This window comes from Pelodiscus sinensis, chromosome 1 (genome assembly GCF_049634645.1).
Source record: "Pelodiscus sinensis isolate JC-2024 chromosome 1, ASM4963464v1, whole genome shotgun sequence".
Lineage (NCBI taxonomy): Eukaryota > Metazoa > Chordata > Testudines > Trionychidae > Pelodiscus > Pelodiscus sinensis.
Window position 1 is genome coordinate 133,287,971 of NC_134711.1, and position 142,253 is coordinate 133,430,223.

General features: G+C 48.5%; 2 protein-coding genes and 1 long non-coding RNA gene across 4 annotated transcripts; 2 read left to right on the forward strand and 1 right to left on the reverse strand.

Moving 5' to 3' along the window:
• Positions 1-5,213: 5,213 nt before the first annotated feature.
• On the reverse strand, positions 5,214-19,023 carry LOC142818951 (uncharacterized). The gene is made up of 3 exons (XR_012896644.1): positions 18,698-19,023; positions 17,960-18,107; positions 5,214-13,890 (listed from the first exon to the last, which is right to left on the reverse strand). It is a non-coding gene; the product is annotated as an uncharacterized LOC142818951 (long non-coding RNA).
• A 4,478-nt stretch (positions 19,024-23,501) lies between these two features.
• A2ML1 (alpha-2-macroglobulin like 1) lies at positions 23,502-73,948 on the forward strand. Its single transcript, XM_006119937.3, has 36 exons — positions 23,502-23,643; positions 25,004-25,187; positions 30,114-30,276; positions 31,672-31,724; positions 33,936-33,956; positions 36,211-36,370; positions 36,888-36,972; positions 37,460-37,577; positions 37,928-38,042; positions 38,582-38,691; positions 38,974-39,141; positions 41,789-42,019; positions 43,167-43,230; positions 43,442-43,587; positions 43,852-44,001; positions 44,184-44,369; positions 52,015-52,096; positions 52,296-52,416; positions 52,823-53,051; positions 53,387-53,513; positions 53,922-54,043; positions 55,137-55,188; positions 55,733-55,816; positions 56,406-56,582; positions 56,885-56,966; positions 57,089-57,245; positions 59,651-59,725; positions 59,928-60,090; positions 61,451-61,665; positions 61,958-62,173; positions 66,165-66,292; positions 66,418-66,508; positions 66,909-66,977; positions 70,180-70,282; positions 72,698-72,739; positions 73,400-73,948. Exons 1-35 carry the CDS (start codon positions 23,576-23,578, stop codon positions 72,736-72,738), a joined length of 4,356 nt encoding a protein of 1,451 aa, XP_006119999.2. The 5' UTR covers positions 23,502-23,575; the 3' UTR covers position 72,739; positions 73,400-73,948.
• A 16,046-nt stretch (positions 73,949-89,994) lies between these two features.
• Positions 89,995-136,546, forward strand: LOC102452987 (alpha-2-macroglobulin-like protein 1). Of its 2 annotated transcripts, XM_025183031.2 has the most exons (36): positions 89,996-90,159; positions 91,099-91,282; positions 92,970-93,132; positions 95,971-96,023; positions 96,796-96,816; positions 98,949-99,108; positions 99,996-100,080; positions 101,314-101,428; positions 104,942-105,053; positions 105,846-105,955; positions 106,457-106,624; positions 107,816-108,046; positions 108,638-108,701; positions 109,108-109,253; positions 110,858-111,007; positions 112,252-112,368; positions 113,364-113,502; positions 116,335-116,458; positions 118,041-118,266; positions 118,361-118,487; positions 119,225-119,346; positions 119,951-120,005; positions 121,324-121,407; positions 122,397-122,573; positions 122,767-122,848; positions 123,291-123,447; positions 123,669-123,743; positions 124,210-124,372; positions 126,266-126,480; positions 126,742-126,957; positions 128,050-128,174; positions 129,275-129,365; positions 130,026-130,094; positions 130,527-130,629; positions 130,721-130,762; positions 131,663-136,546. In XM_025183031.2, exons 1-35 carry the CDS (start codon positions 90,101-90,103, stop codon positions 130,759-130,761), a joined length of 4,329 nt encoding a protein of 1,442 aa, XP_025038816.2. In that variant the 5' UTR covers positions 89,996-90,100; the 3' UTR covers position 130,762; positions 131,663-136,546. The 2 variants fall into 2 exon arrangements, with proteins under 2 accessions (XP_025038817.2, XP_025038816.2); XM_025183032.2 differs by lacking the exon at positions 106,457-106,624 and having other exon boundaries at positions 89,995-90,159.
• Positions 136,547-142,253: the final 5,707 nt, after the last annotated feature.

The window sequence follows — 142,253 nt, forward strand, 5'->3', positions numbered from 1 at the left end:
ATTACACCTCCCCCAGCTGCACAAGGCAAATGATGGTCTTTAATCTCTGGTGGCTCTTCCAAATTATGTGAATTGGTTTCCTGTCAATCTCCACAAAGAAGCCAAGTTAATTTGACTTTCAGTAGCACCTTCTAGCTGAAGATCTCTAAAACAAGGAAGGAAGCAATCATACTCTCTCCTGAAGGTAGGTCAGTATTACCCCTGTGATGCTTCCATGGGTCAGCTCCCAATTGTAGCAGCCATGGGCATGGCAAGCAATCTGCTCTAGGCATCGCCGGCCCCACTGGCACTCAGGTTAGAGATGGGCACACACCAACCCAAGTGCCTTTTGAGTATCCTCCGGAGTATCCAGCCTCACAGCTAGGCACTCAGTTTTCACAGATTCATGGCTTCCAACAGAAAGCTTAGGCCTCAGACCACCACTTTGCTTAACACACAGCACCTGGATCCATTTAGTGAAATCAAGTACACGTTTACTTAATGAAGAAAGATTCAAGCAGCAGCAACTGGAAGAACTGAAAACAAATGGTTACAGGTAAAACAATCTCATAATGTGCATTGTAAAGCCCAGAGTTATTAACACAATCCTCTCATGCTGTATAGCATACTGCTTACTCCAAATCCTCAAAGTGTTATACAGACTGGTTGGGTGTGCGACTTGTTTCATGAAGCAAGTATGTTGTCAGATGGGCTACCAGGTGAAAAATTCTGTTTCCTTATTCATGCCAAGATAGACAATCGTTTGTCTTTATTAATAAAAAGGACACTCCCTGCTGTTTGTTGAGTTTTGTAGATTTCTTTTCTTGTAGATTTTGCAATTGCTCAATTTAGTGTGAGACCGCCATTACACAATATCCAAATAGTTGGACAGGGAGATGGTTGTCTGTTGCTCCTTCCCTGAAAGGGACACTTTGGAGGTATGTAACCTCCTGATGAGCTGCCTTAACTCCAAGACCTTGAGACATACTCTTCGGTATAGATACATAAATCTTTAAATGTTACCTGTGCACATATTTCACAGTGATGATGGTGATGACTACCGGCTCTTGGTGGAGACCTCACTTTATCGGCTGTCATGTGTATATCTGACCTGGGATCCCGTATAGTCCTGTGCTCCCCCTGTGCACTCCACCCATGCTCTTAGTGCCAACTGGTGGTAGGTGAGCCCCAGCCAGCCCTCCTATCAGTGCCAGACCAAGCGGCCAACCTGGGCTACATGCAGTTCACAGACACACAGCCAGCCTCCCACTTTTCTGTGCCCTCAGCCCTGCACTCCACAAGCCACAGCCCCATACTTTGCCTCCTGGTCCCCAGACAGGCTGCTCAGGCTGGCTATGTCCATCAGCAGTGCAGAACAGTTCTTGGCTGCCAGACACACTCAGTGACCCTGTGGGGAAACCCTGGGCCTCGTCTGCCTCAGCCTCTTCCTCCACAATTTCATCGTCTGTGTACTGCCCCGTGTCCTCCAAGGTGCCCGTGTGGCTCTTGGCAGTGGAGGTGGGGGTCTCCACTGTGGATAGCGACTCTCCTTATAGAATCACCAGGTCTTTGGTGAAGTACCAGAGTGTCGGTTCGCTTCATGGGCCTTATGATGGGCTCCCCTGAGTTCTTAACCTTTGCTCTGCATGGCAGTGTCCCCCACCCGCACCCTTTTCACACAAGGCTCAATAAATGTGTCCCTGCATGTCACAGTTCCTATGGTCACTCTCAACGGGAACTGGACGGACGCCTCTCCCCATATACTGATCAGATCCTACAGCTCTGTGGTGGCCCAAGCAGGGGAGAATTTGGTTCAATGGCCTAGTACGAGCACCTGGGAAGATGCCATGAGACCTCTGTATGTTGAGCCAGCACATGGATGGGGGGGGGGGGGGAGGAAATGGTTTTTCCAGGTGCTCAGGCAGCAGGAAAAGGGTTTATAATTTCATGGGGCTTGCAAGGGGCAGGGAGGATAGCTGGTCACCCTGCTTCAGGGCAGCAGAGTTTAAACTGTTGACTGGAGTGGTTGCTTGGGAATTGTGGCCACTTCCTGGAGGCCACGATCAGTAACAAGGCACCTCAAGGTGCCAACTATGCATGTTTGTTGATAACACAGGGAGAGGAAAAAACAAAAGTTCCTCTTGGAGCAGGAATTTTTTTACCCATGACAATTGCTCTTTTGTGTGACAAGTGTCACATTGCAGTGTGAACACTCACGTGCTCTTGTTGACAAAACCAAAAGGCACTTTTCCTTGACAACTGGCCGGTAGACAAAAGCCTCAGTGAAGCAGGTTGGTTAGGAAGGATTTGGAAGCAAGGGGTGCGAATATGGCATGGGAGCAGTGTTTGCCTAGCAGGGAGAGGTGAGATTCCTGCCCATAGGAAGTTTTACTCTTCCATGAGTCCTGTCCTCATTTTTAGTATTCTCTACCCATCCACATCTCCCTAAGCTAATCACCAGGGCTTCCCTTATAATGAAACTTCCCTATTGTTCAAAAACCAGCCCCTTCCTTGCAGATATGTGACTTCCTCCCTAATACCTGTTGCCTTATTGGCACATAGGCATGGTTATCGCTGGTTAAGTTAGAGGTGCATTGCAGAATGGTGTGATGGAGAAAAGAAGCTTTTGCACAATCTGTCTGCAATACCCTTATCTTCCTGCCCTGGAAGCACCATATGTATTCCCCCAGATAGAGTCAATTAAATGCACTTGCTGCCACTTTAACTAGTATTTTCACCATGTCTGCAGATCTGAAAGATGTGAATCCATTTTCTACAGTTGTCTCTATTTTGTTGTGCTGAGTGTCCATTAATATCAATTGGAACAGAGGATGCTCAGCACGTTTGAAAACCAGGCCTAAAGATGCCCAGGTCACCCATTCAAAAGCAGCGGTACCCCAAATCAGAGGTTATTCTGAAAACCTGTTCCTTTTTCCTTACTATTGTCATTGTGTTTAATATAACATCTGGGATAGAAACAAGCCTGCCACGTCTTAATGGGCTATATTTATCCCTGGAGTAAGTCAGCTGATTCCAGTACAGTTACACAATGAAGGGTTTTGTCCAAATATCTTCACCACAATGAAAGGATGATTGTTTGTCTGAGGCTCTGTCTCCTCCTGCTGGTAGCCAATATTTTTCATCTTTCAGGCTTTTTCTGAAGTATACCTCCATATACTTGGGAAGGAGACATTTTAAAAAACTGTAATTTGAGGCCTAAATATACAATTAAAATGCTTTGATATCTCTTATAAACATACATTTTGTTTTGCTTTATTAAAAAAGGCATTTAAAAAAGAAAGTTTCAGTCAAAACTTGAAGTACAAAACTAAGAACCAACCCCCCAAACCCATTAGAAATCCTTAGCAGCATGGGCTACCTAAACATTGCAGCATAAAGAAATGCTAAGTAAAACTGGCCATAAGCCAAAATGAAACCGATTTCATTGAATTTCATTTTCGAAACTGAGAGATACCATTCAAGACATTTGCTTATTTAACTTTCGCCATAATAATCTAAGTGATTATTAATGACATAAGCAAAGACAATGGTTTCTGTAGAAGCTGGTATTTTTCTGAGTAGTAGAGGAGAGAGGGCTAGTGAAACTAGTTCCTTTATTTTTAATTATTTAAAATATTACTTCCAAAGTGACTTCGATATCAGTGTCCCTACAAGCATATGGGGGAAGACAATAGTGTCATTTAACCATCTGTATTTTAGTGGTGACATAGTCATAACCAGGCAGGATGGAGTGATTTAAACCACTTGTTTATTTTGTTTGAATCATTGTTATAAACTAGTTTGAGGTTAATTTGAAAACGTGTGCCATTGCAAGTGTAGGTTAAAATGCAGAATGAACTAAAATGTAAGTGTTGGATATTTTTAAAGATACCAGTACTGGTGGGTTATATGTTTTGAATGTTTTAAAACTGCTTTATGCAAAAAAATCAAAATATTGGAAATGGAGGTCCTGATCCAGGAAATACTTATGTAAGCATGTAACTTCACTTGCATGAATGGTTCCATTGGGACCACGCATGTGAGTAAAGTTAGGTATGATCTCCAGGAGCTAAAATTATATTTTTATTAAAGCCATTTCTCCTAGCCCTGCTTTGCACTAGGGCGTTTTTTTGAAATAACTACACTTAGGTTGAATTTATAAGCAGAGCATCCACACTACCACTTATTTTGAAATCTGTACTCCTGCTTTCCTCAGGGAATAAAGCTAATTTGAAAATAGTGTTAGTGTGGATGCTCTGCTGCTACTAATCATATATATAGTAGCCCAATGTCTGTCTCTGTAACGCTGAAATGCTTGCTGTTCCCTCTGGGCAGCGCTGTTGCCTCCCACCATGGCGCTCGGCTGACTTCTGCGCCGCTCAGCCGGGCCGCTGCGGTGGCCCGGCTGAGCGGTGCAGAAGTCAGCCGAGCACCATGGCCAGGGCCAGACGGAGGCATGGGTGAGCCGGGCAGCTGCCCAGGATGCCAACCCACAGGGGGCACCTGATGGCAGCTGTCAGGGGCAGGCAGCATCCCTTGCAGCTGCCATCAGGAGCTGCGCGCCCGGCTCCTGCAGCGCCGGCCCCGTGATGCTGGACAGCAGCGCCCTTGCCTCTACAACTGCGGGGCCATGCACGGCCCAGTGCGTGTGCTAGCAGCTCTGGCCAGGCTGGGCTGGGCAGCGCATGTACCGTGCGCCCCGGGGGCGGGCCCGTGCACCCTGGGGTTGGGGGGGGCGGGCCTGCGCCTCACGGACAGGCCTGAGCATGCACCCAGGGGCTGTGCTGCCCGCCTGGGCCCAGGGCACCAAAAGGGCTCAGGCCGGCCCTGGCCACGGTGGGAGGGGAAAGGGGGCGAGGCGGTGATGTCCATGGCGGGGGGCGGGGCCTGGCTGTGTACGTCACCACCCCGCCCCACTTTGCCTCCCGATGTGGTGCTCAGCTGACATCTGTGCCGCTCAGCCGGGCCACCATGGGGGAGCCCAAACAGCTGCTTACTCCGCTTGCTCCCCACAGCGGTCCAGGTGAGTGGTGCAGAAGTCAGCCAAGTACCACGGCGGGAGATGAAGGGCAGCGGGGTGGTGACGTGCGGCGTGACAGCGGCTCCAGGCCCTGCCCTCTGGCCGTGAACGTCACCGTCCCGCCCTGCCCTCCTTCGCCTCCTGCAGTGGTGCTCGGCTGACTTCTGCACTGCTCAGCTGGGCCGCCAGGTGGGAGCAAGTGGCGCAAGCGACTGTTTGGGCTCCATGGCCCCCCGAGTGAGAGGCAGGAGGGGGAGGAGAGTTGAGAGAGAGAGATGGAGCGAGAGACCGGAGGCTCAGAAGAGAAGACCGACGTGGAGGAGAGTCCTGAAAATCCCATCTTATGTCGGGCTAATTGGCTAGTTCAAAATAATTGGCCTCCAGAAGCCTCTTGCGGCTACAATTCTGACTGCTCTGGCCACTCTTGCCATCTCCACTGGTCCCCTTCTCCTGCGGAGCTTAAAAGTCCCGGCAGCAGGAGAAGAGCTTGTGGCACGTGGCCAGCAGTGAAAGCCCATTGTGAGACACAGCAGCAAGCAAGGCAGTGATCAGCAACCCCAATGCTCCAGCAGAACCTTCTATGGCTGCTAGCACTCCTGCTGTTCCCATGGCTGCCACTGGCCAGGGATGCAGGAGAGCTCTGACCTGGATGGGTGCGTAGATCCTGGACCTGCTCAAGGTCTGGCAGGAGGAGACCAACCTCCACGATCTCCACACCAGAAAGAGAAATACCGAAGTCTATGGCCAGGTCATCTCCAGCCTGTCCGAGAAAGGCCACACCTGGACACTCGACCAGTGCTGGATGAAAACAAAAGAACTCTGGCAGGCCTACCACAAGGCCAGGGAGCAGAGAAGATGCTCTGGGATGATACCCCACAGCTGCTGCTGTTATGCATACCCAGTGACCCAGTAGAAAACTTTTAAACCACAACCTCACAAAGGCCATATCCTGGCAAGACCAAGTCAGACTTTCCTAGCAGATACTCAAGATGTACCAGACACAAGTTGTCCTGCTTTCAGCCTGGTGAAAACCTGGGACAAGTTAAACCCTCTTCAGGGTGGAAACAACCCTATTGAAAGAGCGTCCAAGGAGGGAGTAACAATCACTTCCCCAAATCTCCCCTTCTTTGTGAACTATCCCGCTTCTACCATGACTGGTCTAAATCACCTTGGATTGCTGGGTCCTCCACATAGTGGAGGTGGGAAATTCTGTCTCATTTTGCTCCTTTCTCCCCTCATCCCGTCACTCTTGAGGAACCCTTCTCTCAAGCAATTTTTCCTAAAAGAAGTGCTGGAGAAGATTCCTCCGGAGTTCAGAGGCAGGGAATTCTACTTCCTTCATTTCTTTATTCCCAGAGCAAGGAGAGGGAGGCCTCGGGTCCACCCAGGATCTCAGGGAACTCAACAAGTTCCTAGCGAAATGGAAGTGCCATATGGTCTCCCCGAGCCCCATCAGTCCCTTCCTAGACCTAGGAAATTTGTAGGCCGCCCTTGATATGAAGGACGCATATTTTCACATCGCCATCAAACCAATTCACAGGCAGTACCTCAGATTCACAGTGAACAATGTCTACTACCAATTCATAGCCCTCCCATTCTGGCTGTTCACGACAGCCCACATCTTCACCAAACGCACTGTATTGGTAACAGCCGTCCTCCTTCACCACTGCATTCAGTTCTACTCCTACCTGGACAATTGGCTTCTCAGAGGCCAGTCTTCTAAGTAAGTAGAAGCTCATTTTCACATGAGCCAGACAACACTTTCATGATTGGGCCTACTGATCAACACTAGCAACATTCCCACTCAGAGGCTAGAATTCATGGGGGGATCCTGGATGCCATGCATGCACATGTGTTCCTACCTGGGCTGCAATTCTTGACTGTGTTACAGATGAACTGGACATGCCCTTTCCAGTTTCCCCATGATGACCACTGCAAATCTGGTGAACATCAGCGTAGTACCCAAGCCATGACAGCATAGACATGATAGTTATGCTTCCTTTCCACATCCTAGAGATGCTCCATTGGTGGCTGGACCCTCAAACAGTGTGTGAAGCAGTCCCATTCCAGCCACTGCAGCTCTCACTTGCTCTTCTCAGAAATGCTTCAACTTCAGGCTGGGGAGCACATCTCGTACAGGACACGACACAGGAGCCGTGGAAGAAAGAAGACATGTATCTCCAGATCAATTCCTGTAATCTCAGGGCAGTCCACTTAACATGCCAGGCATTCCTGCCCCACCTCCCAGGCTGGTGCTTGGTGGTCATGTCAGACAACAAGGCTGCCATGATTTATATCAACAAACAGGGTAGAACTCGATTGTTGTCTCTGTGCCCGGTAGCCCTACAGCTGTGGGAGCTATTCATAGCCCACTTAATCCATCTGGAGGCGTTGGACCTCCCTGGAGTCCAAAATAAGCTGGCAGATCAGCGTAGCAGGTAGTTTTTCACCCAGATGTCATCCACACACTCCAGAGGTGAAGGTTTTGCTTAACTGGAAATGCCCCTAGGTCTGCTCTTTCAGGAACCACAGCCCAGGGTCATTAGTGATGTCTTCTTGATCCCATGGAGTGGGTACCTGATGTATGTGTTCCCACCATTTCTGTTGGTACACAAAGTGCTCCCCAAAATTCCCTGGGACATTCTGGTGACCCCACTATGGCCGTGCCAGCACTGGTATCCCACACTGCTGGATCTGAAAATCCAGCCACCTTTTCGGCTTCCCTTCCTCCCAGACCTCATCACACAGGATCATGGTTGCCACCACCCCTTAGACCTACCCACAATCCTTCCATCTGGAGCCTGGAAGCTTTGTGATTGAAGTCAGCAGAGCATGCCTGTTCAGAACATGTCAAACTTGTCCTTTTCAGCAGCAGTGAGCCTTCCACCAGAGCCACATACCTGGTGAAGTGGAAAGGAGTCACATGTTCGTGCTCCTAGCAGCACACAGACACTGCCCATGCTTTCATTCCAGGTGTGTTGGAGCACACCATGTATAAGCAGGGTCTGAATCTCTGCTTCCAATGCACCAGCTGCAAGTGGAAAGGAATCCTGGGTGTGCTTATGCTAACTCAATTGTTTAGCCCTGCAAGGTATTCAACTGTTATGTAAATGTAGCTCATGCTGGAATGGGAAAGAAATCCTGGGTATGCTTATGTAAATCCAGTTCAGTCAGTGCTGTAGGCCTGATAGTCAATTGTTAGAATGGTATTTTTCCTATTATAACTAATTTGGCTGTTGTGGGGTCACAAACCATGTGAACCCTAAATGTAGGAATTGTAAAATATCATACCAGTTCTTGCAGGAGAGACACTGTAATTGCAAAGAATCTTAGATGGACAACCCTCTCCCTTCTATACTCAAGTAAATTGAATCGGGGTTGGTGGTGTGGGGAAGAGCAGAGCTCTGAACCAGCAGGCTACATGCCCTCCAGGCATGAGCTGTAAGACTGATACAATCTGTTTCTCCACACACTCCCCCACCCAATTTTAATGATAGAACTAAAACAGACTCCACAAAGAGTCTCTCATTTTCTGCTGGCCTGTACAGTGGATCAAGAGCTGAAATCACTAGGTTTGGTCCAGATCTAAACCTATCAGCAGCAGGCGGCTGGCAGGAGCAGGCAGCCAGCGGGAGCTCCAGCAGGAAGCTGGCAGGCAGCTGGCAGGAGTGGCTGGCAGGTGGTCAGCATGGGTAGCTGGCAGGCAGCTGGTGGGAGCGGCTAGCAGGAGCAGCAGCGAGTGGCCAGCAGAGTGGGTGAGACGCCTCCTACCCCCACCTCCTCCTGGGTGGGAGGTGAGCTCTGCAAATCACCTCTGAGCTTTGGTCTGCCCTGACCAAGGGCAGCAACTGTGAGTGGGGTGCAGGGAAGGGCTGGGTATGTGAATGGGACACTTACATTGCTGGACTTGTGAGCTGGAGAGCCAAAGGACATTGCTCAACCTGCTTGAGCTGGGATGTTCACTCATAGCTTGGTTATGAACTCTGTTCGTGGTATTTTCCCAAGTTAATGCCATGTTACTTCTCTCCCTCTTTCATTAAAAGTTTTGTTTCTACACTCAGACTGTATGCTTGTGAGTGGGGAAGTGTTGCCTCCCAGAAGCATCCAGGGGTGTGTGTGAATTTCCCAGGCTACTGGGTGGGGTCTCAAGCCAGTTCTGTGTGGGATGGATAAAAAGGAACCCCTAGATATTGAACCCAGCCCTGGCTGCTATTGGCACTACCTGGCAAAAGAATTACACATGTACCATAAACATCAAGGGGTGGTGACTTCATCCCTCAAGGTCTACCTGGAAGCTATTTCTGCTTTCCATCTGGGGGAAGTAGGTTGCTCTGTCTTCACGAGCCCCTTTGTTGGATGTTTCCTAAAGGACCAACAGACTCCACCTGACAGTCAAGCACCCTGTACCCATATGGGACCTCAACTTGTCCTCTGCTCACTCATGGGTACCTTCTTTGAGCCCTTAGTGACATACTCACTCCTGTATCTATCTTGGAAGGTGGCCTTTCTGGTGGCTATCACTTTGGCCTGATGTGGGTTAGAGCTCTGAGCTTTAACTTCTGAACCTCCCTGTGCTGCTTTTCCTATAAAGTTCAAAGAAGGGACACTCGCATGAGGCCCGCCATCCCCCTCCAGAACCGGGTGACCATCGCCCTCTGGAAGCTCTCTACGCCGGACACCTACCGATCCGTCGGGAACCAGTTCTGCGTGGGGAGATCCACCGTCGGGGCGGTGCTCATGCAGGTACGGCACTCGTCGGCCACTGCGCCGGGGGGGAGGGGGGCTGCAAGGAGGGGATGGGCCGTCCCAGGGACAAAGGGGGGGCGGGAGGAGGCAAAAGTGCCCCGCACCGGAGGGGTTGGTCTTTCCCGGCCGTACTACAGGGTGGTGCGCCCTGCAGGCCCAGGTGCTGCGGCTGTGGTGAAACAAGACCAGCGGTCAATTACCCCAGGGGCCCAGGTGTGTGAAACCCAGCTCGCCTCTGCAAGGCCAGGGCCCCTGCAGGATCCCCAGCTGCTGCTCCGTGGTGGGCAAGGCCCAGGCGCACGGTCCCAGGGCTCCCTCTCGCCCCAGCCCCCCGTACACATAAGGGGAACATGAGGGTACTCACATGTGGACGCCTCCCCAGCCTCGGATGACACAGGCGAGCGGCTCTGTGGGGTGCCTCGGGAGTCCCGGGTCCTTGGCAGGCTGCCGGCAGGCTCCTGGCTCTCGGAGCCCTCCTCCTCCTCCTCGGTCTCTTGCAGCGGTCCCTCTGCCCCGGGGTCTATCACGTCCCGGGGGGCAGGGACGGCATGAGCCCCCAGGAGGCAGTCCAGGGCGTGAAAGTGGGGGCAGGCCTCCGGGTCGGCCCCTGGCAGGCAGGCCCGGGAGTAGGACTGCCGCAGTTCCTTGATTTTGCAGCGCACCTGCTCCCGGCTGCGCTGGTGGCCCCTGGCGGCCAGGCTGGCAGCCATGCGGCTGTAGACTGCCGCGTTCCTGTGGCTAGTGCGGAGATCGTGGACATTGGAGGCTTCCCCCCAAACCTCGATGAGGTCCACGATCTCTGCACTAGACCACGCGGGCGCCCGCCTCTTGCGGCCCCGGGCAGGCTCCTGGGAGCCGCCAGGCTGGTCCTGGGAAGAGGGGGAGGGCTGGGTGTCCTCGGGTGGCTGGCTTATGGGTGTCAGGTGCAGGGTGTGCTGGCACGGGTGCTGGCAGCCTTGCAACTGGCACAAACTGTGTAGCCAGCCCATGGCCCTTTAAGGGCTCCGGGGCCGGGAGGGGGGCAGACAAGTTTGCCTGGTGTTGGCCAGAGTGGCCACCAGGGCAAGCTGGGAAGGGCTAGCCTCCCACTAGTTCGAATTAAGGGTCTACTAGCTAGTTCGAACTAGGCTTAATCCTCGTAAAATGAGGTTTTCCTAGTTCGAACTAAGCGCTCCGTTAGTTCGAATTAAGTTCGAACTAACGGAGTGCTAGTGTAGCGCCTATGAAAGTTAATTTGAACTAACGTCCGTTAGTTCGAACTAACTTTGTAGTGTAGATATACCCTGAGGCTTCCCAGGCCCACCAGAAGAAAAGGAGGTACAGCTCCAGTAGGGCGTCTGTATCCTTCACCACTAAGAAAAGAATAAGCACAGGGTACCATCAATCTCAGCCCTGCCATTGGCACCAAAGCACTCTGCTTAGCCATTGAGGCCATCCTGCTTCTTAACATAGCCATTGGTGCTAATGCAAGTGTCTCAGCTGGAGCTACCAGCACTACCTCAGTACCGAGTGAGCATCAGCATCTGACATTTACCAAGCCTCCAGTACGCCCATCAGCGCTGGTATCGTCAGTGCCAGTTCCAGCAGCCTCCCCTATGGAGATGGTACTGTGGTTCTTTCCAATGCTACAGGCGTTCTGATAGTCGAGGGAGCTCTGTGTCAGATGAATCAGAATCTCTGTTGCTATCAGGTACCAGGCATCTCTCAGTACCAAGATTTCCAACTCTGAGGCTATGCCTAGACTGCAAGCCTCTTTCAAAAGAGGCTTTTTTGAAAGATACTTTTGAACCTGCAGACATTGTTACCTGGAATAAATTGCTCTCTCCCTCATCCTAGCTTACTGCTGCATCTGAAGACATCCAGATTATCCATAAATTCAGTCAAGGTACACCTATTGCCATATCAGCCTTTCCTCCCTTGGTCAAAATTTTTTTTTGCTTACCTGGTGTAACCCAGATTTATTAGGAGTAACCTTTTCCCTTACATCAGACATTCTGACTCATCTTGGGACTTCATGTTAGTTCTCAGCTATCTGATGAGACCTCCATTCAACCCAGTGGTGACCTACTCCCTAACTTCATTCTTAGAAAGATAGCCTTTTGAGTTGCCATCACATCAGCCTGGAGAGTCAGGGAGTTTGGCGCCTTAGTGGCAGATCCCCATTTTTACCATGTTCTTTAATAATAAGATCTCATTATATCTGCTTACTGAATTCCTCCCAAAGGCTACACTGGTTTTAGTATAAGTCTGGCTACAAGCCTTGTCTTGGTGTAAGATTTAAAGTGAAGTTGATGTGGGGGTAAGTGACTGGTCCTGGAACTGGTAGTAACCTGAATATTATTGTGATTGTTGGTGCAGGGCACTATCCATTACAAAGGCAGACTTCCTTGGCTGACAAGATGGACCTGAAAAACAAAGGGGATGCTGTGACTCCCTGGTTAGATTATGAAAGTGTCTGAGGAATTTACATTTGATACTCAGTTAGTGAAATCGGAGTTCACAGCCAGCTTGGGATGTGTGCCCAGCTTCCTAACAGTTGGCCCTGAGGCACTCGAATCACTGCAGACATCTTGACACTGGGGTAGTTTTAAAAAAGATCTTTTTTAAAGATGCTGCCTCAGCCAATAAATTGCCTAGTCCTGGTACACAAACTAATTGTGTGCAGCTGAGGTCTACAGGAGTTCAAGTCCTATCTAGGGGTATATTTTGCATAATTCCTGAATGAACCATGCTCATCAGTCACTGGGCCCCATCTGTGCAATACGGGTAATGGCACTGTCCTGTCTCTGAGGGGTGTTACAAGAGCATATACATGAAACATTGTTACAGAAAAATATGGTAACAGAGCCCAGATATGAGATCAAGTTCGGAAAGCGAGCTCTTCAGATTCATCTGTAGCTGATGATGCCTAGTTTGAGGGAAGCTGACTTCCATAGTTAACAAGTTAACAATCTAACCCAATACCACCAGTCTGGCTTTTCACTGGCCCCTCTCCATGCAGTACCCCACAGTGCTCACAGAAAGCACTTACCAACCTCCTTTCTGCCCCATCTGGGTCAAACCATCTTTGTGTCAACCTTCAGATTTCTGTGGGGAAATGGAGGGAAAATATTTTCCCTCTTTCATTTCCTGGGAAGACCAAGGAGGGTCAGGACATCTTAGGCTGTGTGAGCTCTTGCATCTGCCGCAGGCAGTAAAACCAGTTAAACTAGGATGATGCTCCAACTGCCAGCTTTGAAAACTAAACCAACCTGTTAGTCAGTTGGCTCCTCTAGTTTGAGTAGTTCCCTTCTCACAGAGGTTAATTCTCTCTCCAGATACTGATAACTTTATTGTGCAAGCCAGCTCAGAGAGAGGTAAGAGATGTAGCAATTGCATCTCTCGCTCAAGGAAACAGCAAGCTACCTGTAACTGTGCCACCTCAGCCTGACAGAATACGGCACAGCTTTAATGTGTGTATCTTTAATCTGGTTGTGTCTCTGCCTATTTAGGAACCCACTTATTGACAAAAAAGTATAGCCAATTGTCGTCACAGCCATTGTCAGGAATGTTCAAGAGAGCAAATAACAAAACTCAGCCACATGTATTGCCTAAGGATAAAACCATGTGGTTCAGGAAAGGAGGAGTTAATACATCAGAAATTCTTCCCAGGCAGTGAATTTTTCCAGCATGTTCAGTTGTCCTTGCACAGTAGGTGTGCAGCTCAAATGGGCTATTCAGTTAGCCATTTTTTATCTATTTACAAATTACAAAGCACTTTTCATGTCACTTAAACTTTCACTAAGCAGCCTGTGCCAGTTTTGTCTTTGGTGCCTCCCTGTACTTTTGTTTTGAATATTAAATTCAAAATGCTAAAAGGCATGAGGATACTCCCTACCACAAAGCATTTACACATGTTATAGTATTTCCTTACCACTTTGTACCTTTGTTTCCCCTTCGAGTGGTCCCCGTGGGTGCTCAACTATGGGTGCTGGTGCATCCTCACGCTGGCAACCGGAGACTTTTCTAGCAGTTTCTGCCGCGCCGTGCAGGAGCCATGGTGCCCTCTAGTGCCATTGGAATTGTTGAGCGTGTGCGCGGCGTGGCTCCTCAGTTCCTTCTCTAACGTCCTCGGCAGCAGACGGATCCGACCGTTCGCCTTACTTCTGTTAAAAAATAGTGAAATACCTCGATTTAATCCCTAGTTACCTCATTATCCAAGTTTTTTTAGCCCTATTCTCCTTCCCAGTCTAGTTTAAAATATTTTTTCTTCTTGTTGCAGCTTGCCGCTTTTCCCCAACTCCTTATGCTCTGCTCTCTGTGCTTTAAACGTTGTAAGTCATGTCGGGATGCCATGCCTGCTTCGGACTGCTCCAAGTGTATTAAGTGTCTTGGGGAGGTGCACCAGACTCAAAAGTGCCTGCACTGCTCCAAATTAACAGCGAGGGTGCACTGAGACTGAGCCAATAGACTAAAGATTCTCTTATATGAGAAGTCCCTCCGTCCTTCCTCAGAAGACTCTCCTACATTGTCTAGACCACCTCAACTGAGTAAGGGTATGGAGAAAAGTCAACTGCCAGCCCACTCTGGTTCCACAACCTCCAAAACCAGTCTCTCTCCGACTCCATCCCTATCCTCAGCACCTTTAGCAGTACAGGTCAGCACCGAGGATAGGCCAGGAACCTCCGGTGTGGCGCAGCTTAAGACGTCGGCACAGCACAAAAGAGCTCATTCAGAGCCAAGGCAAAAATCAGTGGCACCGACCGCTACAGCACCTAAGCCGTCCTCAGCACCGACTGCTCTATTGAAAGAGCGCATGGCACCGAGCCATGCCAAAACGGTACCGAGCCCGGCGCCGAAGAAGGCCCGTGCCGACAAACCACCTCCGACTGCTCCGGTGCCGGAACAAGCCTCAGCACCGTCAACACCCTCGCTGTCTGCACCACCACCAGCCAAGCCGCATCGCCCCACACCGTCTCAGAGGCGTGAGTGGTACCGATCCCCGGTGCGAAACCACACCTCCTTGGCACCGCCGTCCCCAGGTTCCTCTATATGCTCTGCGAGGTCTCGTCACTCCTCTGTCACTTCTCGGTCTGTCAGTGACATTGGCACTAAGTCAAGGAGCAGGTTTTCATCGCAACACTCTAGCCCAACACATAGACCTCCATCCTGGCAGCTGGCTCCAGTTCAATATGCATACCCTCCCCCTCCGCATCCATGGTATGCGCAACAGTATGGCTACCCACCTCTGCCATATACCACTCAATGGCAACCCTGGGAGCCATGTCCGAAAAAGAGACACCACCAGCCCTCTTCCACTATTTCCAGGCCACCTCCTCTCTTGCCTCCTGCTACTGCATCTGCCACTGAAGCGAATTCTCCATCCCCCTCGGACGCACATGACTCTTTCTCTCTGAAGGGGAGACCAGATCTCCTCTACACAATTCCTTCTCCTCCCCAGACGAAGTGGTCACTACCGAAGCCCCATCATCGGGAGATGACACAAAAAAATTTCAAGACTTGTTTAAAAGAGTCGCCATAACTCAGGAAAGAGACCTCCAGGAGGTGCAGGTCAAACAATATCGTCTTCTTCGTACACTACAGCCACCAACTGCCTCCAAAATTGCTATACCTATGGAGGAGGCTACTATGGACACGGCCGACAACATCTGGCAAACTCCAGCCTCCATCACTCCAACAAATGAGGGCAGGCTGTAAATATTTTATCGCTCCAAAGAATATGGACTTCCTTTTTACCCACCCACCTCCTAACTCCGTAGTGGTAGACTTGGTGCGACACAAAAGTAAACAGCCTAACCTTGGATTGACCCCACAGGACAAGAACCACAAGAAAGTGGATATTATGGGCCGAAAAGTTTACTCTTCAGCCACGTTACTTCTCAGGGCTGCGAACTATACTGCCATGCTCACGGACTATGACCACGCTAATTACTCCAAGCTCCAAGACCACCTCCAGCACCTTCCGGAGCACAAAAGGTCAACTTTGCTCAATATTATGCAAGAGGGCCAAACCATCTCCCGCACAGCCTTACAGTTTGCCATGGATATGGCAGACACCACAGCTCGTATTACGGCCACGGCGATTGTGCTTTGCAGGATTTCCTGGTTACAGGCATCTGGGATACCTAGGGATCTACAGCAGAAGGTTGAGGACTTGCCTTTTGACCAGACCAACCTTTTCGCAGCTAAAATTGATGAGGTGTTGCATTCTATGAAGGACTCCTGTACGACTCTCAGGACCCTCAGAATGTACAATCCTCCATTCAAGAGAACTAGGTACCAGCCTTACTAATGTTCAAGAGAGCCGTTTAGAAAACAACCCAAATACGATTTCCACCAGAAACAAAGAATTCAGTGCCGTAGACCACAGCAACAACAATAACAGCACGTCACACCCCATCCACCATCAAGCAAAGAGCAGGTTTGAAGGTCAGGTTGAGAGCCAGGAAGCCAATCCACTGCCACTGACAACCTATACCTTTCAGTTCCACCACCCCCTCTGGGCCTTTTTCCACCAATGGTCCCTCATCACTTCGGACAAATGGGTCTTGGATCTGATTCAATTTGGTTACACTATCCCTTTTACCTCCCTCCTACCCACCCTCCTACCCCATCCCTCTTCAGGGACCCCTCTCATGAAACCATCCTCCTACAAGAGGTTTCGCATCTTCTTCAACTGGGCTCAGTAGAACGCGTACCACCACAATTCCAGGGCCGGGGCTTCTACTCAACCTACTTCCTAACCCAGAAGAAGATGGGAGGGTGGCAATCCATCTTAGACCTCAGGCGCCTCAACAAATACATCGCATACCACCGTTTCAAGATGGTGATCCTATCAATGATCATTCCCGCACTTGATCAAGGTGATTGGCTTTTAGCTCTTGACCTCCAGGATGCCTACTTTCACATTACTGTTCATCCTGCTCACAGACATTTCTTATGGTTTATGCTAGGCAACCAGCACTATCAATACAGAGTGTTCCTGTTTGGCCTCTCCACTGCCCCCAGGGTGTTTTCCCAAACCCTGGCAGTTGTAATGGCCTCACTTCAATGCCAAGGCATCATAATATTCCCATATCTGGACGATGGTCTCATAAAAGGCACATCCTTCAATGAGACCAAGGCCATGACAGATACCACAATAGCCCTTCTACTCAGCCTCAGGTTTCACATAAATTATGTAAAATCCACCCTACTCCCAGTACAGAGACTAGAATTCATAGGCTCCCTCATTGACACAGTCACAGCGAGGGCTGTGCTTCCCGAGCACAGGTTCGCAACCATATGTGACCTTATCCGGGCAGTACAATCGGTGCTGACTGTCATGGTCTGCGACTGTCTCAAGATCCTCGGGCACATGGCTTCCACGACCTGTGTTGTCGACTTCACATGAGACTTCTTCAGTCCTGGCTCACAATAGTTTACAAGCCTTCCAGAGACCAACTTTCCAAGCCTGTCGCCATTCTACCACGCATCATCAACTCCCTGCTCTGGTGGACAATTCCTCAAAATATGTTACAGAGCGTTCCTTTCCAACATTCACCTTCCACTCTCACAGTTATAATAGATGTCTCACTCATGGGATTGGGGGGCCCACTTAGGCCACATTACGGCCCAGGGTAAACGGTCATTTATGGAGCAGGCTTTCCATATCAACCTCCTCGAGTTACAGGCGGTCAGATATGTGTGCCAACATTTTACTCAGTACATAGTTCACAAGTCCATTACCATCATGACAGACAATACCACCTGCATGTACTACATCAACCGCCAAGGCGGTGCTCGATCCCCTTCCCTGTGTTCGAAAGCTATCAAGCTCTGGAACTGGTGCCTGTTACACAGGGTCACCCCTTCGTCCTTTACCTTCCCAGAATATTGAACGTCACAGCGGACACACTAAGCCGTACGTTTCTGGACCAGCACGAATGGGAACTCGACAGACGTGTCCTCGCTCTGCTCTTCCTTCACTGGGGCCAACCAGACGTGGACCTCTTCACCACGAAAAACAACAGAAAATGCCACCTTTACTGCTCCAGAGGAGCCCTGGGGAAACGTTCCCTCGAAGACACTTTTTCCATCACATGGGATGCCCCTCTCCTGTATGCGTTTCTCCCCTTGCCGCTCCTACACAGAGTCCTCAACAAAATTAGGACGGACCAGGTACGGGTCATTCTAGTGGCACCTGTGTGGCCCAGACAAATGTGGTTTCCCTACCTTCTCAAGATGGCGGTGATGGACCTGTACACCTTTCCTCTTCACCATGACCTTCTGTCTCAGAATCACGGTCGGACTCTCCATCCAGACATTACCAAGCCCCATCTCCATGCCTGGCTCCTTCATGGCTCGAGGATGCTGAGACTGCCTGCTTGAAACAGGTGAAGGACATTCTGATTAACAGTAGAAGACGGTCCACTAGAAGAACTTACCTGTATAAATGGACTCGATTCTCTCGCTGGTTTGCTCAAATACATGCGAGCCCACCAGAGCTCGCTCCTTTACCTACCCTACTGGACTACTTACTATCCCTAAAACAGTCAGGCCTAGCACTTAGCAGTATCAAAGTCCACACCGCCGCCATAGCTGCCTTTCACTATCCCACAGATGGCGCTTCTTTTCTCACTAACCCATTGACCAAATGCTTCCTTAAGGGATTACAAAATACCTTTCCTCCTGTCCCTCCACCAGTCCCCATCTGGGACTTAAACCACGTTCTAAAGAGCCTGACAAAACCGCCATTCGAACCTATAGCCACTTGCTCTTTGTCTCATTTGTCTATGAAAGTATTCTTCCTCGTTGCTATTACCTCCAGCAGGAGGGTGAGTGAGCTTGAGGCCTTGATGGCCGACCTTCCATACACCGTATTTACAAAGGACTGGGTGATACTCGGACCCCACCCTAAGTTCCTCTCTAAAGTACCCTCCCCCTTCCATGTGAATGAACCCAAAAACTTACCTGCCTTCTTTCCAAAGACTCATGTTGACCCAGTCCAGGCTGCATAGCACACTCTCGACATCCGATGAGCCCTGGCCTTCTACATTGACCGCGCGAAGCCATGGCGAGCCTCACCTAGACTCTTCATCTCTTATGCTGAGAGATCTAAGGGACAAGCTGTCTCATCTCAGAGAGGGTGCTGGGGTCAACTGATCCCCGTCTAGACTACTGCGCTGTGCCAACTATCAGCCGATTGGCACAGTGTGGTGGCCATTTTGATGTAAATGAAGTCCTGCCCTGCACTTTCCAGACCAGAAAGCCTGATATACAACTGCCACAGCTTAACTATCACATTGTGGAATAGTCTTTGCAAGCAACATGTTGGCAGCACTATTGCTTAAATTATAAAAAACAAGGAGTGAAAATAGCCCTAGCACACAGAAAACAATCCTTCATAGGACTCCTGAGACAGAAGGCATGTGTGATTTCATAAGCAACTCTGATTTTCCAAATTTTGAATGCCAAATCCATGTAAGCAAATTGAAACAAGGAAACACTTAATTCAAACCTTCCAGGCATTTTTGCAGATTATGCTAAGAATTTCAGAAGATACTAATCTGAGAGAGGAAATCAAACAGTGCACAGTGTGAGGGATGATTTTCACCACTAGTGCAGCAGTTTGAGTAGGGGCACAGCCTGGGGGGATGGATGACTCAGGAGGTTCAGAGGTGTGGGAAATGAAACTCTTCCTTTTGGGGTATTGGTTCAGAAGGGGGCTGTTGCACTGAGGGAAGCCAAATTTCCTTAAGGGTGAAGAGGGTTAACTTTTGATTTCTGGCTGGAGAGAGGACAAAGGGAGACTGAAGGAAGAAGAATGACCAGCCGAGATTCTGAAGGAGGAGAGAACATAAGAACGGCCATACTGGGTCAGACCAAAGGTCCTTCTAGCCCAGTATCCTGTCTACCGACAGTGGGCAGCACCAGGTACCCCAGAGAGGGTAAACCAAAGACAATGATCAAGCGATTTGTCTCCTGCCATCTCTCTCCAGCCTCTGACAAACAGAGGCCAAGGACACCATTTTATCCCCTGACTAATAGCCTTTTATGGACCTAACCTCCATGAAATTATCTAGCCTCTCTTTAAACTCTATTATAGTCCTAGCCTTCACAGCCTCCTCTGGCAAGGAGTTCCACAGGTTGACTACACGCTGCGTGAAGAACTTTCTTTTATTGTTTTAAACCTGCTACCCATTAATTTCATTTGGTGACCTCTAGTTCTTCTATTTAGGGAACTAATAAATAACTTTTCTTTATCGGCCCTCTCCACACCACTCATGATTTTATAGACCTCTATCATATCCCCCCTCAGTCTCCTTTTTTCTAAACTGAAAAGTCCCAGTCGCTTTAACCTCTCCTCATATGGGACCCGTTCCAAACCCCTAATCATTTTAGTTGCCCTTTTCTGAACCCTTTCCAAGGCCAAAATATCTTTTTTGAGGTGAGGAGACCACATCTGTACACAGTATTCCAGATGTGGACATACCATAGTTTTATACAGGGGCAGTAAGATATTCTGTCTTATTTTCTATCCCTTTCCTAATAATTCCTAGCATCCTATTTGCCTTTTCGACCGCTGTGATGGCGTGTTGGGGTCCCCCGTCTCCTGCACCCCCGAAATGGCACAAACAGACTCCACCAGCCGGTAGAATAGAGGTGGTTTATTGCTTCTCCAGCATACAGCACTGCACAGATGTCATCAGGTTACAGGGCAGGCCTAGGATGCCTCAGCCCCCCTTGATATGGGGGGGGGGGTCTCGGCTTCTAAACCCCCCAGCCTGTGGCTGAGGCTGCTTCCTCCATGCTCCCAGACAGAAACTAACTAACTCTCCTCCAGCCCTGCCCCCCAGCCAGGGCAGCATCCACCTTCCTTTGTTCCTCTCCATGGGGGGTGGTTGGTCAGACAGGTTGACACCCCCTTTGCATAATGACTCATCCTGTTTTGCTGGGCCGTGGTACCAACTGCAGCCAGTGGGGTTACCCCAGAGCCAGCAGCATAGAAAGCAGCCCGATACCCCCACTACGTCACAACCACCGCTGCACACTGCGTGGAAGTTTTCAGAGAACTGTCCACGATAACTCCAAGATCCCTTTCCTGATTTGTCGTAGCCAAATTAGCCCCCATCATACTGTACGTATAGTTGGGGTTATTTTTCCCGATGTGCATTACTTTACACTTATCCACATTAAATTTCATTTGCCATTTTGCTGCCCAATCACTGAGTTTGGTGAGACCATCTTAGAGTCCCTCACAGTCTGCTTCTGTCTTGACTATCCTAAACAGTTTTGTATCATCTGCAAACTTTACTATCTCCCTGCTTACCCCTTTCTCCAGATCATTTATGAATAAGTTGAAAAGGATTGGTCCCAGGACTGGCCCTTGGGGTACACCACTAGTTACCCCTCTCCAATCTGAAAATTTACCATTTATTCCTACCCTTTGTTTCCTGTCTTTTAACCAGTTCTCAATCCAAGAAAGGACCTTTCCTCTTATCCCATTTGCAAGCACTGGATTAGTGTGTCATGAACTCATGAGAATTGCAGGTGTGTTTCAGAACTGTTGTAACTTACAACAGTAACAAGTGAACCCTTTCTTACATGAACTGGATCTACTTGTCTTCCTCGCGTAGTTTACCTCTCCAGATAGGAGCTCCGCTACAATTAAGTGTTATTCAGCAGCAGGTGTGGGCCCTGATTGTTTTATGTTGAGAACTGAGACTTCCTCTTGTTTAGAACATGCAGTGAGATTACTGGCAACCTGCCATATCATGATTTAGCATGAAGAACTCTCCCTTTCTTTTCAGACCTTGACTTGGTGCCAGCATGATGAGAGGAGGAAAAGACGATTTTGCTGACATAGGACACCCAAGGCCTAGGGGTAGGATTTTAATTTGGGAAGCCATTTGCATTCCTCATTGAGTTCACTAGATGTGAGCAAACTGTATTGCAAGAGAAGCTTCCTGGTGATGGGGCAAAAGAACATAATAAGTGGTGTGACTGAGTATAAAAGCATATTGGAATTATGCAAAGCCAGGGATGAAAACAACATGTTCACCTGAAATCTTCAGTTTGCAGACAATTGCAGACAACTTTCATGACAATGCAATGGAAGCAGGAGATTTAACCTAAATACAACAATAAAAATATCATTTGATTTTTATCTCAACATAAATAAGGCATGAGGTCGGTACATTCTAGTCTATAGATCAGCTGCAGGACAGATCATTCAGAACAATGGAAGTATTTCTCATGGCTCATATGTCCCCTATGCAAGTCCTTTTGCAATTTCTCTTATTTGGACTGAGCCATTCCATTAGATACTTTTCCTTGGCTAGGTTTGTCACTGGCCAGCTACACAAGAACTAGATATTGTGTATATAATCCTGTCCTCCATTATATTATCCTTCCTTGTTCATAAAGGCACGCAGGTTAATTTTAGAGAAGGCACACTGCACTTTCTCACACTTACCGTACAGTACACATGTAATATGAAGAGACATTACTTGCTACCATAGAAGGAAAGACAGAGGCAAGCTGTCCATTAGACTTTCTTGCTACAACCTGTTAGTGCACCCAAACTTGACTTGTGATCAGCCTGCCGCAATTATGAATTTAAGCTGGGATTGACATTTTTACCTTGAAAATCTGGGGGAAATCAATTGTTTGGGGACTTTAGATTCCTAATATCAGGATGATCTCACTTTATAGCTATTTTCCAACAGATTTTATGTCCCACCTTAACTCAAAAATGGCTTGGCTTGGAAATACCAAATGCACTTTAATAGTTTGCTGTCTCTTAGAGTTTTAGTCTCTTTGCCTAGTTTGTGCCAGCTGTGTACTTCCTAAGCGGTGGGTCCTAGCTGTCATCTTGGCATATAGGAGCCACAGGCAGTCTGCTACGTTTTGTCTGTACCAGGAAAGTAACCCTATTGCTCCTAGTTCAGCCCCCCACTCGCTGTAACAGTAACAATTGAATGGAAGCTACAGCCAGAACTTGGATATATGACATCTGGACAGAACTTGGCTGGAGGCTGGCTCAGAACAGAGGTGGATGACAAGGGGCAAAAAAATTCCTGAATCCTGCCTAGGCTTCAGGTTTTGGCAGCTGTTGTTGAGCAGCTTTGGTTGAGCTGCTCTAGGAGTGACTTTTGGCTATGAAGTTTGCTAGTGTAAACGCAGCCCAGATCCAGTAGCTCTCTGAAGAGCTCGGGAGCAGCCTGGCTTCATTTGTTCTTTCAGGTGATTCATATGTTAGTGCTTTAGGTGTTGGTCAGTTACCTTCAGCATTGTTTGGTTTAGGGTATGCTTGTTTGCATCCTTGGTTAGGAAGCTGCAACCTGGGTGTGATGTTATATAGGTTGGCTCATTGTTTCATTTGTATTTTAATCCCCTGCTTGCAGGGAGTGTTTGCTGAATTGGTGGTGATGGGTATTCTTTTCCCTAGGTTGATTAGGAGCAGGAACCCAGCCAGCTCTTTGCAGACAGTTGTGCTCACTGTACATATGAGCGCTCTCTCACCCACACACATACTGTACCCACACACACAATGCCTCGACTCTTTGTTCCTGGTAAACGTATAGAGAAACGGTCTGAGTTGAAGTGACTTTTCCAGCTTTTCAGAACTCGTTCTTCTCCATTCCAGGATCAGCTCCCGTCACAGGTTAAATCTGAACTTCCTCATCCTCCCTTGCACAGCCCCAGATTAGTTGATTGTCTCCCATCGGTGACTGGGCAAGAAGCCACACCCCTGACAGAATGAGGATATAAGACAGGTACCACACAGCTAGAGAGCCAGCAAGAAAGCAGCTTTGGGGAGGCCTCTTGCGGCAGGTCCCTGCAGAGATGTGGCTCCTTCTTCTCTGTACCCTGTCCCCACTCCTCCAGACTGCTGTCAGGGCTGACCCTGTACCGTAAGTCACCGTGGAGTTAGGGACTGGCTCCTGCTCCTTGGCTGTGGAGTGGAGAAGGAAGAGGGCAGGGGTTTGCAAACTGCTGCCAGGGGAAGCAGTGGGCACTTTGGTGTCTAGAGACATTGCAAATGCCCAGGGCAGACTGAGAGCAGATTGTTGGAAAAGAACTGGGAAGTGAGAGCAAGGAGGAGGAGACAGCTACTCAAGGGTGATGGTAGGGAATGGGTGTGATAAGGAATAGGGGATGGGAGAGAGGGAAGATCAGTGGACGGAGTCAGAGAAGCAGGCAAGTGGTTAGATGTGAGGGACCAGGAATGGTACTCATTTGAAGAGTGGCAAGGGATGGCTGGAGGGGGGGACAGGTGGACATGGATGCAGATGGGCATTTGTGAATGCTGTGAAGGAGACCACAGGAAGTGGGAAAATCCAGGCTGGTTTTCCAAGACCTCTGGGTAGAGTGGGAAGGGGGAGCACAGAAGAGAAAAGAAGCTCAAACTTTTTTTTTTATTTAATATGTGGGGGATAGTGAAAGCTGTTTAGAAACCTGGTATCAGTGCTGTGTGGAGACTGATTAAATGGAGTTATACAGCCAGGTCGGGGTCTCTTTATTCTTGATCTCCGGCACGTCTCTCCTTTCCCTAGTTCTTTACACTTTCAAAATGGAGACAAAATTTCATATTGAAGCCATCCCCTCTAAGCCCCCCCCCCATCTTCAAGAGAGGGGGTCACCCTTGGGGCACCACTGCCTGTGATTAGGGAGATGGTTCTGGTGGCACAGAGGGCAGGTAATTACTTAGACAAAGAACTGCAGGGAGGGGGTATGAGTATCAGCTGGAGATGGTTTCCTTGCATTTGGTTTCCTTTCCTTCCCTCTTTCTAACTTTTCACTGAGGACAATGATAATGGGGGGATGGTTGCACAGAGAAAGTTGGCCTAGGCACAGCAGCTCTATGAAACATGTCCGCCAGTGCAACACTATTGTCAGTAGCCCGGGAGAGCTACGTTACAGAGGGTAGCACAGCACCTGCTAAAGGACTGCTTTAAGTGGAAAGCAGAAACTGAGACTGACAAAGGCAGCCTCAGTCCTGCTGGAGAGCTAGTAGAGACTTCTCACATCCCTCCCCGCAGCGTGGGATGAGTGTGTCTGGGGAGGAACTCAGCCAGTCCCCCCAGACAGGAACGAAACTTCTGCATAAAGCAGCTCTGAGTTCACGAGCAGCCAGCTAGGTTGACGAAGTCCCACCGGTACAGTTCCTCAGCTGCTCAGAGAACCTGATTCCTTGAGGGCTTTGTGTGTGTTTTAAAAGCAACACACAAGGTTCAATCCTGCCTTCTGATCCTTTTTCTCTCACTGCTCAAGGAACTATGTGGTTGTGCTACCAGCCCGGCTGCAGTATCCCTCCGTGCAGAAAGCCTGCATGGACTTGAGTAAGGTGAAGAGTTCCATGCTGCTCACCATCACTCTGGAGACCAAGGCCAAGACTTACAAGCTGCTGGATGGGTTTGTCTGGAAGAAGAGACAGCTCAAATGCTTCAGCTTCCCTGTAAGTGCTCTATGACTTTCAAGTGGTGTTGGCTAGATGTAGGTGTGCCTATGGTGCTTCCTCACTGCTTGGCTAATGCACCTATGTGAAGATGTTTGCTGGTCTGACTGGTACAGATGGCTATGCCTTGGTATTCAAATAGCTACTGTGACATTCCAGACTACAATCCCGATTGCTGGGGAGCTGCTAGTTCTGCCCTGCAACCTTGGATGCTTTATAATTTGCTGCAGCAGCTCCCACCTGTGTCAGCTTTCCAGCATACAAGCTACACCCTGAATGGCTGTGTGTAATTGCCCTCTGGCTCTTACCAGCCTCAGTTATACGGCAAGGTGATTCCAACACACCCATTGTTCTAGATTTCCTCCCTCTCCTGGGCTATACAGTTCTTTAAAAGGAATAATATGCACCCAACTTGATACCCCAAATAGTGTTTTCCAAAACACTTCATTTTAAATGCATTGGATTAGGTAAAACAAGCTTATTAGCTAAACACAGATTTTAAGCAAGCACAAGCAGTGAGGCATGAAAGTCAGAAATGGTCACAAAGACACCAGTTGGATTTTATCTAATTTAACAGGCTATTATAAAATCAAAACAAGTTTGGTTTGTTTGTTTTTCACCACATGCTTTCAACAGTCTTACTAACCAAACTTCTGAGGCCAGGACCACTCCCCCATGTCCAATAGCTGTTCTTTATCCATTCAGGTGCAGGGAATTGATGGGTAAAGAGGGGGTGGAGCTTGAAGTGTCTGTCCCTCCTTTTTACAATTTCAGTCTCCTTCTTGAAGAACATTTTCAGCTTGATACCAGGAGAGACAGTCTCTGGGAAGGATGTTCCCTCCTGCTTTTGTTTTCTCACTTGTTAGCGCTTCATTTGCTTCCTTTCCTTTTTGACTGGTTAAAGGCAAATTAAGCTGAGCACTCGTTCCTTTGTCTGAGACATAGCTCTTTGCCAACCTCAGTCTGGAACATGTGTTAACACTGCAACAGTGGAATCTTATAACGTCACATACAATGTTGCTACACGCTCTCAGGAAGATACTGATGATTACACCTCGCTACTGTAGGCGTTTCAAATGATACCTTACACAGCATATCTGGTACACAGATTATTACAATAGGGTGTGAATACAGGGGTACATTCTGCCACATCTGTGTTTGTGTCATCTGTGCTGAGTCCTCTGAGCCCTTCCTGGATTCCCTCTAGTTTGCTGGGTAGGAGTGGGAGACAGACAGAAAGGTGCAGGCAGGTAAATTCTAATCATTCTTCACTTTCTCCATTGGAGTGGTGGGGAGCCAAGGAGGAAAAGCAGTGGGATGCTGGATAGATGGGAAGGTAGTTTGCAACCACAATTTGGTGCCCAGTACCTGCAGCTGGGGCAGCAGAGGTGGTGATTGCCAAAGCATGACAACTGCAGGAAGCTATTTCCCTCCTTGGCACCGGAGACTGTATTTGTTCCACAGCAGGATGGGTTTGCCTTAAGAAAGCTATTGTTTCAGCTGATACTTTTTAAGGGAAGCCTCAGATTCTAGAACACAACTATGTGGTAACGTGAAAAGCTCACCATAATGATGCAGCTGTTTGTAAGGTAATTGTGTGCTCACAGGTACTGAAAATGCCACATCTTGTTGTTGAATTTACATAATAAGCATAGAATCATAGGACAGGAAAGGATCTGTAGAGGTCATCAAGTCCTGTCCCTTATCCTCACTGCAGGACTAAATATTGTCTAGATCATCCATCCCTAACAGGTGTTTCTTATCTGCTCTTAAACCCTCCAATGATGGAGATTCCACAACCTCCCTGGGCAATTTATTCCAGCGTTTAATCACCCTGACAGTTAGGACATTTTTTCCTAATGTCCAACCTAAACCTCCCTTGCTGCAGTTTAAACCTATTGCTGCTTTTCCTGTCCTCAGAGTTAAGAACCAATTTTCTCCTTCTTTCTTGTAATAACCTTTTGCGTACTTGAAAACAGTTCTCATGCCCCCTCTGCCTTCTCTTCTCTAGAGCTAAACAAACCAGTTTTTTCAGTCTTCCCTGGTAGATCATGTTTTCTAGATCTTTAATTATTTTTGTCACTATTCTCTGGACTTTCTCCAGTTCTGGGCACCACATTTCAAGAAAGATGTGGACAAACTGGACACAATACTCCAAATGAAGCCTAATCAGTGCAGAGTAAAGTGGAAGAATTACTACTCGTGTCCTGTTTACAACATGACTGCTAATGCATCAGAATGATGTTCAGGTTTTTTTTGGCAACATGTCTCACTGACTTGTATTTAGCTTGTGGACCACTATGACCCCCAGATCCTTTTCCATAGTACTCAGGCAGCCTTTCTAGTGTATGTATGCAAATGTCTGTTCCTTCCAAGTAGAGCACTTTGCATTTCTCCAGTTTGTCCAGATCCTTTTGAATTACGACCCTATCCTCCAAAGCACTTGCAACCCTTCCCAGCTTGGGCATCTGCAGACTTTTAAGTGTGCTCTCTCTGCCATCTAAATCACCATCTAAATCACTGCTGAAGATATTGAACAGAACCGGCCCTAGGACTTATCTCTACAATACTCTCACTAGATAAGCTCCAATAGGCTGCCTGGCAACTGATGGCCCCAGTGGTTAGATCATTGGTTAGGGACTTCAGGTGGACTTATCCCTCCTTTTGTCCTCAGGTCCTGGCTCACAGCCTTAAACAATGGAATTGAGTTTTCCTCGTAGCCATAGTGTGGGTGGTGGTGGTAGTGGTGGTGGGGGGGGTGTCTCAGGATCTCTTCTCCTGAGCTACTTCCAATGTAAGTCTTTTAATTTGCAGTTTGACCCTGCTAGTCCAGTTACCGCACAGTTGGGGCATGTCTGCAGACTCCCCTCAGCAGGGGAAAACTTGCTTCCTGTGGCTCCATTGCCAGGTGTGTTACACCTGTGCTTTCAGACAGGCACCCAGAGAGCTCCTGCCTAGGCCAGGCTCTTTTCTCCTTCCTCCAGGCCTGGCACTGGGTGCAGTTACAAGAGGGTGCAGCTAACTGAACTCAAAGGTTTCCTTTAACCTTTGCTGGTGCCAGGCAGTCATCTCTCTGTTTTATTCAGCTTCCTCATTGCCCCATATGAGTGTGGAGAAGCAGTGTTCTTTCCTTATGTGCGTACAATGACAGTAACCCTCCTTCGGGCACCCCTGCCCCTCCTGCACCCCAACTCCCTCCCCAGGTCACCATCCAAACCCTCTGTTCTGCCCCCAACCCCAGGTCACAACTCCCTCCCAGATCCTGTACCCCCTTCAACACCCCTTCCCAAGGCCAAAATCCTCTCCTGTATTCAGACTCCCTCCCTAACCTTGCACCCTATTCCCCTGCCCCAGGTCACAGTTCCCTCCTTCACCCAAACTCCCTCTTAGACCTCACACCATCTCCTGCACCCCAGTTCCTTATCCCGTGCACCCTTCTGTACCATCCTAGACTCCCACGCCTTCTCCACAGAAAAGTGTGGCCCTTGACCACTTTCCAAAAACTTGGAGAGGCCCCCTACCAAAAATTATTGTCCACCCCTGCTTTAATTCTAATTGCATCTAAAAACACAAGAGAGATTGTACCAGTTTGCACCAGTCTCGGAGGGGTAGCCATGGTAGTCTGTGACTAAAACAACTTAAACAACAATGGTCCTGAAGCACTTTAGAAACTAACAAAAATATATAATGTGACAGGAGCATTGTTGTTGTGTTAGTTTGCACCAGTGCAAGGCTGGGCCACCCACCCAACAGTGACACTTCTTCCCCCACTCATTAATGCAGAGTAACTGAAGTATAATGGTCTCTGGGAGGAAGGCAACATGATGCTGATGTCACTGGCCGGGTGGAGATTGGATGCCTGGGGCTGTAACGGAGTAGATGTTGTGTTGATCATTAGTGCCCATAAATCCCCTCTGTTTTCTTCCTGTCCAAGTACTTGGTACTGCTTAGGGTGTGTGTTCATTTTTGAGCTTGGTGGGGGATCCACAGGCAGGTAATTGTTCACTTGGTGTGGCCATTGCATGATGACAAAAGCCAAATCTGTGCTGCTAATGGCACTGGTGGAGGAAGTCCTAGCTGAACTGAAATACTCTTCACTCAGCGGGAAGGTGCAGGAGAGAGCTGGAGCCCGCTTGCACCAGCTTCTTGACAATCTCACTATGTATTTTAGCAATGTGTGTGTCTGTCAGTCCATTTGTTCGGGAACTCTTCCTAAACGGCAAGAGCTAGGACCACCAAATGTGATATGCGGCTTCCTCTTATTGTATTGTAAAGCAAGGTCAGGGTTTGGGTGTGCCAGGACAATGGGATGTGTGTGGAATTCAGTTATTTATGGCAGGAGGGGTTATACTGTAGAATGACCACAGGCGGCTGCAAAGAGCCAGAGATGGGGACCGGGCCATCTATAGCCCCATTGGGCCAGCAGGGAGAAGGGGTGGAGAAAGGGACAGCTATCTACTATAGATTTCAGAGAGTTGCTCGGTGTCTCCCCAACTGGGGGACGTGCACCCCTCCTCCGGCTGTGCCAGCTGCAGCGGCCATGGAGAGACACTTCCCACATGGCCCCACGTTGCTGCAGTGAGAGGGCTGGGGATGTCTTCTCTCTCCAAGGCAGCCTGGTACCGAACCCCTCAGCCCCAACCTCATCCCAGAGCAATGGTTTAAATGAAGAAAAACAAAACTTATTTGAGTTAAGGACCCGAGCAATGCCGGGTTAATCTAGATGCTGTATTAGTCACACTCATGTGTTCTTGAAGATCCTTCTACTAAAGGAGAAGTCCCTCAGCTGGCTGCAAAAGTAGGTTCCTTATCTCCTCTGTAGACGACTCACTAGTGTGCGATGTGATCTCACATGCACAGCTGGTACATTAATTTCCTCCTCAAAGGAGTGTGCCTAATTCTCCTAATTTTTCCTGTGTTCCCCAGGTCCCACCTCCATCAGGAGGCACTGAGGAAGTTGCCACCATTCAGCTGTCTGGACGTGGAGGTGGGAGTAAGATATCTGAGAAAAAACAAGTCCTGATCCAGAGGGCTAGCAACAGCACTTTTGTGCAGACTGACAAGCCTGTCTATATGTCCAGGCAGTTGGGTAAGAAGGGCTCTGCCCCGGGAATTGCTTTCTCTGCATTTGTGCATGCAGATGTGTCATTGGGTGTGTATGTATATATATTTCTAGAGAGGTGCAATTGTGTGGTGGTTTTTCTTTGAAAATGAGCATAATTTGTGGAGGGCAGTTGTATTTGTATGCACTTGTGCTTGCCGATGTATTCGTGTACATTTCAGATGCCTGTGGTGAGGTACTTGTCTTTAGATTGGAACATAAGCAGTGCTGACCCTCAATTGAGTGCATGTCTGCAGATTGATCCATGTCTAGAGGTTGGTGAGTGGACAGGGCTGCAGGTGTGGCCATGGGGGCTGAAGGGATGTGTGTGTAGATGTGGGGTTCTGTACCGGTGTGCATATGTGAGTAGTCCGTTTTGCAAGTATACAAACGTCTGGAGACAAGTTTGTGCACAGATGTTCAAGTGAGAAAGCAAATGTCAATGTATGTATCTGCTGGTGCGTGCAACTAGGGTAGAATTCTCCCTTTCTAGTTAGCTGTCTGAGAACCTGCTCAGATACCAGCCTAGGGATGGCTTGCCTAGGGAGAGGCCTTTTCCTCCCTTCCCCTTTCACAACCCCTGGCAGATTATTTTGTAAGTGATCTTATAGGCTCTACATACTCAGCCATAATCATTCATGCAGAAAACTCTTTTTGCCTTTCAGCCTTATCTCTTCAGAACCACTAGATCGGTGATTCTCAACCCCCTTTCTTTTTACCCAGGGACCCCCCTACATTCAAAAACACAAACCTGTAGACCACCAACCAGAGGTGATGCAAGGGGGAGGCACACAGAGGGTCATAGCTTCCCTCAAGATTTCTGCCTTGCATTGGCCATACTTGCTGAAGTGCTGATGTAGAGGTGTGTCTCCTTGGCCAGCTGCTGCCTGTTCATGGAGTCAGTGGCTCTGAGGCAACTCCTTCTGATGTCAGGGAAGATTTCTCTTGTGCAGTGATGCTGCGTTTTTGAGTTGCACTCTGCTAGGGTGGAGGTGGCACTCCTTCCTCAAGTGCTGTCATCTGAGTTTTAAGTTTGGCCCTGAGGCCCGCTACCCAAGGCTGAAGCTTGGTACTTGATGAACCCCTTGAAACCTGTTTGTAGATCCTAACTGAGAACAGTGCACTAGCCCCAACCCTACACCACACTTCCCAAAAATATCCCCCAAGTTCTTTCTCCTGTCTACATATTCCCCCCCCCTCCCATTTCTGTCTTCAGAGCCTGCAGTGCCCTCAGATACTTAATGCCTCAAACTGAAGTGCCAGAGAACATGCTGAAATGCTGCTTCAAGTCTGTTGTGCAATCTGGATTGGAAAGACAAGCTTGAACCTTCGTGTGAAGATTAGTCTAAAGGCATTTTAATTGTGTTCTCATTTCTATTGCAGTGAATTTTCGCATTGTTACTCTGGACAGCAATTTCATTCCACTGAATGAGGAGGTAGGCTTCTCCCCCCTATTGCCTTCTTTCTCTGCTCCTGCCCTGGGGCAGAGGGTTTGTACCTAAGGAGCTGCCAGTCTAGTATCTCTCAGCAGCTGCAGGACTTTGCATGTAACCAAAGAAGAAATCCCAGCTCCCTCCTGCCAACTCCCTTCATGCTGTAACCCAGCCCTTGGCCCAGACCCAAACCAGAATCTAACTTGAGAGAGCTGCCAGCACAGAGCTGCTTACTCCACCCCAGCTACCTCATTTCCCTGAGGCATAGGGAGCTGCTCCAGGAAGCCAAATGGACATAAGGGCAGTGTCCTGTAGAATTCTGGAGAAACTGCATGGAATTAAATTAAACCTTTGTGTATAAAGTTTAGTATCTCAAGGATCTACTAAATGAATAGTTTATGTAATCTTGTGGGCCAGACATTGTACGCATTTCCACAGGAAGGATAAATACAGCTCCTCCAGGAGCTGGGAACAGTGGGGTGCTTCGGCACATTCACTCAGGCTGCAACCCCTCCAGAGAAGCACCACCATCTATAGAGGCTCACGTATAGTAGTTCACACTGGGTTCTGCAAAGACTTGCAGACAGTTTAAACTCCAGTTTTGTGACTTGGGACTGCCTTTCTGCTCCAGCACATGGACAGAACTTCCTGTCCAAAGGGAGGCCCCAATTCTTAGGGATGACTTGATTGGACTAGGGCCTACCTAAGCCACCATAAGCCTTGGCCCTTGTGCTGAACAAAGGGTGTTAGGAGCTCCCAGCTATTGGAAAACCCCTGCGTGATGTTTGAAGGACTGGTCTCCTGCCAGAACCTTTGCCGGAGTTGGGGGTAACCTCTGGTTAGCTTATTAGCATGTGGGTTCTTCTGTGGTCAATGTGTTTTCTTTGTAATGTTTTCAGTATCATATGCACTTGCTTTGAAAAAGCTATGTAGACTCACTGTGATAATTACACTACAGAGAAGGCACAACAGGACTTTTCAGACAGCCCGACTTTGCTGGAGGTATCACAATATAGGCAGGGAACTGTTCAGCCTGGAAATAACCTGGTTAGGAGCAAGAGAGACGGGTGTCTCCAACCAAGAGAGGTGGCTGCTGGGGAGCCGGGAGCCTAGCAAACTTGTCTTTGCTGGACAAGGGCAGGGAACACAGGGAAGTTTCTTAGAGCTATGACAGAAACACGGTCCCTGAAGCTACCTAGGAAATGGTTTAAAGCACTATTAGCATAAAACTAAAACAGGGAAGAACAGCCAGTCAAGCTGAGGAAAGCACATAAGGCTACTAAACAGTAGGGGTACGTCTAGACTACAAGTTTTGTTGACAGAAGTTTTGTCGGCAGATTCTGTTGACAAAGCTTCTGTCCACAAAGAATGTCTAGACTACAGCCAGTTCTGTCGACAAAGCAAGCTGCTTTGTCAACATGACAGTGTAGATGCAATAACACCTTCTGTTGACAGAACTCTGTCGACAACAGATGTTGTTCTCGTAGAATAAGGTTTACAGCCGCCAACAAAACTGCTGAGTTCTGTTGACTTTTTTTTTTTTTTAAAAAAAAGCAGCAGTCTAGATGCGGATCTGTCGAAAATAAAGTCTTTTTCAACAGATCCTGTATTCCTCAAAAAATGAGGTTTACAGGATCTGTCGAAAAAGGCTTTATTTTCGACAGATCCATGCCTAGACTGCCATTTTTTAAAAAAAAAACTCTGTTTCAAAAAAAAGCGGTGGCCATGTTTATGCCAATGAGGCGTGGGATATTTAAATCCCTGCTTCATTAGCAATTTCAATGTGCCTAATCTACATCTCTCTGTCGACAGAGAGGTGTAGTCTAGACACACCCGGGGACTGTGCGCGATGTTGAGGTAACATTTGGAAGCTCTGAACAGGGGATGTGGATTTGTTAACTGGATTCGTACAAGCCTTGTGAGAACATCAGGGCTGATCTGAGTTCCTGTTGCTGGGCTGGTCAGATCATTATGGTAACAAAACCTGTGCCAGGCCTGTTGTAGTCACACCGCACTCTGGCAATGGAGGGACAGAACTTGCATGCTCCTGCTGTGAATGTCCAGGCCCTGAGCACAGCCAGTAGAGTTTAGAGTAGGGATGGATTTGACCTCAGCTCTCAGGGTGGAGGAGGTCCCCGCGCCCATGCAGCAGTTTGTTCCCCCGCAATCACGCAGAGTTCACTAATGAGAGTTCTGTCTGCTTTTCTCTTTCAGTACCCGCTGGTGGAGCTGAAGGTCAGTGCATACTCAGATGCCTCTGTTCTCCATTCCCTCCCCTTCTCAGAAAAACAAGGGAGCAAGACTGAGACTCACTCAGGTCTTCTGTATGTCACTGCTGAGCCTTGTTCCTGCAGCTCTCAGCTGTGAGAGCCATGGAGTGGAACTCGGGTGTCCTGCACAGCAACACACAATAACCCCAAGAGGTGCCAGGCTGGGCCCTGTCACTATTGCCATCTTCCCACCAGTGGTCAAGCAAGAGCAGGGCCAGAGACTAGAAACAGGGTCTCTCACACAGCAGCAGAGATTGCTACTCCCTAGAGAGACTCAACCTGCCTCCTTCAGCAGCTCCTGCCAAGCCAGCCTCAGTTTCCCACACCACAGTGCAGAGCACTAGTTGGATGGGGTGAGTGTTCCCTGTAAGCTGAACACTTGGGCAGCTGCCCAGCCGATTACCAGAGCACCCACTGTCAGCAGTATGTGTTTCTATTGATGGTGCACATCCAGACATGCCTCAGTGCACAGAATAACATTTATTCTGCACAGGGATGGAAAAAAATTAGAGGAGACTTTGCTTGGAGTGGCCAAGTCCAGCTTCCACAGCTTTCTCCTTCCAACCAGTCCAGGGAGAGCAAGGGACCAGGCTGGGGAATCAAATTCAAGTCACCCATGTTAAAGAACAGTGTTAACTCCTAGGGCTCCCCGAGCCCAGTGTCAGCAGCAATTCTAGCCCCTATCACCTACAGGAGCAAGAGAGCATGTTGGGGAATGGGAGCCAGATCTCCCACCCACCAGTGCAGGGCATGACCCCAGAGGGTAGAGGGTTCAGCCTATGCAGTACTCTCAGCCTGTACTGGCCCAAGAAGAGCCAGAGCCAGGTCTGGAACCCTGCTCTCCTATGATTGTGCAGGGCACCGTCAACCTGCAGCAGAGGATGGGAAACTGATGGATGGATGCATGGAGTGTCTGGCACTGCTGCTGCTCAGGGCCACCTACAGGGAGATGTGGAGGGAACCCCTGGAAGTTGGTGGAGCTGGGAGTGTACAAGGAGGGGTCCCCTGGGAGCCAAGGGCATGAGATCAGGCCCCCTAAGACAGACTCACTGATATCTTATTTCCCCTGCACTGAGTTCCCAGTATCTTCTATTTCCTTTCCAACCTGGAAGAGGCTGGTAACTCCCAGCGGCTGGCTGAGACATTGCATTCCCCTTCCGTTGGATGGCCTGGCTTTCATTCAAGCTGCCCAAGGAAAGAGGAGCTGTGGCAGGGAAGAGCTGGTTTCCAGAGTGCAGAGGAGAGGTTGGGAGGAGTCTCGACCATTACATGGGGCAGTGTTGGGGTCTCCTGTCTCACTCAAGACCAGGGATGAGGGCAATTCTTGCTGTGTTGCATCAGGACTGGGCTAGTGAGGAGGGGTTCAACATCCTTGCAGCTCCCCCTAGCTACCGCACCCTGGATGGGGCCAGAGCTGTCCATGTGCAACCGCCACCAAGCGAATTTGAACCTGGGACCTTTGGAGCTTAGTATAGGAACCTCTACCCTCTGAGCTAAAAGCCAGCCGGCTCCCAGCCCATGCTGTAGAGGTCTCTTGATCTTATCTGTTGCTGTGGTCTAGGTGCCACTGCATGGGGCAGTGAACCACACTAGGTGTGTGGGTTACACATTCCCTTGCTCCATCCCCTCTGAGGCCCTGCCCCTGCTCACTCCATCCTCCCCCCCCTTTGTGTCTCACTCCCCACCCCCACTCACTTTCACCAGGCTAGGGCAGGTGGTTGGTGAACAAGAACGGGCGTGTGCTACAGGCTCTGGGAGGGCGTTTGGGAGTTGGTTACGTGATTTAGGCTGGGACGGGATTGGGAAGGAGGGAGACAAGGTGAGCACTTACCCCAAGCGATGCATCTCCCGGAGGTACATCCCCTCCCACAGGACACTTTGTTTCCCCTAGGTGGGAGGGACCGGGGGTCTCAGGGTGCTGTTGTCTGCAAGTACCACCCCAACAGCCCCCACTGACCGCAATTCCCAGCTAATGGGAGCTGTGGAGTCGGTGATCAGGATGGAGGTAGCACAAAAGACCACCTGCCACCCCCCAGGGGCCATGGGGAGAGTGCTGGCCACTTCTGGGGGGAAGGGAGTCTGCTTTCACTCCACTCCTGCTATGGACTGTCAGGGCCCAAAACCTCCCAGTTTGGCTGGGGTAGCTTCTGGGAGATGCCTGGCAAAAGCGGAAGGGCTGCCAACCCTAATTTGATTCTTGTTTCAATCCTTGGAGTCAGGATCCTGAAAGTAACCGGATTGGCCAATGGCTTAACGTGAAACCAAAGCAAGGCATTGTGCAGTTGTCCTTCCAGCTGGCAGCCGAGCCATCCCTTGGAACATACACCATTAATGTGGACAGCAGAAAGAGTGCCAGTACCTTCAGCGTGCAGGAATACGGTATGGAGGGGCGATTGGCATGCAATCCAGGGTGCACCAGGAGCCCTTGACTTTTTGACCGTCTCAGGAGAGCTCTCTCCTTGTCTGAAGGGCCCTACGTGGATGCAAAGTTTGTATCTTCATCTGCATCTCTGTCTGCAAAACTGAGCCTCTAATATCCACATTGACATCTGCGGATGCAGATAGCCGTGGGTTTGCAGGGCTCTACTTATCTGACCCTGAGACAGACTGTACAAGAGAACACTTCCACTAAAGCCGGGGTGTCCAACCAGTTCTATAGTGGCTACTATTAGAACAAACTAGCCACACTCAACTGGCCAAATGGCCACATGAAGCTGGTGGCTAGAGTGTTGGACATCATGGCTCTAAAGAGTATCCCCCTTCTCTTCAGGAGAATGCTGGCTCTCTGGGTGCGGTTCATCCCCACAACACCCACACGTACACACGCTGCTCCCTGAGCCAGGTGACAGTAACTCAACCGCCTTCCTTTCTTAACGTCTTGCATCTCCTCCTTCAGTGCTGCCCAAATTCAAAGTGACTGTGATTGAGCCCACTCAGATCTTCACATCAGATGCATTGTTTCCATTGAAAGTTTGTGGCAAGTATGTTTCAGAGGGCTCTTGCAATGGGAGGGCACAGTTAACCTGTACATGTAAGGGGTTAGCGTTGTGTTTCTGAGAGGGTCTGAGTTGTGGTAAGGGCTTTCAGGGAAAATGTGAAAGCACTTACAGTGCCTTTCGACTCCTCTTCCAAGAGGAAGTCTGTCCATTCTGTAGCTCCACTAAAACACCTTTCTGTCATGGTGTCCTCCCCAGTGCATGGATGGAGTAGAAAAGAGCTGGGAGTTTATTTGGGGTCACCTCTGCAGAGCTGTTTGGGAAAGCAAGGACTACAATTAGCACAGGGACTGCAAGAGAGGACTAAGGGACTGTTGGGGAGCCCAGGACTGGAATAGCAGGGGGCTGCAGGGGCACTGGCAGGGCTGTGAGAGGAGCCTGAGGCTGGAATAGCAGGCACATACACCATGGCGCAAAGGAAGACAGTGGAAGTCGACTAAGAACATTATTTCCCATTTCCCTTCTCTGCCAGGTACACCTATGGAAAGCCTGTCCAGGGTACAGTGCAAGTCTCTTTGTGTCAGACAGTGTATACTTGGTACAGGAGAGAGTCAGAGTCCACAGACATCTGCCGGAACATCACAGGCAAGGTGAGGAGGGAACTGGGACTTGCTCTAATGGAGATGTAGGAGAATCTAGGGCAAGAAGAACAGCACAGGGAGAGATTCTGACCAGGAGCAGTGGATGCTTTGGGAAGGACCCAACTGCACAGTTCCCCTCAAGCCACACTGGAGCATTTCCCTTACTACTGCTGTCTTAAGGACTGAAGTGCCTCCTGCTGACTTCTCCACTCTTGGGAGCACGTTGCATGTTTCCCATCCACACTCTGAGAGAGCCTGCCTTTGCTTAGCTTCTGAGCTTTGACCAGATCACAGGGTTGCTGTTCCTTGTTCTTTCAGTAGTCAGCAAGTTTCCTCACTGCTCATTGTCTCTTTTCCAGACTGATAAGACTGGTTGTTTCTCAGCCTCTGTGGACTTGGCATTCTTCAGGCTTGAGAGTCCTGCATACAGCCAGAATATAAATGTGGTAGCCACTTTGGTGGAAGCTGGAACAGGTAAATCCTAGGATTTGCAGAGCCTGGTGTGAGGGAGCATGGGTGTTTGCTTTGTGTCTCTTCCTTATAACAAAGGGTGCTGGAAGTAGAGTGGTCTCTTGAAGGGACTGAATGACCTTTAACACGTAGTGTTCTTGAGGTGTGTGCAGGCATGTTTTTTGCCTGCCTCACTGGCCACTATGGCTTGAGCCATTTCCCACAATTAGTCCTGCTCTATAAATATTATTGGGAGTGTGGATTGTTTCATTGGCCACTGATGGACCATGTCTTTGGGGGGGGGGGGGGGGGAAATATAGTCAGGAGACTGTTCTACCAATCAGAGTGCAGTCTTTAGCCATGCGCTCATTCACAGATTGTCAACATGGGGATCTCATATGGGTTGAGGGTAGGAGGGTCCTGGCTTGCCTCCCTCTCTTGCTTTATGGCTAGATGGAAGGGGTTGTCCCAGAACGTTTCTATTATAACCTGGTGTAGCAGCATGAGTCAGACAACTGGGTTAATTCACTGGCTCCTTGTGCATCTTGTCTTTTCTCCCATAGGTGTGAAGGCAAACGCTACTCATGTTGTATTTATATCACAGCAAGCTGGGTCAATGAGCTTTGAGGATTCAGACAATTACTACCACCCTGGGTACCCCTACAGCGGGAAGGTAAACTCCACATGGGCAGCCAAAGTATGGGCCTTTACATAGTGCCTCTGGGGGTGACACACACAGAGGAGCCTGAGGTGTTACCTCATAGAAATTTCCCCTAAAGTTTACCTCTGTCTATTCTGCAACCCTGCCCCTCTCCTTGGGAGGGGTCAACCTGCTCTGAGCTTTCTCAGCTCCACTAAGAGTGTCTCACAGAGATTCCCCATTGCTGTCATTCTCTCCTCAAGAGTAGGTTTTGCTGGTTGAATGTGTGCACGAGTCTCCCTTCTCTCTCTGCAGATCAAAGCTCTGGACCGAGATGGCTCCATATTCAAGAAGCAGACTGTTTTCTTGGTTATTAATGTTGGGAACACCCAGTCCCACCGAAAACTCACCACTGATAGCACTGGAATGGCTGCTTTCACTCTGAACACCGCTACCTGGAATACAAGTGAGGTGTCTCTGCAGGTGAGCTATCAGTGGACGTCTTATGTGTGGTGCGTTCCAGGGATGCATCCAGGAGGTGACAGAGATGTCGGGTACTGGCAGGGCTTCCCACAGTTTCCTTTGTGGATGCCCTAGCTGTTCCCTTCTCCAAGTCTCTCAGGCCCTTGATCTGAGGGCAATTCACTCTCAGATGGGCTGTTGCCTTATAATGCAGAGCTCCTCTGAGGTAGGGTGATTCCCTTAACTCTGTACATTCTGCCATCCTAAAATCTCTTGCTATTTCAAGTGGAGGGGATGTGATTCCTTTCCCCTCCTGGGGCCGTGTTGTGTTATGCTGCTGGTGCCGAATGGCTCCTGAGAGCCAGCTACATTTCATTAGTGGGTGAGTGACTCCAGGATACACAAAGCCCAGTTTTCAAAGATTCCCAAGCGGACATCTCATGTGTAGCCCAAGGACAACCAAATCCAAAGATATGGATGAATTTTCATCATCCTTGAAAACTGATTGGTTAGACATACAGAAAAACAAATGCCAGCCATGCAGATAAGTGGCTCCTGCGGAAGCCAATTATCTGTTGATAGAAATCCATGTTTTTAGACCTCCAAGAAGCCTGCTGGCTTCCTGTTCTTATTGGCATAGCTCTCGTGTGTTAAGGGTGGATAATGTAGGACAGGGACTTTCCAAACCGGATCAGTTCTGTGATCCAGCTACTCCACTACTCTGTCCGTGACAGTGGTTAATACCAGATGCTTTAGTGGAAGCAAGAAATCCCATAATGGACAACTATGTATAACCCACACATCTCCTGAGTGTGGTTTGCTGTCCCATCTAGTGGCACCAACACCACATACAGGGAGAATAATGAATTTGCTCTATAGCCTTAGTTACCAGCCAAGTCACTGATTGTGCAGTAGATGCTCATACACTAAGCTCCAGAGATCTGCAGGTTGATTCTGCTGTAAACCAATGGATTCCAGAGGTGTGTGTGTTCCCTTTTATTTAACTCTCAGGGTGCTTCACAGCCGTCTCTTTAACAACTCTTCACCCCCTCTACTCCCCCCCCCCCCCGTGAGTCGTTGCCCGCCCCAGTCTGCACAGGCCCAGTCCCAGTCCCAAACCCTCCACCAGTTTTCTTGACCGCAGGTGGCCGCCCGCCCCAGTCCAAACGGGTTGCGTCCAAAGCCTTCCCCTAGTTGTCCCACTGTCTTTCAATTATTACACCTCTGGCACCCTTCTTGAGGCACGCCGCCTTCATAGTACCGCAAGACAATTGTGGGTGGTGGGGTAGGTGGCCCGGACCCACCCTCAATCTTGGGTCCCGGCCCAGGGCCCTAAGGCAGGGATTCTGACTTCCCTTGCCTGGCTGATAGGGGAGTTCCCCTAAACTTGCCAGCCCACGGGCTTCACGACCCCGCCCTGGGCCACTTCCTATCCACCTATGGGTGCCAACGTATCTCCATTGGATGCTGCACCCCGTCTGACCATGCCTTCAGCACCTCTGCTCCCGGACCCCCAGGTTGCTTTACTGATTCTCCTCCTCCTCCTCCTCCTCTTCCTGGGCCGAGCTCCTTGCTCTCCCCATCTTGGGTCTTCCTGGACCCTTTTAAGCCACCCACCGCCACTTCAGCGGGTGACGTCACTCTCCTGCGCTGGGCAAGCGATGACGTCCTCTCCCCCCTCTTGCTGCAATGGCGGGTGACGTCACCAGCCTGCGCTGGACAGACGCAAGCGGCACACCACCGCCTCTCCGCCTGCTTTCCCCACAGTGCTGGGATGGCACTCCTGAAAGTGCAGGGATTGCCAGCCCCATCACATCTGCTCACAGATGACCAGAGTCTGTTAGTATTACCTATGCACTTACTATCCATAGATAAGATTTCTTCTAATTTCAAGTATCAGAAGTGGGTCTTTGCTCATGAAAGCTTATGCTCCAACACTTCAATTAGTCTATAAGGTGCCACAGGACTCCTTGCTGCTTTTTCTAATTTCAGGCAGTTACAAAATGGCTTATAGCCTGAAGCTGGTTGCTGTCTATAAAAATGTATATTTGTTACATATACATGCCATTTCAGAGGCTTATGGTTCATTTTCATGTTTCATCATAAATCTTCTGGAATCCAACCCACTTGCTTTAAAGCACTCTGGGACTGATGTATGAATGCCCCAGAAAACAGGCCCTCTGCTTTAAAGCTCTGGCCTCTAGTTTTTAGACTGGAGTAAAATCGGTTAGGTGTAAAATACAGGTTGAACTGTCTAGTCTGGCACCCTCAGGACCTGACGGTGAACTAGAGAACTTGCTGAACCAGGGGAGGTCAGTATAGTCTAGCAACATTGCCCACACTTCCACTGCTTGCTGGGCTCTTAGAAGATATTTAGGGGTAAATTAGAGCTAAAGAACAGCACAGAACACTGAGAGCTATGACTGGTGGCTTTAAACAAACTTTATGGGACTGCGGGAAACTTGGCCACATCCATGATAAATGGACATCTGGCTAACTAAAATCATGCCAGGCTGTGGATGTTGCCGGACCAGAGTGCTGGACTAGAGAGATTCAACACAATATTGACTGCACCTAGAAGAGGGCAGTGTATATAGACATACACTGGACAGAACATTATCAGCACTCTGGAGTGATGTTGTCATGATTACCTTTATTTCTCTTCCAGGGAAGGTTCAAGCTTCTCAATCCAGAGTATGAGCATACAAGGACCAATCTGTACTATCTGAATGCTTATCTCTACCTGAAGCCATATTACACCACCACCAAGAGCTACCTCAAAATTCAGCAGCTGCGGGGCGTGCTGCCCTGTGGCCAGGAGCAGATGGTTCAGGTGGATTACCAAATTAACCAAATGGATCTGAGAGGCCAATCCAGTGAAATCCTCTTCTCCTACTATGTGAGTGTCTAGGCAGGCCGGGGATTGGGACAGAGATTGTGGGAAGTGCTCAGTGTGGGTCTCAGAGCAGGAGTAAGCTGTACCATGGTGCTAGGTATAGCTCTCATCCAGTGTGATGTACCCCCGGAAGCACTGAAGCACAGCATTCTTTCCTCAGTTCTGCCCTCGCATAGCTCCTCCAGACAGCCCAGCCCAGCCCCGCCTCTGCTACCTGGCAATTCCTCCTCCTCCCCTGTGGCTACCTCTAGACTGCAAAAGCAATGTTGCGTCCAAGGAATGCATCCGCTTTTTCAATGTTTTTTCCAAAGAACGGCTGTGCTCTTTCGCCATCCCTGTAAACCTCATTGTACGGGGCATAAGGGATGGCTTGAAAGAGTACTTTCTTTTGCAATTTGGTGCCATGTAGATGCACCAAATTTTGAAAGAGCCTCTTTTGAAAGTAAATCAGAAAAAGATACAAATTTGCATAACACAAATAGCGTATCTTTTCCTAATTTTACAGTGCAGTCTAGACGTAGCCTGTGATTGGAAAGCAAATCCCATGCCTGTCATTTTTGCAGTTCCCCAGCAAGGGCCCCAGCCTAATTCTTTCCTGCTGGTTCAGTCCCCTCTGCCTGCTCCCCACCAAATCTGGCTCTGGTTCTCACAAATATCTGCTCCTGATGGACCCACCTTTCTCACTGCTGGAAGACCTCCCAATCACCTCAGATACCTAGTTGCTACCTGATATGCCCCTTGCATGCTGGATTCAATCTCTCTATGAACCCTCTTTCCCAGTCCTCTGGGGACATTTTCTTCCAAGTGATCTGCCTCTTCCTGCTGTCAGTTCTTGAACCAATATGCCCAATGCTAGAACCATACCCAGTCTCCCTCTCCCTACAAAATGTGCAGTTCCCCCATAGGAGGCCTCTTCTCTCTGGGATATACAAGCCCCTTCCTGGCTGCCAAAACCTTACCATAACCTGCTTTCCTTCCTGCCTGAAATCCTCTCCTCTCCCTGAGCTAGTATGCCTCATGTTCCTTCACCCAGCCTGTGGCTGGTAACCTTTGGTCTGTGGTGTTTGGGATTTGGGAAGATGTGGGAGAGGATGCCAGACTTGAATGCCTCCTAAGGTCTCTCTTTGTGTCTCCCCTCCTCCTCCTCTAGGTGATGGGGAAGCAGCGGCTCCTTCTGAATGGTCAGAAACGTGTTGCCATCAAGAAGAATGGTGGTAAGTCAACAGCTGCCTCTCCCAAATGGGAGAGCAAAACCCCTGCAAAACCCCTGGGCCCTAGTGACAATTCTGAGTCATGAGGGTGGCACTGAGGGAGGCAGTGTGGAATGGGTTGAAAGGGAGAAGGAAGGCTCAGGGAGGAGTTGAGATGGGCAGAAGGAGACTGTTAGATCTACTGATACCCTCACCTCTTCCTCTCTCCTTCTAGGGCAGAGGGGCGCTTTCTCCATTCCTGTCACCTTTACCTCCAGCTTTGCTCCCCACCCCTCCTTGGTGGTGTATGCCATGTTCCCTGATGGGGGAGTTGTTGCCGACAAAGTCCAGTTCACGGTGTCCATGTGCTTCAAGAACCAGGTGAGACTCCAGCATTGCAGGGAGGCTTGGCATCGATGCAGGCAGAGGGGAGGTGGGGAGCATAGAGGTTAAGTCATTTCAGTGCATGACACATACACAAACAGAAAATGGAACTTAGATGCCAGCAGAACCACAACTAAACCCTTAACATTTCCCTTGAACACAGGGATCATTTTTCTCTAATTCATCCCTCTTCTCCCCGCGTCCCTTGCCCCATTCACTCCTCTCTAATGGGCTTTCCCCCTTTGGAATCCATCTGTCCAGGTCAACCTAGAGTTCTCGCAGCAGCAGGACCTACCGGGGGCAAGTGTGAATCTTCAGCTGAGCGCAGCTCCCAACTCGCTGTGTGCCATCCGAGCTGTGGACCAGAGCATCCTGCTTCTGAGGCCAGAGAGGGAGCTCTCCAATGGCAGTGTGAGTGACTGACTCACTGCAAGGGGCTGAGGGGTGGTGGAGGGGGAAGCTGGAGGGAATGCGGATGCCTTTATGGGGGGAAGGGGTTGGAGATGGGTGCTGCAGGAAGGGGTAAATGGGAGTGTCTGTCTCTGCCCTTGTTGTCAGCCCTTTGTTTTCTCGGGCCACGTGTGGTTCTGCAGGTGTATGGGATGTTCGATTTCTCAAATGGAGGTTACCCCTATCAAGTTGATGAGTACGATAGCTGCTATTTACCAAGACCATTTCCAATGCCTGACGTCAACCCTGTGCCAATGGACAACAGAGGACGTTCCTTCATGCCATATCCTTGGTTTAGCCAAGGAGTTGACTTCTTTAGCTTCCTAAAGGTGGGTGCCGTCACACTCTTTACCAGCCTCTCCTTAGCACGAGAGAAAAGGAGAAGCCTACATTCTGAGAGACAGGGCTCAATACAACTATATTAGACACAGCCTGAGTCAGACCAAAGGTCCATCTAGCCCAGTATATCCTGTCTGCCGACAGTGGCCAATGCCAGGTGCCCCAGAGGGAGGGAACACAACAGGAAATCCTCACGTGATCCCTCTCCAGTCATCCATTTCCAGCCTGTGACAAACAGAGGCTAGGGACAACATTCCTACCCATCCTAGCTAATAGCCATTGATGGATCTAACCTCCATGAATTTAGCTCTTTTTTTAACCCTGTTAAATTCCTAGCTTTCATCACATCCTCTGGCAAGGAGTTCCACAGTTTGACTATGCACTGTTTGTTCTAAACCTGCTACCTATTCATTTCATTTGGTGGCCCCTAGTTCTTATGTTATGGGAACAAGTAAATTACTTTTCCTTATTCACTTTTTCCACACAAGTCATGATTTTATAGACTGCTATCATATCCCCCCTTAGTGTCCTCTTTTCTAAGCTGAAAAGTCCAAGTCTTTTTAATCTCTCTTCATATGGAACCCGTTCCAAACCCTTAATCATTTTTGTTGCCTTGTTCTGAACCAGTTCCAATTCTAATATATCTTTTTTGAGATGAGGCAACCACGTCTATACACAGTAGTCAAGATGTAGGTGTACCGTGACTTTATACAGAGGCAATAAGATATTCTCTGTCTTATCCTCTCCCTTTTTTAATGATTCATAACATTCTGTTTGCTTTTTTGACTGCCTCTGCACAGTGAGTGGATGTTTTCAGAGAACTATCCACAATGACTCCAAGATCTCTCTCTTGAGTAGTTGTAGCTAAATTAGTCTCCATCATATTGTATGTATAGTTGGGATTATTTTTTTCCAGTGTACATTACTTTACATTTATCGACATTAAATTTCATTTTCCATTTTGTTGCTCAGTCATTTAGTTTGAGATCTTTTTGAAGCTCTTCACAATCTGTTTTGGTCTTACCTATCTTGAGCAGTTTGGTATCATTAGCAAATTTTGCCATCTCACTGTTTACCCCCTTTCTCCAGATCATTTATAAATAGGTTGGAAAGGATTGGTCCCAGGAGGGACCCTTGAGGGACACCACTAGTTTTCTCTCTCCATTCTGAAAACTTACCGTTTATTCCTATCCTTTGTTTCCTGTCTGATCAGGTCAGGTGGTTGATAATCTAGCCCTACTGCTATATTCTTATTATTGGAGCATAGAATTACTATCCATAGAGATAATATGGAAGATTTTGGCTCATTTAAGATTTTTACTTCATTTGATTCTGCATTTTCTTTCATGTATAGTGGCCACTGCCCCAGTAGCATGACCTGTTCTGTCCTTCCGATATATTTTGCCCTGGTATGACTGTGTCCCATTGATTGTCCTCATTGCACCAAGTTTCCATGATGCCTATTATATCAATACCTTCCTTTAATACGAGGCACTCTAGTTCACCCATCTTATTATTTAGACTTCTAGCGTTTGTGTATAAGCACTTTAAAAATCTGTCACTATTTATTTGACTTCCATTTCCTGATGTCTGAAGAAGTGGTCTCTGCCCATGAAAGCTCATGATGCCATCTACATGTTTTGTTAGTCTTTAAGGTGCTGCTAGACTATTTGTTGTTTTTAAAGTTTTTCCAGTTACAGACTAACTTGGCTACCCCTCTGAAGCTTATTTCCTGATGTGTTAGACTCTTTTTCATTTGGCTGTTCCTCATCTGATCTGACCCATATTTTATCATCTTCCATCCTCTCCTCCTGACTAGAACATAGAATCTATTAATAGATTCTCCCCTGAGAGATGTCTCTGTCCGATCCATGTTCTCCCCCATACCCGTCGGCTTTCCCCCAGCCCTTAGTTAAAAAGATTGTAGAGCAGTTTTTAAATAATTAAAAAAAACCAACAACACACAACAACAAATGGTTTCTGTAACCGACTAACTCAGCTATCCCCTGAACCTTTTTAATGTTAAGTGCCAGCAGTGTGCTTCCATTTTGGTTTAGGTGAAGCTCATCCTTCCTGTATAGGCTCCCCCTATCCCCAAAGTTTCCCCAGTTCCTAATAAATCTAAACCCCCACTCTCTACACTATCATGTCATCCACACATTGAGACTCTGAAGCTCTGCCTTCCTACCTGGTCCTGTACGTGGAACCAGAGAGTGTTACCATAGAGGTCCTGGTTTTCAATCTCTTCCCAAGCATCTTAAATTTGGCCTCCAAAACCTCTTCTCCTACCCTTCCCTACGTCATTGGTACCTATATGTACCACAATCACCTGCTCCTCCCCATCACTACACATAAATCTATCTAGATCAGTGTTTCTCAACCTTTTTTTAATAAAGTACCCCTTTACAAAAATTATAAGTACCCCCAGTACCTACAATTTTCAGACACAAGATTGTTTTCTACCATTGCAACACATTTGTTTTAACAACTTAATCTCCGCCAGGCGGGCGATGAATTTTTGGGTATAAAAAGTACAAAAATAATAAAACGTTGTAAAACTTAAAACAAAAATTCAGTTTTCTCCAAATTTCAGTTGTGTTGACATACCCCCCAGACTTCTCTTGAGTACCCCAAGGGTACTCGTACCACTGGTTGAGAAACACTGATCTAGATGTTTCGAGAGATCCACAACCTTTGCACCGAGGCAAGTCATCATATGGTTCTTGCAGTTGTTGCAAACCCAGCTGTCTATGTATCTAATGATTGAATCCCCCATTACTAACACCTGCCTTTTTCTAATGCCTGGAGTTCCCTCCCCCAGAGAGGTATCCTCAGTGTAAGAGAATATCACAACATCCTCTGGAAGGAGGGTCCCAACTATGGGATCATTTCCTTCTACTCCAATTGACTGTTCTCCTTCTCTGAGCCTTTCATCTTCCTCAACAGCACAGTGGCTGTCTCGCCAGAGGTGGGACTGTTCTGCGGTGTCCAGGAAAGCCTCATCTACACACCTCTCTGCCTCCCTTAGCTCCTTCAATTCAGCCACCTTGGCATGCAAAGCCCGTACGCAGTCTCTGAGGGCAAATGCACACATACACCACCTATCCAAAGGGCAGGTAGTCAGACATGCTACATTGGTGCAGTAAACAGGACAGCCCCCAGTCTGATGCTGGGCTTCTGCCTGCATTCTTTCCCACAGAGAATTAGATTCTTGAGAGATGTTTTATTTCAATCAGGTAGTTTGGTTTTAGTTTAGTTTAAAAGTTTTAAAGAATGCTGAGTGTATCTAGCCCCTCTTAACTTCCTCACAAAATGTGCCTGGAACTGCAGATCTGCTCTAAATGTTGTCTCTATTAAAACTGCACCCTGTCCTTCCATCTCTGACTCCAGAGCGGTTTTACTCTGTGAAGATTTAAGAGTGGAGTTGGGTTGGTTTTTTCCTTCTCATGCATCATCATCATTAATCATAAAGATCTGCGTTCCCAGCCCCACCTTGTCCTGGATATACGAGTCAAATTAATCCCTGACATATTACATAAGAACAACCATACTGAGTCAGACCAAAGGTCCATCTAGCTCAGTATCCTGTTTACCAGTAATGGCCAATGTCAGATTCCCTAGAGGAATAAACAGAACAGGGAATATCAAGCGATTCATCTCATCATGCATTCCCAGCTTCTGTCAAACAGAAGCTAGGGACATCATTCCTACCCATCCTGGCTAATAACTATAGATGGACTTAGTCTTCAAGAATTTATCTATTCTTTTTTGAATCCAGTCTTCATAACATCCTCTGGCTAGGAGTTCCACAGATTGTCTGTGTATTGTGTGGAGAAAAAAACCCTTCCTTTTTGTCTGTTTTAATCCTAGTCCTATTAATTTCATTTGGGTGATCCTTAGTTCTTGTGTTATGGAACCAAATATAATATAATTTTCCTTATTTACTTTCTCAATACTCATCATGACTTTATAGACCTCTCCTATAGCCCCCCAATCTCCTCTTCTTTAAGATGAAAAGTCCCAGTTTTATTACTCTCTTCTGACATAGTAGCCATTCCAAACCCCTAATAATTTTTGTTGCCCTTTTCTGAACTTTTTCCAGTGCCAGGGTATCTCTTTTCAAATGAGGCAACCACATCTACATGCAGTATTCAAGATGTGGGCATAGCATGGATTTACAAAGAGGCAATAAGATATTCTCTTTTACTCTATTCCCTTTTTAATGATTCCTAGCATTCTATTTGCTTTTTTGACTGCTGCTGCATATTGAGTACATGCCATTGAAGCTAGAGGAGTGGCACGTAGGGCTGTGTTTTAATATAAAAGTCTCTAAAAGCAGGAGGGATTGATAGGGGGGAGTTTTGAGTTGTCCAATTGCAAAAAGGTGTGAGGTTTTTTGTTTTTAGCAGAAAAAATGCTGTTCTTTGAGAGCTTGCTCACATCAATTCCATTTTTAGGTGTGTGTCTGTACCCACATGCACAGTTGTCAGAAATTTCTGCCCTACTGGTATCCATAGGGCTGTTGTGGCACCCCCTGGAGTGCTGCTCCCATATGGCAGTATATCAGGCACTGCCGACTCCATGCCCTGTCTGGTTCTTCTTACTAGCCATGACAGATATTTGAAGCTCCTTGTCTTGCTTCCTAAAAGCCACAGCAGTTACTTATTCATTGACTTGGTTTAGTTATTGCTGTATGTAGTTTCTGAAATAGTTAATAGTATCGGTTAGAGGTGACTCAGTTGCCAGAAGTCAGGGAAGCCAGAAGCAGTCACTTTGAGGGTGCGCTTGAAGACGGTGCCCCAGCCAAAAGAATGGATTGAACCCTTCCTGTCTTTAGTCACCTCCATCTTTCTGGTCAGTCTGGTCCTGTGTCACTTCAGACCATTGGGTGCTCGATACAGCTTCTTTGGCTTACACCCTGCAACTTAAACCTCCCACCCCACTTCCACATCATTCCTCAGGGACCCTTCTCATGAGCAACCACTGTTTCAGGAGGTCAGAAGTGTCCTGTAACTAGGGGTAGTGGAAAAGATTCCTTGGAACTTAGAAAGATGAGGATTTTATTCCTGCTACTTCCTAATTGCAAAGGAAAAAGGGGCCTCAGAGCCCTGTAAACATGCAGGTCCTCAATAAGTCTCTCAAGAAGTTTGAAGTTTTGTGTGGTCTTCCTGGCCTCAATCAGCCCCACCCTGCATCTGGGAGACTTTTAAGCGGCCTTCAATTTACAAAATGAACGCTTGCATATTTTCATCTTCCCAGGGCACCAGTGCTCATTCTGCTTCATGCTTCCGTTGCTTCCAGTGCCATTTCCAGTTCATAGCAGTGCCCTGGGATCTCTCATTCGTCCTGAGTGTGTTCAAAGTATATAGCACCAAAGGCCACTTACCTGATGTCACGGAGTTCAAATGTACCCATACCTCAATGACTTGTTGGTTGATAAGGGGCCAGTCTCCAGATCAGATATGGAGGCATCTTGCCCTGGTATGTTCCACCTGTGGTGACCTGGAATTGATAATATATGAGAGAAAGTCAACCTTAATCCTGTGCCACACAGAGAATTCATAGCAGTAAACCTTGATTCCACTCTGGCCAGGGTTTTCCTTCCCTGAGATATTGTTCCAGGCCAAGATGGGCCTTATTGCAGAGGCCTGCAGGCTCACCACTCCCAGTGCCCATAAGGGTCTGGAATTGTTGGGCCACATGGCAGCTTGTACTTACATGGCCCAGCATGTGCGTCTCCGCCTCAGACCCCTTCACGTATGGCTGGTGTATGTGCCTGGGCAGAGTGGTCAGCATTCCAGACAGCATACTTTCATCCCTCATCTGGCGGCAGGACCCCATGTCGGTGTGGGAGGGAGCTCCCTTCATGGCCCAGTTCTTGTTGGTGACCCATCTGCAACACTTCAGACTTGGAATGGGAAGTCCACCTGGGTACTTTCAGCACTCAGGATTGTTGGTCTAGTTGCAATGTTCCCTGCACATCCATATCAAGGAACTCAGGGCAGTCTGACTAGCCTGCCAAGCCTGTTTACCTCCATAGGGTTGTTCATATCCTGACAGATGGCACAGCTAGTCTTCTACACCAGGAGACAGGGCAGAGCCAGGTCATTGGTCTGCCAGGAAGCCCCCTGGCTCTGAAACTTCTCTCTGCTGCACAGCATCCATCTTGCAGCCACTCATTTTCTGTGGACCAAGAATACTTTGGCTGATCACCACAGCCAGATGCTCTTGTCTCACAACTAGTGGTTCCTTCATTTGGAGGTAGCCAGTTCCCTCTTACGCAAGTGGGGAAACTCCCTGGGTGGATGTGTTTGCCTCCAGGCAGAATAGGAAATGACACATCTTCTGTTCAATTTGAGATGTGGACAGAGAATCCTTGTAAGATGCCATTTTGATCCCATGCTCGGGGGCGATGATGCATGCCTTCACTCCAGTACTATTGCTACCCAGGGTCCTTACAAAGATCAAATAGGACATGGTGAGCATTATCCTCATAGTGCCAGTGTGGCTGCACCAACACTGGACCATGTGGTGGTAACCCTGTCCCAGCTGACCCTGATGCTCCGGTCCGACTTGTCCCAGTACTACACCAGATTCCTTCACCCCAAGCTGGTGGTGTAACATCTGGTGGCTTGGCTGCTGTGTGGCTGAACATGTAGGAGTGGCTGAGGTTCAGTGTGTCCTGCTGGGAAGCAGAAAGCCAGAGCGACCTACCTGGCCAAGTGGAAACAATTCACCTGCAAGATTGCAGACAACAGTGTGCATCATGAGTGTGCTGTGCTGCAGTTTATTCTGGACTACCGCCAACATCATAGGCTCGAGGGCTTGTCCCTCTTATCAGTCAGTTTGGATTTGACTCAGGATAACATGGCCAGATTCCTAAGGGGCCTAGAGTAACTCTATTGCACACCAAGGACTGCATTCCTCCATGGGACCTGAATCTGATGCTGTCACAGCTCATGAGCCCTCCCTTCAAGCCTCTGTCCTCCGGCTTTCTCCTCCTTTCCTGGAGGGTGTGTTCCTGGTCATGGTGGTGTTTGAGATTGGGATGCTCATCTTGGAGCAAGATCCAGCTAAGGCCACACCTGGCTTTTCTTCCCAAGGTAGCCTCTCAGTTTCGTTTGAGCCAAAACACTCACTCACTGGTCTTCTTCCTGAAGTCACCTAAGTTGGAGGAGGGGCACAGGCTCCTTGCCCGGGATGTCAGAATTCGCTCCCTGAACTCAGAGCTAGATTTCTCAATAGTTTCAGCTTCAACGGTGCTTGTTTAAGTACCAGATTTATAGCTGGGTGGAACAAGAGTTCCACAATTCAACCATGGCTGTGATAGAAGGCACTCCTGTGTCTTGATCAGCCAAGCTGATTAGTAGAAATGCTGCTGACAACCCAGGCAAGAACAAATGAGATGATTAAAGAGCTCATAAATCAGTGCCAACCACAGTGTCCTAGCTTATTATAGACAGGTGCAGAGAGACCGAGAGTGTGAGAGAGAGACCAGGGAAGGGGGAGAAGATTGCTTGTCTTTGGGCACCCTATGTGAATTTTTATACTGACACACTAGGTAGAGAAGCACTAAACATTCTTTAACCCTTCCTTTTTTCACATTTTGTTTCTCTCGTCTCTGATTTAACACAGGAAATGGGCCTGAAAATTCTATCAAATAGCAAAATAAAGAGACCCCTGGATTGTCGTTCCTATCCCAGCTGGGAAAATATGAGTAAGGAATGCCTTCGTTTTTATTTAATTGTCCAGGTCTATTAAATTCCATTTTTGCTCTCTTAAGCCACGTAATTGTCTGGGAATGAAGGGTTAATTTGCCTTTGAATGTCCCCTTTCCTCTTTTTGACTCTATTGTCCCAGTACCATCCTTTTCTGTGAGTAAGCAGCCAAATATCAAGTATTATCTGACTTTCCAGGGCCACACATGCTACCTGTCCCTGCAGTGGATTCTCAGACTCTGTCAGTAGGGAAATCGAGTGAGTCCCAAGTCCGTGACTTTTTCCCTGAGACTTGGATCTGGGAGCTGTATCCCATGAAGTAAGTTTTGTATTTAATTCCAGGGAGGCTGGGGAGAAATGCAAGTTACTGAAAGGCTTTGTGCAGGCAGTGTTTGGAGGTGCTTCTCTGAACCAAGCTTCCCAGGCCTTGAGACCTGGCTGGTTAATAGTCTAGAGAGAAAATCTGCTGGGTTAGAAAATGGACTCTGTGGGTTCCCTTCCTGGTCCCAGTACAGAGTAATTGGGTGAGCATGGGTGAGTCACTTCCCCTCCCCATGTATCAGTGTCTCCATTTGTAAGGTGCCCTGCCTCTCGGGGGCCATTGGGAGGTTTCATGCATAGAAAGCTCTTTGAGATTATACTGAAGCTAATCATAGGAGCATTAATTATTGTCAGAGAAACTGAGCATCACTCTTCCCCCGTATCGCGGTCTGATTTCTCTGCAGCTCTTCTGGTAACAAGCAGGTCCCCGTCACCCTTCCTGACACCATTACAGAATGGAAAGCCAGCATGTTCTGTACCTCGGAGAGCAGTGGCTTTGGGATCTCACCTACGGTGGGGCTGGTGGCCTTCAAACCTTTCTTCGTGGATCTGACCTTACCCTACTCGGTGATCCGCGGGGAAACATTTACATTGACTGCCACTGTCTTCAACTACCTGAAACAGTGCATAAAGGTGAGTAAACACTCCTGCTCTGGTTAGCCTCCTCCAGATCAGGCTTTATCTGCGTGCCTGTAAATTCTTCCCCTGCCCCCAATGGATCAGGAGTCAGTATCTAGGGAGCCGCATGGATTTTACCCTAACTTATTTTCCAGGGAACAGGAGGTAATCCCATGAGATCCAGAGTAAGTTTTACCTCCATTACTAGGAAGCCAGGATGAGAAGCCATCAATGGAAGTGTGAGTGTGAGAGTGTGAGCTCTGGCGATCCAGTAAATTCCCTATAAAAGAAACTGAGTCAGCTCAAGTGTGTCACTCTTTCTCTCCCCCCACTCCTGGTCTCTTGTACAGATCCAGATTACACTGGCCAAGTCAGAGGAGTACCAGGTGAAGCCATGTAAGGGCTGTGAATACACCAGCTGTCTGTGTGGTGATGAAGCTAAGACCTATTACTGGAACGTGACCACTTCCAGACTGGGTAAGGAGAACAGAGAAGATGGGGGAAAGAACATAGCAGTTGCTCTACCAGTTCATGCCATTGATCAAGTAATCAGATCCCACCTTGTAGTACCTTGACCAGGCATCTAACAAGTCCAATATCCTTCTGCCATCTTGGATGAGGCCATTGCTCCACCTCTAGAGCTCTGTTGCCATGCCTCATTTCAGAATACAGTAGTTCCAAACTCTGTTTGTGCCAAACTGTGCATAGAGTGGGGAGATTCATTTCACTTTGAGCCTTAGGTGGAGAGTACATTTCCCTTCTGTGGGCTTGTACAGAACTGCAGCTGTCCTGTTTTCTTTGCATTGGCCCATTTTGCCTGGTGGCACAGATTTGGAATGGAAACTCTGAAGAGCTTGTTCGTTTTTTTTTTTCTTTCATTGGCAGGTAAAGTAAACATCACTGTTACTACAGTGGCACTGCACAGCAAAGAGCTCTGTGGTGGTAAGAAAGTGATGGTGCCAAGTAAGGGCCATAGCGACACCTTAATCAAGCCTCTCCTCGTCCAGGTAAGCCCGCTGATCCGGAGAACGGGGGGAACCGCACTTCCATCCAACTTCTGTCATAAATTTCATAGATTCCTGGAACTCAGACTTCGTCTACACTAGAACTGAGTTTGGTGTAACTTACAGTGCTCGAGGCTGTGAGTAACCCACATCCCCGGGTGACATAAATTATACCAACCTGCATGCTGGCATAGACAGCACTATGTCGGCAGAAGAGCTTCTGCCATGGACATAGCTGCCCCCCCCCCCCCATTGAGCTAAGCTGAAGGGAGAGCTTTCCCATTGGTTTAGCATGTTTTCCCCAGAAGCACTCTGGTGGTGCAGCTAAACAAACACTGCTATTGCACCTCTAGTGCAGCTGTAGCTTCAGAAGTGGAGAAGGCTCTATATGGCCACATCTTTCACTCTTCCCCTCCCCTCCAGGCATGGTGCAGGATGGTCTGTAAGAGTAATTTTAAATGTCCTGAACAATGCATGTTCCACCCCATCCCTTGCGGAGATCTTTCCACATCTCACTAGATCTACCTGCTAGGAAATGTTTCCTCAGTAGCCAGCTGGAAAGAGGCACCTTGTGCTCACTGTTATTCTCTACTCTCAGCTATCCTCTCATCTCCCCAGCCTCAGCTCCTCTTCTGTGGTGGAGTTTATACCTCTAAGGTCGTATCCATCCTCAGTTGTCATTTGCCGGAGTTGTATAGATCCAGTTCAATGCATTGCCCCTTTTAAACAAATTGGTCTAGAGTCCCTCCATTGCTTGTAGCCCTTTTCTGAGTTCCCTCCAGTTGAATGGCATCTCTCTGGTCCTGAAGTAAGTAGGACTAAGACTGAACCCACTATTCTAGGTCAGAGCCATATATCAAGGGGCAGACCTTCCTTGCTCCATAATGTGACCACTGTGAACCCAGAGTGCCCAGAGCTGACTTAAGGTGTCCCAGAGTGGCCTCAGGCCTTCTCTCTTCACCCTCATACCACTTCCTGCTCTGTGATTTGATCCGCCTGTGCGTGCAGCGCTAAGTTACAAAGTCACGTGAATGAGAAGACTGAACATCTGTTGATTTCGTGTCTATAACCAGTTTCTCTGTGTTTTTACTGCCAGCCGGAGGGCATCCTGATGGAGAAATCTCACAGTTCTCTGCTCTGCCCAGAAGGTATGGATTACATTGGAGCAGGGGAAGGGATCACACGTCCTTTTGGGTTTGGTGGGAGAGAGTCACCTATCCACAGGCACATGGGTATGGGGAGGAAACGCTGGCTGGACAGCACTTACTAGAAGGATTGGTCTTTGTCTCGCTGGGTCCTGTGGTTTCAGCAGGGACTAGAAAGGTGGGGTGTTCCCATTAGAATATATGCATGATGACCTGCTCTTCCTGAATGGGTATATCTCCCCTGCATTCTGGGCCTCTTGAAGTAGATTTTGGGTGCAAGATCTTGAGAGGAGGAGGGGGGAAAACAAAACTGGATTCTTGTTCTCATTTTTCTTGTAATGGGCAATTGAAAGTCACTAATCAGTATGGGACCCAGAGAGATTTCCTCTTTTTCTCTCCCTGCTGCTGAAGTTATTAGTCCATACACCAGGAACTCAGAGGGTTTTGACACTCTTAGCAAAAATGGGCTTATTATGTTTCTAACTGTTGGGTTTCTCTTACTCCCTCCCTGGGTTGGCTCACTCCTTTTTCTGTGTGTAATTGCCAGGGAATTCTGCCTCAGACTCCGTGTCCCTGCAGCTCCCTGAGAAAGTGGTGCTGGATTCAGCCAGGGCCCATATGTCTGTGCTAGGTAAGGCATCTGTCTGGCAATGACTGAGCACAGAGCTGTGTGTGTGGGAGAGGGGTGTCTGAAAGCGTAAGCAGTCTGGATGTGGTCTTTTGAGTGAGATGTTGTGGGGGGGGGGGGGGGCTGGGTGCAGATGAAGGGCAAACGCTGCAGCCGGACTGTGAGGAGGAATGAGGCTTGTACACAGGTAGGTGCACACAGCTGCCGGTTTGGTTATGTGAGGGGGAGATGTAAGATGGGAGAGATCATAAGCAGACAAGCTAATGATGGGATGTGGGTGGAATGGAGAATTTGGCCATGGATAGAGGGAAGCCATGGGAAGGGGCTTGCAGGATGAATGGGTGCAGGCAGGGATGTAGAAGAAACATGGGACAGGAGAGTGCAGAGAGTGGTGGTGCAAAAGAAGAGTTAATGGCTTGGTGGCTGAAGTGCTGGGTTCTGGGGGGGGGGTCTCAGAGTGGGCGGGTGCAGGCCACGTTAGGGACTGAGTCATGGCATGATGTTTCAGAACCTTGATATAAGGAGGAGCTGTATCAGATATAGATGCACAGTTGTCCAGGAGGGTCACCTTTGTCAACATGTGTCTATCCAGGTGACATCATGGGGACGGCGCTGCAGAACCTGGACCAGCTGGTGCAGATGCCCAGCGGCTGCGGGGAGCAGAACATGGTGCTGTTTGCCCCCATCATCTACGTGCTGCAGTATCTGGAACAGACAGGGCAGCTGAGCAAGGAGTTGAAGGCAAGAGCTGTGGGTTTCCTGCAAACAGGTCAGTTGGTTTTCTTTCTCCTCTAGGTCTCTCCCTAACCCTAGATATCCACCTTGACTTCTATGCTCAACAGATGTGTGGATGGATCGGGGCGGGGGCGTTATCGCAAACTCCTGGTTGCTGAGTTGGTTCTAAAGTTGAGCTATAGCACTGGCTCAGTGCCCAGTGAGCTCAGGAGGTCATAAATGATTCCTGGATCTTCTTCTAAATCTCCCCTTGGTTCAGAGTGGCCGGTCAGTTGCTGTTTCAAAATCACCCAGACCTGATTGACTCTGCTGTGTCTCATCTTTTCTCCTGCCCAGGGTATCAGACACAACTTCAATACAAACACAAAGATGGCTCCTACAGTGCCTTTGGAGAGAGTGATGGAGAAGGCAACACATGGTGAGAACCTTGCCTCCCCCAGTGCTGGTACTGTCTTTCTTGGCACCCAGCACCCCCTCGGTAACCCTGTCAGTATCTTACTAAGCACACTGCCTCCTCTCAAGGACTTTCTTCTCCCCCAGGCTGACAGCGTTTGTAGCCAAGTGCATCATTCAAGCCCAGCAGCACGTCTTCATAGATAACAGGACCATTGCAGACGCCTTGCAGTGGATAGCAGGGAACAAGCAGGCCAACGGCTGCTATGCCAACGTGGGGAAACTCTTCCATACAGCAATGAAGGTAACAGTCAGCAAGGCCTGGCCCCCATTCAGCAGTCCCTCTTTGGGGGGTAGTGGGGCTGTCGTTAACTGCAGGGGCAGGGCTCAGTGACACTAACCCAGACCCTGATGGCAGGCCCTGTGGTCATATCCTTTGAGCCTAAAGTAGGGCCTACTGGCATGACTCCTCCCTGGCTTGGAGGGATATGGATGTTTGTGTCCAGATCATCCCCCCTCTGTTAGTACTAGGGGTGTGATTATAAATAACCATGAGCCCCTCCCCACATCTGTGCCCACTTTCTTCTGGTCCACTTCCCCAACACCATTTCGTCTCTTCCCCCCCGCCCCCAGACGAGAATGGGACGGTCCATCTAGGATTCTCTATTAATTGGCAGGGGGAAGAGGAGTTTACTGATTTCTCCCATGTTTGAGGCTCATTCTTTCAGATGGAGGAGAATGAAACAAAAGACAGGACTATGAAGCACTTTAAAGACTAACAAGATGGTTTATTCGGTGATGAGCTTTCGTGGGCCAGACCCACTTCCCCAGATCAAATTGTGGAAGAAAATTGATCATGCCAATTTTCTTCCACTATTTGATCTGAGGAAGTGGGTCTGGCCCACGAAAGCTCATCACCTAATAAACCATCTTGTTAGTCTTTAAAGTGCTTCATAGTCCTGTCTTTTGTTTCAACAAGGCCAGACGAATACGGCCACCTCTCTATTACTATGGAGGAGAATATTCTGTTCCACCTTTTCCTCTGGTACCTCCTATTACCTGTGTGACATACAATCCAGACTGAGTAGCTGTGTCAGCCCAGCTCTATAGCTTCGGGTGCCTGATACCCTTCTTTGCTACTGTAGCCTCCAGCCTGGACTGTTCACAAACAACCTCCAGCATGAAAGTCCCTCCCAGCCATATCTCTGTGTGTGCTGCAGCCTGTCAGCTACCCTTGGCTCTTACCCTGCAGGATAACCTGCTCTGGTATCCTTAACACACCTCCCCAGCCCTAGATCCGCCCCCCCATCCAGAAGTAAATCTCCTCTACTGCCCAGCCCCCTTCTGGACAATACAAGCCTACTAGAAATAATATACACACAACTTGCAACTCCAGTGAAGTTTCCCAAATACTTCAATTTAAACACTAGTTAGATAAAATAAAGCAAGTTTACTAACTACAGAAAGAGATTTTAAGTACATACAAGTCATGAAGCATAAAGTCAGAAATGGGTACAAGTAAATAAAGCTGAAATGCAACTGGTGCCTACTTTTTTAACAAATTTCCTTAAATTCAAAGCAAAGTTTTCTCACTGCATGCTTTCAGCAGTCTTACTAACCCAAACTTCTGAGGTCAGGACCACTCCCCTCAGAATCAACAGACTTTTTTGTGTCACTTCAGGTACCGTAGATGAGAGTTCAGGAAAGGGAGTGTGTGCAGGTTGGGGTGTTTGTTCTTCCTGCTAATAGTTTTCAAGGACGAGACAAACTATTTCCCGTGGAGTACCAGGAGACACAATATCTGGGGGAAAGGGGAGGTTATTCCATGCTGCTCCCCCCCCCTCACCTGTTGGAGCTTCCCTTGTCTCCTCTTCCAGTTTGACTCTGTTTACTGCTTACATGCAAAGTAAGCAGAGCTAGTTTTTTTTTTTCAACTTCAGCTTCATACAGGGAAATCTTATATCTTCACATACAATGTTGCCACCTGTGTTTCACCACAGCAAGAATGAGCAGCAAATGGATTTTTTCAAAGGACACCTCGCAAGGCATACTTTCCACACAAGTTACTACAGTCATATGTCAGCTGTGGCCACATTCTGTCACAAGGTGCCAGATAGCAGTTGTCATTTGGGAGTCTCCTTCTTAGCCAACCTCGTCCTCTCATTTATATTCCCTTTTATTCAGCTCTGGTGAGGCCTTATCTGGAGTACTGCATCCAGTTCTGGGTCCCCCACTATAGAAAGGATGTGGATGCATTTTGAGAGGGTTCAGCAGAGGGCAACCAAATGATGAGGAGGCTGGAACACATGACCTATGAGGAGAAGCTTACTTAGTCTGCAAAAGAGAAGAGTGAGGGGGGAGTTGGTAGCAGCCTTCAACTACCTGAAAGGAGGTTCCAAAGATGCTGGAGAGAGGCTGTTCTTAGTGGTGGCCGATGGCAGAACAAGGAGCAATGGCCTTAAGTTGTAGTGGGGGAGGTCTCGGTTGGATATTAGGAAAAGCTATTTCCCTAGGAGGGTGGTGAAGCGCTGGAATGGGTTCCCTAGGGAGGTGGTGGAATCTCCATCCCTAGAGGTTTTTAAGTCCTGACTTGACAAAGCCCTGGCTGGATTGATTTGGTTGGGACTGGCCCTGCCTCAGGCAGGGAGCTGGACTTGATGACTTCCTGAGGTCTCTTCCAGCCCTATGATTCTATGATTCTATCTGCAGGGTGGGATAAATGACGACATCTCTCTAGCTGCTTACATCACTGCCGCGCTGCTGGAGGCAGGGAAGCCACTCAATGTGAGTACAGTGCTGCCTGTGCGCACCCTTGCTCACTCCTCTCATCCTTTAATGCTCCATGGATACAGCTCTTTCTCTTTCAGTGACTGCTTATGGCTGCCATGGAGCCAGTCTCTATGACAGAGGCAGGATTTGGACCCTGTGGGACTGTTTCCATTTTCCTCTGCTTCATTCCTGTGCTCCACTTTTCTCCCTATTCTAGGACCCCATGGTGAAGAACGGTTTGGAGTGCCTCAGAAATGCTTCCTCCAGTGCTACTGATGTGTACACCCAGGCGCTGCTGGCATATGTCTACTCGCTGGCGGGAGACTCTGTGACAAGGCAGTTACTGCTCACCAAGTTGGACCAGCAGGCCATCAAGTCAGGTACCACCGGGCAAGAAGCTGCCTGACTCTAAGCACTGCAGCACCCATGACTATCACACAAGTTTGATCAAGGCGTAGGGCTAAGATGCACTCCAAAATCAAAGCAATTATTGATGGAAAAGCCCAGGGAAGAATGGTCCTTGCTGCACATGTTCTAGAATTTTGTTCACTTGAGAAACTTTTCTTTCTACATCACAATACGTTTTCCCTTTCTTCTTTTCATTCCATCCTCCTCAGTCATGTCTCGTTGCACCACTCTAAGTAATTCCCCTCACCTCCTAAGTGCATTGGGTCTGTTATCAAGTCCCTGCACCCTCTTTTCTGTCTCTTAGCAAAGCTATACACTACAAACTAAACTGTACATTATCAAAAGTGGCTCTAAGTTTCAGGTGTCTCAAGTCAGGCACCAAACCGTGGAGACTCCTAAATCAGTGTAGACAAGCCCTCGTTGGCTATTCTTGAAAATAAAGGTTTTGGGTCTTTTTAATCTTTCCTCATAAAGGCCTCTCTATAGCCCCCTTATTTCTGTTGCTTGTTTGTCAATATTCTTCTCCTATAATGTGGTGTTCAAAGCAGTAATAGTCTAGATTCAAGTCCTCTGAGGAGGGATACTGTCACTTTCCTGCTCTGGGATGTGAATGTGCTACCCAAAACTGTACTAGATTTTTTGTTAAGCCTGTCACTGCAAACTTTTATGTAATTTGCTGTCTGCTTCCCCTGTCAGGCTGGTTCTGTCCCCATAGGTTGTCTGTGTTTGGAATGCTTGGAATGATTTCCACCTCATTAATTTGTCCCAGATTGGTCTCGTATTAAATTCTGCTTGTTCCTGTCCTTCAACTGGCTTTGCTGATGTTGCATCAGGGTGTGACCTGTTTACATCACACGGGCTGCTAAAAGGCATGGGTGGTTCCTCTTTCCTGACCATGGCAGTGATCTGTTGTGGTATCTCTGAAGACTAGCGCTTAATCACAGAGTGCGTTGACACAACAGCATTCCTGGGAGGTTGATTTCCCCATCCAGATTCAGTGTGCAGGTTTTTTTCAATGTGGGATGTAACCATGAATCCAAAATGAAAGAGGGAAGGGGGGAGGGATGGCTCAGTGGTTTGAGCAGTGGCCTACTAAACCCAGGGTTATGAGTTCAATCCTTGTGGAGGCCATTTGGGGCAAAAATTGGTCAGGGATGGTACTTGGTCCTGCTGTGAAGGCAGGGGACTGAACTTGATGACCTTTCAAGGTCCCTTCCAGTTCTAGGAGATAGGCAATCTCCATTAATTTAATTTATTTAAAGTGGATTCTGCAGTTCCAGACTCCAAGCAAGTCTTATTCTGAGTCTCAGGTTCTTGTTTCTCCTCCCCTAGGAGGACAGATTCACTGGAGCAGGAAACCAGCCCAACCTCCCACTGACTACAGCTGGTCCCAGCCCACGTCTGTGGATGTCGAGTTGACAGCCTATGTATTGCTGGCTCTGCTCACTAAAGAAAAAGTGACCAAGGAAGAGAGAGCTTCTGCCACTGGCATTGTGGCATGGCTGGCCAGGCAACAGAATGCCTATGGGGGTTTTGCTTCCACCCAGGTAACAAACAGTTTATCAGAGCGAGACACCAGGTCTATTCAGGGAGAGCTACAGCTTGTGATCTCCCCTGGGGCTGAATCTCTGTGCTAGATTCCTACTATGCTCAGAAGCTGAGTGTGAACCCAGCTTTTGGTGCCCTGAGGAACAGATCCCTCTGCACTGTGAGGCTGGGATTGGTGATGTCTTGGTGAAAGGATCCTGTTGTTCTTGAGGGTGGGCGGCAGGGAATCCCTGTGCAAGTGCCCCGAGGAGCAGATCTGCAGCCGTGACATCGCTGCCTTTCCTTTCCCAGGACACTGTAGTTGCCCTCCAAGCTCTTGCTAGATATGGAGCAGTGACATTCGTCAAATCTGGAAACGTCTCTGTGACCGTGAAATCAGACAAGAACTTCCAGCAGTCCTTCCACGTGGCGCCCGCCAACCGACTGGTGCTGCAGAAGCAGCCTCTCCCTGACATTCCTGGAAACTACACCATCCAGGCAGCTGGCACAGGCTGTGTGTATGTGCAGGTAAGTGGTGGCTTTTGTCAGAGAGGCCCGCAGGAGGTCCTGGAAGTGGGCACTGCCTGGCTGGAGTCACTAAGGAATGGGACATGCAGCCTTTCATTGGCTGTAGCTGAGCCTCCAGCTGGAGGGACTGTGCAATGATGGATAGATCCTCCTTTTGCAAGTGCTTGCTCGTGTCCAGTCCACACTAGGTGTATGTGCTCGCCATGTGCACCCATGCTGGAAGTTTTCCCCTTCGCAGTGCCCATAGGGGAATGCTCCTGAAGACCCGTGGAGTGGCGCCTCCATGGTGCTGTAGAAGAGGCGCAGTGCGTGCTCCTCCAAACCGGGCTCCTTCTTGCCACCTGTTCTGATGCTGGAACATTCTGTGTGAGCTTGTTCGTGTCGTTTGGCTGAATGGCCCCTTTTCCCTCTTTCACTTCATGCAAATAGCTCTCGTAAGTTAGAGTTAGTAGTTGGTCCCAGGTGGGATGTTTGCCTGGAATCTGGCCATGCCTCAGTCTGGTGGGTTTAAGCCCTGCGACCGCTTTGTGTCCTGTGTCCATCAGCGACCCACACAGCAGCTGCTTGTGGTGTCTGGGTGATGTACACATCAGTGACTGGCGTTCCATTTTGTAAATTGTTCAAACCCAGCACTAAAAGGGAGCTAGGCATCCATCTTTGGCTCCGGCACTGGAGCACCTTTCCAACTCGGTGCCGAGCATCGCGGCATCAGTGTGAGCATCCAGCCAGCACGCGTCCCCCTCACAGTCTTCACTGAAAAAGGCTAAAGATTTGCAAGGGGCAGATCTCCCACGTCCCATAAGAGACAGAGCTGAGGAAAGTCATGATCCTTTTGGGGAAAGTCAACTCCTCTGCCGAGGTCCCAGGCACTGGCTCAGGCTGAGTGGTCTGGCCTAGCCCCATCCAGGCCTGTGACAGTGGCGGGGGCTCTAGCTGCATAGAGGTGCTGGCCACACAGGAGGCTCTGCAGACAGGCAGGATATCCTGGTCTTACTGGTGCCACCCATCTTGGCTTTACTGGTTTCCTGCTTGAAGGGGAAGCTTTGGTTCTTTCAGCACTGTTCCCAGTCCAAGCGAATGTCCCGCCACCACTCACATCAGTGGAGCCAACAACCCTCAGACGTGGGGAAACAGGCCTACAAGATCTATTTTACTGGACCTGGATTCCCACCAGTCTGGGCCAGAACAGGCGTCACCAGTGCTGTGGCACTGGTGTGTGGAGGCACACGCCTATCACAAGGACTGCAGTGCCAACCCTTCCTTTCAGCCTGGCCGCCGTGCTGGTTGTGAAATGTTCTGGGGATGGAAACCACTGATCTAGCTCCATGGCCATCTGTCTCCATGGCTGTCCTCCTGAACAGGGTGGTGGGTCAGATTTCAGAGGTACTCCAGTTCCCAGTCCTAGCCCAGATCACAGTGCCAATCACACAGTTGGGCCATAGATCACCAGGCCTCCATCACTGATCCCACTCCTAATGCTTGTCACTGGCTGCCTGTGCTAGAGGCTCCTCACGATCTGACCACTCAACTTCAAGCAATGTAATTGGCATTGTTCAATACAGTCATTGCCAAATGGGCTTTTGGTCCCCTCTATGTCAAGTTCAGAGTGGTGGTCACTGACACCAGGCCAGGTCTTGGTGTAACATCAGAGTCTTGGGTACCACAGGCCCATCAGGGCCAATGGCCTCCAGCCTGGTACTCCTGGCTCCCGTGGGGTTTTTCACAGCCAACCCAGCACTTCCAGTTGGTGGCAGGGGTAGCAGAAGGCCCACTGGCACTGGCATCATGGCCTCTAATGGTAGGGGAAGATCATGCCATGGTGCATGGGGCCATAGAGCATGGCAGGCGGAACCCCCCAGGGAATGTGGAGCTTCCTCTGGTACCGATTTTCATCCTCTTCATCCCCAGTGATTTTGGCCCCACTGCACCCGGTGTCACCAAAGGATGCAAATGCCCAGCAAGAACTGCTGCATTGGGTAGCAGCAAATCTGGGGCTCCAGGAAGAGGAGTTGGAGGAGCCCACAGACACCCTGTTCAATGTCCTCTGTTCCTCACCACCCGCACAAGTAGCGCCACTCCTTCACAAAGGGGTTCTGAGGCTCACATAGCCTTGCAGCAGACATCTGCCTCCCTGGCGCCCAAATCTAAGAGCTGAGCAGAAGTACTTTGTTCCTGCTAAAGGTTATAAATACCTCTACAACCATCCTTCCCCCAAATCCCTGGCTGTTGAAGCCGTTAATCAAAAGGTGAGGCACAGGCAACCTGGAATTATTTGGGCATAAGGTTTATTCATCATCCAGTTTACAGCTCACAGGGATGAACCACCAAGCCATCCTTGGCCCAGTGTACCATGCGAGGCAGACTGGCCAAGCTCGAAGTGGTCCTCCTGGACTCTTTGGAAAAGGAGTTTGGGGCATCCTCGATTAGCATGCTGCTGCAGAAAGAGCTGCCCTCCAGGCAGCTTCAGCCATGGCCAACTCAGTGCCCTGAACGATGGCCTCTACCATCTCAATGCAGCAAGCGGCCTGGCTGCTCCTTTCTGGCCTGCCCTCTGAGGCTCAGCAGTCTCTGCCGGATCCCCTCTTTGATGGGGAGGTGCCGCTTGCAGAGCAAACTGTCAGTAAGTTGCATGGCTTTGGACAACGGCCTCTCTCCATCGCACTCGCTGGTGCCAGACGTCCTAGAGCTCCTGTAACACCCCCCCCATGATCAAGGTCTTCCACATTCCTCCAAGAAAGTGCCTCTCACTGCCATTTCTGCTTTCTATGCAGGGGCAGATGGTGTTCTCCCACGAGATATCTGGCTGGTTCCCAGAGAGTTTAGGGCAGGTGTATCCACAAATAAGGGAGCTAGTCCCACTGTGGGACTTTAACCTGATCCTCTCCAGGCTCACCGCACTACCCTTCGAGCTGTGTGGCTCCTGCTCCCTGTCCCACCTATCCTAGACAGTGACATTTCTTGTGGCAATAACACCAGTGAGGCGTGACTCAGAGCTCAAGGTGCTGACCTCGGACCTGCTGTACGCTGTCTTTTTATCAAGGATAAAGTGCAACTACAGCCTCCCACGGCCTTCCTGCCAAAGGTCATGCCCTTCTTTCACCTGGGCCAAGATAGTTTCCTGCCCATGTTCTGCCTCCAGCCTCACAGGACAGTGGAGGAGAGATGTCTGCATGCACTTGACGTGCGGCAAGCTTTAGCCTTCTACTTAGAGCATACCCAGGTCTTTGGCAAGTTGCCACAGCTTTTAGTCGCCAATGTGGACTACATGAGAGGCCTGCTGGTCTCAGCGCAGTGGATCACTGCATGTACATGCACCTGCTACGGGCTGGCTCACATATCTCTGCCTCAGATCATCCAAGCCCATTCCACCAGGCATCCTCAGCATCTTTCCTGGTGCATGTGCCTGTCCTGGACATCTGCAGAACTGCAACCCGGCCCTGGGTCTACACATCCATGTCCCACTATGACATCGCTCAGCAGGACAGGATGATGTGTCTCAGTCAACATGGCCATGTACTCCTATCCACCTCCATGGGTATTGCATGTAGTCCCCTAATGTGGAATGGACTCGAGTAAGCGCTCGAAGACAATTTCCATAACTAGTGCGCGTCGAAAAGTGTAGTCCATGTCCAGTCCACATCCTGCCATCCTTCCCCCCGGGTGGAGTTTAGGCAAGACGGAACTTAAGGTGAGGGGCACACCATGGAGGAGCTACTCTGAAGGTTGTTAGGAGTGTTCCCCAATTGTACTGCCAAGGGAAAAATTTCCAGCATTGGTGCACGTGGCAGTGCATGCTCATGTGGTGTGGAATGGACATGAGTACCACCTCTCGAAGAGCACTAGTTATGAACCTGTAGCGCACCAGGTCAGGGGAGTATGTGCCAGCACTGGCTAGCTCAGGGCCCATTTGGAGGAAGAGCACTAGCAATGACGCAGGCTCATGCCAACTTGTTTGACACTATTCATCGGGTACTTTTGTGTCTCCCATCAGACAGTTCTGAGGTATAACGTGCCTCCTCCAAAGAATGCAGAGACCTTCACCTTGAGCGTGAAAACAGGAGAAAGCAAGTGTGAGATGCAAACACGCCCCCGCTTCCTGTCTCTCCTCATCAGTGTCAGGTGAGAGTGGGGAGCTAGAGAGAGGAAGGGAATAGAGGGGGAGGTGAAAAGGCAGCATGCTGGGGTAAAGGGAAGAGTTACAGTGGAGGACTCCACCTACATGACTTCTTGCCTTTCACCTCCAGTTATATTGGGAGCCGTGGCACCTCCAACATGGTCATTATCAAAGTGAAGATGCTGTCTGGATTCTACCCAGTCCGGGGCACGGACTACTTTGTAAGTCACTTCCCTTAACCATTGGCTCATTCTCCATGGTGAGTAGCTACATGTGTTACATGGAAGCCATCTCAGACAACAGCTGGACAGCATAGACAGTGATCCCCTGCAGCTGCTTACCATTGGCTTTGTCACTGGTGAAAGAGTCAGTTCCTGGGAGTACTTTCTGATGCTCCCTGACACCGTGAATCTTTAAACCCATGATCTTATGGCTTGTTTCACAATCACTGAGTGGGTCAGTGAAACAACTTGGGAAGGAACTGGGCTATTGGATGAGATTCAGACCAAGTGCTATGGGGGAAGGGCACTTTTCATATCCCTTGCTCCCCTAGATGTTTTCCATGGGAGAGTGGGCTGGGTGTGGGAGTGAGACTCTAACACTGCTGTTCTCTGTCTCCAGCTCCAGCAGCAGCCATTTGTGAGGAGAGTGGAGATTGGCGGGGAAGATCTCACCATCTACTTGGACCAGGTTAGTGCCTGAACAGGGCAGTAGCTTGGTAGCTTCCACACAGACTCCCATACACATTGTTACTGGTAGGTACCATGCCAGCAGGTGTGAGAGCTGGGCCCCGTGAACCCAACTTAGTGTTCAAGTGTCCCAGGCAGATGACATGTGTGCTCACACTGGAGGGTGTGATCTGATCTCAGACAAGGCTGCTGTCTTCCTGTGCATCGCTGAGACACCTCCCATTCCTTCAGCTCACCAGATCAGACACCCAGCTCATTCTGTTCCCAGGACTGGCAGCTAAGGAGCAGGAGGAATGACTGTACTAGCTGCATCCAGCCTCAGACTCCAGCAAAGTTCACTCTCCTAAATCATCTCTTCGTACGCTAATCTGAGACAGCTCCATCATGGTGTCCAGGCCACTTGACAGCTTCCTACTGTATCAGCAGCTGATTGTCCTGCCCGTTGCTGGTGTCCCCCAGCCACTGGGATTTCACCCCTTCCCTCCATTTTTGGTGTAGAACTTCATTCTCCCAGCATTTCCCAGCCCCAGCTAGTCAGCCAGTCACATGCCGGAGCCAATCTCCGCTCACAAGCGGACTTGGAGACTTAGCCATCACAGCCACATGCTGGACTGCTCTCCACCTCCATAGTGCCAGGAACTTTCTCTTCTTTCTCACTTAGCTCTGTGAGACTGATTGTTATCACTAACCCTAATGTGCTCTCAAGGGTCCAGCCCCCTCCTTTGCCAGGGACAGCATTGACCTCCCCAGGACCAGGGGTTAGTAGTCTGGCAGAACACTATGACTACATGCCATCTCTGTGACAATAGGTCCCCAAATGTCCCCTGTCGAGACCATGCTGCCCATGTTGGCCATCATGGCTCTTGGGAGAGCTGAGACTGAAGGGCTGGTGGCTAGAGGAAGGAAAGGATTTGTCAGGGAGGCAGGGAATCTGCTCCATTCTGACCGCAGTGGGTCAGCACGTGGGCGCTGATGCCACAGTGGTGACTGTGGCAAACAAAATCCTTTCATGGCCCTCCCTGTCACCTGATCCCAGAAGACATAGCTGCGCTGAGTTCCGAGCTGCCTCCTCTTTTGCTCTGCTCTGCGCACACGCACACGCGCGCGCACACACACATACACACACACCTCGGTGTGGCAGTGTGGGGCCTGTCCATCCAGCTCTGAAGACTCATTCTTGCTTTGCTGAGAAGACAGAGTGAGACCATGAGAACCTGCAAGGCCAAGAGTCACACATGCAGGAGAAGCAAGTAGCGCCTTTCCCACTATGTCAGAACCGACTCAGTATCTCTCTCTCTGGGACACTAGAAGGCACTGAGAGAGCCCTGTGCCTTCCCTTGTGAAACTGGTTCTTTGCCACTTTCATCTGGTCTAAGCTGGTGGGGAAATGCTTAGCTCACCACAGAGCCTCCTTCAGAGAAGGTTTATCACTCTAACACATGCAGTAGTCCAGCTCATCTTCAAAATGTCACACACCGTGCATGAAGCTAGCCAAACATTCCTCAGGCAGTGATGGCACCCAACACAGCAAGCCTGGGAGGAACTGAAGAGTCTGTTACATTGGCCGTGTCTTAGCTATAGGAATTATTTCAAAGTTCTAATTCTGACATGACCTGGTCTTGTCCCCATAAGCGCTTTGTTACATCAAGATCCTTCATTTGTTCAGGAAGTGACTGTCTTAGCCATCATGGCTAACTGAACTGATGTGTATAATGAAGAGAGCTAGAAAAAAGAGCCTTTTCAACAATAACCCCATGCCTTTGGAACACCCTCCTACTGGCATCAGGGAAAACTCTTTCTTCAGATCATGCTAGAAGACTCACTTTTCCAGGAAAACATCCCTGAAAGAATCAAAGCTAATAATAAGATTAGCAAGAGGCTCCAACTTAGTAGGAATGACTAGATCAAAAAGCAGGACAGAGAATGTTCCTGTCACTTCTGGAGAGATCCCACTGTTTCTACAGTCCTCGCTCAGAGCTTCCATACATGTCACTAGTTATCTATGAATGTTGTTAGATATCACAGATACACGTTCTAAAACTCCTGAGTTAAGATCTTACCACTGCCTCCGCAGTCAGTTCTGCCCACATCTAAGCAAACATACACCCCTGACATGCAGCAGTTTCTGCTCATGTGTTGCTGGTAATGTAACAGCAGGGGGCACTCCAGGTGCAGCAATAGAAATTCACTGGCAAAAGTTCTGTGGGGAGCCCAGGACTGGAATAGCAGGAGGCTGCAGGAAAAGGCCAGGACCGCCAACGAGGAGGAGAGGAAGGCAGGGACCAAAGGGGGAAATTGCCTGGGGCCTGGTGGTTTCAAAGGCAATGGACTCCAGACAGCAATGGGGACGGGGGGAGGGAGCACAGGTGGCACAGAAGACTGGCCGATTGCCCCATCACTTCCACCTGAAGTCCTACTTCTTCTGGGAGGATGGAGCCACCTCCCCATCTTGCTCAGGGACCCTAGAAGCTGGACAGGTGGTTCTGGACAGGACTGAGGGACCCTGGCAGGGCTGTGTGGGGAGCCCAGGGCTGGAATAGCAGGGGCAGAGATGTCAACCTTCTAAGAGAAAAATATGGAATGTTCTTGGCCTGCTAACTCCTCCAAGGCCCTGCCCCTGCTTGCTCCATTCTCCCCCCGCCACCTCTGTCACTTGCTCTTTCCCACCCTCACTTTCACTGAGCTGAGGCAGAGAGGTTGGAGTGCGGGAGGAGGTCTGGGATGTGGACTCTGGCTGGGTGGTGCTTACCTTAGGTGGCTCGTGGAAGTGGCTGGCATGTCTGGCTCCTGGGCAGAGGGGCTGCCACACCTCCCATTGCCTGCAGTTCCCAGCCAATAGTACTTGTGGAGCTGACACTTGGGGGAAGGGGATTAAGCTTAGGAGCTGCAGGGGCTTGCTGGCTGCTTAAGAGAGCTGCACAGAGCCAGGGCAGGTACGGAGTCTGCCTTAGCCCTACTGCACCACCCACCAGATTTTTAGTGGCCCAATCAGCAGTGCTGACCTGAGCCGCCAAGGTCCCTTTTGGATTGAGCATTTGAACTGAAAATTGGGTGCCTGGTACCCTAAGTGAGGGTGTGTGTGCTGCCAGGCAGGACTGAGGGGCATTGGCAGTGTTTGGTTGGAGGGGAGGGGGCTCCACAGTGCCAGTCCAAACCAGACCTTGTCTCTTTCATTCAGTTTTTTTTCTCTTTCTCTTTCTCAGCTGAATAAGGAGACTCAGACGTACTCCTTCACCATGAGCCAAGACATTCTAGTGAAGGATCTGAAGCCAGCAGTGGTTAAAGTTTATGATTACTACCAGCCAGGTGGGTTAGGATATGATGTGTGTCAAATTCTGGCAGTTTTGCCAAAGAAATGTTGACTGCAGATTTCAGGTGGTTTCATGGCCTTTTGAATTTCAGATTTCTTGTAGATAGTCTACAGAAGAGAAGAGTGAGGGGGGATTTGATAGCAGTCTTCAACTTCCTGAAGGGAGGTTCCAAAGAGGATGGAGAGAGGCTGTTCTCAGTGGTGGAAGATGGCAGAACAAGGAGCAATACTCTCAAGTTGCAGTGGGGGAGGTCTAGGTTGGATATTAGGAAAAACTGTTTCACTAGACAGGTGGTGAAGCACTGGAATGGGTTACCTAGGGAGGTGGTGGAATCTCCATCCCAAGAGGTTTCTATCCTGGCTGGGAGGATTTAGTTGGGGCTGGTCCTGATTTAAGCAAGGAATTGGACTAGATGACCTCCTGAGGTCTCTTCCAACCCAAATCTTCTATGATACTTTCCCAAAAATTGGGTGGAGGGGGAGAGGTGGGAAATATAAATCTCCTTCTACTTGAAAGGGATTTCTTTCCACTGTGAAAAGGATCCCCTTCAGGGCAAAAGTATTCAAAAAATCACAATGTATTTCTCATCAGAAAGGGTCCTATTTTATTGGGTGACAAAATACAAGAAGTGTCATATGAAGTCATTTAACCTCTACTGTGAATATTTCATGCACTTCTAGAGATTGATTTATTTGTTCCAAATGAACTGTAGTGGCCCCTGAAAATAAGATCATCTTGTCAGCAAAATTCTTCCTCTTCCTACATTCCCCCATGGAATTCCCCTCCAAAATATGAATAAAATAAATGTACACTGTTGAAGGCTTGGATGTAAAATTGCCAGGGGCAGGTTTTCTGTTATAAAAATGCCACTGCTTTAAACTCCTGTCTGTCACAACTGAGCAGCACTAAAAGTGGGAGCTCCCTAATACTGGAAAGGGAGATACACAGCTTCTCAATGGAACCCAATGTGCCCTTTGCTCTAGGAGGTCCTGAGATCTAATAGGAAAATTAGTTCATGTTTGGTTGTTCGTTTCTCTCTGTCTCTGTCTCTCTGTCTGTAGCATGGAGAGAAAATTCCACTCAGGGTAATTAAGACCCTTAGATGTAAAGGCAGAAGGATACAAACGATAGACCCAGCCACCCTTTTGAAAATTCTGAGGTTTTAAACATAGACTTTCTGATGTTTGGCACATAAACAATGCCTCAGAGACCATCTCATTTGAAGAAGTGGGGTTTGCCCACTTCTAGATACTAGATGGATGGATTTAATAAACATGAAAAATAACAAATAGTCTTGCAGCACCTTAGACTAACAAAACATGTAGATTGTATCATGAGCTTTCGTGGACACCACCCACTTCTTCAGATGAATGGAGTTAAAGGATCCAGGGGACAAATAAATAGCAGAGAAAGAGAGAGAATGGGGCGAGAAAGGGAAGGAAAAAATATAAATATTGCCAATTAAACTGTCCACAGTAAATGAGGCCAATACAGTTGGTTCTAAGTACTCTAACTACCCTGTGCTTGGCTTTTTATTTCATTAGGGTGCGGAATGTAGCGGTCTATCCAGTTAAGGTCTTTGTTTAAACCTCTATTGCAGGCATCAAACTTGTAAATGAAATGAAGTTCTATAGCTTCTCTCTCCAGTTGGTTTTTGAAATTGACTTGTTATAATATTGTCACCTTTAGATCCGTTAGTGATTGTTAATGGATTAGTGAGTGCAATATTTGTTAGTCTCTAAGGCTATGTCTAGACTGCAGAGCTTTTTGAAAAGCTCTGCCATGTCCAAGGAACATGTCCGCTTTTTTGGAAGTTTCCAAAAAAGCAGATGTGTTCTTTCAGCATCTCTGTATTCCTCTCAGTAAGAGGATTAAAGGATGTTCCAAAAGAGGAGTTTTTCTGAAATTTGGCCCCATGTAGCTGGGCCAAATTTTGGAAAAGCCTCTTTTGGGGAAAAAAGTGGAAAAAGATATGCAAATTGCGGTTTGCAATTTGCATATCTTTTCTCAACTTTTCTCAGCAGGCCAGACATACCCTAAGGTGCCACAGAACTACTAGTTTTTTAAAGTTATGGACCAACACGGCTGCCCCTCTGACACTCACAGGGATGTTAGGGATAAAGCTTTCATTAGCAGTCTTTTGAGACAACCTACTTGATGCGTCCATCCCAAATTCATGCTAATACTGTCCATGTGATCAAGAGGTTTTAATTCACTTATATTAATTTTAAACTGTTAAGTCTCCTCCCTTTTGTTTCTTGCTTTGGTCGGAAAGTTCAGCCAACCAAATCATGGCTGAAACTGTAACCCTCCCCCAAGTCTCAGAAGGTTGTCTGGGGATTGGGCTACTCTTCATTTCTCCCTGCTTATGTCTTGCGCTGAAAGTAACGGTCTGTTTCTTCTGTTACAGATGAGCAGGCAACAGTGGAATACACAGACCCCTGCCAGTGAGGTGAGCAGGGGGCATGGCTCTCATGGAGTACTATGAACTGTCATGGTGCAACTAAAGCAAGCATAGACATGAGGTGGACAAAAATGAAATACTTCCCTTTGTCAGAGGTGATCCCAATTCTGGGTGGGTGGTGTGTATGTGTGTGCTGTGCTGCAGGAAGCAGTAAGGGTCTCTGTCAAGTGGTCCTTTCCCATCTGAGTCACTGCTGACCTGTGCCCCCCAGTGTGTGCTAGAAGTGCTGTGGGTGACTCGGTAGGGGTGCTCTCCCCTCTGATTTAGAACATGCCCTCAATGCTCCAGTGTAGGGGCACTGTGCTACAGGGAGGCCATGGCAGATGTAGTAGAAGGTTTTCTCTCCCTACGAGTCACCTATCCCGATGCCCCAGCGTGATGCTAAGGGCTGTTGTGCTGCTGGAAGTGCTGTCTGTGGGATAAAATAGGAAAACTGACTGGCTGTGGTCAACAAAAGATCCCATCATACTACTTACAAGAACAGACAACTTCTTTCCTTTCTTAATATGTTGTGTGGTGTTATTTAACACCTGTCATAATCCACCGCAGGAGTGGCTGCATTCAGCCAGACTTTGTAAATTGCTCTGAGACCTTTCAGAATGAAAGGCACCAGGGATATGTATGTAAATTTGCTTCCTCTTCCTTCAGGTGACCAACACATTGTCCCTGGCATGGTTCACAGGAATTCCTGGTTTGTCTGCAGCACTTAGCTTCTGCGCTAAGGGAGAAGACTCTCTCTATCAACTCTGCTCACATGCTGCTCCAGAATGCATCAATTCTCAACTGCTCCTCTAGCCAGTAAGGGGGTGAGGAAGGAAGAAATTATAGGGTGAACACAGGCAACCTCCATTCCTCACTGTATGAAAAGTAGCACAAGGGCTGACAGCCAAGCAGAAGGCAATCTCAAGGGAATTCAGAAGGGAGCCTGGGGTGGTATCGAGTCAGGTGTCCTCATTATCATTCTCCTAGAGAGGGCTGAGAGGCTACACAGATGCAAAGCAAGGGAGAATTCAGGGCAGTGAATATTTGAGTATTGGGTTGATGGAGCTAGTTGTGGGGCTAGGAAATACCACAGAGAATTATGCTGAACTGGGTGCAGGGTTAGTTTGCTAGAAGAGGTCAATCTCTCAACATGGGGCAATGTTCATATGATATATTTCCATACTGAGCTAACAATAAATTGCCATTTTGGGTGTTTTTTGGCATCTCTGTCTGGGACCTATCCCGATCCTGCTGTTCTTGAGTGGGCAGCTACTTACGGGATGCATCTGTGGTCACTTGTTTACCCCATTGTCTGCAGTCTTTGTACAGCCTTGCTGCCTCCCTAAGTGGCTGAGATTCAATAACGAAGTATGTGGCTGTGAGCATTGGGAATGTGTCTGCAGTGAGAGTAGGCATCCTGGTCTAACCAAACCCTGGTCCAGGCTGTCCTGTCCTCCATGTAAAGTCCAGGGCTGCCTGTTCTGTGGCTATTCCACAGTCCTGTTCAGGGATGTAGAGTGGGCTTCTCAGCAGGACATGGCTGGGCTGGCTAAATTGCAGCAGAGGAATCCTCGTGTGGGGTGGTATTGCTTCTCTGGAGTCTGCTGAGAACCAGATGTGACTTCTGGTGTTCTCAGTTGGGCTAGTGGTACCAAGAGGGCAGACTCTTCCTCAGTGCTGTTGCTCATTTCTATACTGCACCCCATCACCATGGTATCCGGGTGCCTTGTGGCTCTATCAGGTCCTGGGTCAGAAAGTGCCAAAACTGCGGCACCTGTGAAAGAAAACATAATTTCTTTTTCCGGTACCTTCCATCTGAGGGTTTCTGAGCAATTTACAGACTTAACTAACAAAACCTCCCACCCCCCACATTGGGAAGCAAATGAGGCCCTAGCCCAGAGGCTGGAGTGATGAGAGATACTCCTGTCTTCAGAAGGCTTGGTTGCCATGCAGGCCTAAACAGCACAATGGAGCCAGTTCCTGCTGGGAGTTGGACACCTCCTGAAGGCTGGATATTACTGCTGCTGAGGCAAGGCTGGGAGACTTGACAAAGGGTCATCTCCTACCTCTGAAGTGGGAGGGGGTATTGGCAAAAGGTGAAGGGCAGAAATACTATGAAGTGGCCACGGGGTGATGGGAATTGTCCCCAGGTTGAAAAGCTGAGGCCTGCAATGGTAGTAAGAGGATGTGCAACTGTCCCTGGGATGCTGAGGCCCACGGGGAGATAGGAATGAGGGAAAGTAGCCCTCCCTATGCCTGTTTTGGGGTTTTCCCCCCCTGCTGCTTCTCTCCCCCTTTTTTTCCTTGTTCTTCATCTTCTGGGCCTTCTACCTAGAAGGAGCAAGAAGATTGCCTGTTGTTCTGTAGTGCCTTTAAGCAAGCAAGAGCGCAGCTGGATGGGAGAGTTCAGATGTACCACAGGAGCCTGACAGATTTGCCTTTTGCTTCCTGATGAGTGGATCCATGGCTTGGCTTGTCAAGGCTGATTCTATGAAATATCAAACATTAGAGAAACGTCTGGAACTGCCCATTATTCGGTAAAACCCCTCGTAGCTTTGCATATTATAGGTAACTCCACAGATTCCTGTGCAGATACCCAGAGATTATGCAGATTATTGGGTACATTACCTATTACCACACCTGGTTAGGCTGCCAGTAAATATCCCTTTGTGCTAGGTCCATTCAGTTCCGTAAGTGCCAGGAGGTGGCAGAGTTCCAGGTGGGTGCACTGTGACTACAGCAGATACTACGTGGTGTTGATTCCAATTCGCCTGGAGAACCCAGAATTGAGCAGATAGTGGATCATGTCCTCACAGATGAACTGCTGTGTAATGGAGCCACAGGCTGGTATGCACAATGCCACTGGGTGCAAATGCTATTTGCTCTAGCAAGTGCCTGTGCTCAGTACACTAAGCAGTCCAAATGAAAACAGAAACCCTTTTGATGAATTTTAAAAAAGAGGATAAATGTTGAGCTTGGAGAGAAGAGAAACGGGTTTCTTTAAGGCAACAAAAGCTAGAGCTCCCATCAAGTTTGCTACTCTTCAGCTTATACCTTGGTCTGGGACAGGGCTGAGCAATAATTTTTGATGGGGGGGGGGGGATGGGAGGAAGAGCACTCCAAGAATTTCGAAAGTGGTTGAGGGCTGCACTCTTCCATATCAATGGAGGGAGTTTGGGGTCTGGGATGGAGTTTGGGAACAGAAGGGAGCTTGTAGTAAGAGATTGGGGGGCAGGAGAGGGTGTGGGGTCTGGGAGGGAGTTGAGTGAAGGAGGCAATTGTGACCTGAGTTAGGGGACTAGGGTACAGAGGTTTGGATTGTGACCTTGGGCAAGAGGGGATTGTGACCTGGGGCAGGGAATTAGGGTGCAGGAGGAAGTGGAGGGGTTTGGGTCATGTCCTGGGGCAGGGGATTAGGATGCAGGATCTGGGAGAGGATATGGGGACAGGAGGGGGCAGAGGGTTTGGGTTATGTGGGGTAGGAGGGTAAAAGAATCTAGCTGGGAGACTTACCTGCTTAACTACCAGCCAGCAGCCTTCCCAAGCAGACTCCCTGCCCCACCCCACCCCTGCACTGGCTGCAGGGGCCATGTGATTTTTTAATAGCTGCAAGCCTAAGGGGAGATGCTTTGCAAGATGCCTGTTGACAACAGGCAGCTCCCATTGGCTAGAAACTGGCCAATTGCATTGTGCTGGGGGTGGGAGCAGTGCGTGTTTCAAACAGAGCCTAGCATCAGATGCTTTTTTCAGTAGCATGTGAGGGGCAGGCAGGCAGTCTGCCTGAGACTCCCCACTGTGACCGTGGGCCAGATCTGAATGCTTGGTAGGATGGATTCAGCCCACAAAGGGTATTTTGCCTAGGCCTGGTCTGGGCAGTTAATCTCTTTTCAACTGCTGAGCATTTTTGCTCTAGTGTGGCCAGGTGTCTACCAAATTCGTCCCCTCCTGCACAGCAGAGGGAAGGGATTGCATGTGGGAGGTCTGAGGAAGGGAGGGTGAGAGAGAAGGGGTAAGGACATGAATTCTTTTCACACCTTCCCTGGGAGAGAATCACCTTCATCCTTCCTCATCTACCTCTTCATGTTTCTTGGGGGCTGTATAATGCAGCTCTTCTGGATTCCATCCCCAGGCAACCGGCAAGCTGGCTTTTCTTTAACAACTTTTAGCCTTTTGCTGCTCAATGACCCAGGCCTAGTCTCCACCAGTGGTGACTTGTGCCCCTCAGTTCTGGCTGCTGAGGAACTGTCCCTTGTTTCCTCCTGTGAGTGCTGGCCTGTGGGATAAAGTTGGCAGCTATCACACGATTTAGTATAGGGACGTGATGGCTCAGGGATTTTTGGAGAATGGGGTATGGAGCCTTTCACCCAGGGTCCAGGCAAACTCCTCACAGCAGCAACTAAACAGTTTCCCTTTCTTACCACAGTTCTCTTGATGTTGTGGCTTTGTGGGTCTTGATCAAATTCCTAGTGGTTCAAGCATGCTTTTTGTTGGGCGTCCTAAGGAAAGAAACCAATGTGGAATGAGCTCCATGGGCTGGACTCCTATCTCAGATGAAAAAAAGCATTGCAACAAGCATTGTCTTGCAATTGTAACACCTGTGCATCTCCTTGTCTCCACACACATCGGCCACCTCAGACACTTTTGTTGGTTTTAGTGCCTAGGTCCAGGTCTTCAACTCAGATCTGGTTGAACTGGCACCACGTACAATGGTCTCTTCCTGAGTGCTGATGGGAAGCCACAATGGTTGCCTCTGCCCCACGTCAGCTGGTTCTCCTAAGACCCAAGTCTATGAGAGTTACTGCTCTGGATCAAGGAGCGGCAGGGGGAGAATGCCCCTGGATAAACGAAGAAGAAAAGGGCAGTGAACAGACTTGGGAGTAGAGCCTGGTTCAGTCTGTTCACCTTGTGTGCTTTCCTTGGTAAAGGGTGTTAGCTGTGTAGAAACCCCTGCTCCTAGCTGTCACTTGTTTGATTGATCCGCACATGTGGCTTTTCCAGAACCACAGCTCTTACATGGCATGTAGCCTAGTGCTCTCAATCATGTCAGCTGAGCCCCACTATCCTTGTGCCACTTGCTTGGCCTGTGAGCAAGAACTTTGCTTCTCCATCAACTTCTGGACCTAGTTCTGGTTCCTCCTCATTAATTCCAGAGTTTAGTCCAAGGTACAATGTTCAGATTTGGATGTAGGTCTTCAGCATCCGCAAGTTCGGGGTGTGTGTCAGATCCTGTGTCTCTGAGTTAGCTTTTAATGCCAGTGGCACAGGCTGGATCTAAACCTGAACTTCCACAGAGCCTGCAGCAGTGTAGGCTCTGACCCTTGTGGCCCACCATATGGAGGCTTGGTTCAGAGATTCCTTCAGTTGTTGAGCTGTGGGTCAGAATTTCTTCAATCAGCAATTTCAGGGTCTGGGAATCTCAAATGGGAATGGGGATTTCCCCCCTCCCCCCCACAAGCTGTACTCCAGCCGCAGCGGGGAGGCCCCAAGGATCAGGTTTTCTCTTTCTCATGTTCTTGGATTTCTAGTCCTGGGCAGTGCAGCGGCAGCTGCGCAAATCAGAAAGTGATGTGTTGGGCAGGGGTGGAGTCACACCAATGCGAAAAAGAGTAATTGGCGGCAAAGGTTCAGCTTTAAAGTTTGGGTATTCATGTCCAAGCTTTGGACAAAGATCCCAGGGAGAGGGCGGCTGGTTTTTGAACTGGCTTTGAGTTTCTGGGTGAAGGTTTTCAAACTTCACCTGAGCTAGGCAGAAATTTTGGGGCTTCTTTGTCTGGGATTTGGGTGGGATCCTCAGTTCTAGTTGGAGGGTTCAGCATGTTGCCTGATTTTCTGGGAGATGAATAATATGGTTTAGATAATGCGGGTTATAAGATGGCCAGTTCATCTGATCAGAAGACAATAAAGTTCTGGGCCCATGAAAGCCACCAGCATGGATCTGTCAGAAACCAATAAGCTATGGCTGACGACTGCCAGCTCTCAGCACAGGTGTCAGGGCTGTGAACAGAGAGAGCCTGGGCCTGCAGCTGAGAGAGCTCTCTGACCTGCTAGTGCCTGCTCCTGCTGCTTTGTTTTCCCAGCCTCTTCTCCAGCCTTTCCTTGGCTTGCTGAGCCAGTGCGCTCAATGCCAGCCATGTCCAGCTGGAGGAGCTCCACTGCAATCAGGGACTGACTGACAGGACTGACTGATCTCCGTGGAGCTGGACTGTCAGGCCTGCGTGGAGCCCAGCCAGTGCTGCTTCTTTCCTTGTAGGAATGAATGTTTGAATGTAGCAAATTCCTTCCTTGTGAAAGTTGCTGGATCAACAGTTGTGAGGAGGGAAGAGCTCTGAGCAGCCCTGATAAAATAAAATGGTGGTTAAACTGGAGCTGCACTGTCTCCCAGGGAGCGTTTCCCCGAAACCTCCTCTGCGGCGACAGTAGTGCTGGAGCCCAGTCAAATACCACAGAGTCCTGGTCCATGATTTCCCCCTTTCTTTTCATTTTTTTCAGACTCAAGAAAATTCCCCATTTAAAATGAACAAAAATAATCAGACCCCTCAAACATTCACCAAGAAATAGCTACGGGGGCAGGGAGCATTAGCTTCACATCAGTCTAGCCCTGCAATCCAACAGAGATCCTGTGGTTATCACCTGCCTGCCCAGTGCCCAGCCGCTTATAGGTGGGGCTGTCGGGGGATCACTTGTCCTTGCTGGACACAGGGACAACTCAGGAATCCTGCTGAGCTGGGGTATGGCCAGCTGCTGGGAGCACGACTTCCATCCGATCTCCTCCTCCCTGTGTGCTGGAACAGAGGAGAGGAACAGGTCCCCTAGGAGCCAGTTGGGGAGAAGTCTGACTCTCAGCTGATAAACTGCCATCTTAGATATGCAGCATAAAAGGCCCAACTTACAGGAGGCAGAGATGATTTTCAGCTAGTTTGGGCTACACAAACTGAGTCAGGTGCTGGGGACCAGAGAAACACCTACTGTGTTTGTAAATGAGTAGGGCTGTGCTCAGGGCTGGACCGAGCCATTCCGGCGCCCTGGGCACACAGTTTAATTGAGCCCCAGGTTGGGGAAGGGTCCCGCAGTCGTGGGGGGAGGGCCACTGCTGGCCAGCGCTGCAGGGTTTAACGCGGCTCCCGCTTCGGGCGGCCACAGCAGGGTGGCTGCTAGGGGCTTCTGCAGTCCGCGATCTGGGAGCCGGGCACGCTGCACCTGAAGGCAGCTATAAGGGGCGCCCTGAGTATCTGCACGGCTCGCCCATGTCTTAATCCGGCCTTGGCTGTGCTTAGTCAGGGACCAGTGGCGAGGTCAAGGACTAAATTGGTTGTGTGTACTCAGTGCCTCTCTTCTCAGGGGCGGATATAGGGCAGGGCGAGCGGGGCGGCCGCCCCAGACCCCGCGTTTCAAGAAGCCCCACGCATGTGCCGTGGCAAAGGGGGGCCCCGTGAAATTGTGCTGCCCTGGGCCCTGTAAAATGGTCATCTGCCCCTGTCTCTTCGTGCCATTGGAGAATGCCTGTTGAGGGATGTCTGTGAGGGATCGATAGATGAATGGGAGGCTTGTACCAGTGCTGTCTCTAGCAGTCATGGAGAGATGCTGCAGAGGGACATCTGCATAGGTCTAATTACCAGAATGTGGGGCTATGAAAATGTATGGGTCCTGCAGCTATTATAAACTCGCTGTGGAGTCTAGTTTAAAGTATGTGAACATGTCACAGCTTGAGGAAAATACCATATTAAAGAAAATCAATAATGTACCCCAGTCTGGTTCTTAAAACTGATTTGCTTTATTTTCCACTTTTATATTAGATGCAACAAGGGTGTTCAGGGAGGCAGGAAGAGCCTGTTGGTTTCCTCTTTGACAAAGTTAGCAAGCTCATTCACAGAGAGGGAAGTGGGGCAGGAAGGAGTGGCAGGTATTGGAGGTCAGCAAGATAGTGGGAGAGAAGGGCAAAGGAAATAAGGGTGGACAAGTTCCACGTGGCATGATAAGGCCATTGTGATGGGGCGCTTGCCCTGCACTGGGATGGAAAGGGTTGAAACAGCCATGAGAGAGGGCTGATGTTGGGAGACTCAGAGCCCAAAAGGACTGTATAAAGAGCTGATTGTCCAGGAGGAGCTCATTCTCACTCCAACTCTGGAGCTCTGCAACACAGGGTACCTTAGGGCGGTGCTGGGGAAAGGCAGGGTAAGCAAGGGAAGGTTGGACCTGAATATACCCTAGAGATGTAAGCAACTAATCAAGTCACTGCTGGACTATTTGCTCCCCCCACCCCGCTGTAGCAAAAGCAGCAAGGGGGGGGGAGGGTGAGCAGGAGCTGGTGCTGGGGAGCCAGCTTAAAAGCCGGTTCCCCCCAGCACCATCTAACAGAAGACAAGGGCAGGGGAGGCAGACAGCGGCCTGGGACTCAGAACGAGCTGGGACTGCTCAGTCCCGGCTCATACTGGGCTCCCCGCTGCGGCTTTGCCTTTTAAATGTAGTAAGAGTCTCGGGGCTCTTGCTATATTTAAAAAGCAGAGCCAGAGCAGTCCTGGAGCCAGTGCGAGCTGGCGCTGCTCAGTCTCAGCTCCTACCACCCCCAGGAGCTAACCTCTAATTGACTAATCATGTAGTTGATGGAAATTCCATTGACTGCTCGATTAGCTTATTAGCCTCTACTTAACATCCCTAATAGACCCCAGGCTGAGGCCCAGTGACTGGGCCCAGGGAGGCACTAGGGCTGCAGAGGAGCAGCCAGGGTGGGAACAGGCAGGAGGTCCAACCTCCCTCCCCCTTGCCAATGATGAAGTGTCATTTTAAACTGCAGTTTGCCCCTGAGAGAAGGGGCTAGATAATGAATGGTTGTGGGTCACTAAGGCAAGGTGGGCCTAGGGGTAATGGGATTCCTCAAGAGAGGAAGACACTGGATGTGGGCAATGCCAGGAGGGCAGTACCCTGAGAGACGGGACCCTGGGGCCCGGGCAGGAGATGGGGCCTGAAGAGGTAGAGACCAAAGGACAGGTTAGTGGGCAAGACATTGGCCAGCAGAGGGAGCTTTGAGGCTACAATAGAGCTAATTCCCAGAATGACCAGCAGGGGGTGCTCCAGGAGCGAGTCCCAACCTGTTAAGGATTGTGAGAGAGAATTAACTTTGCCTTGCTTGGTTAATGACTTTTGCGCTACACTTTCAAACTCTCAGGCATTTGTTTAGTTCCTAAAGTACAGTAATAATTTGCCTTTCTCAAGCATCGTCCATCTGAAGATCTCAAGCACTTCACAAATCCATTGCCCTTGGTGGGTGGATAACTCAGTGTTGTTATACCCACTTTATCCAGAGAGGAAACTGAAGCTAATAGAGATGCAAACTGGTTTGCCAATATCCCCAGACAGAACTTGGATCATGAATGGATGCCCTTCATATTTACATACGACTTTAACTTTGAATCTCCTTTTCTTCTGCCCTTTCATTTTTAAATGAAAATGTTCCTTTCAGAGTTTGTGTATTTATTTTGCTCACATGGTAGATAGGGATTTGCAGCCTCCACTCGCCAGGACTGCCTATCCAGCAGCGTTCACAGGGAAAAATTCTGCTACACTCAGCAGCAGAAAGGAATGACACAGCCATGAGTCACAGGCATCCTTGCTTATCTCCAGCTCTGAGCCGCTGGCCACAGTGAGAGCTTAGGCTACATTTACAGGAAAGAGTGAGGTCAACCCAAATATGTCACTCAGGGTTGTGAAAATTCTCCCCTCAGAGCCGTATAATTCAGTCAACCTAATCTCCAGGGTAGACAGCTCGAGGCTGACAGGAGAATTCTTCTGTTGACCTAGCTACTGTTCTCAGGGAGATGGATACCTCTGCTTCTGGGAGAACCTCTCCTGCTAGCACTGGCAGTGGCTTCACTGAAGTGCTCATTGGGGTTGGTGTAATTCAGTCAGTCATTGACTTTGCTGGATTCCTTCCAGATTCACACTGCTGTACCCAGGATCTGTATGTAGTCACTGGCTCAGAACGCGGGGGAGAGACTGATGGGAGGACACAGCTGGGCAAACAAAGCAGCAGGAGCAGGGATGGGCAGGTAGGTCAGTGAGCTCTGGCAAGTGCATGCCCAGCCTCGCTCCCAGCTAGTACTCACACCTGTGCTGGCATTGGTGCTCCTCATGAGCGGTCATTTATTAGCCATGCTGGGAATTCTTGGAGGAGTGCCCCTGGGGGTGCTCTGCTTTAAGTGTCGGTGCGTCTGTGTGCTAGAGATCAGGCATGGTAGGTAGCAGCATAGTAACTATCTCACGGTGCCACTGGTGCCTCTTGTAGCACACTCATTGCCCCATCCTCAGCTGCAGACAGAGCCCAGTGGCTGTGCTGCCGCTTCAACGTTTTCTAGAAAAGAATACAGTTCATATCAGGGTGGGGAACTTCTTTTGGGTCAGGGCCAGTGACCTATAGAAAAATCACTGAAGTGGCCACCGACTGAGAAGAAAAAAGGCGCTTCCCACATTCCCCTCGCACACGAGAGCCTATACTCTGTGGTGGGGCCAAAAACGAGGGGTTCAGTGTGTGGGAGGGGGCTGCCAGGTAGTGGGCTTGGGGTGTGGGGTCTAGGCAGGAGGGAGCGTGCAGGAGTGAGCTGGGGTTGAGGGGAAGTGGGGGGGGGGGAGTGCAGGAGCAGTCTCAGGACTGGGTGGTCTGGGATGTTGGTAGGGTGCAGGAGTGGGTTAGAGGAGGGGGGCCTCCTACCACAGCTCCCTGGGGATACCCATGGCTCTGTGTCCCCCACTGCTCCCGGGCACCACACCCCTGCTGCTCCCATTGCCCATGATTTTGGTCAGTCGGAGTGGGGAGGGGAAAAGCCTCCAGGCAGTGCTATCTGTGCCAGTGTGGGAGGGGAGAGCTGCACTTTCTCCCCCTGCGGGCCAAGCCCAAGGGTAAGATCTGGCTCTGGCCTGCAAGCGGGGGCGGGGGAGAGGGCCATGGGGCTCGAGTGTCAGTGCAGGTTCCCCAATGCTAGGGGGAGCCTCAAGTTTTGAGGGTCAGATCCAGATCTTAGGTTTCCCCCCCCTGGTTTGCACAGTCATTTTAGTATATTAGATTTTTTATAGTTTACTTAAATTGTACTGTAGTCCCCTTACTAAAGGGGCCTCTGTTTTATTCTGAAAAGACCCTGTGTGCTACAATCCAGACTACAATTCCCATGAGCCCTTGGGAAAAAACAGGAAAGAAGGACTCTGGTGCGAGAGAGGAGGCTCGCTCCATGTGCTTGAAGAAAGAGGCCTCGCAGTCTGGGATTTGGCCTTGGAGTTTGGAACCAGAGGGGGACCGCCAGGCTGCTGCCAAGGACATTGACCCAGTGCAGGGGCTGTTGGATGCAGCTACTGGATGCCTGTTGGAACTGGGAGTTAGCAGGCTGCTTCCTATTGGCACAGCACAAGGCAGTAAGTTTGGGCCTTGCTGGAAGAGTGCTGCCTGGGACAGAGCTGCTGTTTAGCCTGGACCAAACCCTCACTACAGCTGCAACATCAGCGCGCCAACGCAAGCAAGTGTCTGGGACTGAGTCTAAGGGTGTGCACACTCTGGGGTGGGGTCACTGTTGTCTAGCTATATAAGCATCAATTATTATGTGTTTTGTTAATGCTATTCATTGCTAATCTGTTAATCTAAGTCCTTTCAGGACCACTTTTGAGACTGGCAGGTTCTCTGGACATTTCCCTGGTGGAACTACCAGAGACTCAGCATAAACTGATGGACACACCACAGACATCCCCATCAGCTTTGTAAATTAACTCCACCATCATAGACTTGGCAAAAGTAATATGGCAGATTCCAGGCACTCTTCCTCCCTTTCCAAATGTGCAGACAAACTGTTATGCCCCAGCAAAAGGAACAGAGTTCCTCTCCCCACATCCAACTCCTTACTCCCTAGCAGTGGATGCAGTGCAGCACTGCAGTAACCAGTCCCAATTCAGAGCTACCCTGTATGATAAGGACTAGAAAAGAGTAGGTATTTTAGGGTAGAAATCTTACTCATTGATCTCCTTACAATTCTGCATTGCCAACCATTCTGCATTCCTGGAAAAATACACGTACAACATAAAATGAAACCCTTTATTGAACAAATGCCAGATGAAGATCACAAGAAATACAAAGCCAACATTGCAGGGACAAAATACAGGACTATGCAGCACTTTAAAGACTAACAAGATGGTTTATTAGGTGATGATATTAGAGGTGATAATTGGGAAAGCTATCTTTGTAATGGATAAGGTAAAGATGCTAATTATCTTACTCATTACAAAGATAGCTTTCCTAATTATCACCTCTAATATCATTAGCTCAGAGACACTAACCTCCCTCCTTATCCCCCCTCTGTTTTAAAATCCGATTTGTCTGTTTTATATGTGCTCACTTTTTTTGATTGTATCCCTTTGGTATATATGGTCATGCCAATTTTCTTCCATAATTTGATCTGAGGAAGTGGGTCTGGCCCACGAAAGCTCTTCACCTAATAAACCATCTTGTTAGACTTTAAAGTGCTGCATAGTCCTGTCCTTTGTTTCAGCAAGACGAGACTAACACGGCTACATCTCTATTACTATTTAAGACAGTATTACAGGAGTCCCTCAACTCTGCCGACAGCTGGCCTGATCACTAGCAACAGCCACCATCATGTGTCGCACTTCCTGGCTCCATCTCTCAGGATTTCCTAAAGAAATACAAAATACTGTCAAGGATCTGCCACTTGAGGGACAGAAACCATTCACAGAGAGCACCGGGATCTCGTTGCATACCCTCAGAGAGTCCTGTGCTACCTTAAAAACCACAGGTTTATATGTCCTGCAATGCAAAAAACCAACCAACCAAACAACCTGGGCTGCTTCTATGTGCAATGTGTCTGTCTGGCACTGTATTTATAGCTTCAGCTTGCATATGATCAATGCCACAGACAGAAACAACCATGACAGCAACAGACACATGATCAGCCTCTGGAGTCCAAGCTGTCTACACTGGTCAAGAGTTCAACATCGCTCCCTTTTCCACAATGCCAACCAAGGCAAAGCCTCTTCACAACTTGCCTGTTACTGTAGTATGCTATCTGGCAAAACAACATATCAGACAACTGTCTACTAGAAATAGGCCACAAAGGTTACTCTATCACATTTATTTCACACACCCCTGTCCACCCACCTTCCCCCATCCCACTTCAGGGACCTTTCGCACAAGATCCTGTTACAACAAGAAATAGATCATCTATTGCACGTAGGAGCCATAGAAAAAGTACCATATGCTCCCCAGGGAAAGAGGTTTTATTCCTGCTACTTTCTGACACAAAAAAGGGTGGGGAATGGAGATCTGTCCTGGACCTTTGGCAGCCCAACAAGTTCTTATGAAAACAATACTTCAAAATGTTAACCCTGGCAATGAGCCTTCTGGCATTACAACAGGAAATTGGCTATTGTTCATCAACCATCACGGTGCATGTTTCCACGTTGCAATCCATCCTGCACACAGGCTATTCCTCCCTTTCATCCTGCCAAAGCAACACTATAAACACTGTGTATTGCCTTTCAGCCTAGCTGAAGTACCAGGAGTACTCTTAATGGTCCTCATAATCATTGCTACTCACCCCCTCAAGTCAGGGCTTATGTTGTTCTCATACCCGGGAATATGAATGGCAGACCCACACTATTCAATATTTCAAAAAGATAAGAATATCTTTAAGACCTCCCCTGGGATTTCAGATAAACAAAAATCACATCTGACCAAGACACAACTGACACTTATAGGCCTATCTTGACTGTTGGCAAGCACAAGGGAAACTATCTCAACACCATTTTTCCAACTTGTTTAAACTGACCATGCCCATCATCATCAGCCCCCGTGTCTCAGCCAGACATTGCCTATAGCTGCTCAGACATATGGCCACTACCATATTCCTAGTCCAACATGCCAGCGTACATAGACAATGCCTACAGGGATGGCTTCACACTTGTTACACACCCCACAAACAGTCCCTGCAAAAACATTCCTGGCATACCCCACAGGATCTAGCACTCTCTTCAACCTCAAAATGTAGGCTGGGGGGGGTCCATTCCAGCAGTCTTCCCCCTCGGTCATGCTTAGCATGGATGCCTCTCTCAAAGGTCGGGGAGCACAGATAGCCAACCATACAATCCCATGATGCTGAGCATCCTCCTCAGTCATCCGGTCCATGCTTATGCCACTTGCCACTGCCTGGTGAGTGGGGGCAGGGCACAGCTCACAGGAGGAGGGTACCCGGGGGAGGGGGGGGGGAATGGGGCTGTGGGCTACTAAAACTGACCCTGAGCCCATGGGGAAGCAGGTGGGGGATCGGATTGGGGGGCTGCTGGAACCTCATCTGGGTCTGTGGTTGGTTAACCACTGGTACCTCAAATTTAGTGGTGCCTACACAGCTGCATATGCCTAAGGATAGGCCTGAAATGTACAATCAGAAATGGCTTTCTTTCTGTGTCTGGTGTGTAACTCTGTGCCTGTCACCCTGCCTTGTACTCCAGGCCTCAGAAAACAGGGCCTAGCCAACCGTTCCATCAGGGCATGTCTAGCTGTAATTTCCACAATGCATGAGAAGGTTCATGGAGACACTCCCTTTGCACATCCAACGGTCAAAGAGTCTTAAAGAGAGTGAATAATATCCCCCCCCCCTTTGAAACAATTTACACTGATATGGGACCGTGACAGAGCATCTGCCCTGCACTGGACTTTTAAGGGCAAAATCCAGCCCTAAGCCATGGCAGTTATTGCTAATTAAGGCCCAGCTGGAGGGACCTGGCTGTCTGGGAAACAGGAGGCTTCCTGGAGGTAGCTCAGGGCTGGGGATGGAAGGCAGAGCAGGGGGAGCACCAGCAATGTCCACACCTCTGGCCTTTCTAAACAGCCTTCCAACTCCAGACACTTGCGGGGCAGCTACATGGGCCTGTGTCCTTACAGTCACCAAACACTGTGCCCTAGAACATCATTCCTCAGTGGATACACAGTTCAGGCACATCCTCCTCAAGCATACTCCAGTCATACCACAGATGCCTGTCTCCCCACCACCCTGTCCTGGGCCAGATCCTCTAGTCTCCCCCTGCCAAGGCACAGAGTTGGGGTTACTGCCCCCCTGCAGAGCACCACTGATGCTGAACCAGTTCAGCTCCAAGAGGGCTCAGCACCCAGGAAACCAACCCTCCCAAAGGGACCAAAATCCCAAATAAATCCATCTTCCTCTAGGTACAATTTTTACACAGAGATAGCTTATAAGCTATCCGCTCCCTTTACAAATGAAAGAGGGAGATGCACATTGGTAATAAACAAAAATATTTGTATTGAGTATAAAAAGTAGGATTTAAGCGGCTGCAAGTGAAAACAGTCAGGTCAAAGTACATTACCAAATTAAATTGACAAAATGTTAGCTAGTTCTAATCCACTATGAAACTTGTTGCATGCAAATTCTTATTGTAAACATACGTTCTTATCTCAGGTAAAAAGCTTCAAGTCAGAGTTCATCTTTACTCTGGCCTGGGTCTATGACTTCTTCAATGTTCTTTGTATCATTGAAGATACAAAGTAGTTTCAAAAGCCAGCTGAAAACAAAGGACTGATGTTTTCCCTTCACTTGAATGGACTTTTCCCCAGGGTGGGACCCCTTTGTTTAGCACCCCTCATACCCATGGAAAAATACCAGGTTCAAAATGGATTCCAGTACCAGATGGGTACTGGATGGGATTGGTCCTGCCTTGGGCAGGGGGCTGGACTTGATGACCTCCTGAGGTCTCTTCTATGAGTCTATGGCATGGTCTCATGTCCTTCTAGGACCAAACATAGTTTGGGTGTACAGAACAAACAAGACGCTTCACAGGTTGTTGGTTTGAATACCAGGTCATTAAGGCTATATCTAGACTGTATCCCTCTTTCGAGAGAGGGATTTAATTTAGACATATCAAAATTTCAAATGAAGCCAGGATTTGAATTTCCCATGCTTCATTTGCATAATCACGTCACAGCGGTTTTTTTGAAAAATGCTATTTCGAAAGTGAAACCGTGGTCTAGACAGGGGTCTTTCGAAAAGAAAAGCCTTTTTCGAAAGATCCTGTACTCCTCAAAAAATGAGGGCTGTAGTGTAGACACAGCCTTAGATCCAGAGCATCAGCAGAGAGCGGCAGAAGAGGCCACCAGAGGGGTTTACTAGGAAGTATAGTGGTGCTGAAGATGACCAGGAGCACCCAGGACTAAATTTCCCTTTTGTGTGTTCATTGTCATCTTGAGAGGAATGTGTGTGTTCACTTGGGGTCGGGGAGAAGAGAAGAGTTAGAACAGGTGCTGGGGGTGGAAGGGACTTTCCCTGCTGTGTTCCTGTGTTCCCTTGACCAGAGCTGTCTGCACAGCAGATGCCATCTTGGCCATGAAGGCGCTGAAGTTACAATATGTTAGTTGGCACCAAGACAGTTGGACCTGAGCACAGACCCTCATCCCAGGCATTGCAAACAATTGGCACAACTGATGCTGGTGAAATGTCTGGCTCTGAGTTGACTCCAGATGCCATGCAGGCTTTGCAGGCTTAAGGCAACCCAAGGTCTGGCTTGCTACAATGCTTTTCTTTTGCCTTGTGATGATAGGGGTTCTACAGTGGAGAAGGTTGTGTTCTTTTTGGCCCACCTAACCACAGGCCTCTCTACTGAGCCTGTCAACAAGGGGGCAAGGCAAAGCTGCTTGTGGTGTTAACTCTCTAGGGCACTAGGAAATAGACTGGGATTGTATCATTTCACAGAGCCCACTGTCTGCTGGGAAGAACTCCCAGCTGCTCCAGAGGGCCCCCAAGAATGTCTAGGTGAAGGGCTAGATGCCCAGTAGGGGAAGAGTTCCATATCTGTATCTCCCTGTGCCATCCAGTCCCCCTGCCAAAACTGCATGTCAGAACTGCCTTCTCTGCTCCAGGGAGGCGCTTCCACCGGAGGCAATACAATGAGCAATCCATTTCCCACCAGAACAAAGGGATACAAGTGACAGGTGAGGAGCACCAGGCCCGGGTCACTGAGCAGCAATGTTCAGGCTGTTGATCCAGGAAAAGCCAGTTTGGTCAAATGTCTCTGGAGGGATTTTGGAGGGGAACGCCACATATTGATTGGTGGACAGAGTGCAGAAGGCAGTCATTGGCTAAGGCACACTCTGTATGGTACACCCCCCTTGCTGCTGAGGCGTATAATCATGGGAAGGAGACCGAGGAAAAGAAGGGGGGGAGGCAAAGCCCCTCCCCTCACTTTGCTCAGGGAGCTTCCAAAGAGAATTATTCAGCAGCAGCAGCAGAAGCAGCAGCAGCAGCAGAGACCTGGGAAGAAGAGGAATATTTCAGCCTCTACTGTCCACATGCTACATGTCTCCTGGGAAGGATGTGGACAGCCATCACGCTAAGCTGCTTGCTGCACTTCACGGCCACATCACCCATACTGTGAGTGATACCCAAACTCCATTTTAACCCAGTCATCAGGGGAACAACTTAAATAGAGGGACCATTTTCCCAGCTAGCCTTCTATCCCACCTCCTGCCACAGCCAATCAGACCAATGGGCTGTTATGTCTAGGATGACAGCTCCTGAGCTAGATCAGATCTTTCATCCTTCAGGCCATATAGCCTGTCCCCTGTGCTTCCAGAGCAGACCACTGGCCAAAGGTGTCTATCATCCTCACCTTGCTGCACTAGGGGGCTACGTCTACACTGGCCCCTTTTCCGAAAGGGGCATGCTAATTTTCAACTTCAGAATAGGGAAATCCGCGGGGGATTTAAATACCCCCCGCGGGATTTAAATAAAGATGTCCGCCGCTTTTTTCCGGCTTGGGGAAAAGCCGGAAAAAAGCGTCTAGACTGGCCCGATCCTCCGGAATAAAGCCCTGTTCCGGAGGATCTCATTCCTACAGGGCTTTATTCCGGAGGATCGGGTCAGTCTAGACGTAGTAGACTGAGTATTCTGTATTCTGAAGTTGAAAATTAGCATGCCCCTTTCGGAAAAGGGGCCAGTGTAGACGTAGCCGGGCAGATTACTTAGCTATCTAGACTGCAGCCATAGGAGGCTACAGGTAGCTGGAGGGTGGGAACACTAAGGCGGGAGAGGAGTTGTTTGGGGGAGTCCAAGAAGATGAACACAGGAATGATAAGAAGCTGAACATAAAAATATCTCCAGCCTGAGCTAGCAGAAGACATTTCCTATGAGTGAGTGGTCAACTAATCCCCTTTGTGGGATCCCCATTGCTTTTGACATTTAAATTGTGTCTAAGAACAGCTTAGAAACAGCCTATCCCTCCCAGGCCTGCTGGGCAGTGCGTGTGTGTAGTGATGCCTGCATTTGTCACTGACTACTCACTCTGATTCACCTGTTTCCTCCTTGCTGCAGACATTACATGGTGGTGATCCCTGCAGACCTCCACTACCCATCATCCCAGGCTGCCTGCGTGCATGTCACTTATAATGCAGGGAAGCTCTTTGTGACCCTGCTGCTGGAGCGCTATGGGGGACAGGATGTCTTGTTGCGAAAAGAGATCATGAAGAAAAAGATCTTTGAGTGCAGAAAGTTCCAGGTGAGCATCCACCTGCCAACCCTTTTGCTCCTCCTCCAATATTCCCCTCTCTTCAAGGGCCATAGCATAGGGGCAGGTGGCTTGGCAACCCCTTGTGGCTGTACCCTGTGGATAGCCAGTGAGGAGGCCAGGAAGTGCCATGTACAATGGTGCTTGGTTGTATGATGTAGGCACTAGTCCTGTGAGGGGCTGGACTGAGGCCCAGTAATCCAGTTCACACAGAGGCTGCCTGAGGGGAATGTGTGTGTATGTAATTTATAAGCTGCATTGGAATGGCTGATTCCCAGAAGAAGGGAATCTTTGTAGAGAGCTGGGGTGAAGGGGTTTGCCTAGGTTGTAACCCTTGAGTATAAGAGAGCTATTACGTAGCTGTGTTTTCTTTACTGAGGCTGCTGGACACAGGTAGACCCTGTGGCTTTCTCTGGTTCTCTCATTGACTAACAGGACCTGGGCTGCCTACTGCCACCACTCTAAAGACTAGCACCATGGAAGTGGTTGCTGAGTACACTGCTGCCCTCTCTCCTTATGCTTCTTTGCTAACTTTTTCTCCCTTTCTATCCTCTTGGAGCCTTTGCCTACCCTCCCCCCCAAGATATATGGGCTCAGAGGCATCACTAGTCTCCTTTCCCCTGCTATTGCAGCCTCCTCACTTTCAAGGAAATGGGCAAAGACCATACCAAGTGGGTTCTCAGCTGAATCTGGATCTGAGGATCTGAGGACAGGAGATTTTTCAGTTACAGGCAGTCCCCGACGTACGCAGATCCGACTTATGTCGGATCCGCACTTACGAACGGGGCTTTTCTCCCCCGGAGCTCGCGGGCGGCGGGACCGCCCAGAGCGCAGAGGTCCCACCAACGCGTCCTCCGGTGCGAGAAAAACTGCTCCGGGTCTTCCTGGTGTGCTGGCGGGGACTCCCCAGCACAGCAGAGAGACCCGCGCAAAAGCCGCACAGGCGGCAGAACCCCGCTGCCCGTGTGGCTTTGCTCCTTTGCCCCAGAGCAAAGCTGCACAGGCGGCGGGGTCCCCCGCCTCTGCGGCTTTGCTCCTGTCTCCCTGCTGTGCTGGGGGGGAGTCCCCCCCAGCACAGCAGGGAGACCCGAGCAAAGCCGCACAGGCGGCGGGACCCCGCTGCCCGTGCGGCTTTCCTCCTTTGCCTCCTTTGCCCCTTTCCTCCTTTGCTCCTCCTTTGCTCGGGTCTCCCTGGTCTGCTGGGGGGAGAGGGGGTGCAGCTAGTGCGCCCCCCCCCAGCAGACCAGGCTTTTGTTGCAGGACGCCTGGGGTAGAGCAGCTGGGGTGCTGCCGGGTTGGTCCTGCGGGGACATACCCAGCAGTGCCCCAGCTGTTCTGTCCCAGGAGTCCAGATTCAGCCGCTGTTGAAACTGATCAGCGGCTGATTCCAGGAAGCCGGGGGCAGAGCAACTCTGCCTAGGGCTTCCTGTAGTCAGCCTCTGATCAGTTTCAGCAGCGGCTGAATCTGGAGCCAGTTCCGACTTACATACAAATTCAACTTAAGAACAAACCTATAGTCCCTATCTTGTACGTAACCCGGGGACTGCCTGTACTTGCCTCGGGGTGAGGGAAGGTTTAGCTATTCCCTCCATCTTCTTCTCCCCCTCCCCCTCTTCTGACCAGGACTCCAGAGATTTAACCTGGGAATGGCTCCCTCTCTCCGTGTCCTCATATTCAGGTTGTGCTTCCAGCTAACAGCACAGAGGAAGTTGTTAGCATCAAACTGTTCATCACTGGCCGTAGGATTGATATTCATGAGGAAAAGAAGGTCCTGATCCGCAGAGTCAACAGTGGCACCTTCATCCAGACAGACAAGCCCATTTACAAACCAGGACAGACAGGTGAGAGCTCCAGCCAGGAGCAGACTGTGCCCATATTTGTGTATGTCCATTGACATACACCTTCCCCTGCACACAGCCTGGGCAGATCTTCTTGAACAGGGTGTCTTGGGGGTTTCCCAATACTGTTGCACCCTTTTCGGTTCTTATTTGCCCCCTTTGTTTATCTAGTCTTTAGGTGCTTATAGACTTAGCTTTTCCTTTATATATTTTTTACCCAGTGCCTTTTCTTATCCCTCCCTCCCTCCATCCCTCCCAATTTTACCTTCTTCCACCGCCCCCCCCCCCATCTCCCCTATTTATTTTGGTCCTAGACATCCAACACTCTGGTCATCTGAAGAAATGGGCTGTGCATACGAAAGCTCATGATACCTTCTACATGTTTTGTTAGTCTATAAAATGCTACCAGACCATTTGTTGTTTTTTCAGTTTACCTGAGGGCCATATCAGCCTTCAGCAGAAACTCGAAATGCATCTAAGTTGTCAGGCTGAATTGGACAGCCACATAAGGGTATGACACTCCAGGGTGCAATCCATTACAGAGAGACTATGGCCTGCAGCCTGGGGTGCCTCACAAGTAGTTAGTTTTCAAATGATACTTCAGAAGGCATATTTTGTACAAAGATTATTAGAGTGGCGCATGAGGGCTACGTCTACACTGGCCTCTTCTCCGGAAGAGGCATGCTAATTTAGAACTTTGGAATAGGGAAATCCGCGGGGGGATTTAAATATCCCCCGCGGGATTTAAATAAACATGGCTGCCGCTTTTTTCCCGGCTTGGGGAAAAGCCGGAAAAGAGCGTCTAGACTGGCGCGATCCTCCGGAATAAAGCCCTTTTCCGGAGGATCTCTTATTAAGTAGGAATAAGAGATCCTCCGGAAAAGGGCTTTATTCCGGAGGATCGCGCCAGTCTAGACGCTCTTTTCCGGCTTTTCCCCAAGCCGGGAAAAAAGCGGCGGCCATGTTTATTTAAATCCCGCGGGGGATATTTAAATCCCCCCGCGGATTTCCCTATTCCAAAGTTTGAAATTAGCATGCCTCTTCCGGAGAAGAGGCCAGTGTAGACGTAGCCAGGATGTGTTACAGCAATGCATTCAGCCACAAAGCCCCTTTCTATTGGTCCAGGAACACCAGAGCACAATGTGTTCTAGGCCTTTTTCCAGCCTGAGCCTATTCCCAATGTAGTGCCCCCTCTCCACCTGGTTACCTTCTTTAAAGCCAATCTCCTTACAGGTTTTGATGGATAGGTCTGGGTTCTTCTAGATCCCGCCACCCACTCAACTTTATTTTTTCTGATGGATTTATTTGGCGGTGCCTCCACCCCCCTCACTCCTTCCTGGCAGGGTCACCAGGGCAGCTTGGGAGGAAAATTCTAGCCCTGGGTAATCCCCAAGTATTTGCCAGATAGTTGGAGACTCCCAGAAAATAGCACAAGCACATACACTATAAAAAACACAATTATATTAAACAGGAGACAAATATAACAGAACAGGGTAAAACACTATTTTTAGGGTCACCGGTGCCCAGCAACTGTAAGATCAGTGCCCCGTTGGTACACGTACTTTGTTGGGGCCCTTGATGACTGTTGACCACAAAATCCTTCTCTGCAGTGGTTTAGCAGTGGGGCTGACTAGGTCCAGTACAGCCCAAAGGACTCTCACATGGGAGAAGGCAGTACATCCCTCCACAGGTTTAATATGCTTCAGGTAATAAAATCCCCAAACAAATTTCCTGCCTAACTAAAAATTGGTGCACTCACACACTCCATGAATGAGCCTCTGGTTGAGAGATGACTCAGTGACTGCAGAGGGGCTGCTCTCTTCTCGCAGGGATCCTCTTCAGCCAGGAATCAGGCTGCTTCGGTCCCAGAATTTCCTCTCACCGCGAAGGGGTGCCGGGCTCAAGGTGCAGGCCACACAACAGCACCAAAATTCAAACTATAACCTCCTAGCCCAGCATTCAGACCCACACAGCAGGCAGCAGCCCTGAACTCGCAGATCCAGCCGAGCTGACCATGTGGTGACTGGTCTCACCCAGGGAGCTGGAGAGCCAACTCCGCCTGGCTGGGGAAGCCTCCCAGCAAACTCCACAAACTGGGACTCAACAGTGGAGACATAAAACCCAGCGGAGGGATCCTGCCTTCAGGTCCCTAGAGGCCAGTTCTCAGGGGGAACCCTGCATGCAGGCCTGGGGCTTACTAGCTCCCACACAGCCAGTCCTCCCCTTGCCCTGCTGGCTCCAGACTCCCCCCAACAATTGTCTCTCTTTCCTCTTGGAGGGGCATCTCACTCCCTATGGGTTGCTGGGCAGACTCTGGCCCTGGCAGGGAGGGGGAGCCAAGGCAAACTCAGAGTGCCTCTCCCTGAGCTGCCAGCAGACAAGGCCCCGGGAATCCAAGTAATCTCCTTGGGGGTTACACCAATGTGCCACTATACCACTAGCCATGGCAACTTTACCCTACCCCGGAATTCCCCCAGCATCATGTGCTATGTACAGCCCAGCTTATGTGTGAACTTCACTGGCAGGGCTGTGTGGGGATCCCAGGGCTGGAATAGCAGGGGGCTGCAGGGCAGGACTGAGGGGCACTGGCAGGGCTGTGTGGGAAGCCCAGGGCTGGAATAGCAGGGGGCTGCAGGGCAGGACTGAGGGGCACTGGCAGGGCTGTGTGGGAAGCTCAGGGCTGGAATAGCAGGGGCTGCAGGGCAGGACTGAGGGGCACTGGCAGGGCTGTGAGGGGAACCCAGGGCTGGAATAGCAGGTAAGCTACAGGGCAAAACTGAGATAAATAACTGATAGTTCTTCATCTTCTATATTTTTTTCCATTTTCTTTCCCCCTCTCAGTGAAATTTAGAATTGTGACCCTGAATGAGGATTTCATTCCACTCAATGACACGGTAAGACCTTGTATGACAGGATGTGAAGGAGTCTCCCCTGTTCTATATCCCTTCTGCCTTAGTCTTCCACTATCCTTGTCCAAGTTTTGACTCTTCTTTAGGTCCCAAATACATACACGGGCCTTGTTTGTGAAGTGTCTGAAGAAAAGTAACATCCAGAATAATAATTTATAATCCACTGTTAAAGATAGATGGGAATGGTATCCAATTGCTGAGCATAGAGCCAATTACTGAGCATGGTGTCAGCATGATGGCTGACGAACACAGAAATGTAAATTCTGATTCCTTATTGAATGTCTGTTTATTCCTTCCACTGGCTGTGTGGGTGCAGTCTCCACTCCAAGGATGGCATAGGAGCACTTATTTGTTAGGCTCTTTTGGAGGTACTGTTAGGAGTTGATTGTTTTGTAGTGAGAGCTCCCTCCGGCTCGTATTTACCTGGGACTCTTCTAAAGAACGGACATTCCATAGCAGAGTCTGAGCTAGTGTCAAACACCCACAGGTAGGGAATATTGTAGGATAATCTGTTTCCAAACATGGCATGATTATCAACCCAGCTCTTACACTCAAAGCCTCATTGCAATGGTCTGTGCCAATGCCTCCACTTCCTGATGACCCATACACAATTAGTATTGTTTGTCCCTGAGCAGAGCTCCCAGGTCATTGATCAAACTGCTCTCCTTGAGAAACTTTGTGTTCCTAATGTATTGTTTACACTGCTGAGAGTGTTCTTATCTCTTCTAATGTAGCTCTTTTTCCTTCCCTCCCCCAGTACCCACTGGTGTTCCTTCAGGTGAGTGCCACGCACACACAAAACAGGTATTTTGGTGCAGGTTGAACTAATCTGTTTGCATTCTTGACTATGTAGATGCCACACATCTATGTTTTGAATTTTAGAAGTTAATGGGTTGTAGAATTTATATGTCTTCAGGGCTTCCTTCTGTATTCTTGAGACTTTGAACCAAGTTCTGCTTTGTTACACCAGTACAAATTGGAGTTTATTGAGATTTACAGCAGCATGACTAGGAACTGACATTGGAGCCTTATGATTACAATTTAGAAAGGGATGTCTTCTATAGAGAAGTTTTCATCACAGGTCTTAGAATCTACAACTGTGTAGTCTTCAGGATTTCTAGACTATCTAAGCCATATGTCTGTCTAAACCAAGAGACAATTGATTCTAGAAGCTTTAGAACTTGGATTCCACAGTCAAAGGCCTATTTAGAACTGTGACGGACACTCCCCTCCTCCATGCTGTATAAAATGGACTTGTAGACACAGATATGCCTGACTCAAAGGTGCTGTGGACAAATAATCTTGTGTAACCTATCAGTCTTCATGTCATAATCCACTGGATCTGTATATCTTATTTTGATGTATGTATCATTCTTGTGTGGAAAGTTAGATATATGAAGTATAGAATGCTTTATGGTTTTAAATGTGCAATGGAAAGCCACCAAGGATGTTACCCTCATGGTATGTCTAGACTACGTGGCTCCGTTGACGGAGCCATGTAGATGAGGTTTCTAGACATAGAGAAATGAAGCAGTGATTTAAATAATGGTTGCTTCATTTACATCAAAATGGCTGCCATGCCGTGCTGATCAGCTGTTTGGCGGCACAGCGCGGTAGTCTGGTCGCTCTGCGGTCGACAAGGGAAGCCCTTGTCATGGAATGAGGTTTACCGGGGCGGTCGACAAGGGCTTCCCTTGTCGACTGCGGAGCATCCAGATTACCACGCTGTGCTGCCAAACAGCTGATCGGCACAGTGCGGCAGCCATTTTGATGTAAACGAAGCGGCGATTATTTAAATCACCACTTCATTTCCCTTTTTCAAGTACACTAATCTACATGGCTCCGTCGATGGAGCCATGTAGTCTAGATGTACCGTAAATGTCCAGATGACAACTGTAAATATCTGCTTTTGTCCTTTAAGTCTTAGCAGTGGTTGATCTTAGGAAGTCATATATCCACCCCAACTGGTAGGGACGGACCAAGTAATTGTCCATGGAAAAGTGGTATGTATAAAACATAGGAAGCTAGGAGTTTCTTTGTCTTTGCCTGGCATGGCACACCCAGGGGGTTAACTAAAGACCCTAGGGAAAAGGACACTTCCCTGGTTTGAAGGTTTAGCTGGAACAAGAACAGGTTTAGGATGAGTTTGTAATAAGTTTGTACTAAGGTTTCAGTGTTAGAATTAGTTACGCATTTTCTGTTATTTTGAATTCATAATCTACTTTGCTCTGCCTGTTCTCACTTACGACCAGAGGCGGCCTGTGGCTATAGGCAGATTCAGCTGCCGCCTAGGGCACCGCCACCCGGGGTGCCCGCCGATGACGTCAGTCCATTGATGGCCCTGTAGGCGGGGGCGCCGATTGCACGCTCTGCCTGGGGTGCCAGCTGCCGCAGCCGGCCTCGGGCCACTCCTGCTTGCAACCACTTAAATCCTACTGCTTGGACTTAGTAAATAAAAGTGATTGTATTATCAAGCCCAGAGTAATTGTTCCCCCTTTCATTGTGAAGGAAGCTTACCTAAATAATTCCTTTGGGGTTGTGATCCCATTTTGGGAGTGGTATCCAAGAAGCTGGGCCCCAAACTGCATTTTCATTGGGCCTGAAGAGTTTCAGTGTCTGTCCTGCTCCTGGATGCGGGTCAGTGATCTCAAGTCAGTGCCTTGGCCGGGGCAGACCAGGGAGCTGGCCCAGCAGGACAGGGTGGTGAGAAGCCCCAGAGAGCAGGCAGGCAAGTGTCAGTGGCTTTGTCAGCACCCTGGGAAGTACTGCCAAGGGGTCTCCTGTGACTGCATCTGTCACAAGAACCTGTTAGATAATACGATCTAGAACCCTTGAAATAGCGAGATGGTATGGATTCTGGATCATTTAGATGCTGAAGCAATTAATTATGCCTCTCTGTTGTGGGTGCAGGACCCTAATAATAACCGGATAGGCCAGTGGCTGGATGTGACTCCACAGGAAGGCATTGCAGATCTATATTTCCAGTTAGCTGCTGAGCCCCCACTCGGGACGTACATCATCAGTGTGGCCAACGAGAAAGCACACAGCAGCTTTTCGGTGGAGGAGTATGGTATGACTGTGGAGAAAGACAGCTATAAGGCAGGGGGAATTCTGTCTGGGGAGCAAATCACATGTGGGGAGAGGAACTATATCTTGGTATGAGAAATCTGAAAAGCAAGGGCATCAAATCTGGTCTGATCGGAGAAGGAGTCCCTGGATATTGCTAAGGAAGGAGATGATTCTGTGACCTTCTGGCTCAGTGTGGACAAAGAGATCTATGTGTACATACCAGTTTGGTGAGGTACAGATTGTAGAGGCTATGACTGGACAATAGCAACACTGGATCTTTTTGTCACATCTGGCTAATCCCACAAAGCTGACTCTACCAAGGATAATAGGGGGTGATCTTCAAAAGAGCCCAAGTGCCAAGGGACTTTCAGTGGAATATATGTTCCCAAATCATGTGAGTGCATTGTTTACTTCCAGGGGCAAAGCTGAATTTGTATAATCCCTTTATTATTTATTTAAATTTATTTAATTAATTAATTAAATATTTTTACCCCGCCTTTCTATTTGAAATATTCAAGGTGGCTTTCTAAAAACTGCTGGTGAAAGAGTTCACAATTCAATATTTTCTGCCTGATCTCTTTATAGAGGTATAAGAAGAGCACATTGATAGCTATGGCAGCCTCTTTCCGTCTCCTCTCATTGCAAAAAGCTGTCATAAGACAAGGGAAATTAACAGACAGCTCATTTTTAATTGGGGTCTGAAAGAGCCACAGATCCAGCACCAATACGGAGAATCAGCCTGGGGTGGAACTATACCTACATTTCATAAAAGAAAAAAATGCAACCCCCAACTCTGCCATGGTCCAGCCCTCTGAGCATTCTCTTGATGGCCTGTTCCTCACCAGATCATGACTTTTCCCTCCATTCTCTCTGGTTCTTTTCTTCTAGTGCTGCCTAAATTTGAAGTGTTTTTTGAGGGGCCGACTCAGATTTATGCTTTGGATAAAACCTTTCCACTCCGCGTATGTGGCAGGTGAGGTAACTGATTTGGGGTGAGGGAGCTGCTAATAAACTCCAGCCCAGAATGAGTACCCCTCCCCATCTATGAGAGGCACCCCAAAGGGATATGTTTTACTATGACTCAGTTATATTTGGTCAAATTCATTCCTGGTATTAATATAGCAAAATTATACTAATTAGTGTCTCCCATTGCTCTATCTCCTTTCACGCTAAAGGATCTCAGAGCTCTTGACAAAATGTATATGCAGGGCTCACATACTCACTGAAATGCAGCCATGTTTGGGGTGGAGCACAGTCTACACTATGCTCCCTTCCCTGTTGATCTAAGCTATGCAACTGCAGCAAATAGCATAGCTGAAACCAACATACTTACAATCGTGTCTTTCATGCAGTAAGGTCAGTGGGGGCTGTGCTCTCATTGCCCCTGGCTACTCTTATCCTCCTGGGGAAGTACCGGAGTCAATGGGAGAGTGCTCAGAGATTGATTGATCATATCTAAGCAGACATAATAAATCAACCTTTGGGGGATTGATTGCTGCAGTGTTGATCCACCGTGTAATGAAGACAAAAGCCCTAGCAAAAAAGATAATGCAAGGGAAAAGGAAGAGCCATTCCACCAGATGACACTGGAGGAGGGGATATTCTAGGGAGGCAGAATGAGATGACGCCAGATGGAATTTGGCTAGAATATGTGGATTACATCTTGATGAAGAGGAGCCCTTCATTGAACCGGTCTCACCATCCTCTGCAGTATTTTGCCTCTAGTATCTCTTGAGGCTCAGGAATTGGATACAGGCCCAAAGAGCAGAGTATCTCTGCTGAATTCTCACAGCACTTCACTCCTTGCGGCACAGGAATCCCTAGAATTATGCATTCAGACACCTTAGTGATGGATGCAGGGTACAAGCTTACGCAGATAGAGAAATTCTGGGGCATTGACACAGAGGGAATATTCTGAGAAAATGAAATCGGCAGGCCCTAGGTTTTGCTTGGAGGTCTTCCATCTAAATACTGACCAGGCCAGCCCTGCTTAATGCCTGAGACTGGACAAGAGCATGGTTCTCATTGCTTGTACAGCTGCATCCACATTGATACACTTCAGACATTGTGGATCTCTATGAAATGAATCAGATGTGGTGATACACTAAAGGACACCCACCCAGAGAGATTCTCCTGTTCTGTGTGTGTATGTGAATGTGTGCATGTGTCCCTTTCCATGTTCCCTCCCCGGCACTTTCTCACACAGATACATCTATGGGAAAGGCGTGCAGGGGAAAATACAGGTGAGCCTGTGCCAGAAGACTTGGTGGTATTTCCACAGTGCCCAGCGACCTCCTCTCTGTCAAGATTACAACAACCAGGTGAGCCAGTAGCAAGGGCTGAGCCCCACAGAGTGAAAATCCTGCCCAGCATAGGTGGGCTAAGGGAAAAGGGATACAATGCAAGATGTGTTTTTAGGGCTGTTAAGTGATAATTGCATGATTAGTCATGATTTTTAAATTACATGATTAATTGTGCTTTAGAAAATAATAGAATACCATTTATATAAATATTTGTGGGTGTTTTCTACATTTTCAATATTGATTTCAATTACAACCTAGAATTCAAAGTGTACCATTTTTTATTACAAATACACTGTAAAAAGAAATGCTGTAAACAGAAATAAAAGAAGTAGTGTTTTTCAATTCACTTTATACAAGTACTGTAGTGCAATTGCTTTGTCATGAAAGTGTGATTTATAAATGTAGAAACAAAAGAGCTGCATTCAAAAATAAAACAGTGTAAAACTTGTTGCCTTCAAGTCTACTCAGTCCTACTTCTTGTTCATTTGTTTACATTTGCAGTAGGGAGATAATGCTGCCCACTTCTTATTTACAATGTCACCTGAAAGTGAAAACAGGCATTCACATGACACGTATGTCCCCCCAGGGTATGCATCCATACTGATGACAGGTTGTATTTGGTAACAATCCAAAGTAGTGCAGGCTGACACATGTTCAATTTCATTATCTGTGTTAAATGCCACCAGTAGAAGGTTGATTCTCTTTCTTTGGTGGTTTGGGTTCTGTAGTTTCAGAGTGTTGCTCTTTTAAGACTTTTGAAAGCATGTTCCACACTTTGCCCCACTCAGATTCTGGAAGGCCTTTCAGATTCCTAAACATTAGGTTGAATGCTGTAGCTGTTTTTAGAAACCTCAGATTGGTACCTTCTTTGTTCAAGTTACAGTGGGGGAAGTCTAGGTTGGATATTAGGAAGAGCTATTTCACTAGGGCTGAGTCTACACTGCATCCCTTTTCCGGAAAAGGGATGCAGATTAGACACATCGGAATAGCAAAATCCGCGGGGGATTTAAATATCCCCCACGGCATTTGCATTTACATGGCTGCCACTTTTTTCCGGCTTGGGGATAAGCCGCAGAAAAGCGCCAGTCTAGATGTGATTCTCCGGAAAATAAGCCCTTTTCCGGAGGATCTCTTATTCCTACTTTCAAGTACTTGAATCAAGTACTTTCAAGTACTTAAATCCCCCACGGATTTTGCTATTCCGATGTGTCTAATCTGCATCCCTTTTCCGGAAAAGCATAGGAGGGTGGTGAAGCACTGGAATGGGTTGCCTAGCGAGGTGGTGTAATCTCCATCCCTAGAGGTTTTTAAGTCCCAGTTTGACAAAGCCCTGGCTGGGATGATTTAGTTGGCATTGGCCCTGTATTGGGCAGGAGGCTGGAATCAATGACCTCCTGGGGTCTCTTCCAGCCCTCGGAGTCTATGATTTGTGTTTTTTCAAAACCCCCATGAACGTGTTCTTAAAATAAACAACATAGCTGGGTCATCACCTGAGACTGCTATAACATGGAAAATATGGCAGAATGAGAGTAAAGAGCAGGAGACATACAATTCTCCCCCAAGAAATTCATTCACAAACATAATTAGCATATTTTATGAGTGTCCTCAGCATGGAAGCATGTCCTCTGAAATGGTGGCAAAAACAAGAAGTAGCATATGAAAGTTTAGCATATCTGGCACATAAATACCTTGCAAGGCCAGCTACAAAAATGCCATGCAAATGCCTGTTCTCACTTTTCAGTGACATTGTAAAGAAGAACAGCACAATATTATTTCGCATAAATGTAACCAAACTTGTTTGCCTTAGCAATTGGCTGAACAAAAGTAGGATTGAGTAGACTTGTGGATTCTAAGTTTTACACTGATTTGTTTTTGAGTGCAATTATATAACAAAAAAATCTACATTGCTAAATTTCACCTTCATGATAAAGAAATTGCACGACAATACTTTTATGAGATGAACTGAACATTATTATTTCTTTTGTTTATCATTTTAACAGTGCAAATATTCTTAATACAAATAAATATATAAGCAGTAATGTGCAAGCTAAGGTAGTGAGTGGATTACACGAGTGGCCCTTCTTCATCTCAGTGGGCTTCAAGATTGTCTTCTGGGATATGATAGCTTTGCTAACTGCGTTTGCACACCTAGAATTTGAGGGCTGTGCCAGCTGAACCACAGCAGCACATAGACTGGATGCAGAGGGAGCACATGGTTCTCACAGTCAATGCAGTGTGCAATCAGCATACATCTCACTGCACATGCCCTTTCTTTGTGCTGTCACTTCAGTAATACCAGTAGGAAAAAATGACATGGATGGAAATCAGCAGAATCTGGCAATCCTACTTGTGAGCAATTGTAACAAAATGTCTCGTGAGTCACCTACAGAACCCTGATGGGCTGTATTGTCCCAGCGCCAATCATCTTGTGTTCTCTCTCTCTCTCTCTCTCTCTCCGAAAATAAGTGGCAGGAAGGCTGTTGCACAAGAAGGGGTTTTTGCACAAGAAGGAGCAGTGTAGACAGCTCCTTCTTGCGCAAAAGCCCATTGCACAAAAATGGTGGCTCATTAAGTATGCAAATGAAGCATGGCGATATTCATCGCCGCACCTCATTTGCATATGTTCTTGCGCAAGACTGGGCAGTGTAGATGTAGCCTTATTGTATAACTGCCGTTTTACTGCAATTAATTCCAATTAACTTTTGAAATCATGATTAAATGTTTTAATTAACTGTGTAAGCTAACTGATTCATTGCCAGCCCTACTTATTTGTGATTGATGTCACCCTTGCCTAAAACCTCTTTTTGTTCCATGGTCCCGAAACTTGCTGCCATTGACTCTATTGTTAATCATTTTGGCAGTTGTCCCTTATTTGATATTTCATCCCTTGCCTATTCTCTTTTCTAGCCCAGGCAGTTTTATGCAGTGTTTCCCAGTGAATCATTCCAGTTTTAAAGTAAAACATATTAACATGAGAAAGCCCTTTAAGTGGGCAACAGAGTAGCCTTTTCATCACAAAAAGGACAACCTCTGCACTGACCTCCCTTTCTACTCCAAAATTGCCAGCCGGCCAACCACTTCTCTCTCTCTTTGGTGCTGAGATCCAGATGCTGATGGCCCCATGTCTTGTGGTGTGGCAGTGCAGACAGGAGCCAAAGACTCAGCCCCATGTGCCTACAACAACCAAGTTTTAGTCTCCACAGACTCTGGGAAGGTGCTTCCCAGCTTGGATAACAGACACTTGCTAGTTCTGTGTTGTAGTGCCCTAAAAAGAGCAGTGGGGCTGCAGCCATGCTGCCGTGGTTACCATGCTAGCTTGAGCAGAGCTGGTACCTCTGTGTCCCCATGCTTGGAAGCATTGTCCCAGCCACAGTGTAGACACTCCCTTAACGTGCCTTGCAGCAGCAAGTGGGCTGAGCTCCCTAGGAGCAGGGGTTCTGTTTGACCAGAGGTAGCTCCGTCTCTCCTGCAGGGCTGCACTGTCCCAGCGCCAATCATTCTGTTCTCTCTCTCTCTCTCTCTCTTTTTCAGACTGATAAGATGGGTTGTTTCTCCACGTCTGTGAATCTTTCTGCCTTTAACCAGATCTCTGATTACCGCAACAACATCGATGCAGTGGCCACTCTGGTAGAGGATGGCACAGGTAACTTCAGAGTTGCCTCTGAAAGGAGTAAGAAAGTCACCTGAATAAAAATGCACTAGTATTATCAGGAACATCAAAGAGCCCTGTTCTTAATCCATTGAGAGCACTGACATACAGGCTCACAGGAAGCTCTGGGACTGGCCTTTCTTTGAGCCCATGGGGGTCCTGTGGGCCTGTCTCACTGGGTAGGCATTGGAACTATAAGCCCATAAAGCATATTGCTTTGTGGGTCCAAAGCGGTGATGTGCTCTGGTCTCATAGTGCATCACCAGCAGCTCTCTCATAGCCATTCGTAGTTGGGAAGAAGAGACCAAATAGCCAGGTTCCCGAGATCACCATCTCCCTGAGGGTATAAAGTATCTGCAGCCTACTACACGTTTGTGTTGCCAGAGGGCCTACACTCTAGTGCAGGGGTGGGGAACCTCAGGCCCAGAGGTTGCATGAAGCTCCCAGTTTGACTGGTTCCAGCCCCTGGGTCCAACTCTCCCTCCCCTGCCCACTGCTTCTCCACTGCAGGGCTAGAGCACACAAAATCCACTAGGCTGGGCCCCCTAGGCTCTGGTGTGAGAGGGAAATGTGGGGAGTGTCTTTCTGCTTCTCAGTCAGGGCCACATCAGTGAGGGTTTGTTTTCTCACTTGTGTGTGGCCCCTGAGTGATTTTTCTGTGGGTTAATGGCCCCTGGCCCAAAAAGGGATCTCCAACGCTGTTCTAGTGGAATTGCCCTACAGATGGTTCTTGGTTCCCTGTCTCCCTCCCTCCCTCCTATCTCTTCCCCTCTCCCTTTCACTCAGAGGTGCAGGTCAATGCCTCCCGCAGCTTCTTCATCTCCCGGACAGCTGGGACAGTCACATTTGAGGAGGTTAACCCTTATTACTACACTGGAGAGATCTACGGTGGAAAGGTAATTCTTGTCTGTCCAGCGAAAACAGCAGAAATAATGTGTTCCCAGCTATGTCTCCTCACACTGCTCTGTCCTGAACAAAAGCTCTGGAATGCCATAGAGACCAAATTATTCCCAACATTTGGTTGAGGTGGGGTGAAAACTGAGGCACAAGTCTGTGACATTAGAATAAAAAGCGCAAACTCTGTACAACAATATTAGTTGCTAAAAAGCCCCAAGGACTAAAAATACAGGGAATCCAGAGTTCAGGGTTAGAACTCACAGAAAATTCAAACATTTGAAAGTTTGGAATTACATAGGCCAAGTTCCCAAGTGTGAGTCTGTGTGCTGTCTCTTCACACAGCAATAAAGGAGATGATGACTCTAACAATGCTGGCAATGTTGATGGCAATTGGGGTGTTCTCTCTGCCCATAAGATACAGCAATTCAGGTGAGAAGGAGTTGGAGAGTCCATGTGTCCATGCCATTAATTTGTGTTCCTCTCCCCCATGTGATTCCCAGATTAAAGTTGTCGATCACCAAGGCAATGCACTGAGTGACACACCAGTTTACCTTATAGTAAGCTACAGCAGGCAGCAGTTTAATCAGACATATGTCACAGATGACTCTGGGAGAGCTTCCTTTGAGCTAAACACGAATGCTTGGAATGGTTCCTCCGTCTCTTTGGAGGTGAGTGAGAGCTGTCTCCTCATGATTTCTAACAATGGAAATTATACAGCTTTCCAGAACCAGTTTATTGCTCTGCAGATGTCTCCCCTGCCCAGTTCTAAAGAGGAACCATACTTTGGACTTATATTACCCCTAGATATTCCAGTTCTTGGCTTCCCAACAAACATCTCCTGGGCTGTGTCTACATTGGCCCCTATTCCGTAATAGGGATGCAAATGTAGCACTTTGGAATAGGCAAATCCACGGGGGATTTAAATATCCCCCATGGCATTTGCATTAACATGGCTGCCGCTTTTTTCCGGCTTGTAGATAAGCCGGAGAAAAGCGCCAGTCTGGACGCGATCCTCCGGAAAATAAGCTCTTTTCCGGAGGATCTCTTATTCCTTATTCCTTTCAAGTAGGAATACGAGATCCTCCGGAAAAGAGCTTATTTTCCGGAGGATCGCGTCCAGACTGGCGCTTTTCTCCGGCTTATCTACAAGCCGGAAAAAAGTGGCAGCCATGTTAATGCAAATGCCGCGGGGGATATTTAAATCCCCCGCGGATTTGCCTATTCCAAAGTGCTACATTTGCATCCCTATTACGGAATAGGGGCCAATGTAGACACAGCCCACATGTACATTATTCCCAAACTGTGGATCCTTGTTATGTTGTCCTTGACTCCTCCCATAACTGCTGGCACCTCCCGATCCTGACCTGCTACTGTTCCAATCATGAGCTTCCCTAGGAAGCCGGTTAGTAGGTAGAGTAATGCCTTTCAAGCCAGTAGATTCACTCCAGGAATGAATTTAGCCTAGGATCTCTAAATCATATCCACAATCTTGACTCCCACCAATCCCAGAATTTCTCTCATCTGATGTACTCAGCCAGGCCCACTGATAGGGGGCGGGAGCAAAGGGGGCAATAGCCCTGGGGCTCAGAGATTCAAAGAGCCCAGGAGCTCCCTGTTCCCATTGCCACTACTGCAACAATGGAACCCTGGGATCCCTTGAATTGCTTTGGGAGCTCCGGAGCGCTGCTCCGCTGCTCTGTGCAGCTCTGAGGACTGAGAAGGAGAGCTACACTGCAGTCTGGGTCGTCTAAGCCCTGCTCCTTCCGGGGGCAGAGTGCCCCCCCACCTCGCCCTGTAGTCTACAGTGGCTGTTGGTCCCCTGTACTCAGCCAGAAAGCACATTGTTAATTTTCTGACAGGGGAGATTCCTGCTTGAGGACCCAGAATACATGCCACTGACAGTCAATGTGTACTACCAGAATGCCTACTACTTCATACAGCCATTATACACCACTGCCAAGAGCTTCCTCAGGATCGTACGTGTGCCAGAAATGCTGCCCTGTGGCAAAAATGAAAGGGTGCAGGTGGACTTCAGAATTTACCAGAAAGACCTGAGTTATGGTCACAAGAGTGTGGATTTTTCTTACTATGTGAGTTGCTAGGGAAATGCAAGGGGGTGGTAGTGATGCTGGATAAAGATGCTGGATAAGGAACCCTAACAGACTCAAGCCCTGTATGGCCGGGGGATGGGGGGCGGGGGAGAGAGAGAGAGAGAGAGAGAGTCTCACACACACGATCAATCTCTCTCTCACACACACCTCTCTCTCTCTCTCTCTCTCTCTCTCTCTCTCTCTCTCTCTCACACACACACACACACACACACACGCACACCCCCCAATGAGACGTCTTGTGCAGTGGCCATTTATTTATTGTTTCTCTTTATTCAATGTGGCGACTGCCATTATGAACAGGGCCACTTAAATAATTTCACAGAGTCCATCAAGTAGCTATCAAAATGGTGGGACATTTGCTCACAACTCATACCGCACTGGCTCAGACCTGGTGCCTGACCGGAAAAAGATTCCATATCCCAGTCGCTGTAGCTCCCCGAGCCACCTGCTCTCCATTCGCCGCGGTGCCATACATGGGAACCCTGGTCTGTGTGATATTGTCATGCTACACACTGTATTTCTGGCATTTCCTGGCCCTTCTCTCATGTCTTTTTCTCTCATCTCCCTCAGGTCATGGGGAAAGTGGGGATTGTCCTTTCAGGTCAGAAGACTTTCTTGGTTGGATCTTCTAAGAGTAAGTGCAGGCATCTCTTCACACAGTGATCATTCTGTGCTCTGCTGTGTCCCCACAAGCTCTGCTCCATGATGTAGCCATGTAGGGTAAAACTGGGCATTTCACTGCTATCTGCTAACACCCAATGAGCTGATACTCTAGCCCCTGCAGGTGATGGTTAGAGACAGAGAGATCTATAATGGCATGTCAGAGCTTGAGGAGCCCATGGGGAGACTGATTGTTCCATGAGTCTGTCTGGACTCTCCTTGGTTCTATGTGACCCAGTTCCATGAGGCAGAGACAGGGAGAAAGGAAACAAAATGGCAGAGGAAGAGTGATGGCAAAAGGGAAGATCTTGGTACATTTGGTGATGGAAACATAACCACCTTTTCCTCTCTCTTTCTCCCCTCTACCCTCCCCCATCCAGTGATTACGGGCACCTTCTTCATCCCTCTGGTCTTCACCTCTGACTATGCCCCCGCTCCTACCATTGTAGTTTATGTCATCTTCCCCACTGGAGGAATCATAGCTGATAGTGCCCCTTTCAGGGTCTCCATGTGCTTCAAAAATGAGGTAGGACTCATGGCTGAGGGGCTGTGGGTTCATGGGGATATGTGTCTGGGAAGGAATGCCACAAAGTTATGGGGGGGGGGGGGAGGAGTAGTTACATGTGAGTGGCCATGTGTAACTCAATGGCTGAAATAGAGATTCACTGGGAATGTAGGGACCTGTGTTAGTGTGTGGATTTGTTGAGGCTCGTAGAGGAAGGGTCACTGAAGACCCTCTGTTTGGAAAGGCCTGAGATCTGGGACCATTCTAATGTCGTTTGGCATCAAGATACTTAACCACAAGCTGAAAGCCCTTTTCTTGTGCACACACATCTCACTCTTGAGGACTGACAGCTCCATTGTTCGACAGGAGCCTAGCTGTCACAGGGAGCTATGATCAGATAGGGTGAGCAAGTGCCTTAGGATAGTGCTTCTCAACCTGGGGGTTCTCAGTAGGGACAACCATTGAGACAGATCTTTGGTGTGGTAGGAAAGGTATATGTTGGTTCATGTTTGCACTGACTAGTATTTTTTTTCCAGGAGGCACATCAACTCATCTAGGGTACGTCTACACAGCAGTATTATTTCCAAATAACTGATGTTATTCTGAAATAACAAAGAGCTCATTTACACAGCAAGCCTTTATTTTGAAATCATGTCGAGCTAGAGGACTTCTTACTCTGACTCCTGTAATCCTCGTTTCATGAGGAGCAAGGGAAGTCGAAGGAAGAGTGTTCTTCCTTCAACTTTCTGCTGCATAGACAGTTCCAGAAGCTGAATTAAGCTATTTCAACTTCAGTTGTGCAATTGACGTAACTGAAGTTGCATGACTTAATTCAGTTTTTGCCTGCTGTGTAGACATGCCCCTAGATATTTGCCTAGCTTTACAACAGGTTACAGAAAAGCATCAGCGAAGTCAGTACACACTAAAATGTCATACAGATTTGTTTATAATGCTCAGTATAATATACACTGAAATGCAAGCACAACAGTTATATTGCAATTGATTTCATGTATAAGAATATTGTACAAATGTATTTTCAGTAGTAGTGGGCTGTGACACTTCTGATTTTGTAAATAAGTCGTTAGGTGAGAGGAAATTTGGGGTATGCAAGACAAATCAGACTCCTGACAGGATACAGCAGTCTGAAACTCTTGAGAGCCACTGCTTTAGGAAACATAAGCCAGTCCCATGGAGGCTTTAAAGAGGACAACTGAGTCTTTTCAGTTTGACCTGGCATTCAGAGGAGAGCTGGTGTGGAGAGAAGAGCACTGCAATGATGGACTCTCAGCAGTTTGTGCTGTTGGTTCTTCTGGTTAAGTGTCTCTAATAATATTCATGGCATGCAGTGATATCTATCCAAGCTACAGCTCCTACCCTCAATTGTCCTTATTCCTCAGTTGTCCTTCTCTTCAGAACCCCAGTCATGGGCCATCTGCTCCCATAGCTGCCTCATTCTCTCCTGAAGCAATTGGCTCTGCCTGAGGTGAACCCTTAGGGATTACCTTCACCTGGACTATGTGGGGCTCTTCTCTGTTGTAGCAACCTGCAGGATGATCAGCAGAGGGAATTCTCTCCCTGCTTTTCTCCCCTCCCATCTCATGTTCTTTTCCCTTGTGCCCATCAAGGTGAAGGTAGAGTTCTCAGAGGATGAGGCCCTCCCTGGATCTGAGGTCAGTCTCCGGATCCAGGCTGCTCCCAGATCCATGTGCGCTGTCCGAGCTGTGGATCAGAGTGTCCTATTGATGAGGCCAGAAAGACAGCTGAGCAACTCCCTGGTAAATGACTCCACTACGCTCTGTGTGAAAGGAAGAGCATGGGCGAGAATAAGAATAGATTGTATCTCTGCAGTGTGTCCTTCCAAGGAGCTCTGAGGGTTCCATGGGAGACAGTAGCATTAGCCCTACTGCACAGATGGGGAAAATGAGTCTCAGGCAGGAAAGTGACTTTCTCACTATCACACAGTCATCATCCCTGTTATGGTGAATGCCAGAGGGACAGACAGAGAACTGCCTTGATCTAGCCTTTGCTAGGCTCTTACTGTGGCCTGCTTGGATATTCCATTGGCAGTCTTAATGCACCCCTTTTGATGAGTATATGATCACTAGCCATGTAGTAGAATTCTTTGGTAAACAAACATCATGAAGGCGAATGGCATATTAGGTTGCATTAGGAGGAGCATTGCCAGCAGATCCAGAGAAGTGATTACTCCCCTTTATTCAGTTCTGGTGAGGCCATATCTGGAGTATTGTGTCCAGTTCTGGGGCCCCCACTATAGAAAAGATGTGAACGCATCCACCGGAGAGTGACCAAAATGATTAGGGGGCTGGAGTGTATGACCTATGAGGAGAGACTGAAGGATTTGGGTTTGTTTAGTCTGCAGAAGAGAAGAGTGAGGGGGGTTTTGATAGCAGCCTTCAACTTCCTGAAGGGAGGTTCCAAAGAGGATGGAGAAAGGCTGTTTTCAGTAGTGACAGATGGCAGAACAAGGAGCAATGGTCTCAAATTGCAGTGGGGGAGGTCTAGGTTGGATATTAGGAAAAACTATTTCACTAGGAGGGTGGTGAAGCACTGGAATGGGTTACCTAGGGAGGGGGTGGAATCTCCAACCCTAAAGGTTTTTAAGTCTCAGCTTGAGAAAGCCCTAGCTGGGTTCATTTAGTTGGGATTGGTCCTGCCTAGAGCAGGGGGCTGGACTTGATGACCTTCTAAGGTCTCTTCCAGCTCTATGGTTCTATGATTCATGATCAGCACACAGTGGTAAATCCAGGGTAAGTTCTTGTCTCCTGCCTCATGCTCACTGCACATGACCCCACTGCCTCTCCAAGAAGAAAATAGGAGAAATGTAGAAGACTGATTGAGAGTCTGTTCTGAGAGTCTACCCCATATGCTGGGTCTAAGCTTTCCCTACACAGTAGCATGGGACAACCATTCAGATCAATCTTTGATGTCGTAGGAAAGGTGTACGTTGGTTCATGTTTGCACTGACTAGTATTTTTTTTCTCTTTCTTGTTTTTCCCAGATCTATGGGCTATTCCCACATATTTTTCGTGGTGGATACCCTCATCAAGTGTCTGAAGATGACTTCTTATGCTGGTCTCCAGAACCTCTCCAGCCTGATGTTTTTATGGTGTTCAAAGTAATGATCTTGGATTCTTCCTCACTGGCTAGGTTACAGCTTATTAGGAAACAACTCTAGTAATCATTGGTATTTCACTGATTGGCTGGATGAGTTACCTGATATTAGTGACCAATAGCAAAATATTTAGTGCACATTGGTGGAATGATTCAGGGCTTCAGACATTATCGGTTAGTAGGAAAGAGTCGTATGTTAGGTCTTCATGCTCTATGGCTGAGTGGTTTAGAATGCCTACAGCTAGATAGCCGGATCAATACTGATGCCTCACTGGGCAGTTTGGTTAAGGCATCTGACACTAGTGGCTAATAGGAACCAGCCAGGTGTGCATTGAGATACTCACTTATAAGAGATATACATGGAGGATGTTCAACAGGAGTATTGCCGTTTCCCCATAGGCCCAATAGACTTTGAAGGAGAAGAAACTTGCACTGTTTGGGTGTGTCTACACTGTCGCCTTAGCTTGAAATAAGCTATGCAGTTTGAGCTATGTAAATTCTGTAGCTTATTTCGAGTCTATTTTGAAATAGCTTATTTCATAATTTAGTGCTGTCTACATAGCGCCAAATTTCAAAATAAATGGCTATTCTGCAATGTCCCTTAATCTTCACGGAATCAGGTTTATAGGGACGTCAGAATAGCGAACCTGTTATATTTTGAAATAATGGGCTTGTTTCAAAGATGCAGAATAGCTATTTTGGGATACTGGCAGTATCCTGAAATAGCGCTGCAGTGTAGATGTGTAGCCTTTGAGTCAGGCCTGATAAATCAATGCAAGGGGGATCCATTGTCTCACTGCTGTGAGATATGAGTAATTCTGACTTAAATCAAAGTGAAGGACTTATGTGTAGCTGAGAGGGAACTGGGTCCCTGCTTTATAAGAGAGATGAACAGCCTAAGGGACAAAGGGCAGATGAGAGAAAGAAAGGGAAAGATGGGTTTCTGATATCTAAACTTTCAGCACATTTTCTCTTTTATTTCTCTCTTTCTCTCTTCAGGAAATGGGCTTGAAAATCATGTCCAATGCCCATATCAAGAAGCCAAGACAGTGCGTAACGACTGTGGCTGTGACACAAATGATAGTGACAGTACTGGAGAGCACAGTCCCCATGCTAACTGTACCTCCAGTTTTCACAAGTGAGCATTTGCTAGCTATCCTTTCTGCTTCCTCTTACTTCTCACTAGAGGGTTCAGTCTTGTAACTGAAAGCACAGAGCTTAAGGTAAGCAGTCCATGCTGTGATTGCAAATGATGGAGGAAAACAGAGGCAAAACATTGCTCTGCACTGAAGTTGCTTTCTGGGCTGCCTGTGACTGAGGAGTTCTTCCTGCTGAAATGTTAGCAAGTTGGCTGTTGTTGCAGACACTAGTCTGTCATCTGAGCAGTTGACATTCTCACTTTGTATCTCTGATCAGGGCATGTCTACACAGCAGGGCTAAAGCCAAAAGAAGCTATGTGACTTGAGCTATGTCAATTCCATAGTTGAAGTTGAAATAGCTTATTTCAGCTTTTGGCGCTGTCTACACAACGTGAAGTCTGAAAGCACTCTTCCCTTGACTTCCCTTACTTCTTGTACAATGAGGGTTACAGGAGTTGGAGTAAGCAGTCCTCCAGCTCAACATTATTTTGACATTATGTTGAAATAACTGCTTGTGTGTAGACACAAGCCTATGTTATTTCAGAATCATCAATTATTCTGAAATAACACTGCTGTGTAAACATACCCCTGAGCCAAATGGGAGACTCGTGTACTCTGAATTTGGTTCTGAAGTTCCTATAGTAACTGAGATTTTGAAAAAAGAGTTTGTTTGACCCGTGCATGCACCTTTCATTACCTCGTGCCCTGCTGTGAAGCTATATAATGCTAAGCAAGTAAACTGCCCTCAGTACCTTCTCAACAGCCTTAGCCTGAGATGGTGCTTTAGTGTTTCTTCCTTGAGCATGCTAGATGACATACCCAGTCTTTAGTTTAGTTTATTAGTTAGTAAGTTCAGTTTAGTTTGTTACTTTCAGGATTGTTTCTCCTCTCTCCTCTTAAAAGAGGCTCGCCTTCCTCAATAGGGCATGCCTGATTCATCGGGGTTTAAATGCCGCCTCACTTTCTGGGAGGCCGTCCCAATTTGTGATGGCCACTCCAAGTGTGTCTGCTGCCTTGAAAGTATCACAGAAGCATAATTCTCCCAGGAAGGGAAAATCTCTAGAGACCTCTAGAAGTCCCAGAACAATGAGCTCTGACTCTCTCATAGGGTGTCTGTTTCCAAAAGACCCCACTTTCCAAAGTACAGGACTTGGTGGCGATGGGGGACTTGAACTACTTAGACATATGTTGGTAAAATAATACAGCTGGGCACAGATTATCCCACAAGGTCTTAGAATGTATTAGAAATATTTTTTTTATCATAGAAGTGGAGAAAGCAACTAGGAAAGGGGCTGTTCTAGCTTAGATTCTGAGAACAAGGGAGGAACTGGTTGAGAATTTGAAAGTGGAAGTCAGCTTGGGTAAAAGTGATCATGATTCTGATTTTAAGGAATGGCAGGAAGGAAAACAGCAGGAAAGATAATGGATTTTGCAGGGGCTGACCCAGGAAACTCAGGGAGTTTGTAGGTAAGATCCCATGGAAAGCAAATCTAAGGGGAACACAATTCAAGCGAGTTGGGAGTTTTTCAAAGACATATTATTAAGAGCACAAGAGTAAACTATTCCACTGCATAGACTAGATAAGAAGTATGGCAAAACATCATCCTGGCTTAAGTAGGAGATCTTCAACCATCTGAAATTCAAAAAAGAATCCTACAAAAAGTGGAAACTACATCAAATTATGGCAGATGAATATAAAAACCCACAAGCATGTAGAAGCAAAATAAAAGTTAAGGCATAAAATGAGATTAAACTGGCTAGAGACATGAAGAGTCACATTACATTAGAAACAAGAGATAAACTAAGGTCAGGATAAGAATGAAGGGAAAATGAGGGGAGAAAAACAATACAACAAAATGTGAAAATGTTGGGAATACTAAAGGCCCATTTTGTTTGAGTTTTCACCAGAAAGATGAGTAGAAATGGAACATCTAACATAGTGATCTGCAGTTATAGTGAGGTAGGATCTGAGGCTAAAATAGGAAAGAACAAGTTAAGATTACTTGTCTCAAGATCCGAAGCAGCAGATGGAAAAGCATTTCTCTCTTAGCTCTGGATTCCATTATATGGCCCCCTCCTTCCTGTGGAGATACTGCTCAGAGGTCACCTGAGCAAGAAGCACCTACTGGAGCACTACTCAAAGAAGTAGGAGAGATGACTCACCCTGTGCAATAAATATAGTTCTTTGCGATGGGTGTCCCTGTGGGTGCTCCACTAGGAGCCTTCCTGCCCCTCTGCTTTAGAGTTTACTCTTTGAGACTTTTTGATGGTGAAAGAATTGAGGCTGTTTTACCTGTGCAGCTCTATAAAGCTTTGGTATGGGACACAAGATAGTGAAGAGCGCACTCACAGGCTAATGAAAATCTCCAGCTGAAGGTGCACAGCCTGAAGTGGAGTCCCCATCAGGACACACATCTTGAATAAGTGCAGTTGCTACACAGAGGCTGTGTCTAGACTACATGGCTCCGTTGACAGAGCCATGTAAAACAGTTTATTTGGCATAGGCAAAGAAGCGGGGATTTAAATAGTCCCCGCTTCATTAAAATAAAAATGGCCACCGCCGTGCTGTGCCAACGATCCCTCGTGAAACGAGGTTTACTGGAGCGGTTGACAAGGCTTACTTTGTCGACTGCGGTGCCTCTAGACTGCCCTGCTGTGCCAGATCAGCAGATCATCGGCACAGTGTGGCGGCCATTTTTATTTTAATGAAGTGGAGATTATTTAAATACCCGCTTCTTTGCCTGTGCCGAATAAACTGTTTTACATGGCTCCGTTGACGGAGCCATGTAGTCTAGACATAGCCAGAGTAAGTAGCCTCTCTTAATCTCCAGCACTCCCTGAGAGGTTCACCACAACTGGACATGGGACCACCATATCACCACCTGCACCTCCAGTTGAGAAGCAAGTTCGCAAATATTTCCCAGAAACCTGGATATGGAATTTATTTTCAGTCGGGTAAGTAGCGCAGTGTGGTAGCCCAATTTGATCATCTTTGCACCATCCTGAATGACCAAAGATCTGGTCATATTTTAGAGATTTACAAAAGTAGAGAAAAGTGCTGAGTTGCACACGTAGGGGAGATTTTCAGATGAGTATACTGTGGGTCCTTTAACTGCCAGGCTGGTGGTAATAGGGTTTTATGGCTGAAATGTCAGTCACTTTTCTTTTGTTAAATGTCCATTTCCATAAAAACTTGAATCTAAATATCTATCAGCAGGTTATTTTCTCTTCTGTGATGAAGCATAGTGTTATTGTCATAATAGCTATTGCGATGTCATCCATGTGACAATCCCTTAATCAAGGGGTTTGATTCGAACTAACACGTCCCGGAGCACACTTTCACTTCCGAATCTGCTGTTGAGCGGAATAACGCGCGGGCAAGATCATGCTAATGAAGCGCAGGATATTTAAATCCCTGCTTCATTAGCAATTTCGGTTGCCTACATTTGCATCCCTCGCTCGAACTAGGGAGCAAGTGTAGACGTACCCTAACGCAGCTGCCCTCATTCAGTGCAGAATCACTGCTACTATGTCTTGTAAACTTGGCATAGACTCTGCAGGCCAGGCCAGCCCCCTGATGTGCCATCACATTTTGGCTGGCTTCCTAGCACACGAGAGTGGAAGTTATTGCTTGGCTCTTACACTAATTCTCCCTGCCCTTGGGCAAGTCACTTCACCTCTCTGTTCCTCGGTTTCCACATCTGTGAAATGTTTGTAAAGGGTTTTTAGAGCTATAGGCAGTATCTGTGGAATGTGCCAGGCATCATTATTAATGGAACCTTTTTGGAAAGTGGCAAAATATCATTTTATTTCCAGTGAGAAATTTTAACAAAGAGGTGCAACTCTGAGCTCTAAAACGCTGGGTGGGGAACATAGATTTTCAAAGATCATCTACAATTGACTTTAATGGAAGTTGAGGATATTTAGTATTTTGCAGGATGGGATTGTTTACTGATGTGTCTAACACAATTCAATTGTGCGTCTTTGCAGATTCTGTCTATGGTAAGAGTGAGGTACAGAGATGGGCCCAACTCACAAATCTGAGATATGGGTTTGTGTCCAGATTTCAAAGGCTCCATTGTTCAGATGATTCTGATTGCAGTAATTGGATTGGGTGCCTTGGCAATAGGCCCATTGATGGTGGGGTCCAAGAGGGCAACTGCCCTGGTACCAGGCAGTTCAAAAGGGCCTGGGGCTCCTGGCTCCTGCTGTTGCTACTGTGGCAGCAGCAGCAGCTGGAACTCTGAGCCCTTTAAATCACTGCTGGAGCCCCAGGTGGCACATTCCAGACAGCACTAAAGGCTGGTGGGGCTGGGGCGGGAGGGGGGGAAAGACACGGGTGGCTTCTCCAGCTCTACCCCTTCCACCTGAGGCCCCTTCTGTGAGTGTGGAGCCAGCCCCTCACCCCACCTTGCCCAGCGGCCTGGCAATTTTGTCGACCCCCTGTTTGGGAATAAGGGCTCTGGGCCTTCTAGAGACATGACCAGATGGTGTCTTCTAGTAAAGGATTTTATCTCTTCATGGTTTTTCCTCTCAGTCCCACTGGAAACAGGGATGTCCCTGTCATGGTGCCTGACACCATTACTGAGTGGAAAGCTGGGACATTCTGCACATCTGAGGTAGGCTTTGGACTCGCCCCAACCACGAGCCTTCTGGCCTTCAAGCCTTTCTTTGTAGAGCCCACACTGCCCTACTCTGTGATCCGGGGAGAGACTTTCACCCTGAAAGCCACTGTCTACAATTATCTGCTGCAGTGCATCAAGGTGAGTCCTGTGGGTGGCTCTGTAAGGAGGCAGCAAGTGGGGATAGCATCTTCCTCATCATCTCCTGGACTTTGCACCCACTGCTGCCTCCTAGATCAAAGTGACCCTGGCTGAGTCCCCAAACTTCCACTTGGAGCAATGTGAAGGCTGCATCTACACCAGCTGCCTCTGCACCAATGAAGCCAAGACATTTCACTGGAGAGTCACAACTAAACAACTAGGTGAGGCAAATGGGGGATGAGGGTGTAAAAGCCAGGGAGGGCACAATTATGTGTTACTGGACTTCAGGTTAGATTGCATTGGATAAGAAAAATGGAGTACGTGGCCTTTTAACTGTAGGGCACCAGTTGCCAAACATCAAGGGCACTAATAAGATCAAGAATGGGCCAAAGAGCCTTTTATTTTAAGGGGTATGGCTACACTACAGAGGGTTTTTTTTTTTCAGAAAAATGGCTGTTTTTCTGAAAAAACATCAATTACGTCCACACTGCAATCGTGTTCTTCCAAAAGAAAATTTAAAAAAATCTGAAGGGGTTTTCCTGACATTGGTAATCCTCTTTCTACAAGGAAAGAGCTCTTTCGGAAAAAGGCATGTGTGGACGGAGAAAAGGGAGTTCTTTCTAAAGAAGAGGAAAGAGGAAAAAGCACAGGTGCCCTAGTGGCCACTCCTTCCATAGTAATCACAGCTGAAATGTGAGAGAACCTCCATTCAGCGTGGATGCTCTCTTTGGAAAAAGCAGATGGCTTTTTCGATGCTCTTTTGTAGTGTGGACACTCTCTTTCAGAAGAAGTTTTCTGGAAGATCTCTTCCAGAAAAGCTTCTTCCGAAAGAAGCCTTCAGTCTAGACATAGCCTAGGTGACTGGTTCTATTCATTTTGTCTGGAAGGTGATATTTATAGCAGTACCAGAGGATGTTTTTCATAGTCTGCTGTACAATCTGTCATTTCTTGTTTTCAGGGTCGGTTAACATCACCCTTAGCACAGAGGCCCTGGACACCAAAGATCTCTGTGAAGGGAAGGTACCATTTGTACCAACAAGAGGACGGACAGATACGCTGATCAAACCTGTTCTAGTCCAGGTCAGTTTGGGGTTGGACTTAGCTCCCTTATCATCGCTAATAGGAAGGAAATCAGCCCCCATATGCAGTGAGGTGAAATTTAGGCTCTTAAATTGCCACTTCTTATTTAAAGGAGACTAAGTGGCTTCTCCAGGCCTGAGTTATGGTCCAGCTAGGTCCTTACAGTAAGGATCAAAGGACTTGCTTCTGAAGGAGGTTTCCACTATTTTATGTGAAACTCAATTCCTTTATGCCCTCTTCTGGGGGCAACCTCATATCCCCATGTCCTGGCATCAGGGCTTGCCTTGTGCCCACTGATCCTTGTGCACTCCTCTATGTCCTGTCTGAGATGCTGGGATAATGGATGTTGCCAACTGATCCCCTCTTGTAAGCTCCACTTCCCAAGGTGGCAGATGCCCCCACCCAGGAAATCAGCCCTGTCAGGAGTTCGGAGATCTTTGGGCTGCATGGAGCAAGAAACCAGGCAGATCTCAGGGGCGGGGGAGGGTTTCTCATAAGCCTGACATGAAAACACATGTGGTTCATAGCCTAATTGTAACCCTATGTCTCTCCCCTCCTCCTTCCACCGCCTCTGACTCCAATGCTGCTGTCCCCTCCCCAATAGCCAGAGGGAATTCTTGTGGAGAAGGCTCACAGCTCCCTGCTTTGCCCTGAAGGAGGTAGGTGGGCTACTCAGGTGGGGAAAGGGAATAAGAAGATGCAGGTGGGCGGGGGGACTCTGTCTCCTTGGCTTAGGAGCAGCCTTTGTTTTATCTGAAAGAGGTAGGTAAGATCACATTTATCTGTGCAGGGCCTCGTGCAGGAATGTTCCTTATTTTTCAGGCTTGTATCCAGTCCCAGTGGGGCCAACAGCCACCGTGGGCTCTGGGGCAAGGTTGTGTGGGAGGGCCCAGCTCCATGTCCCCAGAAGGGGTGGTGGGGATGAGGGCAGTCAGCCCTTAGCACTGCCTGGATCATGATGCTGCCCCCACCGCCTAGCCCTCAAAGCCGTGTGGAGCAGCGCTCTGGTGCTCCCGTGACAGTTCAAAGGGGTTCAGGGCTCTGGCCACTGTGGCAGCTGGGGAGCTCCAGGCCCCTTTGAAAGTCTGACCCCTTCCCCCTGCCCATCGGCGGGCCTGTCCAATTCTAGCTAGACATGACTGAAGTAATGGGGCTGTCACCCCTTTCCTTGGGGGGCATTGTCTCCTCAAGTGTTCACTGCAAGGAAATGCTTCCTCATACCCAGACTCAAACTTCCCCCTTTCACCGGATTTACCCCTTCTGAGGCCCTTAGCTAACCAACTCCTAGGTCTTCTCAGAGTCATAGGCAGCAGTAACGTCTGCTGCTTTGTCACCTTGGCCAAGCAATGTAAGTTCATTCCAGTTTGCAAGACAAATGGGGACTCCCTCTGCATAAGGAGAGCAGGACTGAGCCTACAATATGAATGTCCTTGCAGCTAGCATAAAAGGGTGAAAGTGCCTTCACTTGGACAACTAGATAGAGCATAAGTGTCTGGATGGATCCAGTCTCTAGCTTCATTGGCCTTTGGAGGATGGCCTGGGAGGGATTTCAGAGTTCAGTTCCCAGCTGTGTTTCCCATGGTTTATGACGAGGACATTAGTAGAGTTAGAGAGATCCAGGGTTCTGGGTAAATAGACCAAACATACCTTTGCCTCTGAGGTTTGAAATGTGATAGAGTAACCAAGGCAGAAAGAAACAGAGCGGTTGCTCTGAACAGTGGGGGCTGCAAGGGAGACGGTTCCTGCACCCACAATAGAGGCCGGGAGGAGGGGGGAATAAAGTGGAGGAAGAGAGAAGTCAGGGCTAGGGAATGGAGGGGCAGGAAGGAGAGCACAGACAGGCCTCTGGGACTGCCTGGAAGCTCTGTGCAGGGGAACTTGAGATGTGGGAGCAGAACTGGCTCCAGGGGAGAATTTTCTGAGGATTCTGGAGGCCATTTTTTCAGATTCTCTTCCTGTTTGACACCTGGCTCCCAGGAACTCCAGCACAGGATTCTGTGTCCCTGGAACTGCCCCGGAATGTGGTTGAAGGCTCAGCCAGAGCCACTATCTCTGTCATGGGTAAGGAATTCAGCTTTGGACACTGGGTTGCCAGTTGTAGCTGCATGTGTTCCTGGAGGTTTCATCACATGATATAGTCTTTAATTAAAGATTAATCTTTAATTCCTGGAGATTACTGGAGAACCTGAGGGGGAAGGTTTCACCCTCTAAGTGCCATGGGCAGGGTGACTGAGGTGACTGATCCAGACCCTGCCTTTCTGAGTATTGCTCTGGAAAATGCCAAACCCTGAGCCCCCAAAACTTCCTCTGGTGTTTGACAAAGCCCAGGTCATTTTCTTCCCCTTTCCATGGCTGCATTTACAGGTTCTGTCTGGGGCTGGATGCACCAAATTACTCACAAGGGAAAGGCATTTTTTCTTGCAGGAGCCTCTAATAGTGACCAGAAACAGAAACTGCTGCCCCAGGGAATCACATGAAGAAGGGTCTGGATCCCGCATCTCCTCTACCCAGTTTGTCAATCCTGAGAGATTCTGCTAAAGCTTGGATTAAAAACACTGTGCTGCTGAGTGCTGATCCCAGCCCAGGTGCTGAATGCTGGGAAGGGAGCCCTCCCTTCAATGGACTAGTCCACCAAGAAGAGAAGGGAAAACACCCTCCTTATAAAAGAATGCTCTAGCTGAAAGGGACATTCCCCTTGCTGGGCTAAAAATAAACCTTCCGAGCGATAGAACATTCCACCGGGTGGAAATACACCAGGCAACAGTGGAGATCTCCCAAGAAAAAGAAAAAAGCTGTTTAGTGGAAGATTCCCCAGGGTTAGAACAGCATGTCCAACCCCAGTGCAATAAATAATGTAACATGCTAACAGACTGGACAAAACACATTTTAGGAGGACAGGGCTCCATCAGCCCAGGGGACCAGGCTGCCATCACCATGCTGTCATGGAACGTTCCAAGAGGAGGAGAACTAATCTCCCCACTTCTCGGCCAATCAGGATTTATCCCTGTTGCACCATCAGGTTTTTTTTCCTGCTTTGTCCTCCCTGGCAGGTGACATCATGGGGACGGCGCTGCAGAACCTGGACCAGCTGGTGCAGATGCCCAGTGGCTGCGGGGAGCAGAACATGGTGCTGTTTGCCCCCATCATCTACGTGCTGCAGTATCTGGAAAAGACAGGGCAGCTGAGTGAGGAGATCAGGGAGAGGGCGACAGGATTCCTGCGCAGCGGCAAGTACCCTGAGCCAGCTCTACTGCGTCCAGCCTGGCACCTGCCATGCCAGTAACCTCCTGCCCCTCTCCTGCACCCACCATATATATATATATATATATATATTCTTTCTCCCCACACAGTGGTCATTCTGTGAATACCCCCTCTCCCCAGCTTGGGTGGGTGACCATGTAATTTTCTGCACCTCTCCAGGGTACCAGAGGCAGCTGCTCTATAAACACCATGATGGCTCCTATAGCGCGTTTGGTACCGTAGACCAGGAAGGTAACACCTGGTAAGTTTTGGGGTAGCCCTTTTGTTTCCTGCTGTTTGAGAACCCTGAAGTCTATGAGCTAGGGGACTGGGTTGTCACTGAGCCCTCTGGACTGTTCCCAGAGCTGTAGGGAAAGATGTTAAGTCTCGTTCTGTGAATTGTACATGCCCCTCCTACTTCATGATAGGCTCGTGGTGCCTCAGAAAAGCCATAGTGCCACTGCTGGGGTACAGAGTAGCAACTGGGCAGAGAAATGGGACTGGACACAGGCACGATAACTGCTGGGGTAGTGGAGCTTTGCTGTCACCCAGGAGAGACCTTCTCCTCTTGCTCCCTTTTCCTCATTCTCTCCTCCACCTCCTTCACTTCCTGCCTCTCTCCGTCTCTTTTATCCATGTTTCTCATTCCCTCTCCCTGCTCCTCTCCTTCTCCTCATCCCTCTCTGCCATGCTCTCTCCCGCAGGCTGACGGCATTTGTGGCCAAGTGCTTTGGCCAGGCCAGGCCATACATCTTCTTAGATGGCAGGAACATCCGGGATGCACTGAGCTGGCTGCAGATTTACCAGTTGCCCAGCGGCTGTTTCAGGAGTGTGGGGAAGCTCTTCCACACAGCCATGAAGGTAATGGCATGGCGACTGCAGCCTGCAGGCCCAGCAGCCATGGGCCTTGACTCACTTGGGCTTCCTTGGCACTTCCTCTCGCTCTTCCTTGGTGGCAGGGGTGGGTGGGACTCACTTCAGGGGAGGGAATTCAGGGACCTTTACAGGGATGGAGTGGGGGACACTGATTCCCACCCTGCTTGTAGCCCTTTCCTAGCTCTGGGTGTGTGTACTTCCTGCAGGGCGGCGTGGATGGGGAGGTGCCCCTGGCTGCGTACATCACTGCAGCACATCTGGAGATAGGGGAGTCACTAAATGTGAGTATTAGGGCCACTCCTGCTCTCTGGATACCCAGTGCCCTCAGAGCTCAGTGCCAGCCTGTCACTCTCCTGTCTGCCTTGCTGGAGCTGGGCCTGGGCAGGGCACTCCTTGGAGGAGGAGCTCGCACTGCCTCAAGAGGAGGGTGCAGGGAGAGCACTGCTGTGGGTAGCTACACTGGGAGCAAGCTCATATGGATGGAGTCCTGTGATTGTCAGCACACGAACAGCCCAGTCCAGTCCCAGCAAGGCAAAGCACTGACCAGGAGTCCGTGCAGGGGCATCCGTGTGTACCCAGGCAAAGCAGTAGGAGGGTTGTCCCAGATGCCAGCATATGCCCTTGCTGTGCACTTGTACAGCTGGGTGTGTTCCAGCCTGTCTGTGTGTGTCCCCCAACACATGTGCCTGATTGTAAGTCTGTGCACCCATAAGGGCCCATTGCCAGTGTGTGCTTTCTCCCCCACAGAGCACCGTGGTGAAAAAGGCCTTGCACTGCCTCACTAGTGCCCTTCCCACTATTACCAGCACCTACACACAGGCACTGCTGGCCTATGCCTTCGCTCTGGCCCAGGACACTCAGCGCACACAGGAGCTGCTCATTGAACTAGACCAAAAGGCCATCAGAACAGGTACCAGGACCACGCAGCATTGACTGGCACACACAGGTGGGGGCAGGCCAGGAAGAATGTGATGGTTCAGAGCACGTGTCTTGTACTCCAACTCCTCCCACCCCTGGGCTGTGTCCGGGCCCTACAACCTGGGCTAAGACTGCACATGGTGGGCCAGATGTTTGAGCGAGTCCAGTGCCCATTTATGCACCAAAGCATTTGGCTTCATTTACAAAAACAACCAGCCTGTTGGGAGCCGAGCTCTTTGCAAGTGGGGCCACAAGTATCACACTGGGAGTGTCCTGGATGTGGCTGTACCACTGCACCTACCAAACTGCAGTGAGGGGTGGCCAAGCCTTTGGGTCTGGGATCTTTTGGGCATTTTAAGCTCAAAGAGCCTGACCAGAGTCCAGTCACTGCCCCATATTTCAGAATCCCTAGACACACTCTCAGAGCACAGATCTATGTGTCCAATATCAAAGCCATTTGGGCACAGCGCTGACACTTCAGACTCCCAAGTACTTACGCTCACCTCTCTCCCAGAGCTGCACCCCCAGGTGTGACACTTCTGGTTAAACTCCCTCCAGGACAGCAGCAGTGGTGGAGCTCTGCACACACAGACCCTGCACAAAAAGTCCAGCACAATTGCTTTTTTATTCAGGCAGGCAAAGCACAGACTGTACAAAACAATAAACATCAGAAACTGCAAAGTCGGTCGCTTTCCACAATGTCTCACCCTTCCCTGAGCCGTACTTAGGGACCGTCAGTGGCCAGGAAGGAAGGTAGGGTATCCCCTCGCTCAGGCAGGCTAGTACATGGTGGGTGACTTCTCCCCGACATGGAGAGTTGTCCATTCCCCAGCTCCTGTGTGACCTTGCTCTCTCCTGCTCCACATGTTCCCTTCCTGTCTGGCTCCCTCTGCTCCTGTGTAACCCCTCTGGTTTTGTCTTTTGGGCAACTGTCTGTTGCTCCTGTCTTCCTCCCAGCATTCAGGAGGGAAAGCTAAAAGTTTTCTAAGAATGCGTCTGCTGTTAGGCATAACCTTTGTGAGGCCTGTGTTCTTATCTGCTGCCTACCTAAACAGGTCTTGTCAGCAGTGGCAGAGCACATATGTATTTCATAATCCAGCTTCACCATGTCAAGCAGAATTGACAAGTGGTGCAGACATAGTCCCAGTTGATCACGTGGAATTTCTGGGCTCTTTTGGAAACAAACCCTTATTTAGGTGCCTTAAATGGAAGTTGAGTCCTTAGAAAATCTGGTCCTGGGTCTGCAGAGAGGCCAGGAAGATGAATTGGGAAGAGAAAAAGCTACAAGAGTCATATTAGTTATCAACCTGCGAGGCTGGATGGGGGAGACGGTATTTATCAGGAAGCCTGGGTAGCTGATCACTTTACACTCTGGGTAGGGAAGGGGCCATTTCTCCAGCAATCCAGGCAGCCAGAGGCTCTGGATAGTTAGGAGGTGTGCATAGTTTTGGTGTATTTCCCTCACAGTGTGTGTAACTGCAGATATTTGATGTGCAAGAGATTTACCTAGTAACCTGTATCCTTCTCTTGTAATAATGCAGTGGTGGTTTTTTCACATAGATAGCTGAGAAGTATTTTCCCAGTGCTCTGTGCCACCCCAGCCATGGGACCGCCCCGCTCTGTCAGAACTAGAGTAAAGGGCAAGCCTGCCAGCAGGGTTGGGGATAATCCCGAGTCCTTTCAATCATCGCTGGAGTGCTGCATGGTGCTCTCTGCGTGTGACATTGAGGGCTGCTTAGCCCCAGCCCTGCCCTTCTGCTTGAGGTGTCGGTCCTGCTGGTGAGGGGCTTTGATTGGATCACATTTACCCCACAGTAACTCTTACACCCCCAGGCCTGAGGCTTTCTCCCCCAACAGCCTCCTGTCTTATTCCTCCTTTCCCCAGGAGGGCAGATTCACTGGAGCCAGACCCCCTCGCAGCCCTCCAGTGCGGGTGTGTGGTCCCAACCCCAATCAATGGATGTGGAACTGACATCCTATGTGCTCCTGGCTATGCTCTCCAAGCTGAATGTCACCAGGACTGATGTTGCTACAGCTTCCGGCATTGTGGCCTGGCTCACCAAGCAGCAGAATGCCTATGGTGGCTTCTCCTCCACACAGGTAACACAAGCCTGACTACTGGGGCAGGTGATGGGCAGAGTGAGTCTCTGCACTGCAGCTGTGGGAATCGGACAGGCGCCAGTGCTCTGGGGGTGTGGATGGCTCTGGGTATGGGCCTGGGAGCATGCCCTGGCATGCACAGGTACAACCCTGATTTCAGTGCTCTCACTTGCTAGGTTCTGAGTCTTCCCCACTTTAAGCTCCAACGAGCACTCTCTGTCTCTCACACAAACTGCGAGGGGGCGGGCTATCTCTTCCCAGGACACAGTGGTTGCCCTGCAGGCTTTGGCCAAATATGCAGCCCTGATATACAGTGATACGAGTAACTTAGAGGTGACGGTGAAGTCCAAGGGAGGCTTTGAGAGGAAGTTCCAGATCACCCAGAAGAACCGGCTGCTGCTTCAGCAAGTGGTGCTGAAAGAAATCCCTGGGGAGTTCGCAGTGCAGGCTGTGGGGAGCGGCTGCGTCTATGCCCAGGTGAGACATTCCTCCCATGGTTGCCCCTCTTGCAGGGCTTCTTTGCCATGGTCAAATATCCATTTCCCTGCATACCCAGCAGTCAGGGGGTGCTCAGGCACATGGAGGGCTAACAGCAGTTTTCCTTACCACCCACCTCCCCGCTGTGGTACCTCTGGACCTCAAGTGTGATCCTGTGACAACATATGGGTAAACATAAGGAAGGCTGGCTCACACGGCTCCCAAGCGCTAGGGGAACTGGAGGTTGTATCTAGGGTGAGACTTGCTCCAAAAGGAGAACCCTAGTCCCAGCTATCCTAGGTGAAATCTCCTGATGCTAGTGTGCTAGAGACCTGTGCTCCTGGGACTGAAGCATGCAGGTCCCAGCCTGGCTCCCCATGTGTGGTCGATGTAGTCTTTTTGTCTACGCTTTAAGAGTATGAGCAGTAATTGGAGCCAGTGTGAGATGGGAACAGCTGGGCTCACTGTGATCCCTGAGAACAGACTAGTGAATACACGGGCAGCTACTGCCCATGAATAAAAATGGTCCAAATCTTGTCAGCTTTACAAAAGATGTTGACAAATTGGAGCTGGTTCAGAAAAGAGTTACAAGAACAGCGTGAGGCATAAAAACCCTTCCTTTGCTGCCAAAGATTAAAGAAACTAAATCTATTTACTTTATCCGAGAGAATGCTAAGAGACAACTTGATCACAGTGCACAGGTACCCATGTGAGGAGCAGACTTTTGGGAGTCCCCTAACAGAATCCAATGGCTGGACACTGAAGCTACTCAAATTCACTCTAGAAAGAGGTGCACCTTTTTAACCATCAGGACGATTAGCCATTGGGGCAGTTTATCAATGAATGGAATGGATTTTCCGCCGTTGGCAGTCTTTCATTCCGGACTGTGCTCTCTTTCTCAAAGATATGCTGTAGCTCAAACAGCTTCTATGGGCTTGCTGTAGGAATTACTGGGTGAGGTTCTATGGCCTGTCTCATAGGATGACGAGATGGTCATTATGGCTCCTTCCGGCTCTAAAATCTAGGAATCTACTAAATCTTCATCTCTAAATGATGATCCAACTGAAAATTCCCTGTCTCTCTCCTCTGCAGACCGTGCTGAGGTACAACGAACCTCCCCCGCAGGTCTCCATAACCTTCTCTCTGCACGTCTCCACGCATCTGATTGACTGTGTGAAGGGCGACATGCGTGTCATCACTATCCGCATCCATGTCAGGTGACCCCGAGATGCCCCTTGTATGTGCCACTCATGTGGGACATGGCCTGCTCTGGAGAACAGCAGGGAGTGCAGTTTAATGGCTAGGAAGGAGGGACTGGGCATTTTGGGGAGGAATGGGCAGAGGGTGAATTTGGCAGCTGTGAGGGAAGGAGGTGGAAGGGACTAGGTGCTTCTGGGCTGAGGTTGTAGCCATGAAGCGTGGTTGGGTTGACTTGTTTGTTGGTAGAGGGGAGGGAGGAAGGAAGCTACCCCTAGAGAGAGGGGAGTGTAGGGAGATTCAAAGTGGGAATTGCTGGGAGAGACACAGGGGCTGTGGCTGTTCAGAGCAGGGCAACTATCTTAAATACCCTCCTATAGCTATCAGTGGCGTGTGACTCCTCAAGTTGGGGAGACAGGGCACACCTGGATTCTGGCCTCATCCTGAGGTCCATCCCCATTCAGCTTCCTGTCCTGGAAGATCTGCCAATGCTCCACCTCCAACCCCTTTTAGCCCCCCTTGCCTGCTGCTTGTGCCTGTTTGCTCCCTTCCCAAGATCACCCCACCTGCTGATCATGCCTCTTCACCCCCACCCTCTTCGTGTACACATACTTCTTTTCTCCCAGCCCCTTCCACCTGCCCACCAGACGGCTGGCCGCTCGCATGCCTCTTGGATCCCCCACTCACTGGCTAGCCAAGTCTCCCATCCATCCAACCACTCACACTCACTTGCCTTGTCACCCACTTCTCCTCCCTCTTGCCAGCTGTCCAATCACAGCTTGTGTGTGCCTCTTCACCTCCTTGCATGAGGCTCCCCTGCGGGCGGTGGTGGGACAGAATGAAGACATATGGGAATGGTGCTTTGTGGGGGTCGGGGTGCTGCAAGCAGGGCTGCGAGTGAAATGCCCACCCTTTCAGTGATGGTGTGCTCCAAAAGCAGTGGGCAGGCTATCTGGAGAGGCTTAGCCATCTCTGATGCCAAGGGGCTGTCTCAGGCCTAGTGCCTGCCTGAGGAAGAAAACTGGGGGAGACAGGAGGTGGGAAAAGATGTATAGACTCATTTAGACCCTGTTCACAGGGTCTCTGACCATCTGCATCCTCCTTCTCCCCCCCACCCCAGCTACGTCGGCAGCAGAGTCACTTCCAACATGGTGATTGTGGAGGTCTCCCTGCTGTCTGGATTCAGCCTGGCTTCGGGCTCCCGCACTTTGGTAAGGCACCTGGGAAGCAGAATGGGATCATGTGGAAGGGGTCCCATCCAGTCAGTGCTGGTGGGATCCATCCTTGGCCCCGGGGAGGACGTAAGTTTCATAGGCTCCATCCTGAATGATGGGTGGTGAGTGAAAGCCCAGCTTGGGAAGGCAAGCCCCACCCCCACTCCCACCCCTTCCACCTGAGGCCCTACCCCTGGAGCCACGCCCTACCCAATCCCAGCCCAATCCTTCCTGGCCATGTGCAGAGCCTTGGCCTCAGCCTTCCCAGCGGCATCCCCAGCCTTAGGTGGCTGGGCATGTAGGTAGTTTTGGGAAGTGTGCCTTCCCTGGCCTCCATTACTGACCGCCCACGTCACCCTAATCTCTCTGACATTTAAACCCCAGAGTGGGATCTCGAATCTCAGACACATCATGGAGATCACTGTCCCAATGATCCAGGCAAATCCCAGTCCCTCGTATCACAGGAGCTAAGTGACCATGAGAGAGGAGAGAGTGCTCTGATGAAGGACTAGCTAGGAAAGGGTTAGTAAGCACCCACCTGCTCGCTGGCTATAGGGCTGTTCATGGCATGAAGGGAACATTTCTATAGGAATTCTGATCCTCACTCCCTCAGACCTCCAGCTCAACCATTACCTTCCCTCTTTTCTCCCATCCCAGTTGCAGAGCAGTCTCCTGGTGAGGAAAATGGAGGTGAGCCAGAACAGTGTCTCCATCTACTTGGACCAGGTAGGTCTGATTGAGATAAGAACAGGAATAGCAGGGGACTGCAGGGCAGGACTGCGGGGCACTGGCAGGGCTGTGTGGGGAGCCCAGGGCTGGAATAGCAGGAGGCTGCAGGGCAGGGCTGAGGGGCACTGGCAGGGCTGTGTGGGGATCCCAGGGCTGGAATAGCAGGGGGCTGCAGGGCAGGGCTGAGGGGCACTGGCAGGGCTGTGTGGGGAGCCCAGGGCTGGAAAATCAGGGCAGGACTATTGGGCTTGAAAAGTCAAATCTTTTAATGCGTAGCCCTTTCAAAGTCCCTGAATTCCTCATTCTCATTAAATTCCTGCCCAGACTCTAGCAGAGTGAACACAGTCTCTGGAGCCAAATTTAGGGAAGTAATGAAATAAATAGCTCACTGGTGAAGTCTCTCTTCTCCTTCCCTACCTCCACCCCCAGTTGAGCAATACGACCCAGACATACGCTTTGCAATTGGAACAGCAGATTGTGGTGACCAACCTGAAGCCTGGACACATCAGAGTCTATGACTACTACCAGCCAGGTGTGTTGCTGAGCTGCTGGGGCATCTGGGCAGGCAGGGACACGGTGAGTCTGTGTGGGTATAACTTGGATTTCTTTGTCTCCCCATGCAGAGGAGCAGGCCCTGTCTAACTACAGTGCCATCTGCAGCTGAGGTAAGTGGGAACTCCATGGACTTGCCTCCCTGCCCCCTCTGTGCATCCAGTACTAGCCTCTTTGCCCCTCAAACAATGCCTGCCAGGTGGACACGATGGCCCCTCCTGCTGCCAAGGACAGCTCCCAGTGTCTCTGTGGTAGAAGCATCTGCCTCCCCCACTCTGGGGGCTTCTTCTCCCCTGTCTCACTGATCCTAGCAATGGAGTCGTTAACATACTTCCCATGTGACAGGGCATGTTTCTGGGTCAGGGACCACACCAGTGATAGCAGTGGGGCATTGCTTCCAAGATTACACCTTTGTAACGTGCACCTCATCGGGCAATACTTGGGAGACGTATGGGAGCTTCAGAAGCGCAGAGCATGGCTGCCCATATGTGGCATAGTGTGTCATGTCAGACGTCCAATACTTCTCGGACACCCTGGCTTCCAAGTAGCTCTCCCACATAGTGTTCATAATAGTAGCCTATGGCACAGAACATGAGGAATGGTTTTCTGCTAGAGAGCCCCACTTCTCTCCCTGGGCCATTCTGCAACAGCTGAGACAGCAGAGTCATTGGAGCTGAAGCTGCTTCAGGTTAGATAAGAGAGGTATTCCCATTGAAAGCCCACAGTCTCTGGAATTTGCTCCTCCCACACAAGTGTGAATAACTGATTTCACCTTCTTAGTACACTGCAAAGTCCACGTCCCTCTTTTTGTACTGGCTTGTAGAACATTCCCACTTGGAGGTGGACGAGAGTGGATGGTGGTTTGGGCAGTACTGTCATTTCTTGCTCTCCGTCTCTCTCTATGCGCAGTATTCTTTTCAGTCTCGCCATCTCAATCTCCTTCACTCTCATTTTACCCTTGATTCATGCTACTTCCCAATTGTCTCTAGATAATCTCTCCATCTCTGTTGCAGCACACAGGGAGGAGGATGTCGGATGGAAGTTATGCTCCCAGCAGTAGTCCCTGCCTGAGCTGAGTAGGATTTCTCAGCTGTCCTTGCTGGGGCAAGGGATGGCTTCACAGTACCACCTGCAAGGGGCTGGGACATTGGCACTAGGTGGGTGGGGGAATCTCCATGGGCTCCCTGTTGGATTGCAGGGCTAGGCACAGACTAATGTTCCTCGCCCAGGTAGCCATTTCCTGGTGAATTTTTTGGGTGTCTGATTATTTTTGATCATTTTTAATCTGAGAATATTCTTGAGTTTGAAAAGAATGAAAATAAAATGGAAATCACATATCCCAGATGCTGTGGTGTTTGATTGGCTCCCTAACAGTTGTTCCAGAGGAAATGTGTGGGTAATTTGTCAGACTGACACTATTGGTGTGTGTCTGACATTCACTTCTCCCAGTGATAATTTCATAAGATTCATAGGCCAGAAGAGAAACATTGTGTTAAACTACTCTGACCTGTTGTATAACCCAAGCAGATCTTTTAGAAAAACATTCAATCTTGGTTTAAAAATGGTCAGTGATTTAGATCCTTGGTAAATTGTTCCAATAGTTCATTAATCCCATTGTTAAAAATGCATGCCTTATTTTCAGTTTGAATTTGTCTAGTGTCAACTTCCAGCCACTGGAGCGTGTTATACCTTCCTCTGGGAGGCCAAAGAGTCTATTATTAAATCTTTGTTCCCCCTGTAGGTATTTATAGGCTGTAATTGAGTCACCCCTTAATTTTCCTTTTTTTAGGCTTACTTGAGCTTTTTGAGTCTATTACTATAAGACATATTTTCTGATCCTTTAGTCATTCTTATAGGTCTTTCTTCTCTGAATCCTCTTCAATTTATCATCTGGAATTGGGGGTATCAGAACTGGACACAGTATTCTAATAGTATTCACCACACCAAATATGGAGGTAAAATAACTTTTCTACTCTGACTCAAGATTCCCCTGTTCATGCATTCCAGGAGCACATGAGCTCCCCCCCTCCCATCACACTGGGAGTTCATTTTCAGCAGATTATCCATCACAACTCCAGTTCTTTTTCAATCACTGTTTGCCAGAATAGAATCTCCTATCCTGTAATGTATGATTTACATTCTTTGTTTCTATAGGTAGACATTTACATTTTGCTATGTTAAAAACACATATTTGCTTGTACCATTTACTAAGCAACCCAGATGGCCTCTGAATCAGAGACCTGTTCACTTCCTTATTTACCTCCAATTTTTGGGTCATTTGCCAACTTTATCTGTGATGATTTTGTTTTCTTATGTATCATTGATAAAAAACATTAAATAATAGAGATCCAAGAACCAGTCCCCACTAGAAACAGACCTGCTTGATGATGACACCCATATACAATCACATATTGAGACCTACCAGGCAGTTTTTAATCCATTTAATGTTTGCTGTGTTAATTTTATATTGTGCTAGTATTTTGATCAAAATGTCATACAGTGCCAAGTCAAATTCCTTATAAAAGTAAAAATATATAATGTCAACTATATTGTATGTGTATGCCAAACTTGTAACAAAAAATATATCAATTTAGTAGGAAAGGATTTATTTTCCATAAACCCACACTGATATGAATTAATTGCATTTCCCTTTTAATGGTTTATTCACTAATTCCATTATCTTGCCTGGATCAAAGTCAGGCTGACAGACCAAGGGAGCCATTTATAGAAAGCTGGTGAGTGAGGACAGTAGCCCCTTCCCAAGGTTGGAACCCCTGGATTTCATACTTGAGCTCTGCTTAAAGCTGCCTGCCCTGGCTCCAGAGTCAGATCTTAACTGCAAGAGAGTTTGAGCTGCTTGCAGCTTTGCCTTTGGGACGGGGAGTTTGTTATAAAAAGAAGGGAGGCAGGTGATTAAGAATAACAAGAGGCTGGGCATTCATGTCATTGAAGGATCGTTAGAGCATCATGAAAACATTGCCTGGGACTCCACTTTAAAGATAGGGGGAAAGAGTAGGAATGAGTGCTGTTCTTCAGGGATCTGCATTTGGACCACTACTTTTAAACTTTTCATAAATGTTCTTGAAAAAGACGTGAACAGGGATAATCCAAAACTGACTGCAGGGATTACAAAGGGATTTCACAAAACTGGGTAATTCGGCAACATAAAGGCAGATGGAATTCAGTGTTGATAAGCACAATGTAATGCACATGGAAAAATATAATCCTGACTATAGACACAAAATAGCTGTTACCACTCAAGAAACAGATCTTGGCATCATTGTGGATAGTTCCCTGAAAACATCTGTTCAATGTGCAGTGTCAGTCTAAAACCTAAAAAACTAACAGAATATTGGGAATTGTTAGGAAGAGAACAGATAAGACAAAATACCATATTATCTCTATATAAAGTCATGGTATGCCAACCTCTTGAATACTGTATGCATATCTGGTCAATCCATCTACAAAATATATATTGGATTTGGAAAAGATACAGAAAGGGCAACAGAAATTATTAGGGTTAAGGAACAACTTCCACAGAAGGAGAGATTAACAAGACTGTAACTTTTCATCTTGGAAAAAAATGACTACAGGGTGGGAGGGTATGTTAGAGGTCTAGAAAATCATGAACGGTGTGGAAAAATAGAATAAGGAAATGTTATTTATTCCTTCAGTAACATAACACAAGAAGCTCACCCAATTAAATGTATAGGCAGCAGATTTCAAACAAATTGTTTCACATTAAACATGTGGAACTCTTTGCCAGGAGATGGTGGAAAAGCCCAAATTATAACAGGGTTCCAATAAGAACAAAATAAATTCAAGGAGGGTAGGTCCATCAATGGCTACTAGCCAGAACAAGTAGGGATGCTATCCCTAGCCTTTGTTTGCAGGAAGCTGGGTATGAGCGACAGGGGATGTATCATGATGCTTGCCTCTTCTGTTTATTCCTTCTGAAGCACCTGGCACTGGCTCCTGTTGGCAGACATGATACAGGCCTAGAAGGACCTTTGGTCTGACCCAGTATGGCCATTCTGATATTATTATATAGAGCTGAAATGTATCTGCTCTCTCTCTCTCTCTCTCTCACACACACACACACTCACACACACACACACAGAGAGAGAGAGAGAGAGAGAGAGAGAGAGAGAGAGAGAGTCCTGCCAGATGATGTTATAGTTACCAGTCCAGAGTCTCGATCAATCTAGTGGCCAGCCAGATCGATCACAGAGGGGGAGCCAGGCTTTGTTGGTCATGATCTGATGCCCCCCTGGAGTTGGTGGCAAGACGAACCCAAAGTTCTATAGCAAAGCACCCTGCTTTTATAATCCTTTTCTCTGTTGAAGTCTATGGATTTTGTTGTGCCAGTCTGTGACCAGTTATTGTTATCTTCTGATACTGACATTTCAAACATCTCTGAAAAGTTCATCCTGTCCTGGATTTAATCAGTTGTTTTCAGGGTTGCCCCCCCCCTTCACCTTTAGAGTTGTCAGTTCTGCCAATCCTTGACCATGGGTACGCACTGATGGTCCCTCTGACGCCGATATGTCTCTTTGCAATCTGTCTTACACAGACTGTCTTCATCCCGCATTCTCCTCCTTCTCTCTTGACCATCTGGCTCTAACGATGACCTTCACACCTTATCTCATTCACACAAACAGTCTTTCACAGCGATACAAACAGCAGAGTTTTATACTGAACAAAAGCAAACAGCTTTGTAAATTGCTTTACTAAATTTTGTAATTGAAACAGTTCACATTGAAGACCCGGGCCTTCAATATTTCTAATCTCATTAACATAGACACAGTACCAAAATCCTGTCTCTTTACTTATAAACTTTAAAAGAAATGTATATTTAACTAAAGGACTTAATTAATAAAATATTAAATATGTTAGCTTACATTACTACATTATTAAACCTAAAATACAAATATAAAAAGATATAAAACCCTTACGCTAACACCCTTGTTGTAATGCACTAAATCAGCAGTTCTCAAACTTTTTGGGCTCCGGAGCCCTTTACATGCGTAAAAATTTATGCGGAGACCAAGCAGTCCACTGATTGTATGTGTTGTACCTATTGATGTATCCAGTTTGTCAACCTCGCAGAGCCCCTGGCCATGTTTCACGAAGCCCTGGGGCTCCATGGAGCACAATTTGAGAAACACTGCACTAGATCACACTCCCCTTCCAGAGCTGAGAGAGAGTCCTGACAGGGTCTGTCTCTCCCAACAGAGTTAGCAACAAAGTAAGAATAGACATTAAAATGTTAAGGCTAAGCAGTGTCCCCTAAGTGACTTGTCAGAATATGTTAGTGTTAGCGCTGAATGGGTCTAATATTTATTTAATTTTTGTTCTTTTATATAAGAGTTAGATACAGTGCTCATGTCAGCTAATTGCTGAGTTGTCTGACAAAAAAAGTAGAGATTTCCAGTACCTTGGTAGCCCCTGGATAGAGATGTTGTATATGGTGGTGACAGGCAGATGGGCTTGGTTCCCCCCCCCCCCCTCCCGATTTGGTTTGGAGCTTGTAATGTGCATGATCAGTAACACTTCTGAAGCCTCTGTCCTCAGTCCATGCCCCATTATTTCACTCTCTCCACTAATCACGGCATGCACAGGTTGGTTCCCTTACCAAAAACTGAAATGTCGCCCCTGTGACAGACCTGTAATCAACCAGGTTGTACCATTTACCCTTTTAAAAAAGGGGCACACCATTAGATTTTTTTCCAATCCTCTGGAACTTTCTCAGGGCTCCAAGACTTATTGATTATGAATAAACATGAATGATCCAGGAATCCCCTAAGTGAACTCTTTAAAAACTCTTGGTTATAAGTGCTCTTGACCTGCTGATTTAAAATAGCTGTAACTTTAGTAATGTCTGTTTAATATCTTTTATAGATTCTAGTGGACTGGGAAGAACGTTGTATCACTTTGTGAGGGAGACTATATCATCTGTTTTCCCCAAATGCAGAATAGTAATATTTACTGAACGCTTTTGCCTTTTTTATCTTAAATCACCATTTACTCCTACCCTTTGCACCTATCTTTTGACTGGAGTGCCTAGCAATGCTTTCAGGATCATCTAACAATCCTTAATTTAGTGATATGCCTTTTGTTATCTTAATCTGCCTTTGGTTATATATACAGGGGCTGAATTACTGCTTGCTATCAGTCAGCTAAAAGAAGAGAGCTGCTCTGGAGGTGGGTATGCTCACTCCAATTGTTTAGCTCTGCAAGATAATGAACTGTTAACTGTTGATATGTAAATACAGCTCATGCCAGGAGGGGGAAGGAATCCGAGGTGTGGTTATATAAATCCAATTCAGCCAGGGCTGATGGAGGATCAGTGTTGGAATGTGACGTATTGTAACTAATTTGGGGCTGTTGTGGTCACAAATCATGCCACCCCTAAATGTGGGCACTGTAAAATATGACACCAGTGCTTGCAGGAGAGACACCATCATTGTAAGAGGTCTCAGAGGAACAAGCCTCCCCCCTTCTAGAGTTGAGTGAAGGGAGTTGGGAGGAAAGGGCTAAAGGGCTTGAGTCAGCCTGCTTCATGTCTGCCAGGTACGAGCTGTAAGACTGGCTCAACCTGCCACTTTCCCCCTTGTTTTAAGGACAGACTTAAAGCAGACTCCATGAGGAGTTTTTTTGCTAGTCCAGTGGAAGCTGAAATCTTTTGCCAGCCTAGGTGGTGGCTAAAGAGTTGAAATTGCTAAGAGCTGAAGTTACTGGTTTGGCCTGGAGCCAGACCCATTGCAGCCAGCAGAGCTGCTGGTGGGATTGACCGGTGGGCGGGCAGTAGGAGCGGCAGCAGGTGGCCAGTGGAGCAGTTGGCAAGAATGACCAGAGGGCAGCAAGGGCAGCACACAGGTGGCATCACATCAGGCTCTATGAAGGAAGGCATCCGGGTGATGTGTCTGGGTCTGCACTGAATGGACAGAGCTGTAAGTGGGGCGTTTGAAATGGGGTATGGGGAAAGTTTGGGTAAGTGAATGGAACCCTTACCTTGTTGGACTGGTGAGCCTGAGAGGCAAAAGACATTGCTCAATCCATTTATGCTGGGACGGTTACTCGTGGGGAGTTATGAACTCTGTTCATTGTATTTTCCCAAGTTAATGCCATGTCACTTCTCTCTTTCATTAAAAGTTTCTTTTCTACGCTCAGACTCTGTGCTTGCGAGTGGGGAAGCATTGCCTCTCCGAGGTGCCCAGGGGTGTGTGAATTTCCCAGGCTACTGAGTGGGGGCTCGAGCTGGTTCTGTGTGAGATGGACCCCTAGATATTGGCCCTGGTTGCTGCCAGCCCTATCTGGCAGAAGGGTCTTAGAGTTATAAACAAACTCCCTGCTCCGAGAGCAGAAGTTGGGAGCATCACAGCAATGATCACATTCCACATTCAAGCTCTGTCTGGGGCGAGGGTGTACACTGTGACCAGGCCTCAGGTATGAAGCTTGGGGAAGGGGGCTTGAACTACTATGACTCATGGGACTCCTGGGAATTGGCACCTCTGCTCCCTATACTTTATCTGACTGGGACACCTCTTGACCATCCCTTGGAGTAAATGTTTGCCACTGTGTCACCCTTAAGTGGTTGAGATCCCATCACTTCACAAAATAAGCAGATTTCAGGTAAAAGACATGAGGGCAAAAGCCACAGTGCTGCAGGGAGTAATATGAGTTACTCAGACAGGGTCTGCTCCTCTCTGAAGCTGTGTGACCCCAGGTCTCTGCATCAGATGGGCCAAACCAAATTGGTTTGATTTCTTCCTAATTGGCTTGGTTATGCATTGGGTTTTGATTAAAAGAGCTGAAGGCTGGAAGGGACTACGATGATCATGTAGTCTGGCCTATTGCATACGCAGGCCAGAGAACATCCTCTAAGCTAAGGATTCAGTCTACGGTAACATGGACTATGTTTTACCTTTTCCCCATCTTCTGCTTAGTTGTGTCCTGCACTCTGAAAATGTGATCTCCAGTGTCTTCAAAAAGCATCACACCTCCATAGGCTCACCTAGCTCCTCACTCTCGTGCCTCTACTGCGGAACTTCACCTCCTCATCGCTTATAACTAGGAGGTCACACACTTGGTTGCTTAAGTAGGTTGGGTTGCCTGCACAACTGTGTCCTGGCCCCCACTGTGCTGAATCCCTGACCTCCTAAATTTGCCTAGACCTCCCTCACTGTAACTTCAGACCATTGTTCCTTGTTCTGTCATCTGTCACACAGCCTCTGTCCATCCTCTTTGGAACCTCCCTTCAGGGAGTTGAAGGCTGCTATCAAACCCACCTCACTCTTCTCTTTTGTAGACTAAATAAGCCCAAATCCCTCAGCTTCTCCTCATAGGTCATATGCTCTAGCCCCGTAATAATTTTGGTTACCCTCCTCTGGAGCCTCTCCAATGCGTCCACATCCTTTATATAATGGGGGGCCCAGAACTGGACACAAAACTCCAGGGCTGCGTCTAGATTGGCACGATTTTCCGGAAATGCTTTTAACGGAAAAGTTTACTGTTAAAAGCATTTTCGGAACAGAGCGTCTACATTGGCAGGATGCTTTTCCGCAAAAGCACTTTTTGTGGAAAAGCATCTGTGCCAATCTAGATGCGCTTTGCCGCAAAAAAGCCCCGATCACCATTTTTGCGATTGGGGCTTTTTTGTGGAAAACAAATCTCAGCTGTCTATACTGGCCCTTTTGCGCAAAAGCTTTGCGCAAAAGGGACTTTTGCCTGAACGGGAGCAGCATAGTATTTCCACAAAAAGCACTGATTTCAGACAGTAGGAAGTCAGTGCTTTTGCGGAAATTCAAGCGGCCAGTGTAGACAGCTGGCAAGTTTTTTCGGAAAAGCAGTGGATTTTCCAGAAAAACTGGCCAGTCTAGACACAGCCCAGATATGGCCCCGCCAGTGCCGAATAAAGGGCAATAATCACTTCTCTAGATCTGCTGGCAATGTTTCTCCTAATGCACTGTTAGCCTTCTTGGCTACAAGGGAACTCTGTTGACTCATCTCCAGCTTCTCATCCACTGTAATCTCTGGGGGTACGTCTACACTACAGCGCTAATTCGAACTAATTTAGTTCAAATTAGTTAATTCGAACTAAGATAATTCGAACTAACGCATCCAGACTAAAAAACTAGTTCTAATTACCTTGTCCACACAGAGTGGACCCTGAACCGGGGTTAAAGATGGCCGGAAGCAGTGCCGGCAGGGCATCAGGGTCCATGATATCTGCACTAGCCCAGGCGGGTGCCCGCCTCTTGCGGTCCAGGGCAAGGTCCCGGGAGCCGCCAGCCTGGTCCCGGGAAGAGGGAGAGGGCTGGGGGGCATCGGGTGGGTGGCTCTGTGCCGTGCCAGGTGCAGGGTCTGCTGGCTGGGTGCTGGCAGGCTTGCACCTGGCACGGGCACCGTAGCCAGCCCGTGGCCCTTTAAGGGATCCGGGGCTGGGAGGGGGGCAATAAAGTTTCCCTGGTGGTGGCCAGAGTGGCCACCAGGGAAAGCTGGGGAGGGCTAGCCTCCCACTAGTTCGAATTAAGGGGCTACACACCCCTTAATTCGAACTAGTAAGTTTGAACTAGGCTTAGTCCTCGTACAATGAGGTTTACCTAGTTCGAACTAAGCGCTCCACTAGTTTGAATTAAGTTCGAACTAACGGAGCGCTAGTGTAGCGCCTATCAAAGTTAATTCGAACTAACGTCTGTTAGTTCGAATTAACTTTGTAGTGTAGACATACCCTGGGTCCTTTTCTGCAGCACTGCTGCTTAGCCAGTCGGTTCCTCAGCTCAGCTTAAGGCCCTGACACTTACAGTTCCTGTTCCACCTACTGCTTCCAACATGAGGCATGGGCCTTGTTCTCAGGAGGCAGGGAGTGGGTTCCTGTCTGTCTGCCTCGGGGAAGAGCGGCGGGCTCCACCTCACTATAATGAGCTGGTTGGACGACTAAGTCAAGAAGGGAGCACACGGAGTCCCAGAAGAGCAAGCAACAGAAAAGGGGTCAGAATGAGTAGAGGTAATCACTCAAACAGCGAGGAGGAGGTGCCTGACCCCAGGGCATCATGACTAAGACTTAATAAAATTACAAGCTTGCTTCAAGGTTAGATTCTTACCAGACTTCCTCCCAGCATGGTGGCCACCCACACCTTTGGGCTGCTCAACTCCTTTGCCATTTTAGTGAAAGATGCCGGAAGGGCGTTCTGTCTCTGCTGTATCTCTTAAGGCTCACTGACTCTGTTGCAAGAGGCAGAATGACATGACAATGTTCTTCCCTGCCTGCAGAGACTTTCCATCCCACTGCTGAGTTCTATGGGCACCATGCTTCATTGTTTTGATTCCACAATGCTTGATTCACACAGGAGGCGGGTAAATAGCTGCCTTCCCTGCTGCATGGCAGAAAACCTGTTTCTCACCTTTAGTTCGGTCACAGACTTTAAAGCCCAACATTGAGTATCCATAACAGTATTATAAGGTGTCCATAGACATTTCACAATGATATTAACCTCCAAGTCACACAGGGCACCTTACATAATCCATTTTAGATAAAGTTTATGACAACAGCGGGTAGGGGTACACTGGGCTGGTCAGTGTTACACATCCAGGGCATCCATCACCATCTGACACTGGGGTGCTCTTAGCACTACACTGACCTGCACTGTAACGTGTCCTACAAGGTGTGAGTGCAGATGTGTTCCACGTCCCACCCTCTGGACCAGAGGTTCTATCCAGTCATGGCAGCTCTGCCTTTCAATAGCTAGGAGAGGGGCCAAGAGTCACAGGACACACGCAAAGTACTGGGCCAGCAAAGTTATCTGGCTTCGGTTCACTGGGCATGCAGCATGTTGTACTCATGTGTCACAGCTCACAGGTCACGCCCACACGTGGCCCCTCAGTTCCTGGGTGGAACCCCACTCTCCAGTGCGGCAGTCCCTTCTCATGGAGACCAGTCCTCTCCAGTGACAGTGAGACTGCCCTTTCTCAGGTAGTCCACTCCAGTGTGACCATCTCTCGGGTGCCCACTCTCCCCTGGTGGGGGTCTGCCTCTCCGTCTCCAGGACAGTGCCTCTCAGGACCTTCAGCATGCCTGCCTCCACCGTGAGCCTCTTCTGGGGGTCCACTCCTTCTGGACCCCCGGGGCCTCCACTCCCAGAAGGAATGGTGCCACCCTGTTCTCTAGACCAGAGCAACTATCAGTCAGCACAAAACAGAAGGGTTTATTGAGCTTTGAACACAGCAATGAGCCCTCAGCCCTGCACGACAGTCTCTCTTGCAGCCAGCCGAGCCTTGCCTGCTTTGCTCTCAGTTCCCCAAAAAACAGCCCCTAGTCTTCCAGCAGAGCCTCCAATACCCCCAGCAACAGCCCCTCCCCGTCCATTGTCTTCTCCTCAGGTAAGAGAGTCACCTGGGCCCCTCTCTTCTCTGCCTCCTCTCCTCCGTCCAATGTTTTCCCCTCGCTGGGATCAGCTGGGCGGGTTGCTGGGGTCTGTCGTTGCAGCCCATTGTCTGTCATCTGGCCAGAACTGGCTGTGTCCTCTGAGTAGGGCCGGGGTCACCAGGGTCCCAAACACCCTGGCTCCAACTCTGGGCTGTTCTCTGAAACAACAAACTCTC

What these genes read in the sequence shown, in the direction of transcription:
- A2ML1 (XM_006119937.3), top strand. Translation starts at nt 23,576, where the DNA reads ATGTGGCTCCTTCTTCTCTGTACCCTGTCCCCACTCCTCCAGACTGCT. An exon ending in GGTACCCCTACAGCGGGAAG is followed by an intron (nt 38,692 to 38,973) that starts GTAAACTCCACA and finishes CTCTCTCTGCAG; the next exon opens with ATCAAAGCTCTGGACCGAGA. An exon ending in GGGAGCTCTCCAATGGCAGT is followed by an intron (nt 44,002 to 44,183) that starts GTGAGTGACTGA and finishes GTGGTTCTGCAG; the next exon opens with GTGTATGGGATGTTCGATTT.
- LOC102452987 (XM_025183031.2), top strand. Translation starts at nt 90,101, where the DNA reads ATGTGGACAGCCATCACGCTAAGCTGCTTGCTGCACTTCACGGCCACA. An exon ending in TGTACCTCCAGTTTTCACAA is followed by an intron (nt 113,503 to 116,334) that starts GTGAGCATTTGC and finishes CTTAATCTCCAG; the next exon opens with CACTCCCTGAGAGGTTCACC. An exon ending in TGGAATTTATTTTCAGTCGG is followed by an intron (nt 116,459 to 118,040) that starts GTAAGTAGCGCA and finishes TTTTCCTCTCAG; the next exon opens with TCCCACTGGAAACAGGGATG.